The sequence below is a fragment of the Adiantum capillus-veneris genome, chromosome 8 (assembly GCF_014529385.1).
Source record: "Adiantum capillus-veneris isolate H3 chromosome 8, ASM1452938v2, whole genome shotgun sequence".
NCBI lineage: Eukaryota > Viridiplantae > Streptophyta > Polypodiopsida > Polypodiales > Pteridaceae > Adiantum > Adiantum capillus-veneris.
The window spans coordinates 63,547,579-63,691,757 of NC_140938.1; the positions used below are offsets into that span (position 1 = coordinate 63,547,579).

The 144,179-nt window shown below is 44.1% G+C and overlaps 1 protein-coding gene across 1 annotated transcript; it reads right to left on the reverse strand.

Moving 5' to 3' along the window:
* Positions 1 to 25,225: 25,225 nt before the first annotated feature.
* On the reverse strand, positions 25,226 to 97,391 carry LOC147452253 (SIN-like family protein). The gene is made up of 13 exons (XM_086518015.1): positions 96,808 to 97,391; positions 96,643 to 96,711; positions 96,459 to 96,566; positions 67,023 to 67,088; positions 66,671 to 66,850; positions 66,376 to 66,462; positions 66,116 to 66,222; positions 65,931 to 66,029; positions 47,074 to 47,125; positions 46,349 to 46,989; positions 45,882 to 46,097; positions 45,691 to 45,811; positions 25,226 to 25,950 (listed from the first exon to the last, which is right to left on the reverse strand). Exons 1-13 carry the CDS (start codon positions 97,303 to 97,305, stop codon positions 25,873 to 25,875), a joined length of 2,322 nt encoding a protein of 773 aa, XP_086374141.1. The 5' UTR covers positions 97,306 to 97,391; the 3' UTR covers positions 25,226 to 25,872.
* Positions 97,392 to 144,179: the final 46,788 nt, after the last annotated feature.

Consider the following 144,179-nt stretch of genomic DNA (forward strand, 5'->3'; position numbering starts at 1 on the left):
AGGTATTCAGTCTACCCTAAAGGGGATTGAAACATATTTCTATTGGCCTAACATGAAAGCAAACATATAAGAGTATGTTTCTAAATGTGTGGTATGCCAAAAGACGAAGTTTGATAGAGGGAAGCAACCTAGATTGCTTCATTAGGGCCAATTTGGATGAAAAAAGGGCTGTGTAAGGATCTGAAAAGGGGCAACCTAAAAAAGACCATGAAGATCTTACCAAAACTATTCAACATGGGTACTCATTGGATAGAGCTCATCAAGCGCCACACATGGACCATTTGAGCGCTAGATTTGGAGTTCATATGAAAAAGTTATGGCTAAAATAGGGCAAAATATTCCAAAAGCAAGTGAAGGAGATCTTGACACGTGTACAAAAGTGCCATACTTTTGGAAATGTGGCTCCTCCTTGACCCTTAGATCAAGAATAGAGAAACCCTAAACAGCCCTTATTTCATCCAAATTGGTCCTAATGTCAACCTTTGCCAATCCCTAATTCACCATGGATTTTATCTTTGGATTGCCTAAGTCTATCCATGGGAATACGGGAATATGGACGATAGTAGACACGTTCATCAAATGGCAACCCTCTTCATTTCACAAATCTTCAAGTATCATGGCTTGCCAATGTCTATAAACAGATGGCCAAAGTGAAATAGCTAACCTAACAATTCTTGATCTACTAAAAGCCTATGTAATGGAAGTAGATCAAAGATCCCAATGGGAGAAGTACTTACCCTTAGTGGAGTATGCCTACAATAACACTGCGCATACTTCCATGGGAAAAGCACCTTTTGATGTAATTGAGGGAAGATCAAAAAGTCCCCTGCTACTTAAGGTACACGGAAAGATCTTTGCTGCAAATGAGTATAGCAGAGACCTACAAAAATCTTTCCAAAAGATTAAGGATGTTATCTCTATCTCACAGCAAAGGTAAAAGGCTGCTGTTGACAAGCACAGAAGAGCCCAAGCCTTTAAAGAAAATGAATGGGTCTTACTCAAATTTCCCAAGGCTCGATTAAGTCACACGATGGGCAAGAATCCTACGAGACACCAAAAGTGCTATGCTAAGTTAGCAAAAAGGTACTATGGTCCCTTTCAGATTCTTAGGCCAATCAATGAAATGGCCTATCAACTCAAGTTGCCTAGCCATTGGCTCATACACAATGCTTTTCATGTGAGCCTATTAAAGCCTTACAAAGGAGAGCCACCTCAAAAACCTACTATTGAAGACCCACCAGAGATCGAAGAACAAGAAGAGGTGTTGCAGCCTGAGTCCACTCTCCGACATGAAGACAAGGTAGTAAGAGCTGGTAAGACTATCCGACGATATCTTATTAAGTTTAAGAATTGTCCTTTTGAAGATGCTAGATGGATGCAAGGCATACAATAAAAGGATAACCTAAACCTTGTCAATGCTTGCAATGCTTCCCTAGAGTAAGAAAATGTACAAATGTTAAAAAATGAACAAAGTTTTTGTCTTATAAGACTCTCTTTTTCTTTACTGTGCACAAAAATGAAGTAGTATGCATGCATAGATCAAGTTTGCGGAGACGACGTCTCCCAAACACCAAGCAGAGCTTGTCACTCTACTATGGAAGATTGATAGGACTAATGTGCAGACATGCTTGCGGAAACTTAGGCTCTCAAGCGCCAAATGGACTAGTCATCCATTCTAGAACGATGTCGTAGGGTAGCATAGGGATCCTCTACCCGCTACAAAAAGGACTAATGAATATGCTTTATCTTCTCTACCCCATAGTCAAGGATGACTATGATTTCAAGAGAGACGTAATGTCATAAAAACTAAGATCTAATTCTCCTAAATGATTTTCTCATGTTAAACTGATCATTTAATATGGGGAAGTGCCAGGGGAGAAAAGGCTAGAATATTGGTTAAGCTGGCAGACCGGCCACAATAGGGATCCAAAGGAGGGGCCATCTACAAAAGAGAAATGTGCAACAATGGGCTTAAAAGACCCTAAGGTTCAGCCCATTAAGACTTCCAAAACTCTAAGGTTCCAATATTCAAAAGTTGTGTCCAAAGGTCAAACATTAGGGAAATTGGATGCTTTGTGTGTGTCCCAAAAGTCTTCATGCATCCCTACATAGGAGGGGGCGAGCCCTAGTTGTAGGAGATGAGAGAGAAACTCTCTCTCTCTCTCTCTCTCTCTCTCTCTCTCTCTCTCTCTCTCTCTCTCTCTCTCTCTCTCTCTTTGTCTCACACACACACACACACACACAAGCTCCCTTTACACAAAGGGAATGAGGGACACATGTCAGCTCCCTAGCCCAGATGCCCACAAGGTGTACTCAAATCCTATTGGATGACCTTGAAGGTGGACCAATGAGAATTAGGCTAGAGTAAATCTAGTTTAACCAATTTAAAAACACTTAATAAAATAACCAATAAGAATTAAGCTCTCTAGAAGATTATTGGACAGTCTCCCAAGGGGTCCAATGAGCATTCAACAGCCCAATGGCTTGCCTGATTCCTATTGGCCAGGAGGCAAAGGGGTCCAATAACAGCTTAGTTGCATTTATTAATTACCTAAAGCTCTCACAAAAGGGGAAAGGGGGACACATGTCAGAAGGCTATCACTTATGCTGCTTAATTTCCATTGGTTGAGGCTGGGGAGGTCCAATAGGATGTGAGCATGAGCAAATAGCAAGAGGGGTCGACCAAGAGAGAGAGGGGGCTGATTTTTCAAATGCATTATTGACTTACACACTCACACAATCTATGTGTGAAGCAAGAAGACTCTCTCTCTCCTTCTCAAGCTTTAATGGAAAGCTTACCACCTACTCCAAGCTTGTGAGAAGGGAGGCCTACACCAACAACTCTTTGCTTTGTGATGCAAATCCAACCAAGAGCCAAGCTTCAATGCATGCTCATCTCCTCTACCATGCTAATTACTAAGCTAAGCTATGCTAATAAGAGTGATTATGTGAGGAGATGTATATCTTTCTCGTAAGAAAACTCCTTCTTCCTCTCAATTTACTCTCATAACCTGCTAGCTCTCACCATCTTTGAAGGTGTGTGAGGTCTTGGGTCTGAGACTGTGAGGGAATTGATGTTGTGTTTAGTAAGTGTTGTGCTTAGTGCTTGAAGTTTCCATCTTCATAGCACTAACTAGTATTGAAGGAACACAAAGAATTGTATTGTAAAATGTCTCTCTTGATGGAAGAAACCATAATACAAAGCCTGTTGGAGGGGGGAACGACTCCATCCAAATCTGATCCTCAACTATTTTCAATTGCTTAATTTCTCTCTCTTTTGAAGTATTGTTCATGCTATCTAACTAGGTGTTATACTTCTTGTTGCTCTCTCCACCCAAGCACTCTTGTTATTCTCATGAGGAATCTATTCTAATGAAATGCTCACTATGTTCATGCTATTTTCCGCTACACACAAGTTACTAGGCCATTAAATGTTACATTTTCTAATTTCAAAATTTTAGTGTGCCCTAAGACTAGTTTCCAGAGACATGTTAAGTATGAATCCTGATTTACCCTTGTATTTTTCTGTGGTAAAAGCGCACATTTGTAAGGCCCCCATTATGAGGAGAAGCCATCGTGCGTGAAGGAAAATCACTCACCGGAAACCAAAATTTTCACGGACAAGAATCAGGGGCCGGTGGTCGAAAGTCAATGGCCAGTGCTCGATGGTCGAAAGTCAATGGCCGGTGCCCGGTGGCCGCATTCAATGGCCGGTGGCCGAATTCAAAAGCGGACTTGTCTTCTCAAGGGCGGCCACACATGGGCGGATTGGAGGGTCCGATTTGGACTTATTCGCACAAGGGCGGCTACACATGGCTGTCTCTCATAAGAGAGGGCAGCCCTTTTGGCCTATAAAAGGAGGCCATTTCTACACACATTTCATAGTGTGAAGTTGATGCAACAAGGTGAGTGTGAGGTGGTGAGAGTGAAGCAAGGCGGGAGCTCCATTAAGGGTATAATCCCTTTGTAAACTACTTCTTGTTTTGAAGTACTAAAGCCATTGAGCGGTTGCTTTCCCGTGGACGTAGCCCACATTGGGTGCACCACGTATATCGTGTGTACTCTCTCTCTCTCTCTCTCTCTCTCTACTCTATAATCTCGTGTATATAAATCTGTCTCTCTCCATTAAGTAATCTACTCAATTATCTATTTAGCTACGTCTTATTTCCTAACAACTAGTATCAGAGCAAGGTTTGCTCGTAGCTAAATTATCTCAAGGAAAGGATTCCTTGAATTGAGTGGGAGTTATGGCGGAGGAAGGGAAGCTCAAGATTGAGAAGTTTAACGGCAAAATCTACCAACATTGGAAGATGCAGATTGAAGACTATCTCTACCAGAAGGACCTCTATTTGCCACTAGGCAGTCTTGCGAAGAAGCCCACAACAATGGCAGATGAAGCATGGATTGTCCCTGATCGAAAGGCACTGGGAACAATCTGGTTAAGCTTGGCGTCAACGGTGGCCTTCAATGTTTCGGAGATGAAGACCACGGAGGACTTGATGAAGTCACTTGACGACTTCTACGAGAAACCATCGGCATCCAATAAGGTATTTCTTATGAAGCGCTTGTTCAATCTAAAGATGGCAGAGAATGGTTCAGTTGCAGAACACCTAAATGACTTTAACACAAACATAAGTCAACTTCGATCAGTGAAAATCAATTTCGATGACGAAGTGCGAGCTCTCCTTATACTATCATCTCTACCGGATAGTTGGGACAGCCTTGTGATGGCTGTAAGTAATTCTATCTCTGGCACAAATACTCTTAATTTTCATGATGTTGTGGGTGTTCTCCTAAGCGAGGAAATGCGAAGGAGAAGCACAGGAGAATCATCAAGTGCTGCACTATCAGTGGAAACAAGAGGAAGTCTTAAAGAGAGGTTCAAAAACCAAAAGGGTCGTGATCGCTCAAGGCGGAGCAAGTCACGCACAAAGTCAGTTCTTGAATGTTGGAACTGCGGCAAGAAGGGCCACTTCAAGAAGGATTTCTGGTCCAAGAAGAAGAAGGAGATAGAGTCTCAAGACAACAAGCCAACATCGGAGGCCAATGTGGCAGGTAAAGTAGAGCAAGATGCTCTAATTCTCTCATTAGACAATGTGTCTAATTCCTGGATAGTAGATTCCGGGGCTTCATTCCATGCGACACCACACAAGCAACATTTCCAAGACTACACCAAAGGTAATTTTGGGTATGTATACTTGGGAGATGATGAAGCTTGTGAGATTGTCGGCAAAGGTACAGTTTCTGTCAAAACTGCTAACGGAAATGAATGGAAGCTTAAAGATGTTAGGCATGTTTCTTCTCTTCGCAAAAATTTGATCTCTACAGGACAATTGGACGATGAAGGTCACAACATTGCATTCGGAAACAAACGGTGGAAGATCTCAAAGGGATCTTTGGTGGTTTCCAACGGTGAAAAAGTCGGTACACTTTACTTGTGTACTGTTAGCACGCAACCTTCATCTTGTGCAGCAACTACAGAAGTTGACAGTGCGGTGTGGCACTACCGACTTGGGCATATGAGTGCCAAAGGAATGCAAATCCTTCAAACAAAGAAGCTTCTACCAGGTTTGAAAGAAGTGGACTTAGAGTTCTGTGAAGATTGTGTTTATGGTAAAAAAAAGAGGGTAAAATTTCAAAAATCAGGAAATGAAAGAAAAAATAAAAAACTTGAGTTGGTTCATTCTGATGTTTGGGGTCCTGCAAGTACACCATCACTTGGTGGCTCATTGTACTATGTAACATTCATAGACGATGCGACTAGAAAAACATGGGTTTATGTCATGAAGAATAAATCCGATGTATTTTCCATATTTCAAAGGTGGGAAGCCTTTGTGGAGAATGAAATAGGTACCAAGGTTAAATGCCTCAGATCCGACAATGGAGGCGAATATTGCAGCCAAGCTTTTGAAAGCTTTTGTGCTAGCAATGGCATTCGGAGGCAAAGGACAACCCCAAGGACACCTCAACAAAATGGGATTTCGGAAAGGATGAACAAGACAATCATGGAACGAGCACGAAGCATGCGGCTACATGCAGGCCTACCGCTTGAGCTTTGGGCGGAAGCTGTAAGTACGCTATGTACTTAATCAATCGGTCACCCTCAACGGCATTGGATGGGGGAGTTCCAGAAGAGGAATGGACAGGTAAACCGGTGAATTATGCATTTCTCAAAGTGTTTGGGTGTGAGGCTTTCATGCACATAGATAGAAGCCTAAGATCAAAGTTAGATGCAAAGTCCAAAAAGTGTTTCTTCATTGGCTATGGAGAAGGAGACTTTGGGTATCGCCTATGGAATCCTGAAGATGGTAAAATCTTAAGGAGTAGGGATGTAATTTTTAACGAACAAAATATGTACAAAGATTACTTGGAAAGAAAACAAACAAAAGAAACATGTGATGAGTACATGGAGCTTGAGGACGGTGAAGACTCAAGGACTGCAAACGGTGACAATGTGCAACAACGTCAACCAAATGAGGAGCCTCAACCTATTCCCCGAAGATCTACAAGAGCAAGTAGACCTCCAGAAAGGTTTGTTCCTTCCTTCAACCATCTCTTGATCTCAGATTCTGGAGAGCCGAAATCATATGAAGAAGCTATGCAACATGAATCCAAAGAAGAATGGACGAAGAGCATGCAAGTGGAGATGGACTCACTACATCGCAACCAAACATGGGAGTTGGTTGAGTTGCCTAAAGGTAAGCGGGCACTTCAAAACAAATGGGTGTACAAGATAAAGGAAGAAGAAGGTGGGAAGAAAAGGTACAAGTCTAAGCTTGTGGTAAAAGGTTTTTCTCAAAAGAAAGGTATTGACTTCAATGAAATATTTTCTCATGTTGTAAAAATGAACTCAATTAGGCTTGTCTTAAGCCTTGTGGCTGCTCATGATCTAAATCTCGAGCAAATGGATGTAAATACGGCATTCCCTCACGGTGACTTAGAGGAGGAAATCTACATGCTTCAACCAAAGGGGTGTGAAGTAAAAGGTAAGGAGAAAATGGTTTGCACATTAAAGAAGAGCTTGTATGGTTTAAAGCAAGCATCAAGACAATGGTACTTGAAGTTTGATCGATGGATGTTGGATCATGGATTCACAAGATGCAACTCGGATCACTGCGTCTACACGGAGAATTTGGGAGATGGGAAATTCATCATCCTAATGTTGTATGTTGATGACATGTTGATTGCAAATGCTAACATGCAGGACATCAAAGACCTAAAAGAGGAGCTGTCCAAATCTTTTTCAATAAAATATTTAGGTGCTGCAAAGAGGATACTTGGTATGAAAATATCAAGGGACAGGACGAAGAAGACAAGAAGATTACATCAAGAAGGTACTAGAAAGGTTTGCAATGCAAAATGCAAAACCAGTTTCTACACCTTTGGCTGGTCATTTTAAACTAACGAAGGATATGTGTCCAAAGACACAAGAGGAGATAGCCTATATGTCTAAAGTTCCATATGCTGCAGCAGTAAGTTCTCTAATGTATGCTATTGTCTGGACAAGGCCAAACATTGCACATGCAGTGGGAGTTGTGAGTAGGTTCATGGACAACCCAGGTAAAGAGCATTGGCAAGCTGTGAAGTGGATACTTAGGTATCTAAAAGGGACAACAACAAATGCTTTGTATTTTGGAGGAACTGATATTTTTCTAGAAGGGTATGCTGATGCAGATATGGCAGGTGACAAAGATACTCGAAGGAGCACTACTGGCTATGTGTTCACAGTTGGAGGCACAGCAGTAAGCTGGGCTTCAAAGCTGCAAAAAGTGGTTTCACTTTCTACCACGGAAGCAGAGTATGTAGCAATGACGGAGGTAAGCAAAGAAATTCTGTGGCTTCACAGATTCTTAGAAGAGCTTGGATTCAAACAAGACAATTGTGTCTTGTACAGTGATAGCCAAAGCGCTATCCATCTTGCGAAGAACTCAGCCTTTCATTCAAGGACAAAGCACATTGAGGTGAGATATCACTTCATACGCACTCTTTTGGAAGAGGGACAACTAAAGCTAGGAAAGGTGCATACAAGTGAAAATCCTGCAGACATGTTTACAAAGGTGGTCAACAAGGAGAAGTTGAGCTTTTGCTCATCTTCAATTGGCATTCAAGGATAAGAAGCCAGAATGGAAAGCAGTCACAGGTTTGGTTTGGAGATCAGTCTCCAAGTGGGAGATTGTTAAGTATGGAGCCTGATTTACCCTTGTAATTTTCTGTGGTAAAAGCGCACATTTGTAAGGTCCCCATTATGAGGAGAAGCCATCGTGCGTGAAGGAAAATCACTCACTGGAAACCAAAATTTTCACAGACAAGAATCAGGGGCAACTTTAAAGGCCTCGGGGCGGAGGCCCCCGAGACTTTTTTTTTCGCCGGAATATTATGGCCGGCCGGCGGCCGGAAAGTGGTCGGAAAACAACCGGTCAGTTGGCCGATGGCCGGTAGTCAATGGCCGATGGCCGGTGGTCGGAAGTCAATGGCCAGTGGCCGGTGGTCGAAAGTCAATGGCCGGTGGCCGGTGGCCGGTGGCCGCATTCAATGGCCGGTGGTCGAATTCAAAAGCGGACTTGTCTTCTCAAGGGCGGCCACACATGGGCGGATTGGAGGGTCCGATTTGGACTTATTCGCACAAGGGCGGCTACACATGGCTGTCTCTCATAAGAGAGGGCAGCCCTTTTGGCCTATAAAAGGAGGCCATTTCTACACACATTTCATAGTGTGAAGTTGATGCAACAAGGTGAGTGTGAGGTGGTGAGAGTGAAGCAAGGCGGGAGCTCCATTAAGGGTATAATCCCTTTGTAAACTACTTTTTGTTTTGAAGTACTAAAGCCATTGAGTGGCTGCTTTCCCGTGGACGTAGCCCACATTGGGTGCACCACGTATATCGTGTGTACTCTCTCTCTCTCTCTCTCTCTCTCTCTCTCTCTCTCTCTCTCTCTCTCTCTCTCTCTCTCTCTCTCTCTCTCTCTCTCTACTCTATAATCTCGTGTATGTAAATCTGTCTCTCTCCATTAAGTAATCTACTCAATTATCTATTTAGCTACGTCTTATTTCCTAACAAGACACATGTGTGTGCATGGTGGAATTATCGTGTGGATCAAGGATTAGCTTGGATGCAATCAATTGTAATTGATTTACCTACTCCATTCAGTTTTTGGGTGATTAATTTGATTCGATGTATTGCTAATTTATTGCTAAAATTAGGTGTGTAAATCAATTGACATACTTTGAGAAGCCTAATTTGATTGTTTTGGAATTAAATTGATGGTCAATTTTGACTAATGAATGATGTATGTGTCAAGATTACACTTGATTTGCAACAAGAAATCATGTGTGGACATAAAAATCATTGCGTGTAATGCACCAAAGAGGGAAAAAACTGCCATAAAATTCAAGTGTATGTGCACCTAAGCTTGAGTATGTGCATGCATAGAAATTCATGGAATTGATGATAAATGAGTGTGCAATCATGTAAGTGATGTGTATGCTAGGCTATTTCAATCATTGGATAAGCCTAAATGCCAAAAAAATTGGGCAAAATTTGAGTGTGTGCGCCCATCCAAGACCACTTGATTTTCAATGATTGGTGGTCAACTGGGGCACCCAGATGCTTTTTGATTGTGAAATGTGCATGAAAAGTGTGTGCAATCATTAGGGATAGGCCTGAATGCATTGCCAATTGAGCCAAATTTGAATTTTTGTCCTTAATTTTTTAGTATATGCATTGCTTGATTAGGTCAAAATACTGTTAATTTTTGAGAAATTGAGCATACATACCTTCATTTATGCTTGATCGAGTGTACAATTTTAGCATTGCAATGTGGAATTGATGTAATTTTTGCATATAAGTTTGGCCTAAATTTGGGTGTGTGTGCCAACTAATGGCATGTGCAATCCAGTGGGTGAATGAATAATTGGTATTTTTTACCAATTATGATGATTTATTTGGCCAAATACTTGATGTGTGTATCACAATATTGGCTCAAAAGATTGAGATAGATCACTCAATCAAAACTCAATTGTGAAGAAATTTTGTATTGCCATGCTAATGATTGATCAATGTTATGAACATGGCAATTTTGCATTCATTTATGTGCCTAATTGTACCCAAAAATCACTCAAGTTTAGACATACAAACCAAAATGACAAATCCGATAGGTTTTGGATGATTAGGGCTTTGAAATATGAGCAATTAATTTTGCAATGATTAAAAATTGGGTTTGAATTGGCCAAGGACAATTAGGTCACTTGTTTGTGCTAATTGGATTTAAGTGACCGAAGATAGTGGAAATGAGCAATTCATATTTCAATGATTATGATCAATTTTAGAATGGTCAATGAGAGAACATATGTGGTGGTATTGCTTAAGTGTGTGCTCAAATGACTAGCATTTTGCATTGATTTGGACTTAAAACTTGATTATTTGTGTATACATGAATCCAAATTAGACACATGTGTCCAAGCAAGCAGGTGATTGAAGAAAAAGGATTGAGAGCTTTAACAATCTTGTGTATAATTGTTGATCAAATTGGGTGTTATGCCTCATTGAATGATGTTTAAGGCCCACGGGATGTTAAAAAGGAGAATTTTTTTATGGATGTCAAACCACTTATTGGATTATGAGCCAATTCTCGAGCATATTATAAAAATAAGATTAAAAAAATTTTTGATCATTGGTTCTTTTGAGTATTTTGTTATGTATGCCATAAGTGATATTTAAGAGCATGGTGTTGGACATCGATTGTGTGCTATGATTGTGTGATGATTTCTATGCACACATGACCTTACTTACACTAAATAAATGGCTTGTGCATGGTTAGTGCTTGGTTTCATTGGCATTATTGTTGCACTAAAAGACAAATTCTTTTTGGCATGCACTACGAAATCATTCGAGAATTACATTGATGATACATTCAAGCTTGATCGAGACAGGTTGTGCTTGGACTTGGTTTGCTTGTTGCATTTTAGTGGTTGATTTGCATGTAAAATCCTTGCATAGCACGACTAGACATTGTGCTTGTTTGATGACCATAAGATAGCAATAAACTTTGAGTTTGTGATCATGGTTGCTTTTAGTGTTTGTTTAAAGGACCATATGTTTAAGATCAACACTAATAATTGACTTTGTTTTTGAAGAGTGATTGGTAAAGTGGGATTCCATTGATCCAAGATGGGAGTTTCCATTGCAGTATATTGTAAAATTTAGCTTTTTTAGCCATTTACTTTCATTTCATCAAAATTACAGTCATCTCTAGCTCGTAGATTGCTCTTAAAATTGTAAAATTTCATTTGAGCTAGTTGTTAGCCAACTTTTTGGAGAGCTTTAAATTGTAAAATTTGGCTTTCAAGAGCCACTTCATTTCATCAAAGTTGAGTTATTTCTAGCTCTTGGCTTGTTTTAAATTTCATATTTGAATTGAGCTAGTAGTGTATCAACTTTTGAATCATGCATGAGAGGTTGTAAAAATTGCAATATTTGCTTATTTAGAAGCAATTTTCTCTCTCATTTTATATATATATATGCATAAATTTGCTACAAAGAACATCATGTGCATAACCAAGGGCATTTTTTTCCCTTGAGTTTTTTCCCTTTGGCATATTCAAGTATGCAAGACCCTAGCTTTAGGTTTTCAATAATGTTTTTTTTGTGTAATTTTATTTGGCTTTCAATAAGTGTCTTTTGTAGCTTCTGTTTACACTTAGCTTCAAGAAGCTGTAAATAAAGGGAATCAAGAGACTTCTCTACAAAAAATTGGATGCTTGCTCAAGGATGCTTAGAGAGCATGAATAGATGAATCCTTCCATGATATTTCTCTTTTGTTTATCTCTCCATTCCCCATGCTTGGATTAAGTAAAATTTTTGCTTCTAAACTATGGTTCTTTCATTTCAAAAACTAGGCAGACTAAAGTTTCAACACTTTGCTTTGTGAATATTAACTCGTTAAAAATTTGGTTTTATGTGTGCTAATCGTAGGTAATTGGCCTTGATCTTAGGTTAATGTATGATCATTGCTCATTAGTCCTAAACTCTTAGTGATTGTCTTAATACTCCATTCATTTTTAACATGACCTAGGGTTATGATCAGGCTTTAAGTCCATTTGCCATAAACATCTCATGATGGAAGCAATAAAAAATGAAACAATGAAGCAAAAAACTATCCAAAAAAAAAGTAGCAAAAATATTACTAGACACATGAAAAGAAAATTTCTATGTTATGTTGTGTCTTGTGAGGCCTAGTGCTTTATTGGCACTTGGCTCACTTGGTCAAGGCCCTAAACCAATGCCCTGGGCTGATAGGGGTTAGCCGTCACCTTGGTAGGCTAATAGGTATTTAGAACACCTTCTTGAGGGTTCAAGGAGCCGAGAGTCGTAGCTAGATTTTCCTTGGGGTGGTAGCCTTGTATTGTGCTTTACTTTTTGCTATGAATGACAAGAACAAAACTTCCATGAGCTTCAAAAAGCTGTGACAATGTACTAATAGATTAGGAGATTTTTTATAGCCCGTAGACATGATAGACTTGGATGTTTTATTAGGGATTTATCATATAGTTTTTAGGCTAGTAGGTTTATGAACTTGCATTAGCCTAGGGTCATAATTGATTGTTTGTGTTTCATGCATAAAACTAAAATTTCAAGTGGTTTAATCTTCATGATAGTTTAGGTATTTTTTGCTTTATGTTGATTAGTTTTTTACTATGATTGACCCATCTTTTCGAAGCAAAAAATCAATTTGCATGATTGTTCACTGTACTTCATGTTTGATTTATCCTTGTTGGCCTTTGATACTCGTTACTTGTTTTATGTTTTGCAGCTCAACATTTCTTCCATGGACTTGCTTTCTACCATGTCACCATGTTTTGCTTCGCCGGCACATGAGGACATATGCAAATTAGGAAGGGGGAATGTTAGCAGCGTCTAATACATACGATAGATTATGCACCAAGTGGGAGATTTGCTATGGATGTGCACAATATTTCCTATCCACGTTGTATAAGGTCTTGGGTTCATTGGGAGTTCCAAATTGTATATGCTAGCTAGAGGCCTCTACTTAAACCCATAGTATAAAGTATTGTGGTGCAAACCTTTATGAGAAATCCTTTATGCAAGGAGGATTCATTCTTCAGTAGTCATTCTTGAGGATCCATTCTTGAGAGCTCTCTCTCTCTTGAGTATTCACTTTATGGATGGCCTAGCCTTGAGCTTAATGCTCATGCTTAAGAGGCAAATGTTGGGGGCAATCGTATCATAACCTAATCAACCCAATACCAACAAAATTATCAATCCTAAGATTTGCAACCCGGCTAGGGCATGGAAGGACGAGCATCGGATGTATCAAATGAGAGGATTCAAGAGAATGCTTATCCAATGCAATAGAGATTAGCCATGAATCACTAACTCTAATCACATCATCAATCAAGCATCACCTACACACATTAAGCCCACCAAAGTCCGACTTGCCATAGACTAGAATCTCAAAGCACACTCATGACAAGCACACACTAATTGCATTGGTGTTGGCCTCTCCAATCACCACATGCCAATCAAGGTACTTCATCAAAAGCTACACACACAAGGTGAATTGGTGCTAGAGTTTCATTACGCCCATCCACACACAAGCAAACAATAGGGCACATACACTAATTACAAGATTAAGAACCAACTTAATTAACCTAATTAGAGATGTTAACTATTACAAATTGAATGTTTATAGAAGGATAGGAGTGGTCAATAAGCAAGAAGTCATCGCACACACTCAAATTTAGAATAATGAGAAAGTGAAACTACTTCATGACATAATGGAATAGAAGAATTAAGACTAATGAAGAAATTAGAGACTAGATTAAGAAAAGCTTATCTAATTACAACGGATTAGCACTATCCTCTTAAGCATGGGCATTAAGCTCAAGGCTAGGCCATCCATAAAGTGAACACTCAAGAGAGAGAGAGAGCTAGCAAGAATGGATCCTCAAGAATGGCTACTCAAGAATGAAGCCTCCTTGCATAAAGGCTTTCTTATAAAGGCTTGCACAACAATCTTTTCTACTATGGGTTTAAGTCGAGGCCTTTAGCTAGCATATACAATTGGAACTCCCAATGAACCCAAGACCTTACACAATGTGGATAGGAAATATTGTACACATCCATAGCCAATCTCCCGCTTGGTGCATAAAATCGATGCCGTATGTGTTAGCCACTGCTAGCACACATTGTGCCGGGTTACTAAATCAATATATTCAACCATTATTTCCCCCACCACCCAAGAGAAGCAGGCTTGGGTATGAAAGGATTAGTGCTCTTCAAAAAAAAGTTGAATCTCGTGCATTGGGTATGATAGTCTCAGTGCTCTTCTTATATTTTTTAATCTTTGCGCAAAGCCACTATTCTCAGTCTCCATCTCCGTTTCTTTTGTGTTGTTGGTGGTGGTGGAAGAGTCAGCTGTTTGGTCCATTGAGGAGGGTCATTTCTATGCTTTGTCCTCCTCTCCTTCTCGCCTCTCTGCTGTTCAGGTGTGAGCTTGTCCTTCTTCTTTTTTACACATTGTTTTGCTCTCTGGGAAATATTTGAAGTCATGGAGCTCCTAGCTTTTTCTTGTTGAGTGGCTCGAGATATGTTCTCTACCGCCTTCTTCTCTGCCTTTGTCGATGCTTGTAAATTGGCTCTCTCAGCCTTGGATCTCTCCCACTTTTCTTGCTCCGTTTGTCTTCCCTCTGCCTCCATCTTTATTTTTTATTCTCTCTTGACTTCCTCTTTCTTTTACCTCTCTTCATTTCTCTTCAATCTATTGGCTCTTGCACTTCTAAAATGAGATCACCCGGTATTACCTTGATCACTTTTATTTTACCCGTGGACCCAATCTCCATGCAATGGTTTCTTGAGCATCGAGTGTTGTGGAAACAGCAGGGCATATTGATTTAGTAGAGGATCCCGATATTCTTCTTCATCTACTCTTGTTTCTTGTGTGGCTCTATAGAGATGATATTGGTGGGGGATCCGGAAGAGGTGTGCGGTTGGCATGATTTAATGATGCTAGATCACCAAAATCTGCCACATGGTGGTTTGATCCTCTAGATTCGAGGGTTGGAGAGGCTATTGGGCATCTGGAGCGGGTTGTGGTGTTGAATAACCTCAACCATAATCCACTTATGGTTGAGGTTGTGGATTTGAAGTGATAGATTCAGCATGAGCTACTAATTGTGGATTTACTGTGATGTGAGTGGTAGTTATGCGATTGATGTTCGTAGTGGTTTGCTCTTGTGTATTGTCCATGTAGTGCAAGATATGCGTGCATGCTTGTTTGGGCTTGAGAGGATCTCCTACAAATTGCAAACGAGAAATGAACTACAAGTTGTGAGTTTTGATTTATATAGCACATAAAGTTTTTAAAATTTGTAAAAACTTTTTCAAAACTCCAAAATAGACAAAACTTCACACACGGAACCACTTGATTGTGCCGTCAAAAAATCACTTGGAATACAATGCATGTTTACAATAGAAATGGTTAGGGTCAGAATGTTTAGTGTCAGAAATGTTTATAATAGAAATGGTTAGTGTCAAAAATTTATAAGTTTTCTACCCAACGCCTACCATTTCGTCATCTTGTCTCCAACCATCATCGGAAACGATCTTTTACACTCGAAGCATAATATGATTGTGATCACCTCATGTTAATCCCTTTCGATATTCTGCATTTTAGACTGTTTTGTACTCTAGTCTTCTTCTGCTCTTTCCCCGCTAAAACTTTGTAGAACCAATTGAACATCTCATGTAGGGCATTGCTCCCCTTCCTTACCACTCCATGCCTTGTATTTTTTGAACTATACTGCTTTTTTTTTATAGTGTGAGTGCTCCATTCCTTGGCTACTCCAGATGCCCAATGAACCATAGGTGTCGAGAAAAAATGAACCATGTGAAAAAATAATGTGTTGGAAAAAAAACAAAATTTAGTTCAAACACAGATGTATTTTAATTCTAGAGACCAAGTGTTCAACCCACCATGTAAGGTGTTATGTGTGTTTTTCCCCCAGGCATCATCCATTTAAGCTGTAAAACTATTGATTACAAACTTCAAGGTGGATATCTCATCAGAGGTTAGCCCCCCAGCATCAGCCATTTAAGCTGTGAAACTATGATTACAGACTTCAAGGTGGATATCTCATCAAAGATTATCTTTCCCTTTTCAAGGAGACAAACAATATTATCAAAAAAATTCCACACACCTTTATTCACAATTGAGACTCAGTGGGAGTGCTTTGTTACCTCTGTAGGTGGTAATGCCACACACCCAATTGAAACTCAGTGGGACTTTGGGAGTAAGAATCATCAAAAGGCAAATTCCTAGCCTTACTACCACCCATACATATTTTATTAGGATGATCCTATGTACTTCTAGATGACTTCTTGTCATTCGATAACTCAACTGCATCACCATGGAGACCAACACTTGATAGAATAGCTTCAAGTTCTCTAAGGCACTCTTCTCTTCTTTTCGCAGGCTCCATATTCCAAGTATAATTAATATGGAGCATTAGCAACCTGTCAAGAATTTGTAGACGGACATGAAGGGTGCACACATGTACATTTATCAATGAAATGAGTAGAACAGGATCCCAATTTGGATCATCCATGTCTTGATTATGGGGCACACTTTGATCACAACTAAGTATACCTTGAAACCATTGTTGTAGTGCTTTACTCACTATTAGTGTAGTGGGCACACCTTTCATAGATTTGATTGAACCTTTGCCACCCTTTCCCTTACCCCTTTTTGACTTGCTACCCTCTGCACCCTTGGCTTCAATTCCCATGGAAACTTTACTATGATAGAAATACGTGCATGAAAACAGGGTCATTGCACCTTGCTTGAACCATATACTTAAGAGTTTTCAAGTTTCCTACCAAATGGCACTCAACTTTGATTCCCATCATCATTCAAGCCAAATTCTTGCAGATTGAAATGAAGTTACAATAGCCTGCAAAAAATCTAGCAAATCAAAAGCTTGCATTCTTACCCTCACCTAGTTTGACGAATATGTTTCTTTCGAGCTTCATCACTTAAAGATAGCATAGATATCACTTGTCTCTTGCGCTTACAAATGTGGTAGGGAACATGTGTGAGATGATCGGTTTTCCGATACATATTACCTACAGTGTGTGTGTTGTAGTTGATTAATTGTCCAACCGACGCTATTGCTGCTTTTTCTGGAGCTCTAATTTTTTATAAAGCTTTGGCATTTCATTGTTCAGTTGCTTTGTTTCTCATTGGTTTCCTCTCTGAGTTGTTGAGTGTCCCTCACATACTTCTCCTACAATGATGAATATGAAGCAAATAGTTGTTTTCTTGCTTTCCTTTCATTGATGAAAGCTAATATAATCTCCAACAATAGCCAAACATGTCATCTCTTCCATATCCTACAAACATGGCAGCCCAGTGGCATTCCAAAAGGGTGGTGATACATTGGTTAGAGGATCGCTCGAGTAAATATAGCCATCGACCCATAAGTTGATTGTCCTGCACCCAATGTTTCGTAGCTTATCTGCAGCATTCCTTCTCCAAATCACCATTTAATCGATATCATCTTGCCTTGTTAGTAATGTCTTATAGTGGAAGGGGATTGAATGAAATTTGTGTTAGCTGATCAAGAAAATTAGAGAGAGAGATGAAATAATAACACCTACAAGCAGAGGAGTCTAATTATGGAGGGAATAAATTGAGAGTACTAAGAGATATGAGAAAGGATTATGTTGTGGAGGGAAAAAAGAGAGGGAATGCAGCATAATCTTCTTTGAATTCAAATTGTTGATCATGAATGTTTTAGAGAGAAATGCTAATGCACACAGAGGTAATGGAGTTTTCCATTGCTCTCAATTGGAGTTGATCTCGACTTTTTGTTAGGAGAAGGCAGTGAAGAATGTCCCTTCAATGATTGGGACAGGGATGTGACGAGAGAGAGAGAGAGAGAGAGAGAGAGAGAGAGAGAGAGAGAGTTGGCTCCCGTTTTGAAGAGAGAATGCACTGAGAGAATGTGAAAAATTTGCTTACTTGATAGGGGAGGGTTGAAAAGTTCTTCCTTTTAATGAGATCTAATTGAGAGAGTGGTTTATATGTAAGAGAGAGAGAACAAGGGTGGAAAAAAGACATTTTAAAACTCAAAAATATATACTATAAAATTCAGTTATCCACCTCTCTTGGCGTAAAAATAGTCTATTTTCAAAAACAAAATACTGAGAAATGGCATTTTTAAAAATCTAGCATGGGTCTTTTTGCCCACTCTTTTAGGCTTGGTCAAACTTGGCTTAAGCTTTAAGATTTTCCTTAAAATGCCAAATAAAGAGGCTATCATACACCCCATTCACTTCCAAATGGACAATTCCTAATGGCCAATGAGAATAAATGCCAAAAATGGCTCCACAATGTCACATACAATGGCAGTCTGCACTCAACATACATCAACGGAGTGTCCAACCATAAAGAAACCAAAACCATATACAGATTTCCACTAATGATCATAAATCAAAGCACTGAATCAATGCCAAAATTTCCTCCAAGAATCTATCCACAAAGATTAGAGAACAAAGTCTCTCAAAAACCGCAATGACCATATATTAAGACCATATTGAAATGGCTGCTGAAAATCTCTAAAACCTTGAAGAAGAGCACAAGTATGTCCATGTCGGCGGTGAAGTGAAATGCATGCCAAGGGATGTCAAGGAGATGAGTTCAGAGACAATCTGTATGCCAAAACCTATGAAAGAAGCTCTAGTTGTAGTGCCAATGTGAAAGACTCCGCCTACGAGCGAGTGTGCTCGAAAAACCATGTCTCTCAAGAGATCACTACAAGGGCGTGAATGCCTCCGTGCTTCATGACACAAATCTACCAAACAACCTCAACGTCAAGCCTTGCACAAGCTGAAATTGCATCTTCAACTTCAAAATTCATGCACCCAACTTTGAGCACCTATCGTAAAGTGCGTTATACTTGCACACTACACAAAACAAAAAACCTAAAATCTCTTATATACAGTCAGTCTGAGCTAAATATCAACAAAGTAGTGAGAAATTTATAAAACGTTTTCCCGCAAATTTGTAGACCACGTCAAAATAAAGTGGGAAAGCCAATTGAATTTGTAGATTTGCATTCTACAAAGAGAAAAACGGTCTGCAAAACAATGCTATTGTGCAAATAGATTTTAGGGAAACACCTTCACCTACACACTATATTCCACATTGTTTTTTGAGCTTCCACAAGAGCATACATCACTCTCAACTAAGCTCACAAGCTCCCACTGTGTTCTCATAAGGCCCCCAATCTTTCTTGATCTCTCCATCGTCAAGAGCGAGCAAGCTATCATCTCAAAGCTATTGACGTCATTGTGCTCCCCGCCATCATTGTGTGATCTGATACCAGTTGAAGGGATTCACAAATGCGATGTGTGTGCAGAGAGGGAGAAGGAGAGAGGAGAGAGAATACAAAGAGAGGGGTGGAGCAGAGTGGCCTAAAGAAACACTCACTCCTTATTCTTCTGTGTATATAAGGAATAAGTGAGTAAGTTAGTAGAGTGAGTGGGCGACGGATACTTGACATGCATCTTGTGGCAAGGCACAAGATATCTTTACTCCAATAGTATGCCTCTCTATAGCTCAAGCGGTATCACAACACATCGATCCTCTCAAAAAGCACAACAAACAATCAAATGCACTTCATCCACTCCTTTTCACACACCCAAGCATGCACACACTCGTAAAAACACCGCTTGAAACGGACCAATCACCCTCTCAACTCTCAAACATATGCACAAACTCTCTCTCTCTCTCTCTCTCTCTCTCTCTCTCTCTCTCTCTCTCTCTCTCTCTCTCTCTCTCTCTCTCTCTCTCTCTCTCTCTCTCTTTGTGTGTGTGTGTGTGTGTGTGTGTGTGCACCACAAATGGCATGTGGGGCTCACTCACACACACGCAAAATTGGCACCACCGCACAAGAGAAGAGGATCAGAGTAGGAGGATGCGAGAGATGACATATAAAATGATGTGTGGCTTTGATTGCTTTATTTGCTAAAAATATTCTCTACAACGTTTTCTCCTTCCAAAGCTAGCGCTCTCCCTCCGTGGTCCTGAGAAAAAAAGTCACCCCTTCTGGCAAAAAATAACATTTATAAGGGAGAGGTTTTATATTTTTAGCAACTGCCTCCTCACCATGCACTTGTCCAACTCTTTTTGGTAACTTTTTGCATGATTTTGCATGAGAACAACCACTTGAGTTCACTCTTCGTGAAGCTTTGAGTTCTCCCCTAGCTCGCCCCTTTGGTACTACTCCACATGTCATCAAATAGATTTCCCCCCTCACTAGCGAGGGCGTTAGTGGGTGGGAGGGTATCCTCATATAAATGGGGAGGGCCCGCATGACCCCCAAGTGATAACTAGCCCCATAGTGGGCGCCATCAACTTCAACAGACAATGGCCCATCACCGTCCAACACCTTCTCTCTGTCTCTCCTTCATTGGCTTATGAGTGTGCCACTTCCCTCTATATATACCGTGAGAATTTGGGCTAAAAAACCTCATGTGGATTCTATTTTTCACCATGTGGAAATGCCTAATGTAGTTCCCCCCTTCGAGCCCCAAAAAGTCCTCCAACTCCCTTCAAAAAAATTGAATCTTTGACTCTCTTTGGCCACCAACTTCCTCTGCTCATTGATCCCATGAAGAAGCAGGAAAGACCATCTAAAACCTTGTGTTCTAGGCTTGGCATACAATCATCCACTCTGCCTTTCAATGTTCCTGAGGCCTTGAGTCGAAAGCCTAGAAAGCTTGAAAAAACTCTAATGGCCAGTTCCCAAGGCGACCAAAAAAGTGCAGACTTGGCTCAAGGAAAAACTTCCTTTGCTCATATCTTGGCCATTTGGTCTCTAGATGTAGATCTGAAAAGTCTAGCAGATATTCGAACAATTCATTGTATCAACCCCATATGGTACCAATATACAAACCATTCTAGTCTTCAAATCGCAATATCTTGATCATTGTAGCTCTGATTGATGAGCTTGGAGAGCATCTTGAAGGGAACCATATGAACTGTTAAATGTATGCTTTTACGAGCTTTTAAGTATATATCATAAGTAGCCTCAGAGGAGGACTTCCAAGCTTAAAAACCCACCAAAAACATATACCATTGGATCCCTCTGATTTCACTTGGTCTTCTTACCTGCCCTTGCACTTTGGCATTTACCTATAGACACCCATGGCTATGCCTTCTCCATTCCTAGCATTGACATTTTTTGGTTCCACCAATGTGTGTATTGTCTACAACCAACTATAGACATCATAAAAAATTTGTCCATGGTAAATTGTCCGGTACTCTGTGCTAGAGCAATATTGGAAATTAATTGCCATTTGCAAGACATTTTGATACTCAAAAACTCACGTGCTCAAGCATAGTGCTCTCTACCACCTCTCTTAGATCCCTTCTCCTTTCCATGTCCTCTACTAGAACAACACACACAAAAACACAAGCACATGTACACACACCTAGCGAGAGAGAGAGAGAGAGAGAGAGCTCTTATGTATGAAAATTTTTCCTTACAACTCTAGAAAAAGCATGGATGGATAGTTTTATGCCTACACTTGCAAGAATAAGACGCCCTTTCAATGGAGCCTTATCACCTTGGCAATTTCCTCCCTTTCCCATACTACATCATCATCGCTATTGATCAACACTACTTTTTCCCATAGCAAAAGGTCCATGCACATTGCACATGTTCAAATAGGGCACAAAAGAGCATATCACTACCGTTCAAGTCTAACACAATATGTGGACCCTTCAATGTGTTGTAACTCTTTATTAATCCCTCACCATGCACATGTCACGGGGTGGTTTCCCCTATTGCATGCACCATAAACACCAACCACGACTAAAGCCTCTTTTGATAAAAAAATCCATACATACAGTTCGTAGAGTAAATGAGCCGTATGAAATATTATTTATGATGCATTATTGACCCAAATTTCCACTATTGCATGTGGCACCAATACCAACCACGACTAAAGTCTCTTTTGAAGAAAATCCAAACATGTAGTTCGTAGAGTAAATGAGGTGTATGAAAGAATATTTTTGGCGCAATATTGATCCAACTTTGAGTGATGTCCTCCAATATTACATACAAATGTAGTCCCTAGGAAATTAAAATGGACAGGGATTTTCTCTAGTTGATCTCTTAGAAGAGGGTGCTAGAGAGAGCGACACTAGCTTTCTCTTGATTATGGTCATTTAAATCTTGGGATTTTTCATTTAAGTTTGTGTATTAATTTTGGTATACCTTAGTTGTTTGTATATCTATAAAGGGGTACTACTCAAACTTTGTAGAATACTCTTTGCATTCATGTGAATCGTTTCAACTAGCTTTGCCTTGATTATGGTCGAGTAACTCTTGGGATTTTTCATTTAGTTTGGTGTATTGGTTTTGGTATACCTTAGTTAGGTGAATAGATTCAAAACTAGCTACCTACTTAGGTGTCTAGGTACCTACGTGTGCCATGTGTGTGCCATGCGTGAGCCCAACACTCCCACCACTACGTGACCGGACAATTACAATTTTTCAGTAAAATGTAGACTTCTCAAGATCCAAACTCCCTTGGCTCTCTAACCAATACCTAGCTTTCTTTAGTCATGTCCGGGATAACCTTTTTGGTGCCACCTTACTATGCATCTGCCCAAAGGAGACTCGAACTTTCTTGAGGATCACTGATAGAAAGAATCATCTTTGCCCACTATATTAACTAAAGGTGAGCATATGGTATCAAATGAGTGAACACTAGGGGGGTTTTATAAGGCCAAAAAAATAGATGCTACAAAGGAGGTTCTCACATATACGGGTCAAAAGGGTAATTTTGGTGCATGAAGGTGACCTCTCCTTGGTACTACTAGTGAATACCCCTTGGATTTTTGAGACACATTCATCCTTCCCAAGTATTGCAAACAGGCAGGTCTATATAATGTAATGCATGTTATTGTGGGGTTTTTCCACAAGTAAATTCATATATGCCCATTACTCTATGCAAGTAAATTTCTATGCCACGGCTCCAAAGCCGAGGTGGTGGTATGTCATTGAGGTTGTCTCTCAAAGTGTACGACTCTATGAGGACTACAATATCCCTTAATTGTTGCACCAAAGGAAAATACAAGCAATTCAAAAGATGCCGTGAAAACAATTCTTTAATCAAAAGCTATGAATGATGCCATTGGTATAATTTTGGCAACAACTGTAGAGGAGAGCAATTTGGAGGATGTATTGGATGATCATGTGAATGTCTCTTTAGAGAGAGAGAGATCTCTTCATAGATATAGGGAATTATGCTAAGCTATCCCAAGATGAGATGGAGGCTTGTTGAAGGACCAATTCGTTGTATTTTAGCAAGCACTATTTTTTAAAGGCAAACTTTGGTGTAAAATTAAGGGCACTATGATGGGCTCAAATTTCACAGTGGTCTAGGCTTCTCTTTTCTTTGCTATTTAGACAAGCTCTCTCTTCTCGTTCTATCCCTTTCTAAGTCCTAGCACTCTAATGTGCTCATAGCCATGCATGTTTTTGTCAAGTTCATAGCACCATTTCTTGTTATCCATCGAGTTCTCATGGGGGAAAATTGATTGAAAGGTACTAACTTCTAATGTTGCTTTGTGGACTTGAAGAAGGATTTTGATATGGTTGCTTGAGAGACTTTGGAGACATGTAAGAACCTGAAGTATAAAGCGAATACATGCATGTGATTACATGTACATAAGAGAAAGTTTATATCAAGTATGTTTGGAGATGAAACTTCAAAAAAAAAAACGCATTATTAGTGTTAAACAAGGCTGCCCATTTTCAACCAACAGAAATGCTATCCACTTTCAATGTTCACCTAGTTTCTTTGGGCTATGCATTGATTATAGCACATGATTCTCATGATGTGCACCAAGAAAGAATTGAAGATACTATTCCTAGTGTTTTGATCATGATTTTGCTATATGTGGACCATGTGGTGCCTTTGGCTCATAAAAGCTTGTAAAACCCAACAAGAAAAACCATGCAATGGGTATAATAAATAGCCATCTGGAGTGGCAAAAGGTTTCGAGCACATTAACCTGAGTTTCAGTCAATCATAAATGTTGCCTATGCCGCATTCAAAAATAAATGTCATCAAGAAGACATCACACACAAGATTCTTTGTAAACATCTTTCAACAGTTTGATAACGCCTATACTTCTTTATAAGGTCAAAAGATGGATTGTGGCATTTGTAACTCCACTTGCAATGCATTTGAAAGGTTCGAAAGCATTTTCTTATGGACTTTGTCGAAACAAAGATTGAAACACCATATGAATCTAGAGAACTCCCCGTTCAAGATGTGGCCATGGAGTGATTCTTGAGTACATAGTAAAAATACTTCAAAAGTTTGCAACCCGGCTTACACAAATTGTATGGAAGGTTCAAAAGATGCATACACGCAAAATATTGAGCTCAAGAGGGATTCCAGACATCAAGAAGTGGTTTGGAAGATGACTTGTAATACACTTACGTAATGATACATTGCACAACCCCACATTGAAGGAGGCATACAACACCAACATATCACGACATGGGAAAAATTGGAGTGTTCCCGGTTTATTCAATGCACAACCCTTATAGCAAAAAGGAAACAATACTCACCCATACATGATTGAGCCTATCCCCTTATCCACAATTCACATCATAGTGACGATCCACCTCAGCTCCATTGGCGATGAGTTCCCCCTTATTGGCAATTCACAATTCACACCACAGCAACCATCAACCTCAGCTCCCAATTGCACGACAAGTTCCCCCATTTTACATATTATGCCCTTGCAAGTTGGAGTGCGGTACTTAAATTGAGCGTTTAATCACTTCCTCACTTGATTACATAAAAAAATTCAGCACAAACTACTCCAAACCTACCTTTGTCTCCTAGCTACGGTACGGACTCTCAATTGCCACCATCTCCACAATCGTCAAGTATCAAGAGCAGTTGATCAGCTAAGCATAAAGCATGTTGGCCCCATTGGACAAATCTGGCCTCTCTCTCTCTCTCTCTCTCTCTCTCTCTCTCTCTCTCTCTGAGGAGCCCGCACCACACACACACACAAATGATGGTGAATGCCTACCTAAGAATGTTCATAATGATCAGTGCTATTCGAAATGTAGTCAAAGTCACACTACATTAAACAAGGTCATGTTAAGAGGAGGATGGTACAAACATTTAGAGAACTTTACCAATTCAAATGCTTATGCATATGGATTCTATACTCTTTTAGGTTTAGACAAAATTCCACAAGGCTCTTAGAGCCTACTCATGTAGTGCACCGACTACTCATGGGTTTGGATTCAAAAATTCAAGGAAGATGTACTCGTATAGACCTCCCAAGGACTAGTATCACTGTATAGCTTCATTTTCGAGCCATTATAGATAAGGATGGCTACAATGACATCATCATTATTTGATTCATTTGTTGCAAAAAGAATCACTTCAATAAGTCAGCTCCTATTTGATATCTCCAAAATATCGATCAACTCACCCTGCTCATGGGTTTGATTACCCACACATGCTCCAGTAGACCTCGTGCTGAAACAGCTATGCATTTGTATATTACACGCTGAGGGAGCTGCTTATACGCAATCTCTCCGTACACATTATGGCCATGCCCAATGCTCTTCTCTTCATCAGCAATGGCAAATGGATGGTTGTTTTCAACCAATGCGCCATCTTGTCTATTGAACAGAACTTTGTAGGACCCATGTTCCGCATGCCCAGAATATCTAACCTTCATCTTTGTTTCGCTTGACAAAGCTGTAATGCAGGGGTATGACTTCAACAGAAACGAAGAAAAATGTCAATTACGTTGGACTTGGTCTGCCATCTCCTGGCTTCAGTAGCCAAGTACCACTTTTTGTGTAGCATAGCTCTCTCATAACCTACAACAGATTCAATAAACAGTTCAGAAAATTGAATCGCTTAACAAGAGAGCCTGAACTTGAAAGAAGCACAAACATTTTGCTTAGCAGATTTGAAACAACATAATAGACAGAACAGAAACCAAAAAATGAATAGACTAATCATAATCATCGATCGGTTGCATGTCGGCATGCCTGTGTATACGTTTCCTTCCGTGTGCACACACCTGTGCATGCATGCACATGTGCGTGTACATGAGGGGGACGCTTGCATGCACAGGTGCGTGCACATGAGGGGGGCGCTAGCATGTGTTTGAGAGAGAGAGAGAGAGAGAGAGAGAGAGAGAGAGAAGAAGAAGAAGAAGAAGAAGAGTATTTTAACATCATAGGAAACTATCCCAAAAGACCTTTAAGATCTATCCGACGAGGAGAGTTGAACAAGAAATGAAATGATATATTGACGTCTTCAAAAGGCCAAAATGACCTATGAGACCAAAAGTTTACAATGATTGGTGAATCTAATACAATGTCTATGAAAACTGAAAAACAACTAAGCATCTAACTAAAATTTGGGGGGGCGGGGGGGGGGGGGGGGGGGGGGGGGGGGGGGGGGGGGGGGGGTTTATGGAGGAGAGGAGAGGATACATATAAGGGCCTCTCTGGCAGTAGAGATAGGCATCATAATATCATATGCAAAAATTTCTCTCATCGACTTGACGGTGGATAACATCAATGTCCTCCATAGTGAGGACTCTGGCAGGACAGCTCCCATGTCGTGCTAGTATGGTGTGGATCCTCTGTCATAGTCTCCGTTAATGTTGAGAGGGCTCCCTCATCCGGGGGCAACGGGACCGCCCCGACTCTATCGCCCGATCAAGCAATGTACCTCTATTGCCGCTATACTGCGGGGCCTTCTGGTCTGACCCCATAGTCTGTGGCCGAAAGAAATCTGTAATCTGCCACTGTAGATGTATCTCCCTCTTTGAGCCCCTTCTCAAGAGATCCTCTCTATGTCTACGAGGCTCCAATAAGTATAGTCCGAGGCATCTCTGATCCTGGTATCTCATGACCCTAGAAAGCGGTTCAAAACCCTCTCTGTATAGACAGTGGAAGCGGCCTTGTATCTCATAATATATTGGGCAATGACAGATGTAATGCAACTCTGTCTCGAGCTCCGTCTGGCACAATTGACAGGTCCTGGTCTCGGCTGGTACTCCTCTGAAACTGCCTATCTCGATCTCTAGCTGGTGTGAGGATGTGCGTATCTGATCAATAGCAGCTCGTATCCCATGAGATAAATGAGTATCCATGTATCCGGGTTTGATTACAAACCCATCCTCTGTAAGCTGAAGAAGATGCTCTCTATAGAAAGCCATCTTCGTACCCAACTCATGTGTTGGCCGTCTTTATGTCCTCCTGGTATCCAGATGAGCCTAGAAATCTCTGCCCGAGTGAGAAAGATGGGAGGGTCATCCAAGGAGTGTTGAAATGGGGGTAGTCAGTCCATACTAAAGCCATGCAGTTGGAACAAAGATACCATTTGTGCATATCAGCATGATGTATCTCCATGTGATGCGAGCTGTTGTGAGGACTCCAAATAAGCGAGTATATCTGTCGCTAGGGGGAGCCCAGGTGCTATGCATTAAAGAGACTGATCGAATGAGTGCCTCCACTACCAACAGAGGGGCAGCGAGCTCCGCCCTAATAATCTCATGTGGTACTGAGGCCTTGCCCCTAATCATCCAAGAGATCATAGAAACCAACAGCCTCTCCATATATCTCCATCCATCAGTACTGTCAACTCTGCTGTGATGATCCACTGATGGTCCCCATATCTCCAGTCCATAAGCATGTCAGAAGTGACCAAAGCATCAAAGAGCCAAAGCTTTGTTCGAGGTTCCTGGACCTGAACCTGCGAACACATCCTCTGAAGTCTCCCTAATCCTACTTGCCTACTCGTTCTACTTTTATTAAAATACAATACTTCAGAGATTCCCTTTTTTATGTTTCAGTCCCCTGGAGGGCCTATCCTTCCCGTTCCCCCACCTTCCTCTCGTCTGCGCTTGCCTTCCCTACCTCGCCTAGTCCTTCCCTCCCCACCTCACCTTTGTTGAAGCCTCAAGTGAGAGAGATGGAGAGAAAGAGAAAGATCATGCGTGGACAACACTCGAGGCTGTGGTAGAGGAGCGAAAGAGGATTCAATCAGGCTCTCATCCACCTCCATTGGCTTCAACCATGACCTTCTGTGACCCTCTTCCTGTGAATGGTCTAGTTTGCTCGTGATGAAGGAAATAGAGATTTCCCATGCAATAATGCAGCTTCCAGCCTAATCACACACACACACACACACAATCACAGAGAGAGAGAGAGAGAGAGAGAGAGAGAGAGAGAGAGAGATTCTATCCTAACATCCCCTAACAATCAATCTCATCATGAATTCTCTTACGCATGTCAGCATCCTGCACCTCGCAGCAAAGAGAGAGAGAGAGAGAGAGAGAGAGAGATTCCAGTTCAACATGCGGACTGGCAGTTCTCTTTTTTCCATTGAAATAGAGAGAGAGAACCTGAAAAGATTTTCGTCTCTTTTATTTTACAAAATGTGAAACTGATCGAGTGAGTGCCTCCACTACCAATGGAGGAGCAGCGAGCTCCACCCTAACAATGTCATGTGGTACTGACGCCTTGGCCCTAATCATCCGAGAAATCATAGACACCAAGGGCTTCTCCATACATCTCCATCCATCACTACTGCAAGCTCTGCTATGATGATCAACTGAGGGGCCCCATATCTCCACTCCGTACAGCATGGCCGAAGTGACCAAAGTGTCAAAGAGCCAAAGCTTTGTCCGAGGTTCCTGGAACTAAACCTGCGAACATATCCTCTCAAGTCTCCCCAGTGTTGCATAGGCTCTAGTCAATCGCGTATCTGTTGCACGCCTCAGGGAAAATATTGGACCACTGAAAACAGCCCCAAGATAAGTGTATGTATCTGCATACTCCACAGTCTCTCGACCATATGTAAAACTGGGGGCAAACCTCCTTACCCACTGCGCCGTGGTGTTAAACACCATTACCTTGGTCTTGCCAAGGTTCACAGACAATCCACAGTCCCATGCAAATACATGCAATGCATCCAAATGACGCTGCATCCCCTCTGGAGAATCGGAGATCAGCACAATATCATCAGCATATAATAGCAACGGAATCCATGTCCCTGCAAGCTGAGCACCTCTATCACCCTCTGTATGTACATAATCTGAAAACTCATCTACATATATCCCAAAGAGAGTCGGAGATAGGGGACAACCTTGCTTCACCCCAATGGTGGAGTGAACCATGTCGGACATGCCCTGAGTAGTGGGTACCTGTCCTACCACTGTCCTGTATAAAGCTAAGATCCCCCAGATCAGCTCTGTGGGCACCCCCATGTCTTGCAATCTGCGTATGAGTCTGGCTCGTGGCACTGTATCAAAGTCCTTTCCGGAAATCCACAAAGCTGCAATATATCCTCCTGCCATGGTGTCTACCCTCCTCAATAATGGCTCTGAGTGGCAAAATCTCGTCAAGAGTGGAGAAACCTCTCCTGAACCCTGCTTGTCCTGCTACCCATATGCCCTCTCTCTCTGCCCATCCACTCAACTCATGCTCAAGAATTGATGCATATAACCTAGCCAGAGTGTGACCAACCATGATGGTTCGGCAATTCCAGGGAAGCATAGGATCTCCCGACTTGAAGATAGGCACAATAGTGGACATACTCCGAGTCTCAGGGAAACCCTCATACACGCTCTATTAAACATCATAGCAAGAGGCTCTACAAGCATATCTCTGGCATGGATAAAGTGCTCTGCTACCAGACCATCATGATCCTGTGCTCTTCCTGTTTTCATCTTGTCAATGGATTTCCTTAACCTCTCAGCAGTAAAGAAAGTACATGTTTCTAGGCATGTCTCTGGAGGGTCAGGCAAAGGTGGCTATCCCGATGCTGTATAGAGAGATGTAGCATATTCCCCCCATGTCTCTGTGGAAGTGATGGCTTGTGGTGGAGAGTGCTCATTGAAAAGCCTCCATGCCTCACTAGAGTCCTGACTCATAAACAACTGATACAGATCACGCTCTAATTGAGATAGGTAAGCCCTCTTCTTTCGTCTCACTAGGCGGCGAAAGAGAGAGAGTCAAAAGTAGAGCTCGAATGTAGACCTTTCACTTCAATCCCTATTACTAAGAGACCTTTGAGAGAAAGAAAGCAAGGAAATGCATTGCCACATAATCGGAACTTCTGTGATCCAACCCTATCCTAAACTCCTATTGATCTCACAAGCAAGGCAGTGTACAAAACCTTATCAATCTTTGCATCTAAAAGAGATCTATGGTGCCAATTAGGCATCACGAAACGCATGGTGTTTGTCACAATTGATGATGTGCCATCCGTAAATTGTGACGTGTCACATTCACAAACGGCTCCCGTGTCAACCGCTGAAGATGAAGGGGGTAAGGACTCCAGAATCCTAACCCTAACCAACTTACTGATGACGGCCAAGGGGCCTAAAACCTAACCTACAAACTAAAGGACTTCGGATTAGAAATCCTTACCATAACAACTTGTAGGTCCCGCCCGAGGGGCCTAAACCCTAGAAGAATAAAAGAAGCAGACTCAATAAATTGCATAGATATGCTGACGTGACCAAGCCGTACAAACACCCCTGTAAATCACAGAAACATGCTGACGTGGCACACTGTACGGACAGCCTACGAATTGCCATGGCAGCCCTCTGGGCGCTAGCTTTTGGACCTGTTGCTTTTGGATACATAGCTTTTCATGTGAGATGCTTTTCGGAGGCCAAAGGCCTTTAAGGTCACTCTCCCGCATTCTACCTTGCGGAGAAGCAAAGCAAGGCCCCTAGAACCTATCACTAGTTGAAACACTATATAGAAATACCGAAAGGGGCCAGGGTTTGGGACTAGCGCAATCTAGGAGTGGAACTCCGCCACTCGGTGTCTCTCTCGTGGATTTTAGTTCAATTATTTTGAAGTGCTAAAAGTTTGTTCCAGCCTGTTCATATGAGAAACCCATCAAAACGGATACAACTATTAAGTAGAGTCAGGTGTGCAGGTCAGGGGACTCCTGTCTGACCGTACGAGAAAGGCCGTTGCAATGGGTCGCGGACACTGTCCAACAATTGCACGCGGTTCAAAACCGCTCAAAGTGGGTCTCAAAGTTAACAAGTCCAAGTAAGTTGAAACAAAGTCAAACAAGTTCAATAGGTTTCAAGCGAAACCAATCAAGACTAAAAAGTTTAAACAGTTGCAAACATTATTCGCAAACAAAGTGTCTTTGAATTAGCTTACACGCAGCTGTTGTATGGTCCATAAGTTCTTGTATAGTAGTAACCCTTTTTGAAAGGCAATACTCTTGTAGTGGTGAAGGGAAACCCAAAAGTGTACCTCTCACACACATCTTATAGAGTTAAATATTTGAAGACGGAGATTGTCAGATACACATCCCAAAATCTCTGATTATAATCCTTTAAAAGTGTCAGTGGGAACCATCCTCAAGTTTTCTTAATTTGCAAGAAGTTGTACTTCGAAAAGAGGTGGGAGATAACTAAGAGAAAAGATTGTCTTGAAGTCTTGCCATGTCCTTGGAAAATGCGGCTAGGTAGGTAAATTACTCCACTACTACAAAGCATCATCCAAAGAAAATAGACGTTGTCGAGCTCTTAGAAAAGCTGCAAGACTTTCTTGGTGTCTAACTCCACAGAAAGTAAAAAACTTTACTACGAGACAGACCGCCATCCTTAGAAGTTTTTGGTGGTGGTAGACTGCCTTGTGAATGCTTGGAGAGCAACTCCAGCAACTTGTTGACGAGGGTCCTTGCAAAATCCATAGTTCCAACTACAAGTAGGACCAGTTTGCTTGGCTGGAAAAGCAAATAGCTGATGCTCTAATACCACGGTAACAACCTACCGATCGGATGATTCATCATGACTTAAACTGATGCCAAACATACAAAAACTGAAAGGTAACACTTTGCACTTGTAGACAAGACTGAAGAGGGCCAAGGGGAGTTCCTTTTCAGAGATTGTTGGCCGAGTTTACAACTACGTGCTGTCACGAGGACGTGGCAACTGCTAACCTTAGCTGTTGGTTTCTTTCCAATGATTTTTGTTTAATTTTTGAGACCCTCTTTTTGAAGTTGCAAATGGTCGGACATTGTAAGGCCAATGTGGACAGTAGTTTCACCCGCAGACGGGAAGTTGGTCGGCACTGGAATTCGTATAGTAAGAGGATGTCTAGGCTCAATGCAAGATCATGTAGGTCCCTCCGTCGCACTTAGCCAGTTGGTGGATACTAGAAAGTGAACTCAATAAAGGCATAAAGTCAAGGAGAGATCACCAACAGAAAGTATTCGACAGTTGGGCCCAAGGTTGTTTCCGTACGTACGTACGATATGGTTCCGTACCGTACGGTACATCTGTACGTACCGTACGATCCCATACGTACCCACCAAAAAAAAAAAAAAACTCTAAAAAAAAAAATTGCCGACGGTGCCTATTCCCCGTGGTCGGATTAGGTGGACGAGACCTTTAATAAGTCCACCTATCCTATACTAATTATTATCACAACAGAGAATCATAGAGTAGAACAGAGTCTCTGCACAGTGTCTGCACAAAGACCAAGGAAGGATTTGCCGCCACCGATAAGGTTCTTTCTCCCTCCCTCCCTCCCTCCCTCCCTCCATTTGTGTTTGGAGTCTGCAAGGAGGCACTCTAGAGTCCTGACCTCGCGAAAGATTGTAAGTTTTGTATTCAACTTTGAAGTGTGCGTTAATTGTGTTGCAGAGTTATCTAGCGGTTACTTAACTTGTGGGGTGATTTTAAGTGTTTTTTAAAAGTTGTGGTACGTTTAAGTATCGTGCAGTGTTTTTAAACTAGATAGGTTGTATATAAATTTGAAATTCTTTGTATTTTTAGCTTTAAAAAAATATACTACGAATTTTACGTACCTTATGGCCCAATCCATATGGTACAACGTACAGTACGTACCGAACACGTACCGAATACTACGTACCTTACAACCTTGGTTGGGCCACATTGCACTTTTGGATGCGGTCTCAATGAGGATAGATGGTCAGATGACCGGTGGGAGCCCAATGGAAGCATCTCCTAAAAATTAGAGAACTGCTATTTTGGGCCATGAAATGTGTTCGCGTCATTACCTTCGGTATGACCAAGGAAACGTTTTATTACTCTGCTTCAAAGTCAACTGATGCACCAGTTGAGAGATTCTTAAGCGAGATGCCCAATGCGGGAAATTGCATGAATGAGTGCCAAGTGGCACTTTTTGGCCAATTTACCAAGTTCGGGAGAACAAAACTCGTAAGTGACTTTTTGGAGCACTTTTGGAGGCTGTTAACTATGATTTTCAGCCATTTCTCTCCATTTTTGAGCTTCCCATGACCTTACCCAGGACCAAGGAGCTCATTTTCAGCATTGGCAAGCATCAGATGCGTGTTTACAGGGCTGTTTTCTTGCGTCTTCAACGATACGCAGGTTTTGGCAACCATGGAAATCTTTCCCTTTTTGCATCTATTTGTTCACAGATGCATTACAGGTCAAGGGCAGAAGAGGGGGCACTCGATTTATGCTGGGAGGATGCTTCATTGAGAACCTGTCACAGGTTAAGAGCTATGGAGTGCATGCTTTCCTCTCTATGTACAGTGTGGTGCTAGGAGTGACGACCTGCACACTACACAATGCTCTCTCTTCCCTACGTGCAGTTATGTGATGCTCCACAAGAGGGCTCTTCATTTGACTGATGTACAGCTGTGTGGTTTCATGCTTTTGTGCTGAGGCAAGAGCCTCCTTGAGCAGGAACAGGGTAGCTGACTGCTTCTCCAAAGCATTATAACCTCACCGTACAGGTGCGTTTTCAGCGCTGTATATGCGCTGTAAATTGACTGTTTTTCAGCCATACGGACGCCAAAACCATTGGGAATAGCGCCCCACTTGCAGAGGACAGTTAGGGGACTGTTTGGGGCTGAAAACAAGGCAAAAACCAGTAAATACAGCGTGCTGAATTTACTGTTTTTGGATAGGAATCAGAGGGTTTATGCCAGTGGAAGTGAGTTCCAGCAGGGGAATTGGTTTTGCGCAAGTTTTGGGGCTGTTATGCTGCCGAAATTTGGCCAAATCAAGTGGTATCTAGTTGGATATAGACAAAGGTTCCCAGGACTCTGCTTTGTAAATTTACCCTCTCAAAGTATAAAGAAATACCGAAAGGGGCGCCAATTTTGGGACCTACAGGTTGTCCGCGTCTGCTCGGGGCATTCTAGCTTCCGAGCCGTATGTGTATTCAAGTGTTAATTCCCATCGCAGGTTCTTTTTGCAAAGTGCTTTGTGTGTGTGTCTAAAGTAAAGAATTTCGGGTGAAAGCCAACGCCTACCGCCCCACGGGCCGGTTTCATGGTTCCATTGCTAGGATAGAATCACTTTTTCCTCAAGAATTGAGGCTCGGTTATTTTGGGTAAAGACACAAAGTACAAGAACGTGGGATTATACTATGGCCGACAAAGGGAAGGGCATTATGGAAGAGGGTTCCTCTTCACAGGACAAACAGGAAATTCCGCATGTTCGCCCTGCCAAAAAGTGATCAAATTAGGGCTGATTTTCTGGTGAGTTTTTAGGGTTTGCAAGTATGAACCAAGATGAGATAGGGAGAGGTCTCACGGTGGTAGATTGGCCACTAGATCTCCTGCGGGAGTGATGTGGGTCTGCCAGGTGACACGCTGCTCGCTGATTCTCTTAGGCGATTGCTTGGATTCTTTGACGCATTGGTAAATCATCTTGAAATTTGAGCTTACTTGGTCGTGGGTAGTACGCTACAGTGTTGTGGAATTATGCTCGTTTGCTGAGACACGACCCTCTTGCACATGTAAAAAGTTAAGGGACAGGTTGCAAAATGCTATGTGGTGAAGTTCAAGAACTATCCACCTATGGATGCAAACTGGATGGAAGAGCATGAACTGTTAGAGTCACCAAATGTATTGCAGCTTTACCTTGAGGCCTTTGGGTTACAGCCTACGTATGTCCCAACCCAATGTTTGCGAAGGAGGGGTAATGATAGAGAGCTAGCACATCAAATGTACATATGAATTCAGTGTGATAGATGGAAATGACAAAAGTATGAAGGTCTCATTAAGTCATTTGTATCTATGCGTTACGACCTTTCTTGCAGATACATGCAATGATAAACGAGTGCTAACAACACAAGATCATCAGTGGCATGTATTTATGGTATGCAATCGAGGACGTTTGCGATTTCAAGAGGGGGGTATGTCACGAGGATGTGGCAACTGCTAACCTTAGCTGTTGGTTTCTTTCCAATGATTTTTGTTTAATTTTTAAGACCCTCTTTTTGAAGTTGCAAATGGTCAGACATTGTATGGCCTGTGGACGGTAGTTTCACCCGCAGACGGGAAGTTGGTCGGCACTGGAATTCGTATAGTAAGAGGATGTCTAGGCTCAGTGCAAGATCATGTAGGTCCCTCCGTCGCACTTAGCCAGTTGGTGGATACTAGGAAGTGAACTCAATAAAGGCATAAAGTCAAGGTGGGATCACCAACAGAAAGTATTCGACAATTGGGCCACATTCCACTTTTGGATGCGGTCTCAATGAGGATAGATGGTCAGATGACCAGTGGGAGCCCAATGGAAGCATCTCCTAAAAATTAGGGAACTGCTATTTTGGGCCATGAAATGTGTTCCCGTCATTACCTTCGGTATGACCAAGGAAACGTTTTATTACTCTACTGCAAAGTCAATTGATGCACCAGTTGAGAGATTCTTAAGCAAGATTGCCAATGCGGAAAATTGCATGAATGAGTGCCAAGTGGCACTTTTTGGCCAATTTACCAAGTTCGGGAGAACAAAACTCGTAAGTGACTTTTTGGAGCACTTTTGGAGGCTGTTAACTATGATTTTCAGCCATTTCTCTCCATTTTTGAGCTTCCCATGACCTTACCTAGTACCAAGGAGCTCATTTTCAGCATTGGCAAGCATCAAATGCGTGTTTACAAGGCTGTTTTGCTGCGTTTTCAGCGATACGCAAGTTTTGGCAGCCATGGAAATCTTCTCCTTTTTGCATCTATTTGTTCACAGATGCATTACAGGTCAAGGGCAGAAGAGGGGGCGCTCGATTTATGCTGGGAGGATGCTTCATTGAGAACCTCTCACCGGTTAAAAGCTATGGAGTGCATGCTTTCCTCTCTATGTACAGTGTGGTGCTAGGAGTGATGACCTGCACACTACACACTGCTCTCTCTCTCTCTCCCCTACGTGCAGTTATGTGATGCCCCACAAGAGGGCTCTTCATTTGACTGTTGTACAGCTGTGTGGTTTCATGCTTTTGTGCTGAGGCAAGAGCCTCCTTGAGCAGGAACAGGGGTAGCTGACTGCTACTCCAAAGCAGGCACCGGTGAGGGTCATAACCTCATATGACCCTCACCGTACAGGTGCGTTTTCAGCACTGCATATGCGCTGTAAATTGACTGTTTTTCAGCCATACGGACGCCACAACCATTGGGAATAGTGCCCCACTGGCAAAGGACAGTTAGGGGACTGTTTGGGGCTGAAAACAGGGCAAAAACCAGTAAATACAGTGTGCTGAATTTACTGTTTTTGGGCAGGAATCAGAGGGTTTATGCCAGTGGAAGTGAGTTCTAGCAGGGGAATTGGTTTCACGCAAGTTTTGGGGCTGTTATGCTGCCAAAAATTGGCCAAATCAAGTGGTATCTAGTTGGATATAGACAAAGGATTCCTAGGACTCTACTTTGTAAATTTACCCTCTCAAAGTATAAAGAAATACCGAAAGGGGCACCAATTTCGGGGCCTACACGTTGTCGGCGTCTGCTCGGGGCATTCTAGCTTCCAAGCCGTATGTGTATTCAAGTGTTAATTCCCATCACAGGTTCTTTTTGCAAAGTGCTCTGTGTGTGTGTCTAAAGTAAAGAATTTCAAGTGAAAGCCAGCGCCTACCGCCCCACGGGCCGGTTTCACGTGCAATCATGCACTGATCTATTTTTACAACTGAGGCCACGCCTCAAATTTATAGTCACTTGGCCTTTACAAAAGCAGCTTCTAAAAACAAGCCCAAAACGCACTTGCATTCAATACCTAATCACAAAAGTCGGTGCTGATTTAACTCACGCCCAAAAAACTCTATTAGCATAAACATTGACACATCAACAATTTTGTTCAGGTCCCTCTTGGTTTGCAGTAGGTTTCATGAGCTGTTGGGTTCAGATTGGCATCAATTTGGGTCCTCTTTGCTCTTGCTTTAGCTCTCCCCATGCACCCTCTACAGACATTCTTCAAAGAGAATTCTTTAATTTGGCTTCTAGGACACTAATTTGTTTGTGGTAGAGCAGGATATATGGCAGCAGGATATACACGGAGAGTGTCACATCCAGAGCATAGAAAACAAATAGATGTTCAGCCTTCAGGAGAGGCTAACATATGTATCTTCAAGCACTAGAAGGTCAGACGTAAAGAGAGAGCTAGGAGGGAAGCAAAGAGGAGGAGAGCGCAATAGAGGCAAACAAAGGCTTCATTGGTCATACAAGTTTATAGACGCAGGGACCGTGTTGCTAAATTGGCTTTATCTTACAGAAAAATAATTCTAAATGAATTATTGGATTTATAAGTGAGAGGGTTTTCTCTCTTGGAACACCAAGGAAAAAATAATTCTAAATGAATTATTGGAATTTTAAGTGAGAGGGTTTTTCTCACTGGAGACATCCGAGTACAAAGTATTCCTAGTGCGTCATTTAAAGTAATGACGGGAACACTGAGAACGGGAATATCTGTAAGGCCACCAGGAACGGGTACTTCGGATGCGTCACATCGGATGGGTGACAGGGAGCATCGAAAAGAAGTATCCGACCATCCGGGAACGGACATCTCTGATGCGTCATAGGATGGGTGACATAGAGCATCGTGAAGGAGATTGTACCGTAAGTTCGGTAGGAAAGGACTAGGTGATGGGTATTCCTGATGCGTCACAAGGTGGGTGACGGGTGCATCGGAAAGGGAATATCAATAGTCGGGAGGAAATTCCGAACTGTGTTAGAATTGTGCACAAGGAAAAGCAAGCACTTGAATGAAGATGGATTCAGAGGAAACTTTGAGGAAAAACAGATGCTTTCTGAGAAAGCGGGATTGCTTTTCAGGAAAGCAGATGCTTTCCCGCGAGGAAGTCTATGTCTGCATTGCAACTGTGCATGTGATTGCATCCAGGGACGCCTGGGAAGTGCTGTGAAAGCATTGTTTTTAACTTATTAGGTTTTATTGAGTTTTTGGGCAGGTTCAGATTATTTTTAAAATACGCCGGCCGTCCACTTAATAAGTGGGCAGCCATCTGATAAATAAGGCAACAGATCAGCCAGCGTTTTCTCTCTCTCTTTTTCTGGCAGAATGGGGGGGGAAAATTTTTGGAAAATTTTATAAAAAAAAAAACGGTCGCGATCTCTACGCGAGCAGCTATTCGTGCCTGTGGCTAGGAGCTATAAAAGCATCACATGCCCTCACTCAGAGAGGAGGACCAATCTTTGCAAGGAGGAGATGCTACTGCAGATTTCAGCCATAAAGAAGACGTTGCCAGTGATGCCCATGGCTGCCCCAAGTGTACCAGATGTCGCCGAGACCCAGTGCGCGAGTTCCCTCACGAAGAAGTGCCTACGAAGCGTGTTTCCATCGCGACAAGTTGCTGTTTTTCTCTGTTTTCAGCCCATAAACATCGTAGACGGGGCTGATTTACGAGAAGGAACCCGAGAACACACCTCTTTTGTGTGTAGGATTGGAAGAGAGGATTTTTCTATGTAAAGATCTCTTCCGGGGAATTGCTTTTCGAGAACGAAGTTGCGTTTCGAGCGTCGAGCCTTTGAAGGTAACGTTTTTCATGTTATGATCTTTGAGTATTTGATTGCAGGTGTACTTCCTCTTCGTGAGGGAGTAGGAGCAGAGGAAGGCATGAGCCTCTGCAGGAGAAAAGCGCTCTGAGGAACTAGAGCCAGATCAGCCCAAGGGTTTCGTACCCGAGTTTGGGAAGAAGATCCACGGATCAGAGAGAGGTAGTCTCTCAAGTTGGGATCCGGAAGTTGGGATTCCCAAATAAGGACTTCGTGTCTGGGAAAGCAGAGTTGTTCTGCGGGAAGAGGACTCTGGAAAGAGAGTTAGAAAGAGTTGCAAGGATGTCATGCCCTGAGTCTGGAAGGTGAGATCCAGAGGCGAGAACCTTGGTTCTCAAGGATTTGGAATAAGGAACGGAAGTTCCTTGGAATAGGGTTTTGCCCTAGGAATCGAAAGTTGAAGCTTCCGGGAACCATCAAGTCTTATTCTAGAACGAACGTGGTAATACGTTCGGTTCAAGTGCTTGTATAGACTTCTCCTCAGTAATAAAGATACTATTACGGGGGGGGGGGACCAGCCCATCTTCTGGTCCCCAGTACTGTGTCGATCTTCTCACTCTCTATCTCTCTCTCTATTTATTTCTCTCTATATCCTCTGGCTTCAGTAATAAGTGATAAATCCTATTTATCCGAATGTATTTTATATTGTTATGCGCTCCCGTTTGTGACAGACCGTACGTCAAAGGGTCCCTCTTTAGCGCCTTCTTCTTCTTCTTCTTCTTCTTCTGCTATACCACCTGCTTCTGCAAAGCCTGATAAGGTTCTAGGGAATATTGTGGTTCAAACATGTCCAAACTCCTCTTGCTATGCCAATAACACACTATGAGGAGAACTTTTCACCTCTTGGAATGGATAAAAATGTTAACGTTAGAAGATCTGAGAGCTTGAGCCAAGAAGTAGGTTTGGTATCAATGTATATTTTACAAATTTTGGAATCGCACTAGGGTGGCTTGCATATTTTGTGTTTTTATCTTCGGGATTGTGCCCTTGTGATTTACATTTTAATAGAACATCCTTTTCTTGGTGGGGGAGAGAGAGAGAGAGAGAGAGAGAGAGAGAGAGAGAGAGAGAAATGAAATGAAATGAAATGTTATATTAACTTCTTCAAAAGGCCAAAATGACCTATGAGACCAAAAAGTTACAATTGGTGAATCTGATACCACGTCTGAGTACGGAAATTACAAAGTTACAAAGAACTAACACTAAAACACTAAGGAGAAACGAAATAGAGGGAGGGGGGGGGGGGGGGGGGGGGGGGGGGGGGGGGGGTTTCAGATGAAATCTCTCATCGGTCACTGTCGGATCTCATTGACCTCCTCCATGGTCAGTACTCTGGTTGGGCGTCTTGCATGTCGGGCTAGAGTGATCTGTATCTTCTATTGCAGCCTTCGTCGGTAGTGGGAGACCCCCCGAGGTCGTGGACGTCTGGATTTGCCAAGCTCAATGGCTTGGTCAAGCAGTGTACCTCTAGTATGAGTAGGCTCTGAGATCTGCTGTAATGACTGATCCGTTGGCTCTCCTCTGGCTGGTGTAAAGAAATCTGTGATTCGTCTCTCAGACTATCTTTTCCCCTGATGTCCTCAACAAGCTCTCCCTAAGTCTGCGCATCTCTAGCAGGAACAATCCGAGACACCTCTGATCCTTGTATCTCATGACTCTAGAAAAAGGTCCGAACCCTTCTCTAAAACAGGCAGTGGAAGCGGCCGCGTATTTCATAGTATGCCCGACAATGACAAGTGTAGTGCAGCTCTGGCTCTAGCTCTAAGTTACATAGGTGACATATCCTGGCTCCTACCGGAACCCCTCGAAATTGGCCAGTCTCAATCTGGAGCTGATGTGAGGATGTGCGTATCTATCCAATAGCGCATCTTATCCCATGAGATAAGTGTGTATCCATGTATGCAAGCCTAGTCACAAAGACGTCCTCCGTGAATTGGAGAAGATGCTCTCTGTAGAAGGCCATCTTCGTGCCCAACTCTTGTGTCGGCTGTATCCATGTGCTCTTGGTATGTAGCTGAATCAGATCCTGACGTATGAGTCTGGTGATCTCTGTCCGTGTGAGAGACAGGGAGGGTGCATCCAAGGAGTATTGAAGCGGAGGTAATCTATCCATGTTGAGACCATGTGATTGAAACCATGCTCTCATTTGTCCATACCAACATGTTGTATCGTCTTGTATAGCCAGTTGTCGAGATGACTCCAGGGCAAGCCAAGCGTATCTGTCCCTCGGGAGATCCCATATACCGCGCATAAAGGAAACTGATCTCGTCAATGCCTCCACGAGAGGAGGGGGGGGGGGGGGGGGTAGCTCGGCTCATATAATCTCATGTGGTACTGAGGCCTTAGCCCGAATCATCCAAGCGATAATAGAGACCAGAGGCCTCTCCATACATCTGTGTTGCCAGATCTCCCATGGTGGTCTATTGAGGGTCCCCATACCTGAACTCCATAGAGCATAGCTGGAGTCACTAGAGTGTCAAAAAGCCAAAGCTTTGTTCGCGGTTCTTGAAACTGAACCTGCGAACACATCCTTTCCAGTCCTCCCAAAGCTGCATATGCTCTCGTCAGTCTAGTCTCTGATGCTCTCCTTAGTGAAAACACCGGTCCACCGAAGACTACCCCAAGATAAGTATATGCATCTGTGTACTCCACAGTCTCCTAGCCATACATAAATGTGGGTGCCGACCTCCTGACCCACTGTGGTCTGGTGTTGAACACCATAACCTTGGTTTTTCCCAGATTGACAGACAATCCACTGTCACGAGCAAATGTATGCAGAGCATCCAAATGACGCTGCATCCCCTCTGGAGAGTCAGAAATTAACACAATATCATCAGCATATAGTAACAGCAGAATCCATGTCCCTGCTAGCTGAGCCCCCTTGACGCTCTACATAGTCCGAAAACTCATCCACATACATCCCAAAAAGAGTCGGGGATAGGGGGCATCCCTCTTTACTCCAATAGTGGAGTGGACCATGTCAGACATTCCCTCAGTGGTGCGTACCCGCCCCATCACTGTCCTATATAGAGCCAGAATACCCCATATCAGCTCTGTAGGCACACCCATGTCCTGTAGTCTGTGTATAAGTCCGGCTCTCGGCACTGTGTCAAAAGCTTTGCGGAAATCCACAAAGCTACAATAGATCCTCTTGCCATGATGTCTACCCTCCTCAATGATAGCTCTAAGTGTCAGAATTTGGTCAAGAGTGGAGAAACCTCTCCTGAAACCTGCTTGCCCCGGTGCTCTTATGTCCTCTCGCTCTACCCATCTACTCTGCTCCTGCTCAAGAACGGATGCACACAACCTAGCTAATGTGTGACCAACCATGATGGTGCGATAATTCGCGGGAATCATGGGATCTCCTGACTTGAAAATAGGCACAATCGTAGACATACTCCAGGTCTCCAGGAAGCCTTCATACATGGCTCGATTAAACATCATAGCCAGGAGCTCTGCAAGCATATCTCTGGCATGCATGAAGTGCTCTGCTACCAGACCATCATGATCATGTGCTCTCCTTGTCTTCATCCTGTCAGTGGCTTTCCTTACCCTCTCGGCAGTAAAGAAAGAACATGTCTCCGGGCATGTCTCTAGTGGGTCCGGCAAAGGTGGTTGCCGTGATGCTGTGTAGAGAGATGTGGCATATTCCCCCCATGTCTCAGTGGAGGTGACCGCTGGTGGTGGTGAATGCTCGTGGAATAGCCTCCATGCTTCGCCTGAGTCCCGACTTATAAATAGCTGATATAGATCCCGCTCTAGCTGAGATAGATAGGCCCTTTTCTTTCATCGCACTAGGCGGAGAAAAATAATCCATGACTGTCTATGTGTGGTAATACCCATGAGCCTTCCCTCTGTAATTTGATCCTCGTCTCTCTGCACTCCTCATCATACCAACTGTCTTGGGGCATGCTCCCAGATCGTCTCCGTGTGGGTTGGCTGTGGGGGTATGCCTCTAATGCTGCATCATGGAGCGTCTCTATCAGTATCTGAGTGAGTTCATCTAGTGGCCGTCTCGGCTCCTGGGTGCATAGCTGCCTGTATATCTCATCCATGTACACAGAATCTGTCTCCCTCATGAAGGTATACCGAGTGTGTATGGGGACCTCTCCTAATGGAACTCTCTAAGTATGATATCATTAACTCTAATTACCAACTTGGAATAGCTGTTTGAATACATTCAGCTCATTCCATTTTGGCGATCACTGTGGTTTGAGCTAAGTTGCTCCAAGAAAAGAGAACTACCTCCCAGCTGGTATTAGAGCTACTGGATATTGGTAATTCCACTTAGAACAAGCACACGAGGTCGACGACCAACCACTAGATTCATGGAGAACCCAGACCGAGTTAGTGCGATTCTAGAGGAGTTAGAGCCAACTTATCAAATTGATCAGAGATTGATGTCGCTCCAAGACCAGGCACTGTTGAAGAATCAAGGGATTCAAAGCATTCCAGTCATTCAAGGCGAAGTAAGGATGAACGGACTGAGACAAGGAGCAGATCTCATTGGTCTCAAAAAGGTCGAAAGCATACTAATGAAAGTGAAGGAAGCAGATAAGTTCATCAACCATAACATAAGCCCACCAAGAAGACAGTACAGGACACAGTTTCAAAAACAGAAATAGATAACTGTGAGGCCAACATTGACCATTACAGTAAGAAGAAATCCAAAACAGAAAGCCAATACATAAAACCAAAGCCAGTTGCAGTAATGAACATTCCTGCAATCTGAAGATTTTTCCCATTATTCAAAGGTGAAAAACGAGATGATCTTGATGTACACATCCAAGCCTTTGAGCAATATGTAGAGCTGAAAGACATCAATGAAGATGAATGGGGAGAATATTTTCCAGACTCTGAAGGAGGCAACCCGCAAATGGTATTACCATTACCTAGTTTGCCGACTTAAATCATACAACAAAACAATGAAGGCTTTCAAGATGGAATATTCAGATAACAAGGGAGATGAAGACAATACGTGCAAGCTTGATAAGATCAAGCAAGGAAAGTTGTCAGTCAGGAATTATTGTGTGAAAATCAAAGACCTGATAAGACAACTACAAGAACCTCCCTCTCAGAAAAGAATGAGAGCCTGGTTTTTAAATGGCTCCAAACTGAAAGGTCAGGGTGAAAGACACGATAGCATGATCAACTGCTACTCCAACTGGCCTAGTACCCACCATGAGAGAGAGAGAGAGAGAGAGAGAGAGAGAGAGAGAGAGAGAGAGAGAGTTTATTGACCACTGGCTGAGGCCATAGAAAACTGGCACCAACGAGACAAAACCATGTACAAATGTCTAAATCATCCAGATTCTATAGGATACAGTAAAAAAGTATCCACCAATGGTTGTAGGTGTGCAAGGTAGGTGTACAAAAGTACGAGCAGTGGTGGTGTATGGGGGTAAGAAAGGGTTGCGGCTGGAGCTTTCACCTCTATACTGCTCGATGAATGTCGTTATGCTTTGGAGAATGCAACAGCACGGAAGTGAAACCCTAGTCAACCCCATCCTGTGAAATGTAGGTGTAGTATGTCATACATATGAGAGCCCTTGGTAAAAGCACGTATGATTCTTGCACAGCATAGTAACCTGGGAAAGGGGACAGGAACAGGGACGCAGACGGGGACCATCAAGAGGGTCGTCTCGGGGATGGGGGGAAATGGCAATTACAAAATTCTTGATTTTTAATTTCTTTTGAAAAGTCAGTTCATCTACTTTGAGAGACAAACACATTGAACACTTATTTGCATGGAAAAGAGAAGAATTTAATCCGGTCTCCTACTACACCTTTCACCATTTATAGGGCGGTAGATAATAAGGAGAGACTCAAACGCACTAGGGGTGAGGGAGGAGTGTCTAATAGAGAGAGTGGATGGATGGATGAATGGTGGATGAAAACCAAAGAGAGTGGAGATAGGTGAAGAGAGCAGAGAGGATGGCTGAGATTGAGAAAGTAAAAAAAGGAGGTTTTCCTAAGAGGAGGTATAAAGAGATGGAGACGGTGAGAGGACTTACAAAGTGGAACTAGAGGCCTCAAGGCTCAATTCTAAAATGCTTGAAGACAAGAGAACTTGAATTTTGAGAGCAAGGGAGAGTTTAAAACACCTTACAAGGGTAGCATGCTATATTGCTTGATAACTGAAGCTTGAAAGAGGAAGCCCAATGGACTTTTCTATAGCCTCAAAACAGGCCTCAAAATCCCCAAAAGTGTGCTCAAAATGCCCAAAAAATAGGTCAAATTGGGCATGTTTTTCACTTTAAAAGCTTGATCGAGCTGGACAAGAGCAACATCTCCAAGAGGGGTGGCAGAGGAGGATAGATGACACACAACATAGTGACATGGAATGGTGGGGACAGGGCAGGCCGGGAAGGGCTTGGCGGATTTCTGGGTGCAAAGTGGGGATGCCAGGGGATACTCCAGGGGACATTGGGACGGACAGCCGGTAGGGGACGGTAGGATGGGATTCTTATATCACCCTCTTATCTTAAGATCAGCTGTATCTAAGGAGCTCTAGTTCATTGACAGGCCCCTAATCTCCTCTGCTCTACTGAGGGTGGCCCCGCTGGGATGTCACTCCCTAATGACGCCCTCTGTGCACGCTTCTGTTTGTAGCAGTCTACAGCACCAAACGCCATGCAAGCTGAAGCTAGACAATTCAAATGCTGTTGTATTCATGGGGTATTCATGATTGGATATTGCAATCAAAGTTTCCATGTCAACATTCTAGTCAGAAAAAACATGCTTAAGATGTGAAACAATGTTAGTGGACAACTAATTTAGATTTGAGTCTTAACCTTCTGGTACACAATTTGCTGCACTTCAGTTTTGAGAGCAATTTTAGATGCTTCTATGATGTCAATCCGTTTAAGCCCAATGCTAGCTCCCTTGGCACGGAGCAATGCAATTACAACATCCCTGCAAACACAACACAACATTAACAAACAGGAATCTAGTATCCATATAGCTATATAGGATAGCAACATACCTAAAGGGATCAAGGGTAGGGTTTCCCAACTTTGTCAGGAAGTATAGCCCATCTATATTTGATGCTACTTGACTAATTGCCGCCGTCAGTTCTGGTAGAGGAGCCTTAGTTCCTTGGGCAGCTGCTGCAGCTGCAGCAACCACTCTTGGGTTGGCATTGGGAGCACTTGCTTTTGCGACAGCTGATTCGAGCAAGCTCCGGCATATAAGCTGAAGACTAGATTGCAACCAAAGAAAACTTAGCACAAAATTGTCTTTTTTGTTGTTGTTTTCTCTTATTGATAGAAGGGAGAGGAACGCACAGGCACGCAACAAGAAAAGAAAAAAGGGTTTTTTTGGGGGTGGGGGAGGACTGAGATCGTTAGCAAGGCTTTCAGGTGCAAAAGACAGTATATTAAGCTTACGAAGGGTGGCATCTCACAAGAATGTATAAACCGCTTTGTTAGGCTGGCTGGTGTTGATATTTACCTGCATACATTGTGCTTTGCAAAGATCTCCCGAAGTGCCGCAGGCAGTGCAGCCCTAGTTTCTGCTGACATCGTCCATTCCCCAGAAAACCCTCCAGGTGCCTTGCTGCGGCCTCCACTGCTTCCAACAGCAGTAGCTACCTTCCCATGTGCAAGTACCTGCTGTTGTGACGGTAAATCGGCAACAGGTAGTACACTGTTACTGCCACTAGATGGCCCTATTTTCAATCCTAGAGCAGCCAGCTTGATCTGTTCATCATTCTCAGCCCATCTTTGCATTTGTTCCTTTGCAACAATCTGATGTCGTTTCAAAAATGACCTATCAGTGCTTTCTTGGAATTCCCACCCACCTTCTGCAGGCCTCTGCACTGCTAAGGGCAATAAAACCTCTCTAATCATTTCCTTGGGCACCTTAAGCTCTTCCAATTGATCATGGCGGATAACTCGATTTTTAGTGAACAATGAAAGCATGTAGTCTCGCAGAATACAGATCTGTCCTGAATAACGAAGTGATGATGCTGCAACCCAGCAGCCCTGCACTAAATGTGCCATATCTTCAAGAACAGATAAAACTTCCTCTTCACTACAACCTGCTGGTGCTAGCTTCATGAGCCTTTCAAATTGTAGAACTTGGACTCTTCCCTGCACAATGTATCATAAAAGCTCTCAGATACCCTCAACAAAGGTACAAACTGAGAAAACTAACTTCAAATGACCCAGCCGTACCTTTGACAGCAATTTTTCAAATCGTTGCTCCAAAGGCAAAGTATCTAGGAAGCTGAACAGGAACCTTTTGTAAGTAAACAAACGCCTCTAAAAGTAACACATGCATCATAGAGTCACAGTACTCCATCAATGCTAAAATGTATAAATTGGACATGATGAGCATGAAAGACCACCCTCCCGCATAAAAGATTAAAGGCAGACCCCTACGCTCAGATATCCAACTTGTTGGGCCCTAAGGAGGATTAGATACAATGCTAAATGAGTATTTAATTGTCAAGACTAGACACACAAGAGTTCAATGCAAGGTAGAAAATTTATTGCTAGAAATAACATACAATTTATTGCTAGAAATAACATACAATGATTGAAAAAAAGGCACCTATATAGATGTTCATAGGAGGTACATAAGAGGAGGAGAGATCATAGCTTACCATAGTCAAAGGAGGTGTCCTACCTAAGGAAAATTAATAAGCAGCTTCCCATGGAGTCGTGTATATACATCATGGGTCATACCATTCATACATCACGTGCTTAGAAGAGTGTGCCCAAAACCAAAGGGCTTACAAAAATGCTCCCATTAAGCCGTGAATTACATTGCACCTAGGATTCTATCTTGATACATTTACAAAGGTTCACATGATTCATCGTGAAGGATCTCAAAAGGTTCCATCACATGGTTCACTACGATAATTCAATGCAAGTTCACTAATAGATCCTAAAGTAATACAATTTAGAGTACATCATCATTATCATCTTCATAGGAGAAATGGGTGACTCTAAAGATTTATCTTCAAGCAAAGCTTGGAGTATCTACACGCAGCAGATTTGTCAATCACAGGTCACTGACTAAAGAATTAGCTATGGTAAGTACATAGAAGGGAAGGAAATGAAGCCATTCTCTATCCACAATGTCTTCAGAATTTCAATGTTGGTTCGGATGGCCACTCTAGATAAACTAGCATGATAAAAATCATTGTGCGGCTATGCCAATGTTGGTTCGGATGGCCACTCTAGATAAATTAGCATGATAAGAATCATTGTGCAGCTATGCCATATTTGGGCATTATTAGCTTAACACAAGATTATTGCAAAAGACGCACTCCCTATAAAATGAGAAAAGGTTACACAACCAAGTAAATTCTCTATTAATGTGTAACCATATTACAAAGAGAGAAATGACCCTTATATAGGGGCTTTTAGTGGACAATAATGCCCTATATCAAAGGACTACCTAAAAGTTAATTTAGTGTGCTGCTCGAGTGGAGATCAAGAGGTGTAACTATCCAATAGAAAGCTAAAGGTAGGTGGAGTGATTTATGCTAAATGAGATGCAAATTATGCATGACTAAGGCTAGGAGTAAAAAGCTTATTACTATAAGTAAAAACCTCACGGCTTATTAATTTCATGGCTTATTAATACTTGGGGATCTGCGCACGTCTAAAGGTTGACTAAACTTTGGGATTTTAGGCCTAGAATATGTGAGTGCTTCCTATCAATCCCTCCTTCACTCTCATATTCGGGAGTTATACAAGGCTTATTGTTGGCAAGAATACATCATCCAAGGTTCTCTTTAGACAAATCTTTGAATGGTTCTCAATACCGATGAATACAACATGTATGAAGCTCCCCAGTTTTTGAGATTCAAAGGGTGACAAGAAAGGCATCAAACATTCACAAACCTCAAAACCCTACTACTGGTGCAACATTTAGAACACCCAACCTTCATCAGCTGAAGGAGGATCATTTTCGATCGTTGTTGTAGTTTGCTCATGCTCTTCGACTTCTTTCTCTTGCTGCTACTCCACAAGAAGTGCTTTAATCTTTTGCTTTTGGAGGCAATTCTCCTTAGTGTGGTTGAGTTTACCATAGAAGATACATTTTGTGCTCGACTTAAGTTTGATTCTTAATTGTGGCTTAATGTTTTTTGGAGGTGGACGATTCTTGCTGTAGCTTTTTCCTTTTTCCTCATACCTTTAACCACTCGAGTACAAAGCATTATTAGTGATAGTCTCTGCTTTCTTAGTGAGGCACTTTTCCTCTTCAAGCAGTGAGGCCTCCATTTCTTCAAGTTTTGGTGCTCGTAAATGTGTGTGTTGTAACCAGACTTGAGTATTCATCGAGGTTAAAAATGCTTTTGATTAGTAGTGCTATTTTCATATCATCCTCTATTTGTTTATTGACTTCAGCTCATTGTGCCGGTAAACTTTTGAAATTGATAAGGTGTGTTGACATGCTGGTGTAGTCGTCTTTCTCTAACTCAAAAAATTGTATGAATAGACTAAACTTAAAGACTTTACTCATGGTCCCAAATGTTCTATCTAAGATGTCTAAAGCTTCTTGAGCTGTCTTGCAATCCCCTATGTGGTGAATGTAAGTATCGTGTAAATTTTCACCAATTATTTTTAGGGCTTAAAGACTTTACTCATGGCCCAAATGTTCTATCTAAGACGTCTAAAGCTTCTTGAGCTGTCTTGCAATCCCCTATGTGGTGAATGTAAGTAACGTGTAAATTTTCACCAATTATTTTTAGGGCCTTACGATTTTAAAGCTCTCCCTAGAAAAAAACTCTCCCGATTTTGTGGCTAGCATCATATTCCCCTGGATAATTTCCCATATCCCTTTTTTTATTAAATGGAATTTGATCCTACTTTGCCAAGTATGGAAGTTATTACCACAAAATTTCTATATTCTTTCTTTAGAAGCCATTTTTAGGGCGGACTTGCCAAGGAGTCACTACTTCCAGCAGTCTCTATGAACCTTTTATAATGATTTTTAATCGGTCCTTTTAAAAGATTCTTGCGTCTCTTACAAGTAGACGTCTTTGCATTGAACTTTGAGAGCTTTATGTTGCCTTGCTTAGTCACACCTAATTGAATGAAGATATTACATAAAATGAAATGGGCCTTTTTAAGCTAGCATTGGACTACTCTTGTAAAAGGCGTGATTCAATTAGGACAAATTTGAAGGTTTTTCAAAGCCAGAGAGAGAAGACTCAAAGTAATTTACTACATGGGTATATGTTCGATTTCTTTTCATAGTTTCACACATGAACAATGCCTTATGTAACCTTTAAAACACACTTTTTTTCTTAAAGATGCACGTCAAACTGTGCCAAATTCTTTGAACACAACGGGAGCCATAGGCTTCGAATGGGGTTGATCGACACCCTTAGTTAAGCAATTGGGTGCTCAAATCTCTTGCTCTGACGCCAGTTGTTGGTTCGGAAGGCCAATCTAGCTAAATTAGCATGATAAGAAGACACACTGTGGCCATGCCATGATTGGGTATTATTAGCTTAAAACAAAATTATTGGAAAACACAGACTCCTATAATGTGGAGAAAGATTACACAGCTAAGTAAAGTGGATTTTCTCTATTAATGTGTAACCATATTACAAAGAGAGAAATAACCAAAGAATCTGAGGCTCAAAAAAGAAGATTTCGTCCTCGCTGCTCATTGTGTACCCCCTTGCATGTTGCCTCTCCTTCCCCCTGCCATCACGTTGCAGCCAGCCCCCCCGCGGCGCTTTGACTAGCCTCATCTAGCTCGCTTTCATCTTCTCGACTCACCATTCGACGTCCCACGTCAACTCGTCGCTTTCTTCTCCACAGCAACAGACATAGATGGACACTCCTGCTCCGCCCCAAAGGGACTTTGACGAAACTGCAGAGCCGACCATTAGACTTACTCTATCACCGACGGAGAAAACGCGCCTTGCAACAGAGGTGAGGTGTGCGACCACCAAGCCTACCTTCTTGCGGAGGTGGGGAAGATCATCGACATATAGCTCCTCGGGCATGCTTACTACTAGATCAAGTTTGAGACTCTTGAGATGGCCTCCAATGTCATTTCAATGAGCCCGCTGGCTATCCGAGCAGTCAGGGCTCATTTTCAACAATGGCGCCATGGTTTTGACCTAGCTTTTGATTCGCTACCAAGGCAACAGGTATACCAACTGTACACGTTTTGGTTCGAGACACACCCACACTCTCCCGAAGGTAGCCTTCTACCTAGGGTGAGTGTAAGGCTGGCTCCACCAGAGCATATAGTAATCGGGTCTCATGAACCAACGCTTCATATGCAGACAGATGGGCCATCTCGCGAAGGCCTGCCCTCCGAGGAGACCTCGACCTGCGACACATTGACAGAGTTGATTGGGGTTTCCTTGGGAGCACTATGCGCAGGATGGGGTTTTCAGATGCATAGACCAAACCCCATGTATGGTAGCATCGGCATGCAGCAAGGCTTTCAAAGCAACCAGGGCCAGTTTGGGGTGCCACAGGGTAATTTTGGCATAGCTGGTTTTTCTGGACAGCAGCCAGATATGGCACCTATGACGCAAAATGTCAACGGCCAAGAGGAGCCGATGATCCCTACTACAGTGCCCACGTGCCCACGTTGCAGACAATTCCTTATGACAATTTGGGGGCACTGTCACAAAGTGATGACGTGGCGGACAGCAAAAACCCTAATTTCTGCCAGAAACCCTAAAATTCCTGCAAACCCTAATTTTTGCCAAAAACCCTAAATTCCGGAAATCGCGGAGGCGGATTATTATTATTAAAAATTTTTATAAAAAAATTTGGAAAATGATGAGCGACACGAATTTTGCTTTTGCTTTTTTTTTTAATTTAAAAAAAAAAAGAAAAGACTCTCTAAGAGAGAGAACTGATGCTTTTGATTTTGAAAGCTTTTGGGGCTCTTCTTTTGGGCATCCCTTGTAACCTTTAAATTAGTGGTGAGGGCCTCACTTCTCAGAGCATCTGGACGCAGAGTCTGAGAGTGAAACCCTAACCGCTCTCTTGTACTTTGATGATTGATTAATATAAAAAGAAATACCGAAAGGGGCGCCAGTCTTTGGGGCCAATATCTCTAGGCACGGAACTCCGCCGGGCCAGTGCAAATCTATTGTGATCTGTGAATTGTTTTGAAGTGGTTATTTGGTGCTGTCACGGTTGATTCTTGACTTGGAGTGTCCAAGTCTGTTTCAGTGGTATCAAAGCACGGCCGATTTCTCTTCTACGGGAAATCCGATCCCCGAATTTTTTTTCCGCGGCACCTATGGCCTCAAGCAATGATCAGTCGACTCCCTCTGCATCTGGAGATGCGGGCTGGGATCACAACGAAGATTCAGACAGAGAGTATGGCCCGCCTCGGCCTACTCAGGCGGAGCAAAGAGAGATGGAGCGTCTTCAATTGATTGGTGATGCAACAAAGATGATGCTCAATTTTGCCAAGGACCCGAAGATGGCAAAATATATGAACCAGACCTCTTTGAAAGAGGTACAGATGGAGTGGCAGAGAACCACAACACCACTCCCGAAACCCGCTCTCAAGAAACCTTCTGCCTCCAAGAAATATACGGAGAAGGAACTGGAGAACGTGGTTGATGCACGGATTGCTCAGCTTTTTGACACGCAAAAGAAAGCCAAAAAGCACGGCAAAAAGAAGAAGAAAGGCACTGACTTCCCGGCATATTTGGATCGTCGGTCGACATTTGACAAGGCAAAGAAATTGAAGAAGCGCGTCACGTTTGAAGACCTACCCAGTTCTTCTTCTTCTTCTTCTGACAGTTCTTCTAGCTCCTCGGATTAGAGCGAAGAAGACAGAAAAGGCAAAAAGCGAAGCAAGAAACAAAGCTTCGGAAAGGGCAAGAAAATGGCAAAGAAGGCTACATCTCACCCAGAGACTGACAGTTCTACTGAGGACTCGTCTACAGACAGCTCAGATTCCGATGACGGAAAGTTTTATGCGAACAAGAAGAATTTTTACAAAGCCAACCAGTATGACTTTCTCGAAGATAAAAGCAAGAAAGTCCGAGAGTTTAAGGAAGGTGGCCACTCGATCAAGTTTGATACTTTTCAGGATACTCAGATGCTTCGAAGGCTTTGTCTTTTATACAGCAGTTTGACATCGCTTTCGCGGGAGGACGCTATTTTCAGAGCACTCCAAGATTCGGAGAGCTGCCTCTTACTTTAAGGGGAATGCTCGTACTTGGTGGTCCACGCTTCTATTAAGCAAGACTGTGCCAGTTACATGGCTGAAATTCAAGAGGCTTTTTATTTCTTCTTGGTTGACTCAAGAGTTTGAGCGAGATATACGAGCTGCTTGGAACCATCTCCGGATGACCAAGAGCGATACAGTGAATTCTTATTGTGAAAGATTCTGGAGCTCTTTTCTACCCGCCTCTTCATTCAAGAAGATCTCGTTCAGAGAACACATTGAGCGGTTTACCTTGGGTCTACCTACAGAGATCCGAGATCACTGCTTGGAACAGAAGTCGGCTTCTATTCAGGAGTTGATGAGTCATGCGAAGCGGGGCTTTGCCATTCACTCTGGTAGTCTGACCTACCCCACAGATGAGGCCATGACACAACGAGCCGAACAGACTTCTGGGAATGAAAGTAGAATGAAAAAGAGCAACCCAGAGAAAAAAAAAAAAGGATGCACGACCCAAGCTTACTCCTGAGGAGAGAGCTCGCTTCATCAGAGAGGGGAAGTGCTTTGGATGCGGGGAACATGGACATATTTCCGCGAAGTGCCTTGATACGGCACAGAAAGAACAGCATGATAAAAACGACGACAGGTCTGAGAGTTCGAGAGCAGCTGAGGAATGTGGCAGAAAAGGCAGATAGAAAAGGCAGATAGAAAAGCAGAACTGGTACCACATGGCGTGGGACCTGCACCGAATCTAATGAATGAAAGTACAAACTTTGCCGCTTTCGGGGCAAAGCGAAGGATCAGGAGGCTCTTTTGAAGGAGCCAAGGCCAACTTCTTTTCACTTGGAATTGGCGGCTCGATTTGGAACTACGCCCGACAGACCGACGCCACAGGCGGAGGTAGTTCGACTGGCACCCGGATGGGATGTTGCCATTACACCGAGCATTGGCAAACTTCGTTTGCAATGACAGGGGTGTTCAGGGCACGTGAGTGACGTTCTACTCGGGATCCCTTGGTACCACAAGAACTACGCCGTGGTTGACTACCGGGCCGAGAAAGCGACTTTGATAAATGAAGGGTTTAGAGATTGTACTTGATGAACTTCAGTTTTCTTACTCATTCTTTTGGGAGAATTGAACGATGGATAAAGGTTGAATATGTTTTGACCTGAAGAAAAGAACGCCAAGATTTTTTTTTCTCCACGCTCATGCCGATTGCTTTTGAGAGGGCCTGAAGATCATACCATTGATCTGATATCTGGAAGCACGCCACCGAATCGGCCACCTTATCGTGTGAGTCGAGTACAAAATGAAAAGATTATGAACTCAGTGAAAGACCTCTTGGAAAAGGGTCTTGTCCAGCCTAGTACTTCACCGTATTGCTCTCCAGTGTTGTTGGTTTTGAAGAAAGACGGATCTTGGAGAATGTGCATTGATTATAGCACTCTCAACGAAATCACCATCAAGAACAGATTTCCGATTCCTAGGATCGATGATATACTCGACAGGTTACAGGGATCCTCGTGCTTTAGCAGGATTGACTTGAAGAGTGGATATCATCAGATCAGGATAGCGCCAGGAGATGTCTACAAGACAGCTTTTCGGACGACTTTTGGGTTATTTGAGTTTTTGGTGATGCCTTTTGGCTTAACCAATGCTCCTGCGACATTTAACCGGATGATGGATAGGATTTTTCGAGAGTACATGCTATATGTTGGCACTTTCTTTGACGACATCATTGTTTTCTCCAAGAATGAGGCAGAACACAGAGATCATCTGCTTCAAGTCTTTCAGGCATTACGAGATCACACATTAGTGATTAATGCTACGAAAAGTGAATTTTTCCTACCAGAGATACATTTTTTGGGACACATTGTGTCAACAGCAGGAGTGCAAATGAACCCGGCCAAGATAGAGACTATCCGTGATTGGCCCGATTTGAGGAATGTCCATGAAGTTAGAAGCTTCTTGGGACTGTGTTTGTACTACAGGCGGTTCATACGAAAGTTTGCAGAGGTTGCTTCCCCTTTGCATACCTTGACTTGACACACAAAGGAGTACCTTTTTCGTGGGGACCCACAGAGGTGACTGCCTTTCAGACATTGAAAGAGAAATTCACTACAGGACCAGATTTGACTTTGCCGGACTTGCAGAAGTCATTTGAAGTATTTTGTGATGCTTGTGGTCGTAGTCTGGGTACGGTCTTGATGCAAGAAGGCCATGTCATAGCTTACGAGAGCTATGACATAGATTTGAGGAATGTCCATGAAGTACAGACCATCAGAGTTTGCGCTACTTCTTGTCACAGAAGCAGCTTTCGGAAAAGCAGATGCGGTGGGTGAACATCTTGTCACATTTCCACTTCTAGATTGTCCATGTGCAGGGACAGAAGAATGTGGTGGCAGATGCTTTGTCTCGAAAACCGTTGGTTCTGGCTATTTCCGCGATACATCATAGGAGCTTCGAGGATATGGTCGATCAATGTGCCACAGATCCAGATTTTGCAGATATTTTCACACGGATACGGGATGGGGAGACAGTAGCTGGATACTCCCTTCGGGAAGGCTACTTGATGAAAAAGACTATGTTGTGCGTTACACAGCCGTTGAGGGAAAAGGTTATGACTGATTGCCACTGTCCACCTTTTACGGGTCACCGCGGCATTGCTACCACCATGAAAGGGGTAGAGAGAGATTTCTTTTGGCGGAGACTGAAGAAGGATGTGGAAGAGTTTGTGCGCAGTTGCTTGGTATGCCAGAAGGTCAAGTTTGACAGGCATAAGGCACAGGGATTGTTACAGCCTTTACCCATACCCACCCGCCCCTGGGAAAATATTGAAATGGATTTCATTTTTTTTAATCTCCCGCGAATACAGAATGATCACGATGATTTTCCGATTACATGGCACGTCTGAGACAATTGTCTCCGACAGAGACCCCAGATTTATGAGTTTGTTTTGGAAGGCAATTTGGAAGAACATTGGCACGCGGTTGCAGTTCTCGTCATCGTTCCACTTGCAGACTGACGGGCAATTTGAGATTGCCAATTCAGTGATTTTAGATTTATTGAAGTCTTCTATCTCGCATCAGAAGACTCAATGGGAAAAGAACTTACCTTTGGTGGAATTTGCCTATAGTAACACGATACACTCTTCGACGGGGAAGACGCCATGTGAGATTGTTGAAACTGCTGCGAAGGTTCCATCCTTCCTGAGCACGAAAGATTAGAAATTTGAAGCGGATGAATATTCGCGAGACTTGGATACGGCTTTTGCCAAGGTTCGCGAGACTTTGCAGAAGTCTCAAGAACAACAGAAAAAGGCAGCGGATCGCCATCGTCGCGACTGGAAACTGAAGGAGGATGATTGGGTGCTCTTACTTTTGAGAAGGCACGCCTAAGAAAGAAAAAGGGAAAGGAGAGGCTTTTTCCAAAGCTTAGTATGTGATACTACGGACCTTTCCAGATCACTGACAAGATAAATGATGTCTCCTTCCGATTGGAACTGCCAGATACTTGGAGGATTCATAATGCATTGCATGTGAGTCTCTTGAAACCTGTTAAGGGTGATGTGCCTGATGATGGGGAGCCTGATGAGCAACCCAAAGTGGAAGAAAACGAGGAGATCTTTGTTCCTGAACAGATTTTGGCACATAATGATACGAAGAAAGGTAAAGTCCGAAGGCAGTTCTTGGTTAAGTTCAAGAACTTTCCTGCATTTGATGCGAAGTGGATGGAGGAGGAGGACCTAGCAGATACTCCTCGGATTGTGAAACTTTACCTCGATGTTTTGATTTAGCATAGTCTACTCCAAACGGAACCCAGAATTCAGCTTGGCCGGAGATCTGGTGCAGTGGGATGCACAAGAGGGGAGTCACTCCGCTCCTTTGTCAACAGATGCCTCGATTTTGATACTAAAGTCACTGATGTCTCTTTGAGCTTCAGGGATACTGAGAGCTAACAGTATTCTGCTGGATGACTTTATGAAATGGAATTCCTGATAATGATACTAATATGTTCTTGACTTCTTGTGAGTGCAGGAACTGATAACCGAAATGATTGCAGCATTTTGGTCTGATTGATCTCGAATAGACATGGTTGCAATAGGGGTTAGTCAATCGGACATCGATGAGGTCCCGATTGGACCTAGATGTGATTGCTAGCTACAATGCCGATAAATCATGGTCTAAGATCCGAATGAATGTTGAATGTCATGTGATGTCCTGTGATGTCTGGTGATGTCCTGTGATGTCGTGTGATGTGACTGTCGATTTTGTACATGTGCTAGATGTGCGTTCCTAGTACGTAGGTACTAACAGTCAGTGTCTGCTAAGACGGTTTATGGCTTTTGTCGGTTTTGCAGGCGTAATCGCGGTCGATTACAATGCTTTCAAGAGGGGGGTATGTCACAAAGTGATGACGTGGCGGACAGCAGAAACCCTAATTTCTGCCAGAAACCCTAATTTTTGCCAAAAAGCCTAAATTCCGGAAATCGCGGAGGCGGATTATTAAAATTTAAAAAAAAAATTGGAAAATGATGAGCGACGCGAATTTTGCTTTTGCTTTTTTTTTTTATAAAAAAAAAAAGAAAAGACTCTCTAAGAGAGAGAACTGATGCTTTTGATTTTGAAAGCTTTTGGGGCTCTGCTTTTGGGCATCCCTTGTAACCTTTAAATTAGTGGTGAGGGCCTCACTTCTCATAGCATCTGGACGCAGAGTCTGAGAGTGAAACCCTAACCGCTCTCTTGTACTTTGATGATTGATTAATATAAAAAGAAATACCGAAAGGGGCGCCAATCTTTGGGGCCAATATCTCTAGGCACGGAACTCCGCCGGGCCAGTGCAAATCTATTGTGATATGTGAATTGTTTTGAAGTGGTATTTTTGGTGCTGTCGCGGTTGATTCTTGACTTGGAGTGTCCAAGTCTGTTTCAGGCACTAGAAAAGCCGAAAGCTTACAAAGAAGGTGGTGCAGCTGTAAAGTTTAGCACTTTCAGCGGCTTTGAGGATAAGGCAAAGGCTCTTACTTTCCTCCAGCAGTTTGATACAGCTTATGCAGGAGGGAATTTTACATAGGCCTCTAAGGTCAGGAAAGCTATCACTTTCTTGAAAGGCAATGCGCTTACATAGTGGACGACATGTTAATGCAAGGACAGGCACCCGCCACATGGGTATACTTCAAACAAATGTTTGCATCTGTGTGGCTGTCAAATGAATTTGAAGCCGATGTCATGACGGGTTGGCACCAACTCACTGCAGCTACTTGCAAGAGCCTACAGGAGTACAATCGGAGGTTTTGCAAAGCATTGCTCTTAGTAACCTCCTACACGCTTGTGCCACTGACAGAGCATATTGAGAAGTATTGTTGTGGGCTGCCTAAAGGGCTTCGGGATTACTGTACAAACAACAGAGTGGCTACCCTCACTCAAATTCTCGAAGTTGCCAACACTGGTCTTGCCTTGTTGAAGAAGAGGACAGTGGGTGCCCAGGCAACGCAAAAGCGGGGCAGCAAAAGAAAAGTTTAACAAAGAAGCCCTTTGTAAGAACGGCTCCTGAAGCACCACAGGGGTCAGAAAAGAACAACAACAAGGATAAGGATTCACCCTGGACTTCTAGAGCACAGGCAAAGAAGCCAAAAAGGAAGCCTTTTGTGTGCAAGTAGCTCGAGGAAAAGAAGGCCTTGACGGCTGAAAATAAATGCTTTATATGCGAGCAACCTGGTCACTTTACTGCAGATTGTCCACAAAGGAAAAGGCCAACTGATTCGGATGATTAAGAAGATAAGAAAGGAAAGAAGCCTAAGCCCACGGCAAGTTTGGTGCCAGATATGGTGGGTGACAGGCCAAGTACAAATGCCAACAAGTTATGTAGAGCATGGGGTAAAGTCAAAGATCAAACGGCACTCATCTTCTTTGATCCAAGTGCCAAAGCAAAGTTTATCTCACCAAAGTTAGCTTTGAAGCTGGGCATCAGAGATGAAGAGATGGGATACACGGCAGAAGGCAGGGTTGGCATGTCTTGGCCACTCAAAGTGTGTTACTCCCGTCATTGGAAAACTGTGTCTGCATATTCACTTGTATGTGGACACTGAAGAGTTCTATATCATGCCATTGGAAGGGTGTGATGCGCTATTGGGAATTCCGTGGATGCTCAAAGTACATGGTGTGTTGGATGTCTTCGGCAAAACGATCACCCTTCAGCATAGGGGCAGAACTCATGTTTTGGATGCAAAGCTCAAAGAGGAGTTTGTCCCTATTGTATCTGCTTCGGCTATCACTTCTGTAATTAAAAATCATCTTTCTGTGTACTTGATCTTTGCACGTGATGTTTCAGATAATTGTCAGTCAGCTTTATCTGTGTTAGATAAAGAAAGGTCAGTATTTTTGCAAGAGTTTAATTACTGTTTTTCTGATTCATTACCGTCGCAATTGCCGTCGGAGAGGCCTGAGGACCATGCGATAGATTTGGTGCCAGGGTGTAGCCCACCAAACAGACCTCCCTGCAGGGTTAGTGCGGCGCAACAGAAAGAGATTATGGGCCAGGTAGAGGAGCTTTTAGAGAAGGGGCTGAATCAGCCTAGTTCTTCACCTTTCTGCTCCCCGGTGCTTTTAGTGCAGATGAAGGATGGCTCTTGGCGCATGTGTATTGATTATCATGCATTGAATAAGAATACCATCAAGAACAGGTTTCCTATCGCAAGGATTGATGGTATTCTTGACCATTTAGAGGGTGCTGCAATTTTCAGCAGGATAAACCTTAAGAGTGGGTACCATCAGATTCGTATAAGGCCAAAGGATGTGCACAAGGCTCCGTTTAGAACGACATTTGGTCTTTATGAGTTCTTAGTGATGCCATTTGGTCTTACAAATGCTCCTGCCACGTTCAATGGAATGATGGACCGGATTTCTGCTCGCATCAGAAGTTTGTTGGCACATTCTTTGACGACATGATAGTCTACTCGAAGAATGAAGAGGAGCATAGGCGCCACTTGACCATTGAAGAATTGCGCAGACACAGGTTACTTGTCAATCCTAAGAAAAGTGAATTCTTCTTGGAAGAGATCCACTTTCTTGGCCACATAGTGTCTAAGGATGGTGTCCGAATGGATCCCGCAAAGGTTGAAGCTATTAAGACATGGCCAGACTTAAAGACTGTGCATGATGTTCGAAGCTTCTTGGGATTGTGTTCATACTATAGAAGGTTTATCAGGAATTTTGCAGAGATAGCTTCACCTCTTCACGCTTTGCAAAAGAAAGAGGTCACTTTCAGATGGACCCAAAGAGAGATTTCAGCTATCAGTCTCTTAAAGGAAAAGTTGACTTCATATCCCGTGATTGTTTTACCACATCTCAGGAAGTCATTTGTGGTCCAGTGTGATGTGTGTTGCAATAGCATCGGAGCAGTGCTAATGCAAGATGGTCAGGTAGTAGCTTATGAAAGCAGAATCATGCAAGGGCCAGAAAAGACTATTCAAATCTATGAGAAAAAAATTATTGGCCGTGATTCATGCGCTCTCTAGCTGGAAGCACTACCTGTTAGGTGTTGATTTTGTTGTCCGGACAGATCATCAGACCTTGCGATACTTCTTGAGACAGTCAAAGCTATCCGAAAAGCATATGCGAAGGGGAACATTCTCTCTATGTTCCACTTCCAGATTATGCATGTGGAAGGCAAGAAGAATGTTGTGGTTGATGCGTTATCAAGGAAGCCACAAATTTCAGCTGTGTCAATTCCTTATCATCATGAGCTGGATGACATGAAGGAACAGTATGCTACTGATGAAGATTTTGCAAGGATCTTTGAACAGTTGTAAGATGGGCAACATCATGAGCACTAGCTCCTCAGAGATGATTTTATGATGTTGCATGGCAGACTTTGTGTCACTAGGCCATTGCGACATAAGGTCATGGTAGAAAGTCATGTCCCACCGTATGCAAGGCATCGTGGTATTGATGCGACAATTAAAGTCGTAGAGACATTCTTTTATTGGCCTACTCTGAGGAGAGATGTGGATGCCTTTGTGCGAGCATGCGTGATTTGCCAAAAGGTCAAGTTTGACAGGCAAAAGGCACCAGGGTTGTTACAACCACTGCAAATTCTGGATAAGCCATGGGAAAGGATTGCTATGGATTTTATCTTTGATCTTCCAAGAACGCCAACAGGGAATGATGGTGTATGGACCATTATTTGCAGGTTCAGCAAGCAAGCCCATTTTATCCCTGTCAAGAAGAAGATAAAATCTGATCAGATGGCACGGTTATTCATGTACAATGTGTTCAAGTACCATGGTATGCCTCAATCAATTGTCACTGATCGTGATCCTCCCATGGCAAGTTAATTTTGGAGAGGATTGTTGGAGAACATGGGCACTACGCTCAAGTTCTCGTCTTCGTTTCATCCACAAACTAATGGACAGTCAGAAGAGGCTAATTCTTTTGTCTTGGATCTGCTGAAATGCTATGTGTCAGATAATAAGAGCAAGTGGGAACAGTATTTGCCTATGCTTGAGTATGTGTACAACAATACGGTGCATTCGTCCACAGGCAAGGCACCTTTTGAGATTGTTGAAGGTGGCAAAAAGGTTCCTCCCATTTTACATACAAAGGACAAGATCTTTGAGGTAGATTGATATGTTGAAAACATGGATGAAATGTATAAGAAGATTAAGCTTGCCTTGGAGAAGACTCAGGCAAAGCAGAAAAGGGCTGCTGATCGTCACCGTCGTGAACTGTTGTTTTCACCTTGTGATTGGGTACTTCTGCGATTTGAAAAGGCAAGGTTGAAGAAAATGAAGGGCAAGAAAACATTGTTTCTGAAGCTCAGCATGCGTTACTATGGGCCTTTTCAAGTGCTTGATAAGATCAGTGATGTTGCTTACAGGCTGAAATTGCCTGACGCTTGTAAGATTCATAATGCGTTTCACTTGAGTCTTCTAAGACCCTTCTGGGGTGATGTGCCAGAAGATGTGCCAGATGAGGACCAGCCAAAAGTTGAGGAACATGATGAACTTTTAGTTCCTGAGCAGATTTTGGCACTTAAAGAAAGAAAAGTTAAGGGACATGTTGCAAGACGCTATTTGGTGAAGTTCAAGAACTATCCACCTATGGATGCAAAGTGGATGGAAGAGCATGAACTGTCAGTCTGTCAGAGTCACCAAATGTATTGCACCTTTACCTTGAGGCCTTGGGTTACAGCCTACGTATGCCCCAACACAACGTGTGCAAAGGAGGGGTAATGATAGAGCTAGCACATCAAATGTACGTATGGATTCAGTGTAATAGAAGTGTGCATCATTCTTTAAATGTTAAACGTATAATATTCACTTCTATCATAGATGGAAATGACAAAAGTATTGAAGGTCTCATTAAGTCATTTGTATCTATGTCTTATCATCTTTCTTGCGGATACATGCGATGATAAAAGAGTGCTAACAACACAACATCATCAATGACATGTATTTATGGTATGCAATCGAGGACGTTTGCTATTTCATGAGGGGCGTATGTCACGAGGACGTAGCAACTGCTAACCTTAGTTGTTGGTTTCTTTCCGATGATTTTCGTTTAATTTTTGAGACCTCTTTTTGAAGTTGCAAATGGCCAGACATTGTATGGCCACTGTGAAATAATACTTTCACCCGCAGACGGGAAGTTGGTCGGCACTGGAATTCCAATAGTAAAAGGGTGTCTAGGCTCAGTTCAGAGTCATCTAGGTCCCTTCGCCGCACTTAATAAGTTGGTGGATACTAGGAAATTAACTCCATAGAGGCACAGTGACAAGGTGGGGCCAAACAGAGAAAATCACCCCGAGAACTGGGCTACATTGCATTTTTGGACATGGTCCTAGTGGTGAAAGATGGTCTGATGACCAATGAGAGTCCAATGGAAGCATCTCCTAAAATTTAGGGAACTGCTATTTTGGGCCATGAAATATTTTCGCGTCATTAGCTCCAGAATGACGAGAGGAACATTTTAATACTCTGCCGCTAAGTCAACTAAGCAACCGATTGAGATATTTTTAGACCAAAAGGTCCAAAGCGGAGAATTAATGCATGAGTGCCACATTTTTGGGCATTTTCCAACTTAAGATAGAGAGAAGCATTAAAAATAAAACGTGGGCTACATTTTCAACCGTATGATGGATTGTTGCAAGTATTAAAGCTACTGTGTGCTTGCCTACCCTCTATGTACAATGAAGTGCAAAAACTCAAGCCTTGCACAGCATTCACTACTCTCTCTCCCCCCTCCGTGCAGTTATGTGATAACCCACAAGAGGGTTTTTCATTTGACCTATGTACAGTTGTGTGGGTTCATGCACGATTGCCGAGGCAAGAGCCTCTTGCACAGGTACTGGATTAGCTAATTGCTAATCCCCTTGAGGTACAGGTGAATTCGGAGAGATTTCACCTGTGTACAGTTGTGTGGGTTCATGCACGATTGCCGAGGCAAGAGCCTCTTGCACAGGTACTGGATTAGCTAATTGCTAATCCCCTTGAGGTACAGGTGAATTCGGAGAGATTTCACAAGAGAAATCTCGTCCGATTCCAAGGGCAAGTAGCCCTACAGGTGCGAGAGCTCGAGGACTTGCTACGGATGCGACCGGCTCACAAAACGGAACCCAAAACAGGGAAATACAGCCTGCTGTGTATTTTTGCAGGTTTAGGGTTCCGGATCTAAACGGTCCCTAATACCCCTAGGAGGTCCGGGGACGCGAGGGGACCGATGTACAGATGATTTGGCGCATTTTCACAGTAGAAAACAAAGAATTCAGCGTGCTGCAGATTCTCGCCAGGGTTTGCAAAGTGTCCGTATGCGTCAAGACAGTCATCTATTGCCTAGGGATACTGTCTGTGAAGCGTCCTAGAACAAACCCGGACTATGCGGGACAGCTCGTAGGAAATCACAGGTTTTAATTCCTCTTTGAATACAATAAAGAAATACCGAAAGGGGCGCCAGTCTTTGGGGCCAACAGGTGTCGGCGTCTACTTGGTAGCGCTCTAGCTTCCAAGTCGTGTGTGTTTAAGTATCAATTCCCGTTACAGGTTTTCTTTCGCAAAGTTTCTCTGTGTCCTAAAGTCTAAAGTAAAGTTTCAGGTGAAGGCCTACGTCTACCGCCCTACGGGCTGGTTTCAAATGCACATCGAGCTACTGTAGTTGCGGAGTGGGTTGTTGCACAGTGGCCTCTCGGCCGTATGTGCCATCTGTGACCAATCCACTTGAGACCCAATGTCACTGTCTGTGGGACTACCCATGGCACAGCAAATTTGGCTTCAAATTCTTCGACTGATGCTTGCACTTTCTACAGCCAGCCAATACACTGGGTGTTGCAGCTTGATCCACACTCACGAACCCAACACTTCGTTTTGAGATGGCTTCAATCAGCAAGATGATTGTGATACACGAGGGCGGGCCTACACTTCAGCCCACCACAGAGCTCGTCCTTCATTCCACATTTTCGAGGCTCGACCCGTCCCACCAGCGGAGACTGTCCGTGACATTTGGCTAGAGCTAATTCGTACACTCGGGGGCATGTTTGAGAGACGCCAGGGCAGCTCTGACCGCATGCGAAAGCACCGCGAGGACTTCTTGCAACTCTGACACCCAGGGCCCTTATTCTTCATGGTTCATGACGCGCCTAGATGATAGTACCGCCCGCCTGTGATGTTGTTTCCTTCTCCCATCTCCTAATTTAGCCATCATTGTACATATCTTGTCTTTTCATTGGGAGAGTCTCCCCACCTTTGGACGTAGCCCTCTCTAGCAAGGGCAGACAGTAGCCCATTCGGCAATTTTCCTAACTAATGGAAGGATCTTTTTCTTGCAAAAAAACGAGAGAAATTACCCTTATATAGGGGCTTCTAGTGGATGGTCACGCCCTATATCAAAGGTCCAAATAAGAGATAATTTAATGTGCTACTCCAATGGAAATCAAGAGGTGTAACTATCCATAAAAAACTAACCGCAGGTGGAAGAATTTAAGCTAAGTGGGATGTGGATTATGTATGACTTAGGTCAGGAGTAAAAAGCCTATCGGCATAGGTAAAAACCTCATGGTTTATTAATGCTTTGGGATCTCTACACACCTAAAGGTAAACTAGACTTTGGGATTTTAGGCATAGAATATGTGAATGGTTCCTATCATTGAACATCCCACTACACGCGCACACCAATAGTGTCACGCGATCTAGTCTAGTCTTCCCCCTCTCCACCTAGAGATGGTTGGGGCACGAGACTATTTGATTGCTTGAGAATTGGTATAAGGTAAATGTTGCAAATCAATCCTTTATTTGAGGAATAGTGCATTCATTGTCACTTGTCTCACAATGCAACTTTAAATAGCCTCTAGAGATCTTTTGTCTTCATGATAAATGTGATTTGAGAAATTGTTTGATGATTATATTTTTTAATAACTCAGTATGCTAATAAAAATCTTTTTGGTAAGGGGCCAAAAAGGGCTAACCAATACCAAGCACTGCATTGGGGAATTATACTCAAAAAGTAACCAAAGATGGTCAAAGGATCACGTTGGGTGACTACCTAGAAACGTAGTTAGAAAGTTATGAGAGGCACGATCATCTACCAAGATACAAACATCGTGCCCCTTGATAGTGTCGTGGATTCTCCCTCATGTCATATCTCTCCGTGAGTGTGCAAGGATGCCCTTATATAGGCGTTCGAGAGAGGATTGGTGAGGGCACTTTGCAGCTTCTCTGGTTCCTCATTTTTCAAAAAAAATCCTGGAAGGGTAGGATAGTGGCTTTGTACCCACATGCTCACAACAAGCTTCTCTGCTTGTCTTCTTCATCTAATTAACCCTATTTCAGTTTTAGAGGTCTATTTCTGGTCAATTTTTAGGTCTATTTCAGTTTGATCAACATTTTATGCATGAGTAGCAGCAGCAAAGGACACTAAGGGTGTACCTTCTTGAAAGACCCTCATTTGCATTCGCATCTTGGGTAGCCACTTCAAATGTACTTGAACTTGCTCGACCAGGCACAATGTGACTGACATATTGCGACCTAGAAATGGCAAAGAAAGCAGTTAAGAAGGCTCTTAAACCTTGTGCACCACAAATGTAGACATACTCCCTTAAACCATAGCTTACATGGGCATTGCAAAGGGAATGTTGGTGTCAGGTTTCGAAGTAAGGATGAGCCTAATTCCTTCAGTGATAGGGCTGTCAATACCATGTGTTTCTAGAGGAACCCAAGGCTGTATGTTGACAGAAAAAACACAAGCAAACAGCCTTCAGAATTCTCATGCAAAATCGTAGCATACAAGTTGAATATCACCTCCAATTACCCTGGCCAATTACACAGCCATCCACCTAAATCAATATCTCACTATAAGCAAAGATAACCAAACCTCGGCTTCATCAAGTTGCTTCAAGTATGCGTGAGACTGCAGCCTCATCTGTTCTTGTCGTTCTGTTTCTTGCTTTTTCACCTCAACCTGAGCATAAACACGGTTAAACTTAGCTTCACTAAAATCATGAGAAGAATAAAGATACATCCATGAAAATTTTTATAAAAAAAAAACTCTGAACAAATGATATAAGCTTGACAGTGAAGATGTTCAAATAAAATATTTTACAGTGCAGCTTCCTAGAAAAACAAACCAGAAAAAGAATAGCCAAGGAGTACAAATTTGCAAAGCATACCTTTAAAGCAACAAGATGGGGTTTGTCTTCTTTTTCATCTTCTTCATCTTCATCCACTGCATCAGCCATTTCTTCATCCTCTATTACTTTCTTTGCACTCTTCTTTCTTTTATCCGCTTCATCCAAGTATTTCATAGATGGACGCAGCTGAACGATAGCATCCAATGGTGCTAGATGTAACTTTATAAAGAGAAATTCACACAATCAGAACTTACTCATTTGTCTCGAACACGATTACATGCGTATTAAGAAACTTTCGTAATAATCTATAAAAAATACACTGAGGAAACATGAAGAAGCACAACTTGAAAACCTTATTTACGAGTATCCTCTGCAGATAAAGAAAGGTCACCTTGTTGCCTCTCAAAAGACCCACTGCATAGTTCGTTGTCAGGGCTATCTTCGATGAGCTCAATGTCTTTCTTGCATAAACAACAAAAAAGGGAACAATTTAGCCGATGTTTTATTAAGATCGCTCAAGCACTAACATCATGCTCTTCCCTTATGTTAACCCAGCTCTAACAAGGTAATATAACAGCAGGATCTTTACAACAAGGGACCAAACGTTGCAACTGGCTCAACTACCAATATTTACCAGATCCAATCGGTGAAAATTCACCGGAAAATCTATGCTTTGTTGTCTAAAGGATGCCCTCATGTAGTTGTATCAGACGGATAGCCAGTGTATATGGGATTAATAACATGATATGGCTAATGCATCGTACTGCTGCCAGAAGTGGCAGCTGACGTGTAAACTAAAAAGAACGGCAATGAATGCACAACCTCAACCTCATTGTAGCACAAGCAACAGGGTTCGCCTACAGCAGGAGAGAGAAGATGAAGGGCTGAACTCCAAAAACACAAAGGAACAGAGAGATTTGGAGACAACCTAAAAAAAACGCTGGAGGGAGAAAAGCGCTAGAGAAGAAGAAGAAGAAGAATATTTTAACGTCGTAGGAAACTATCCAAAGAGACCTTAAAGATCTATCCGACGAGGAGAGTTGAACTCAAGACCTGTTAGTCAAGAGGGAAATGGCATAACCAATCTACCACACTTGGGTGATAGAAAGGTTATGCCATTTCCTCTTTACACCCAAGAAGAAGAGTATTTTAACGTCATAGGAAACTATCCCAAGAGACCTTAAAGATCTATCCGAAGAGGAGAGTTGAACTCAAGACCTATTATTCAAGAGAACGCTAGCAGATGACTTGACACAAAGAGAGAGAGAGAGAGAGAGAGAGAGAGAGAGAGAGAGAGAGAGAGAAATGAAATGAAATGTTATATTAACGTCTTCAAAAGGCCAGAATGACCTATGAGACCAAACTGATACAAAAGTGGTGAATCTGTTACAATGTCTGAGTACCTTAGTACTAAAGTACTAAGTGTGAAAAGTGTGAAAGTGTGAAAATAAATGTGAAAAACTAAATACAAAGTATTAAATAAACTTCTTAGGAGAATTTTGGGTGTTTGGCTAGAATGCTTCTAATCCTTTGTTGTAGTCTCCTCCGGTGAAGTGTGCTTCTGCATCTCCGGTCGTGGTCGTCTCGATTTCCTAAGCTCAATCGCCCTGTCAATGAGGGTGCCTTTGGTATGAATGTGGCTACTCCTTTGTGCTGGCTGCTGGCCCCTTGCTTCCCCTTCCACTCCTGCTTCTCTCGATCCGAAGAAATCTGTGATCTGCCTCTGAGGCTGTGGTGCTCTTTGTCTTCTCATTAGATTATCCCTGTGCCGATGTAGTTCCAGTAGGTACAAGCCTAAGCATCTTTGATCTTGGTATTGCATGACTCTATCAAGAGGTCCAAAGCCTTCTTTAAATAGGCAATGGAAGCGCCCACGTATCTCATAGTATACGGTGCAGTGGCATATGTAGTGTAATTCTGTCTCCGGCTCCATTCCGCATAACTTGCAAATTTTGCTCTCAAGTGGGATTCCCCTAAATCTGCCAAATTCAATTTCCAATTGGTGTGAGGATGTACGAATCTGACCAATAGCACATCGCAAACCATGAGACAGGTGGGTATCCATGTAGCTCGGGCGAATCACAAATCCATCTTCAGATAGCTGTAGGAAGTTTTCTTTGTAGTCGGCCATCTTCGTGCCCAATTCTTGTGTAGGGTCTACCCATGTCCTCTTAGTATCCAACTGTATAAGATCCTGACGAATGATTTTAGTAATCTCCGTTCGTGTAATTGCCAGTGATGGAGCCTCAAAAGAGTATTGGAAGGGGGGTAATCTTTCCATACTGAACCAGTGTCTCTGAAACCACGAGGACAGTTGCGCATACCAGCATGATGTATCCCCTTTCATTGCTAATTGTCAAGAGGATTCGAGGGCCAGTCTAGTATATTGGCAATTATTTGTATCCCACAAACCATGTATAAAGGACACTGATCTGGTAAGAGCTTCAATTTCTATCGGAGGGGCAGCTAGTTCCACTCGGGTAATCGCGTGTGGTACGGAGGCCTTGGCTCTAATCATTCGGGAAATCATAGATACCAAAGGTCTCTCCATTGACTTCCAATTATCCTGATCCACAGATGGTCCCCAAATCTGGACCCCATAAAGCATAGCCGAAGCCACCACAGTATCAAAGAGCCAAAGTTTTGTTCGTGGTTCCTGAAACTGCACTTGTGAACACATCCTCTCCAACCCTCCCAAGGCCGCAGAGGCTCTGGATAATCTAGCATCCGTTGCTTTCTTAAGAGTAAACTTCGGTCCTGCAAATACCACACCAGGGTATGTGTATGCATTTGTGTACTCTACTATATCTTGGCCATATGCAAATGTAGGTACCGATCTCCTAACCCATTGCGGTGTGGTGTTAAACACCATAACTTTGGTTTTACCCAAGTTTACCGACAATCCACTGTCCTCCGCAAATTTATGTAATGCATCTAGCTGCCTCTGCATTCCATCTGGTGATTCTGCTATCAATACAATATCATCTCCATACAACAACAAAGGGATCCATGACCCTGCAAGTTGAGCACCTCTGTCACCCTCTCTATCAATGTAATCTGATACCTCATCTATGTACATACCAAATAAAGTAGGGGATAGTGGGCATCCCTGCTTTACTCCAACGGTGGAATGAACAATGTCGGAATCCCCTTCTGCAGTACGTACATAACCAGTTACTGACCCGTATAAGGCCATGATCCCCCAAATAATCTCTTTGGGGACCCCTAACTCTTGCATCCTGCGCATCAATCTGGCCCTTTGTACTGTATCAAAAGCTTTCCGGAAATCCACAAAGCAACAATACATCCTTCTCCCGCTTGCTCTTCCTTCCTCAATAATGGCTCTGAGCGTAAGAATATGATCTAAAGTGGAATAACCCCTCCTGAATCCACCTTGTCATGTTGCCCTTATGCCCTCATTCTCTGCCTATCTACTCAATTTTTGTTCAAGAATGGATGCGTACAGTCGGGTCAATATGTGACCTACCATAATGGTACGGTAGTTCCCGAGTATCATAGGATCCCCTGACTTGAAAATAGGTACGATAGTAGATAATTTCCAAGATTCAGGTAATCCTTCACACATGACCCGATTAAACAGACGAGCAAGGACTTCTGAAAGTAGATCCCTGGCATGGATCAGATGTTCTGCTACTAAACCATCATGATCATATGCTCTTCTTGTCTTCATCTTATCAATGGCTTTTTCCACCATTTCCATAGTAAAGAAAGTACTAGTAGTAGGGCATGGCTCTAGCGGATCTGGTAATGGAGACTGTCCAGATACCATATATAATGATGTTACATATTGACCCCAAATCTCAGGAGAAGTAATCGTCGGAGGCGGTGAGTGCTCGTGAAATAAGCGCCAGGCCTCGTGTGAGTCCTGACTCAAGAAGAGCTGATATAAATCCTTCTCCAGTTTGGCTAAAAATGCCCTTTTCTTGCGACGTACTATACGCCAAAGAGCAATCCGAGACTGCTTATACGTGATGATCCCAAGTGTGAGCTCTTTCTGGACCTGGGTTCTCGTCTCTCTGCATTCCTCGTCATACCAACTGTTTTGAGGCATGTTCCCAGATCCTCTCTTCTGATCAGGCTGAGTATGTGGGTATGCCTCTTGTTCTGCTCCATGTAGTATCTCTGTTAACTGAGAAGTAATCTCCTATACAATATATACTGGCTCAGCTGCCCACATCCTATTATAGATCTTTGCCACATAGACTGAATCAGTCTCTGGCGTGAGAGTATATCTTGTGTGTGTCTTCTTCCTTTGTACTTGAGAGGCATTGTATTGAAAGGAGATTGATAAGGTCAAGAGAGCATGATCCACTACAATCCCAACCAGTCTGGGTCCCACCTTAAAGTCCTCTATACTAGAAATAAAGCTTGGTGAAGTCATGACATAATCCACTGTACTGGCCCAATGCCTGTGCGGGAAGCATGTGAATCCCCCAGATAAAGGGAAATTCTCTAGACCATTAAGTAGAGAGAGAGAGAAATCAAATAAAATGAAATGTTATATTAAACGTCTTCAAAAGGCCAAAATGACCTATGACATCAAATTGATATGAGAGAAATGAAATGAAATCAAATGAAATGTTATATTAAACATCTTCAAAAGGCCAAAATGACCTATGAGACCAAACTGATACAATCCTTGTGGATCTAATCCAATGTCTGGGTACAAAAATAAAATGAAGTAAAGTAAAAGACTAAAACTAAAAGATTAAAATCATCATCATCATCATCATCCATGCCCGAGGATGCCCGGCATCTGGCATTGTCCGAGAAAGTATTGCATCGGTCGCTGGAGAGCTTCGTCAATGTCTGCCTTTGTAAATAGTCGTACTGGGAGTCTCCCATGTCCTGCTAGAATAGTCCTGATTCTCTGGTGGAGCCTTCGTCGATGCCGTGGTCGCCCCCATAGACGTGGGCGTCTAACTCTCCCGAGCTCAGTGGCTCTATTCACTAATATACCTCTGGTAGAAGTGGGCTCTGAAATCTTCCGTGAAGCATGCTCATCCGGCTGCTGAGCTCCTGCTCTAAAGAAGTCACTGACTACTACGTTTTTTTTGACCCAGCAGTCGATAGCTAAAGTACATACTCAGTGGCAGAAAGCCACTGAGCCCCCAATCAAACCAGCAATCAAGAAACCTCCTGCTCTGAGAATGTTCATTGAAGAAGAACTCCATGATGCGGTCCAGACCCAAATCAATTAGCTTTTGGACATGAAGAAGCAATCGAAAAAGCAATTGAAGAAACATAACAAGGGAGTTGATTTCTTCGGTTACTTGGGCCAAAAATCCACTTTTGAAAATGCCAGAAAACAGAAGAAGTGTGTGCGCTTTAAAGGATTGTCCAGTTCGTCCTCGTCTTCTTCTAACAGCTCGGACAGCTCATCTTCTTCTGACTCGAGCGATGAGGACAGAAACGGAAAGATCATATGTTTTATGCAAAAAGGAAGCACTTCTATAGAGCCAACCAGTATGATTTCCTCGACGACAAGAGCAAAAAGGCCAAAGAATTCAAAGAGGGAGGACAGGCAGTGAAGTTTAAGCACTTTTCTGGGTTTCGAGATGCTCCCAAGGCTTTAGCCTTTATCCAACAGTTTGGCGTAGCATTTTCTGGAGGCCGCTATACAGAGCACTCCAAGATCAGACGGGTAGCATCCTTTCTGAAAGGCAATGCACGGACATGATGGCAAAGTTACCCGAAACGAGGGCCTTTGGAACCCCCCCCCCTAAACAAAAGAAAAGCAGAACGGGAACGGGGGCCAGAACGGTCAGCCTAAAATATGCTTAAATTAGGTTGGATTTAACCTATATGTTAGTAGAGAGCCATTCACACCCATTAGTCCAAGTAGAATCCTATTTAGGCATGATTTGCAATGATTCTTCAGTCTTAAGGTTTACACGCGATTGTTCACAACACACAATACATGAATTAGGATCATCCTCTATAAAAGCATCTTAATTCTTCATAGAAAGAACATTAACTCAAAGTTGAATAGAGTCCAGAATCCACACAAAAGCTTGGAGCAAAAAGATGATAGATCATAGATTATAAAGATGGCTTACAAGGCCAGCCAAGGCGCTACAAAAAAAACATGTAGAGGCTAGAGTGCTAAATAACAATTGTAAGAGTCACCAGATGACATGTCAAGACTCAATCATTCATGTGGTAGTGCAATACAAAAAGGGGGCAAAGCCGGCGGCCACAAAGGAAACAAATACCAAAAACCCATGAGCAATGCGTCATGACTCATGCCTAATGTTCACCTTTGGGTAGGGACAGAAGAGCATCCCACCTTTCAATCTGTAGTGGAGTCCTCGACGTCGTGAATATCATACCAATCCTCCAGCATAGGCTCATCCTCATGCGTAGATCCTCCTGCCTCTCCAAGCGCCTCTGCCTCTGCCTCCATCTCCCACTGTAGAAAAGGATCCGTCGCTTTGGATGCCGACTTGCAAAGCATTCTTAAGTTTGCATTGACAAAAACAAGGTCATTTGCTTTCTCCACTCCAAGTCAGTTTCTCTTTCTAGATGCAATGTGGCTATATACACTCCACAATTGCTCCAAGCAAGAGGAGCTAACCGCTTGGCTAAGAATGGGGACGGCAAGTCGCTAAAGATGGGGACCATTTGTACCATTTTCTTGCCACCACAAGACGGAGGAAATCTTGGTGCGATCAATTTGGGCATTGGCTGTTCCAAAGGATCCTCGCAAATCTCTGTAAAATGCAAGTTAATCCTTGATTTTCCGTTGCATGTCACGATTAGGGTGAAGCTTCTTCAAGATGGTGTTCCAATGTGTGTGTACTTCCGAATCATGCTCCTGCCCTGCACCCTGGAACTCTGGGTCCAACACAAAAGATGCACCATGAAGAGGTGAACTATAGGCATTCCACCTGCTACTGCAAAGCTCTTTGATTTCTTCAAGCCTATTTGGATCCTTCTCATGATCTTCAACCGCCTCGACCATGCGATCCATTGCTTTCATAGACCTTGCCAATGCAAGGTTACATAACATCCATCACTCTAAGCAAGTGGATCACTGGTTTCACCATTTTGTCAATAGTCTTTAGAGACTCCCAGAACTCAGGATCCTCTACCTTCCCTGTACAAATGATCCCTACGACTGTACTTGCATGGGAAGTCTCAGCAAACTCTGTACTGATGAAGAGCTGCCGCACTGCACTTTGACACTCTACAAAGCGGCTAACCATTAGATAGTTGTAGGCAAAGCGGGTCTCACAATACTTAAGAAGCACTTTGCCCCCTGACCGCTTCAAGAACTCGGCTCGAAGTATGTTGTGGTTGTTGATGAAAGCAACCACCTTGACGTGGATGCAATGAGAGGCTCTATCCAAGGTAGTTTGCCAAAATCCTTCAAGAGGTTGTTAAGGCAATGTGCCATGCAAAAGGACACCGTGATGTGAGGATAAGCGCCTTCCAAAATAGCTCCGGCTGCCTTGTTTGATGCCTCCCCATCAGTGACTAGACCTATCACAAGGTCCGACCCAATGGTCTCTACGGCGGAGGCCCACTCACCCGCAAGGACATCTACTGATGTCATAGGAGTAAGCAAAATACATCTCCCCTTTGAAATAGGCAACAATGCCATGGATGGACCTCCTCTTAGTGTCGCTCCATCCATTCGCAATGAGGGTCAGACCATACTTCGTCCGTTGCCTCTTCATGTTGAGGGTTGCCATCTCCACAAAAGTCTGACTTGAGCTTTAAGAACGAAGTCCAAGTGTACCTGTTGAAATCATCCACAAGCACAAGAAAAAACTGTGAGCCTAAAAATGAAGGGAGTGCTCATCGGGCCACATACATCAATGTGAACCAGTGCGAGTGGTGTCAAAGCTCTATTGGATGCCTGCTTCGGAAAGACAACCCTGTGTTGCTTGCCCATCTGGCAAGCCTCGCATACGCCTGATGAGGAGCGTATCGTTGGTAAACCCTCCACCATAGAGGTCCTAGCAGCTTGTTGAAGCTACTGATAACATAGATGTCCAAATCGTGCATGCCAAGAGAAGAAGATTCCATGGTCCGAGACAGAAGAGCAATGAGGTGGTATAGAGAACAATCGCGCTCACCGCGTGCAAGGATAGTACTTCACGTTGAATCAAAAATGGTCATTGTGCCACTCCCAAAGTGTATGTTAGCTCCCTAAGAGTCCAAACTCGACACAGAGAGGAGATTGAAGGCCATGTCCGGAACGTAAAGCGCCTCCACTGAACTGAACTTCGGGTCTGATGTAGAACGAAAGAGGGTAATCTAGCATGTGCCAGATACTGGAATCTCATGGTTGTCACCCATAGTGACGGTCTGTCCATGAGTCTCCCTGAGAGAGCTAAACCAAGACTGTTGGGGAGTCATGTGAGTGGTGGCTCCACTGTCAACAACCCAAGTACCTGACTGCGATGTAGCAAGAGCGTGGTCCATCGTCACGACAAGAGCGGTCCCCGCCGTCTCGTGAGAGGCTACAATTGCAGTCGAGGCTAACGGTTTCTCCCAGTTGGCCCCGTCTCGTTTCTTCTTTCTGCATTCTGATTCTCTGTGCCCTTTCTTGTGGCAATGGTAACATTCTATGTCCTTCTTCTTCTTCTTCTTCTTCTTACCTTTTCCTTTCTCGTTGCCTCCTTGAGCTATCAAAGCTCCTTCTGCATCAACAGCACCTCCGGCTCGGAATGCGGAGTGCCTCTCGATCTGTCTGAGAGAAGGGAGAATCTCGTCCCAAGTGGGATCAAAGGTGGAGGAAGCTTGAATAGTAAGAGGCCAGCCATGCGTGCCGAGGTGATGTCGCCTCCGGCAGAGACAAGGTCGTCCCAAAGTTCCCACATGCGGCAGGTCAACCCATCGAGTGAGTTAAAATCCTTGAACTGGACGTTGTACAACTCCCGTTCAAGTGTGATCTGTCTGGCAAACGAAGTCTCCTCAAACTGGTCAAGAATCCGTCTCCACAATGGATGTGCATGCTCCTCTATGGAAACTTCCTTCGTGATGCGGTCCGAGAGGTTCATCGTAAGAAAGGTGAACACTCATATGCCCTGATCCACCCACTCATCGACCTAGTCTTGAGTGGCGGTGGGAAGGGAAGGATGTGTAGCCGAATGGGTGAAATCATTCAACCATTCCCAGAGTCGATGGTAGGCAATCATTGTGCAGACTCGTGTCCTCCACACAAAATAGTCGTGTAAATCCAACTTCTTCTCCTCAGCAAACTGGGTGAGGGCATAATTGTTGAATGTTGCGTTGGTAGATGCCGACGTTGTCACGGAAGTGGAAGTGGCCCTAGTCGTCGAAGACGTGGTGGCCCCCTTCTGGGACTGTTGTTGTTGTCCCTTCTGCTTAGAAGTCGACATGTCGCGTGCTCAAAGAGTAGTCCCACAGGTAGATCGATAAGATCGCAAGTCACTGATGAAAGTACAGTCTCCAATGCTGTAGCAGTCCAAAATAACCGCACAGACAACCACCGGATGGTGTCCTGACGAGCAAGGGAGTGATGAACCGCACAAGAGGTAAAAATTCAGTGTGTTGTCCGCCCTAAAAACGCTACAAAGGGTGCTGAAAACGCTGCTGTAATGGAGATTTCAGCGTGCCTGTACGCCACCGATCCGTATGGGAGCCTTGCAGAGTGTCAGAGGAGGGGACTCTCGCACTCTTCAGCCGTCCAGAGGCGGCTGAAAACAGAGAAAAAAACAGCAAGTAATAAGTACCAAAATGGTGCCGATTGGGTGTAGATACCTGTCCAAGGTGTAGATCTACAAGTGCCTGTGAGTAGAAAGGTCTCCTGTAAAAGTCTTGGCCGCTCCTGGTCTCGCAAGAGGCTTAGCGTTTGCAGAAAACGCAGCAACCTCAGAAAACGCAGCAAGTGCACAAAAAACGCAGATTTGTCCAGAAAAAGCAACCTGGTCTGAATAACGGAGGCTGATCTGATGCCAATTTGGGTGCGTTTTTGCTGCTGGAGGGGAGCGCTAGAGAGGGAGGTTGCAGATAAGGCCTGAGATGGAAAACGCTGGCTGTTTTGCAAAAACGCAAGGGGTCCAAAAAACGCTAGGAGAGATTTGCAGTTCCTTCGCGATGGAATGGTGCAGATTTGCTAGCGCTAGGCCTTGGGGAGGAGATCGATCAAGACCCTCAATGCTTGGCGACTGATACCATGTGAGAGTGAGCAGCGGAGAGGGTGTGAGCCACGCACGCCGAAAACGCTGGAGAGAGCGAGAGAGAGAAAACACAAGTGCTGATGCTCTCAATACACGATCTCAATCTGAATGACTACAAGATCCTAAGCATTCTATTTATAGAATCTTAGGTTGAGGTAGGGCAAAATGTGTAACTGGTGCAAAACACATAAAAGCCCAAAAATGGCTAAAAATGTGTGCACCCAACCAGGCTCAAAAAATGACTGGCCGAACACGTGCTAAAAGTGTCCGCCCATGCAAACTACATGATGTGTGATGGGTGGCTAACCCAGGACAATCACTAGCCGTACAAAATGGCGAAGCTATGGTGATTTAACTCTAACATCTTTCTCTCGCTCTGACTGCAGAGTTGGAGGATTGAATCTATCTCCGATAGATCATTTCTATGCGAGCGACCGTCTCTGTGACATGGGAGGATCTCTTTGCATTCTCGTGGGGCAATCTTTCTCAGATCATGCACCAGTGATTCTTTTTGTTACAGACAAAGGAGTTGGAGTGTGATGATGCGCATCCCCGAGGATCTTGCTAGATACAGAGCTCAAAGAGGGAGTGGCGGCACTTTGGACAAAGAGCTTGGGCACTCACGACACTCCTGCTAGTAGAGTGACCACTCAACTTACTAAGCTTGGTCGTTTCTTCCTCCTCTAGGAGTCTGTAGCTCACTTGGCTACAATCAAGGAGGAGGAGAAGCGGCTCCGACAAGGCATTGCTTCCCTACAAGGGATGCAGGAGCGCCACCCTGACAATCCTTGGTTAGAGGAGCAAATGCAGCAGGGTTGACAAGAGTTGAGCACCATTGAGGAGAGGCGCCATGAGTTTGTGTTTCATCGACAAGCATCTCAGTGGACCCAGGTGGGCGACAGAGTTACTCGTGAGTTCTTTGAGACTGTTGGACCTCTCCCATGCGCACACCAGCGTTAGCCAGTTGAGGAGACTTGATGGGTCAGCTGCTTCAGAGCCTAAGGATATGCGGGCGGTTGCTACTGACTTTTACCGTGAGTTACTTTCAGCTAAGCCTCAGCCAGAGCATCAGGGAGAATGCAGAGAGCAAGTTTGGGCACAGATGCTTTACCTAGTTACTCAGGAAATACGTCAGAGACTAGAGATGCCTCTCCAACTAGAGGAGCTCCATGAGGCCCTTAGAACACTTCCACGAGGTAGCTGCCCAGGGGAGGATGGTTTGACTCCCAGTTTTTTCTTGGAGTACTGGGATATACTTGGTTTGGATCTATGTATCGCCTATCAGCACATTTTGCACACGGGAGAGATGATTGACAGCTTGAGTGAGGGTCTGATTTACTTGATTCCAAGGAGGGGGGTTCCTTGGATGAGATTCAGCAATGGCGACCCATCACTATTTTCAACTCAGCCTACAAAATCTTAGCAAAGGCTCTGAGTTTGAGAATTCAGCCACTACTTGAGAGCATTATACATGAGACACACAGGTTTTGTCAAGGAGCGCAATATCCTTGACAACATCTTTACCTTCTAGGAGGCGTCGGCTCTCGCCCATCTCCGAGGAGAGGATCTTGTGATACTCCTCGTCGACTTTGAAAAGGCTTACGACGAAATTGACTCGGATTTCTTCGAGGGCACTCTACGCAAGATGGGCTTCTCATATGCTTGGATCAAAGGGGTGTCAGCTCTCTACAGATGCGCGTACACTCAGGTGCTCTTGGTAGGGGGAAGAGGAAAACACTTCATGCTCAGGCATTGTGTTAGACAGGGTTGGCATGTTGCCCCCTTTTACTCTTCTATGTTGCGGCGGTGAGCAAATTTTTGACTTCACAGGAGGTTGGTCTGTGCGGTCTAGAGCTCCCTATTAGGGGAGATGAGTTGCTTGACGCTAAGTTTGCTGACAACTCAAGCTTGTACCTGAAGGCCCATGAGGCCAATCTGCACAGATGTGAGCAGGCTCTTGAGGTGTTTTGTTCTGAGTTAGGGGCACTGATCGACTGGAGAAAGACTGTGGCTTTCAGGGTTGGCAGTGCTTCTACACCTGATTGGTCGTCAAGCGAGTGTCACACCTGATTGGTCCTCAAGCGAGTGTCACAAGCTGATGACGTGGCACGACCACCCGGGCAGGAAAGCTGACGCGGCAGAACTGTATGGATGCAATGACGTGGCAGCAGTAAGGATTTCCCGATTCTGTGCTGACATGCTGACGTGGCAGACTGTACGGAGTGTCCCGGATTTTGCGTTGACAGACTACGGAATTTCCGTAATTTGCGCTGACTGCTTTTTTCGCAGTTTTTGGAAACAGTTGCTTTTGAGACTTTTGCTTTTGAGTTTGAGGATTTTGGGGCTCTGCTTTTGGGATTCCCTTGTAAGAATAAAAGAGCCCTAAGGGCCTCACTTCTCAGAGCATCTGGACGCAGAGTTTGAGAGCGAGCACCCGCGGGAGTTGTACTTTGCTCAAAGATTAATATAACAAGAAACATCAGAAGGGACGCCAATCTTTGGGGCCAATACCTCTGGGCACGGAACTACGTCGAGGCCGTGTCGTCTCGAACTGAACTGTGATTTTAAAGTTGTGAAATATTTTAAGTGATTCTGTCTGGTGTCACGACACATTCTAGACTTGGGGTGTCCAAGTTTGTCACAACGAGGGCTTCAAGTTGATCCCCCAAGGGACTTCTGTGCAATATCTGGGCTGTCAGTTAGGCTTGGATTTGTCTCCAGAGCAACAGACTGCCTCCCTCCTCCTATCCATTAGAAGGAAGTTGCTACATTGGAGTTCTGCACGCTTCTCTTTGGCTAGGAGAGTGGTAGTGGCCAACCAGGTATTGTTCGCTACTATGTGGTACATCACATCTTGTTGGATCTTTTGAGTTTCTGTATTAGCCAGCAGGAGAGGCTGATCGGGAATTTTTTGAGGTCAGGCCGCGACACCCAGTCAGGAGTCAGGCAAGGCCAATGTGTCCTAGCAAGTCATCACCTTACCATGTTCTCAGGGAGGGCTAGGGATCATCGACCCAGCAAGCTAGAACAAAGCCCTCCTCGAGAAACTGGTGGTCAAGGGACTTCTTCAAGGTCAGGAGCCCTAAAAGAAGTTGTTGCTACATCGGATTCATGCTCAAGTCCCTCATACTTGCAACCCTTGGAGCCGTCCATCAAGTGGATTTTTACAAAGATGCATCAGGTTGGCCTGAGCAGGAGTTGGGAGGACCGCTTTGCTTCGAGTTTGCTCAGGTCCTAGGAGCAACTGAGGAGTGGCTTGGAGCAGCATCAGCAAACTTGCATGGAGGAGCGCTTGAGAGAGAGACTCTATTTTGGAACCCCATGGTTAGCACACAAAGAGGCCACTTGTTTTTTTTTTTTTGGGTCTCAACAATCTGTCGCAGTGAATAATTAACTGTGCATCTTAAGTGACGCTCGCTGCTGCTAACACGCCCCCCCCTTCGCTTGCACCTGTCGCCCCCTCCCCTATGTGCGTGGGCTGCTCTGAAGTTGTCACTGCTGCGCGCTGCCCCCGCCTGTCAATAGCAATTCGCTGCCCGCTGCAATTTCCAGCCAGCGCGCCCACTCAACCAGCGCGCCCCCGCCTCCTGTTTTTCGCCATTGCCGACTCCTCCCAATTCGCTCGCTGCCCCCAGCCCCCACACAATGCCCCCCCCCCCTCTCGCTGCCTGCCTCACAACTCTCAGTTGAGAGATCCCATCCCCTCCCATTCTCGGTTTTGCTCGAAGGACCCGCCTTGCTGCGCATTTGTGGTTCGGTGGGCTATCTTCAACAAGGCTGGGCCTCGCCCTCATCCCTACCGCTCTTCTGTTAGCAGCAGACAAAGATGGAGGCTCAAGCTCCGCCACAGAGGGACTCTGATGAAGTCCCCTCGCCCGACCCCGCTGAGCCCACCATTCCACTTGCTCTCTCACCGATAGAGCAAGAGAGCCTAGGGGCCACCGTGCCAGCCTGGCACTCAGAGTGGTTCCCAAGCTCCTCGCCAGTAGCAGTGGATTCCCACGGGGAACCGATTCGACCCTCTTCAGCAGGACGAGGTCCCTGCTCCAACCTCCACCTCAGCCTCACCCTCAACAGCCCCTCCTCCCTCTTCCCCCCCCCCCCCCCGCCCCCCTCTCCTCCTCCCTCTGCCTCTCCATCTCGCCCTCCTACCTTTGCAGATCCCCCTCTCCCCCTTCTCCCTCATCTCCTCCCGCTCCAGTCCAGGGGGCAAGGCCTTCCTCGACTGCTAGTCGCTTGGCCAGAGAGCAACAGCCTTTCTTGCAACCCTCTTCTGGTGCAGACGTCTCCCTTTGCAGCAATTTTTCGTGGTCTTACGAGCTTCGACATTCATCGCCCTTGGGATTTCTTTGCCTATGACTTTACACGGTTTCTAAGCGACCACTCACCAGACCTTGAGGCAGCCTGGTTGAGAGTTCATGTACTATTCCTTGCAGCTAGGGGGATAGAGGCCTTGGACTCGGCGGTTGGCTTCTCTTTTTCCCTATGCGGCAGGGACCAGGCTAAGTGGACTATAGACTCGGTGTTGGAGTGGCTGCAGACACAGGCCCTAGAGTTCTCTCATCACATGGGAGACCTAGGGGTTACAGACTTGCTTCAGACTCTATGGCCGTTGGCCAAGTTTTCTGTGACGCCTCCAAACACAACAGGATGCAGACACATTGCGGTTCACTTCTATGCTGACACGCAGAGCCCGCCATGTTATGTACACATACATGAGGACTCGTGGACAGAGGAGGTTGCTTTGCGCACGGCTCGTTCTACTTGGGCTTGGGCTAGATACTCTTTGCAGTCACGCCTATCTCGAGGACGCTCGAATGCGGATTACTCCCCATCCAAGCCTCCCTCGAAGATAGCACGGTTAGTTGTTGCTGCAGCATCAGGTCTCTCTCGCTCCCCATGAGGATCGTCTCATGGAACGTATAGGGATTAGGTGGGCCCCAGTTTCAGCGTCAGAGGGGCCAACTGCATCAGGAGCTTCAACGATGCCTTGTGGGAGGAGAGATTGACCTTCTTATGCTACAAAAGCATCATCTGTGTGAGAGACGTTGTGGTCAGCTTTTGCGTGGACGATATGAGACATTTTGGTCAGCTGCATTTGGACCTCGAGGCATCCAGGGCGGGGTATATATGACTATTGCGGATTCTTTGCAGCAGGCCATTGTGGGCAGAGGGATTATTGTGTCAGGCAGGGCTCAGTAGATACTATGTAGGTTTAGGGTTGCCTCGTGGGCTTCCTGAACATCTATGCGCCCAATGTGGCGAGTGCACGTGTAGAATTTTGGTCTCAGATTGTTCAGTCTCCGTTCCTTGACTTTCTCTAAGCCAATAGCAATCGGGGATTTAGGCTCGAATCCATACATCAGCATGAATGGGCTAAATCCAGTAGCAAAATGCTTGCTACTATTCTAGGCAAACTCTAACTGTGGAAGATACCTTTCCCAATCAGATTGCCTGTGAGAGACATAGGCTCTCCACATGTCCTCTAACATCTGATTCATCCTCTCAGTTTGTCCGTCACTCGGGATGGTCAGAAGACGACATACTCAACTTCGTCTGAAGATGAGTAAACACATCTTGCCAAAATCGGCCATTGAACTTAGTATCTCGATCACTGACGATATCCTCTGGCAGACCATACAGCTTATAAAGTTGATCGACAAATAAAACCGCCAACTCATGGCTTTTTACTATCGACTTCGTTGGTATAAACTTCGCCATTTTTGTGAATCTATCGACCACAACCCAAATAGCGTCATTGCCCCGACTAGTATTTGGCAAACCAACGATGAAGTCCATGGAAATACTCTGCCACTTGGCATCTGGGATTTCCAATGGATGTAGCACGCCAGCTTTCCTAAGGCGCTCTGCCTTATTGACCTGACACTGAGCGCATCTCTTCACATAGGTCTCTATGTAAGAGCACATTCTTGGCCAATAGAAATATCGCTTGACCAAAGCCAAAGTTCTCTGGATACCTGGGTGCCCAGCGCTAGGAACATCGTGGCATTCACACAAAATCCTTTGTCGAATTTCATCGATTTCTGGCACGCAGACTTTATCATTTCTGAACAATAGTCCACCTCTAATGGAATATTGTCGTTGTCTCGTCTCTCCAGCACGACTCACTTGGGTCTCTGGACCACCCACGCCTGTATGCGAGTCATGCCCCGCTTCGACCTCGTTCCATATCTTGCCAAACTGGCCATCGGAACGACATAGCCCTCGGAGAGAGAGATAGAAATCCTTCGAGATTTCAACCATAGACAAGGCATTGACCTCAAGAATCCTGCTGAGCATATCGGCAACTCGCTTGCTGGATCCTTTTCTATAACGGATCTCAAAGTCAAACTCTTGCATAAGCTCAACCCATCTAGCCTTCCGGCCTTTGAGATCACCCTGATCACAGATATAGCGCAGAGAGTGGTGATCTGTCCATGCAACAAACGTAGAGCCATACAAGTAGTGCCGCCATTTCCTTAGGGCGTGGACTACGGCGTAAATCTCCTTCTCATACGTTACATAACGCATCTCGGTGTCAGAAAGCTTCTTGCTTTCAAACGCAACAGGACGTCCATCCTGGTATAATGCCGCACCAATAGCATAATCACTAGCATCCAATTCAACCACAAACGGTTTGCTAGGATCCACAATGTGTAATATTGGCGCAGTAGTCACCAAGTACTTTAGTGTCCAAAGGCTCTCGTCGAGACGCTCATTCCAGACTACAGGGGGATTACCTTTACAATGAGGACCCGAAGTCTTTGGCCCTTTCACCCCTCCTTTTAAAAGTTGTGTAAGCGGAGCAGCAACTTCAGAGTAATCCTTGATAAACTTGCGAAAGAATCCAGTAAAGCCTAAAAAGGACTTTACTTGGCGTACATTCTTCAAAATGGGCCAATTTCACACTTTATCCAACTTTTCAGGATCAACGCGAATTCCATCACGAGTAATGATATGACCCAAGTACAGAAGCTCTTTCCTAAAGAATTCACACTTAGAAGCCTTAGCGTAAAGCTTCTCAGTTCTCAGTACTTCGAGAACAGCGCGTATATGCGCTAGGTGCTCAGGCAAACTTCGACTGTAGATCAAGATATCATCGAGAAATACAACAACGAAGTTGCCTAAAAATGGTCTCAGCAGATCATTCATCATCTGTTGGAACATAGCTAGAGCATTGGTCAAGCCAAAAGGCAAGACCAAAAACTCGTAGTGACCATAACGCGTATGGAAGCCTGTCTTAGGAATATCTTCCAGTTTGATCCGTATCTGATGATAGCCTGATCGCAGGTCTATCTTCGTAAAATACAACACTCCATGGAGCCGATCTATCAGATCGTCCATGCGCGGAAGCGGATACTTGTTCTTGACAGTGAGCTTATTCAATCCCTTGCAATCCACGCAAAAGCGCATAGTGTTATCCTTCTTTCGAGAAAGTAACACTGGCTCTCCCCACGGGGATTTGCTAGGCCGAACAAAACCCCTGTCAAGATAATCCTTCAGCTGTCGTTGAATCTCGTCCTACTAAACCGATAAGGTTGCTTTGAGAAGGGCTGAGTACCAGCCACCAACTCAATGCCATGATCTACTCCTCTCGAAGGCAGCAAGCCAGGAGGTAGATCACCAAGAAAAACATCCTCGAAATCAGTCATGATTCCTCGATAAGGTTGGATTCGTCGGAATCCCCAAAGTTCAACAGAAGAACACGAAACATTTTTACGAAATTCAGTGACAGAAGTACCAAGCACTAATGAATCAAACCAAGCACTTGGTACACATTGATAAAAGTCGACATCAGAAGACTTTATTTCTTTATACATTTCCAAAGCAGTAACAACTGGTATTGCAAAACGATTATTTACAGACTTCTAGAAGATTACAAAGCGACACAGATACATGAGGCGTGTTCTGCTTAACAAAAACAAGAGAGTGATGTACATAGTCTATATACAATGAGTCTTGTTTATCATAAAACCATGGAATTCTTAAAATAACATCTGCTCTGTCCAAGCGCATGATGTGGAAATCCACGTTCTCTTTGTAATCAACCAGCTCGAGCGACAAGTCTGGAACCATCCAATTCCATACTTCCGTATCCACGCCACGAGCCATCTTCACGCGATACTCATGGTCACTGTCTCCCGTCCGCAGGCTCAGTTTCTGCACCAATTTTGCATCCACAAAATTGTGTGAGCTTCCTTTATCAAGGAGTACGGTCAGGTCGTGACCATTGATCTTTCCAGGAAAACAGAGAAGATCGTGCTTATCAAACACTTTGGTGCTAAAAGTACAATTAATGCATGAACTGTGCGCTAAATGATGGATTTCATTGAACAACATCAAAGTTACCTGAGATCTCGTGAATTTGAACCGAAGGACGACCTTGTGGTTTCTTTGTCTTCTTTTTGGGGCAATCCTTGATTTGGTGACCCGTCTGGCCACATCCGAAGCAAGCCCCCTTCTTCACTGCATCAGCAACTGAAGCATTTCTGGCTTTCTTCTTCTCCTGAGAAGATCTTGGCGGTGATTTGGACTTATGCTGGAATCGGGGTCGCTTCCTCAAAGCACCCTCACCGGATTGATGGTCTGCAGTCCTTTTCTTCTCATAATTCACTCCATTTATCAAATGGAACGTCCTGGCCTTTGCCACTGCATCCTCGACATCAGTCGGGGCTTTGTCCTTAATTAAGGCCCAACGGTAATCCTCATGCAATCCCAGCAGATACATGTGCACCGCGTGCGTAGAATCCACCTTGCAGAAGGTGAGCGCTTCCTTGAAAGCGGTCGTATACTTATCAAAAGACAGAGTTTTCATCGAAAGACTTTGTAGTTTGGCATAGGCTTTCAAAGGGTCCATTTTAGCGAAATCCCTCTTGAATTTCACACAAAAATCAGCCCACGTCGTAGGCTTCTCTGTCATGTCGTGCCACCAAGTAAGCGCTTTACTGCGCAGATAGAGAGGAATCGTCTGAATCCTCCGTTCATCATGCTCCCCATGGAGATCAAAGTATGTGGTCCACTGGTGCAGCCAATTATTTACGGCAAGTTCCGTACACTCCTCTTCCCCTGAGAAATTTGTAGTTTTGTACGGAATCGTGGCAATCGGACCACCCTATGAACGCCCAAAAGCAGCAATCTGCATCCGCAATTACTGGAGATGGGTTTCACCCTCAGAAATACGCGCAGTCGTCGACTGAGCCATATTTTCGAGTAGAGAGTCGGGAACTGAGCCCCTGCACGACCCCTTCGAGAGAGGCCAAGCGAAGGTTCTTCTGAACATTCGCGTTTTCCAGAGCGGTAACACGCTGGTCGAAACTCTGGAAAGTACTTGTAATCCATGTGTAGAGAGCATGCGTAAATGGAATTTGGATGTTACCTGGCGCGTCGTCACGCTGCACATCTGAGCTGGAGAAATCCATGACAGAGCGCGTGAAAAACCGGAAATTTCACGCAAAACTCGACTTTTTTTGCACTTTTCGGTCGCGAAAAGTTGAACTTCGAGGAGCTCGTCGCATCGAGCGTGAGCGTCTGAAGGCGAGCAGGTGATGGCGGGAGCGCCGGAGCGCGAGCAGGTAGGAGAGAGCAAACACGAGAGAGGAGCAGAAGAGGGAAAATGAAGTTCTCTGTAAACTTCCAAGTCTCTGTAAGTGAGTTTTATAATAAACTCAGGTTTCAGACCATAGTTTAAAAAAACCCAAAATGTCTTGGCCCTTTTAAAATAAAAGGGGCCACTTAAATAAAGCACCCAACACATGGCGTTAAAAAAAAAGAACTTCAACGCAGGGCTGGAAAAAAAATCGAGCGCCCATCTGTTGCAAGCGACGCGTGGAGAAAAATATCCCCCCCCCCCCCCCCCCCCCCCCCCCCCCCCCCCCCCCCCAGGCTTGTGGGTATGCGTGCCCAGCACACGCTATAGGCTCCACTCTGGAGCCGGTGCATAGGGAATTTTTCCACGCTGGAGACCAATAGAGCCAGCGATGCAAGAGTCGTCCACGCCAGCAACTTAGTAGTCTTCCTTCCTGCAGAGAAACCCACGCTACAGGAGAGAGGTATCTCTCTCTCTCTCTCTCTCTCTCTCTCTCTCTCTCTCTCTCTCTCTCTCTCTCTCTCTCTCTCTCTCTCTCTCTCTCTCTGCGCTTCACACAAAGAATGAGGTTACAGAGAGATTGAAAGAGTTACAATATGCTGAATTTTAACATGAAACCAGAAAATTAAGGATAAATACACTGATTTTCATCGAAAACCAGTAAATTCAATAAAAAATCTTCTGATATTCAGCACTTCCCCCTTTTAAATCACTGAATTTTATCAAAAATCAGTGAGCAATCTGTTAAATTTCAAACTGCAAACATGCTCAAGAGAAGAAAACAATCGAGTAAATAGTTAATTCATCAAAAATTGCATGAAATGGTAATTATCCGACTCTGACCAGCCCGTAGGTGTGCACATAGCCCTTCGTGTAGCCAAGCCGGCTCTGATACCATGAAACGAACGAGGAGAGAGGATCTCCCGGCTACACAGACCGCCTACAGATATGCGTCGGACGAACCACCCGACCATAGCCACCATCCGGCAGCTCCCCCGTGCTGGGGCCAATGTCCGAGGGCGTAGGCGTGCACCTGTAAGACCGAGCGTCCCATACCACCCGGCCTCACCTCCTCGAGGTGACCTCACGCACTCCTAACCTTGCGAGCCAACCACTGGCACTCTGCCAGTGGGGGTCGATAACTCCAAACGAGGCCTTGGCCTCCCTTTTATAATAATGGCCGGCCACACTGGCTGTGTTCACACTACGTCCGCTCAAACATTGGACGCCCATCCCGACGGCATATGGGCTAGATCCCCTCTCCTGTGAGCGGGACATAACACCCCCAGACAGCCTTGCCTTCTCTCGTTCGGACCGCAGACTGGGAGGAGTGAATCTATCTCGGATAGATCGCTTTTACACTAGTGACCACTTCTGTGACTTGAGTGGGACAGTTGGTATTCTTGCTGGACTTCCTTTTCGGACCATGCACTAGTGATCCTCACAGTGACTGATACGCAGAGGAAAGGGAGCACGATGCTTCGCATCCCTGAGAGGGTCTTGCTGGACTCTGCGCTCAGAGAGCGAGTGGTGGCTCTTTGGACAGAGAGCTTAGACATGCAGGATTCTCCTGCTAACAGAGTGGCCTCAGGACTTGCTCAGCTCAATCGTCTCTTTCTTCAGGAGTCTTCGGCTCGCTTGGCTGCAGTGAGAAAGGGACACTTTACTTCACTTGAAAGAATTGAACTAAACTGAAAGAAAGAGAGAGACGAGAGAGAGAAAACAGACAAAACACGGATGTCGGGTCCCAACCCTCAAGGGCCCCCTTGCTCTGTTGCCAGAGCAAGTACTTTCTTTATTCTTGCACAATGCTGCTACAATGACTAAATACTGAGGTGCTGATGCTAATAGGTACTGATGCTACCGATGCTGTGTACTAAGGTATTGAAGGGGTACTAAGGTACTGAAGGGGTACTGAGGTTCTATGTCGAAGACGATGATGTCGACGACGGGTACTGCGGGTTCTATGTCGAAGACGATGAGGTCGATGACGAGGTCTATGTCGAAGATGATGAAGTCAACGACAAGGTACTAAGGGTCTTGTCAATGACGATGAAGTCGACATGATGTCGACGACGGGGTCTATGTCGAAGACGATGATGTCGACGAAGGGAACTGTTGGTCTATGTCAACGACGATGATGTCGACGACGACGACGACGACGATGGTGACTGTGATGATGACGACGATGGTGTTGTCGTCAAGTCCAAGACTGCGATGACGATGACGAACGTGTCGTCGTCAAGATAGGGATCTGCGATGACGATCACAAAGGTATCGTCGTCAAGATAGGGACTTCAACGACGATGACGACGACGACGATGGTGTCGACGACGACGACGTCAAGGCTGAAAACTGAAAACGCTGGGCAAATTGCTAAAGATCTATAAAAGAAACCCATTGGGTACTCAGTAGAAGCAGAAGAAGCACGGACACAAGGAGGCAGGCACCTAGCAGGCAGGGAGCACCTCACCAGGAGCCTTAGCGTTTTCTCAAGAAGAAGATTACCCAGATCAGCCAATGTCAAGTGCAGCGGAAGAGAATAAGGATTTTGCTCAGATTTAGTACTCCGCACACAAACACAAGTGACAATTTACTTCACTTGAAAGAACTAAACTGAACTGAAAGAAAGAGAGACGACGAGAGAGAAAAAAAGAGACGACACAGGGATGTCAGGTCCCAACCCTCAAGGGCCTCCTTGATCTGTTGCCAAAGCAAGTACTTTCTTTATTCTTGCACAATGCTGATACAATGACTAAATGTTGAGATGCTGATGCTAATGGGTATTGATGCTACTGATGATGGGTATTGGGTACTGAGGTACTGAAGAGGTATTGAGGTATTGAGGTTTTATGTCGAAGACGGGGAGGTCGACGACGAAGTCTATGTCGAAGACGATTATGTCGATGACGAAGTACTAAGGGTCTTTGTCGACGACGATGAAGTCGACGACGATACTGTGTCGAAGACGGTGAAGTCGACGACGGTTCTGTGTCGAAGACGGTGATGTCGACGACGGGTACTACTGGTCTATGTCGTCGGGGATGATGTCGACGACGACGACGATGGTGACTGTGACAATGACGACGATGGTGACTGTGACAATGACGACGATGGTATCGTCGTCAAGTCCGGGACTGCGATGACGATGACGAACGTGTCGTCGTCAAGATAGGGATCTGTGATGACGATGACGAAAGTGTCGTCGTCAAGATAGGGACTTCGATGACGATGACGATGACGAAGGTGTCATCGTCAAGATAGGGACTTCGATGACGATGACGATGGCGACGACGACGGCGTCAAGGCTGAAAAGTGAAAACGTTGGGCTACCTGTTGAAATCTGAAAACACCAGGCTGATCATGGTCTTCTTCTTCTTGAGAAAAGGCTAGGGCTCCTGCTGAGGTGTTGTTTGCCTGCTGGGTGTCTGCCTCCTTGTGTCCCTGCTTCTTCTGCTTCTATTGAGTGCCCAATGGGTTTCTTTTATAGATCTTTAGCAATTTGCCCTACATACGTTTCTAACAAACTTAGAAAAAGAATTCCAAAAGTCGCTTTTAATAAAATGACTTATAAGAGGTGGTTCACGCGGTAAAATGCCTGCATGATGAAATGATTGTTCTTGTGCAAGAGAGGGTATGCAAGTGTGATTGGCCTAGATATGCACGTCCTGCTAGAGGCTCACAAAGGTGCCAAGCTCAGTCCTAAGCTAAGACTCATGCTAGACTATGGCAGAAGCGTGTCCACATGGCGCAAGTGAAGTGCGCACGTGACATCCCCCCCTGTTAAAGGTGAGGTGCAACTGCCAAACTTCTAACTGTACTTCTGATGCTGACTGATGAATGCTTCTGATGCTGTGGACGCACAAACCAATGCAGATTCCTTCGAAACCAGGGATTGATGGTTCTGCGGGTGCTGTGGGTACTGCTCGCGATGTAAACACCATGTAAGAGTCATTGTCCAGCCTTACTACGATTGCCAAATATCAATCTGGGCTCTATACCAGATAGTGCTGACTCTGCCTGCTGTAGCAAGAGTTGTTCCCCAAACACTGATTGTGGTGAAAACACTACTGGTGCTGATGGATGGAGGTGTGGTTCCAGAGTCCTTTCTAAAGGTTCAATGATGAGGGAAATGGATGCACCCTACATGCGAATGCGAATGCAGAAGAGGTTAGGAATCCTGTCTCCAACTCCTTCCATATCCGCATACAAGGCTAGGAGAACTTGGGACTCAAGATATGGGTTCTCGTGTATCCGATGTCGATCTTCCTTCAAAGACATGGCAATGAAGATGGGATCTTGTAAGTCCATGGTCGGGACTCAAAGATTCTTCAGGAAAAAAACTGAGAGAGGTTCCTTGGGTTCTTTGGTTCAACATGGGTTCTTGAGGTTCTTGATTCTTCTAGGGTTCTTGAGTTCTTGAGGTTCTTGGCACTTGGGGTTCTTCTTTAGGTTCTTGATGGTTCTTCCCTTGAGTTTGCGAAGCTGAAGCACGCACAGCGCTCTGATACCAATGTCAGATGCAACGGAGGAATCTGCATTGGTTTGTGCATCCACAGCATCAGAAGCATTCATTAGTCAGCATCAGAAGTACAGATAGAAGTTCGGCAATTGCGCCTCACTTTTAACAGGGGGGGATGTCACGTGCACACTTCACTTGCACCACGTGGACACGCTTTTACCATAGTCTAGCATGAGTCTTAGCTTAGGACTGAGCCTCGCACCTTTGTGAGCCTCTAGCACGACGTGCATGTCCAGGCCGGTCACACTTGCATACCCTCTCTTGCACAAGAACAGTCATTTCATCATACAGGCATTTTACCGCGTGAACCACCTCTCATTTTATTAAAAGTGACTTTTGGAATTGATTCACGCGGTAAAATGCCTGCACGATGAAATGACTATTCTTGTGCAAGAGAGGGTATGCAAGTGTGACTGGCCTGGGCATGCGCGTCCTGCTAGAGGCTCACAAAGGTGCCAGGCTCACTCCTAAGCTAAGACTCATGCTAGACTAGGGCAGAAGCGTGTCCACGTGGTGTAAGTGAAGTGTGCACGTGACACCTGCTGACAGAGTGGCCTCACGACTTGCTCAACTCAATCGTCTCTTTCTTCAAGAGTCTTCGGCTCGCTTGGCTACAGCGAGAGGAGCGGCGTCTCCGATGGGGCGTTGCTTCCTTGCAGAGGATGCAGGAGCAGCATCCAAACAGTCCTTGATTGGAGGAGCAGTTACAGCAGGCTCGCTAGGAGTTCGTCAGCACAGAGGAGAGGCGCCATGAGTTTGCTTTACATCGACAGGCATCTCAGTGGACCCAAGTGGGTGACAGAGTGACAAGCGCTTTCTTTGAGGCAGTGGGACCCCGGCATACGCATGCCAAGGTCAGTCAGTTGAGGAGCCCTGACGGGGCAGTTGCTTTAGAGCCAAAGAACATGCGTGCAGTTGCTACTGACTTCTACCGTGATCTACTATTTGCAGAACCTCAGTCAGAGCGTCAGGATGCATGCAGAGAGCAATTGTGGGCACAAATGCCTTGTCTTGTGACTGAGGAGATGCGCCAGAGGCTTGAGCTACCTCTTCAGCTAGAGGATCTACACGCGGCTCTTAGAGCACTCCCCCGTGGTGGCTGTCCAGGTGAGCATGATTTGACTCTCAGCTTTTTCTTGGAGTACTGGGACTTGCTTGGCTCAAATCTCTACAACGCTTTTCAGTACATCTTGCACACAGGAGAGATGCCTGATAGCATGAGTGGGCCTAATTTACCTCATTCCCAAGGAGGATGGCTCCTTGGATGAGATTCGACAGTGGCGACCCATCACCATCCTCCACTCATCCTACAAATTCTTGCCAAGGCTCTGAGTTTGAGGATTCAGCCACTTCTAGAGAGCATTATACATGGGACATAGACAGGTTTTGTCAAGGAGCGTAGTATCCTTGACAACATCTTTACTTTTTGGAAGGCTTCTGCCCTTGCTCGGACTAGTGGTGAGGATCTGGTGATTCTTCTTCTCAATTTTGAGAAGGCCTATGATAGAGTTGACTAGGACTTTTTGGAGGGCACTCTACGTAGGATGGGCTTCTCAGATGCTTGGATCAAAGGTGTGTCAGCTCTGTACAGACGGGCACACAGTTAGGTACTTTTGTCAGGAGGTAGAGGTGATCGTCTCATGCTCACACGTTCGATCAGACAGTGTTGCCCTCTTGCCCCTTTCCTCTTTTTGTTCTATGCCGAGGAGATGAGCAGGTTTTTGGTTTCACAGCAGGTTGGTTTACGTGGCTTAGCGCTCCCTATTCGGGGAGATGAGCGACTGGATGCTGAGTTTGCAAACGACTCAGCCTTGTACTTGGATGGCCAGGAGGCCAACCTTCACAGGTGTGAGCAGGCTCTTGAGACTTTTTGTTGTGCATCAGGCGCACTAATCAACTAGAGAAAGACGGTGGCTTTCTCGGTTGCTAGTGCTCCTACGCCTGATTGGATGCCAGGTGAGGGTTTCAGATGGATTCCCCCGGGGACTGCAGTTCGATACTTGGGCTGTCAGGTTGGCTTGGACTTGTCTCCCGAGCAGCAGATTGCTCCCCTCCTCCTGTCCATCAGGAGGAAGTTGTTACATTGGAGCTCCACACAACTTTCTCTGGCAGGCAAAGTTGTAGTGGCCAACCAGGTGTTATTGGCTACTATGTGGTACATCACTTCTTGTTGGATCTTTTCAAGTTCTTGCATCAGCCAGGTAGAGAGACTGATCAGGAACTTCCTTTGGTCAGGGCGTGACACTCGATAGCCCGGGCCAAAGTGGCATGGCAGGTCATCATTCTTCCTTCTTCTTAGGGAGGGCTGGGGATCATAGACCCAGCACAGTAGAGCACAACCCTTCTAGGGAAGTTTATTGTTAGAGGGGCTTCTTCCACGAGAGGAGCCCTGGAAGGAGTTCTTCCTTCAACGACTTAGTGCTAGGGTGCCTCACGTTGGAGGCCCCACGACCTTCGACCAGATGGATTTTCACAGAGATGCGCAGAGTTGGCTTGCGCAAAAGACTAGAGGACCGCTTCACTCCGATCCTGGGAGCAACTGCGGAGAGGCTTGGAGCAGCGTCAGCCTACTTGCATGGAGGAGCGCCTGAGAGTCTGAGACAGCCCCTTGTTTAGAACCCCATGGTTAGCACTCAGAGAGGCCACTTGGTTGGTAGTTGGCCTCATGTTTCCTGGGGTCCCATGGCAGAGGGTTTAGCACGCACTTTAGGTGACTGGCTACAGTTTTCAGGCTTGTCAAAGGAGCTTCAAGGCATCCAGCTACAGGGCATGAGAGGGGTGCACAGCATGTGTCAGGTGTCACAAAGTGATGACGTGGCTACCGAGAGCAAAAACCCTAATTTTTGCCAGAAACCCTAAAACCTGCAAAACCTAATTTTTGCCAGAAACCCTAATCTGCAGAAACCCTAATTTCCGGAACCCTAACCCTAACCCTAACTGCTGGCTGAAACCCTAAAACTGGCGGCTGAAATGCCACGTGACAAGCAGTATGGATTTCCGGATTTTACGGGCTGAAAAAAAAAGCAACTTGGGCGACGCAATCTGGTTGCTTTTCTCCGCGCAAGTTGTGTGAGGAGAGAGAGAGAGATTATCTGCTTTATTTTATGAAAGCTCTCGTGTGTGAGAGAGAGAGAGGAGCCTTACTGACAGGCTGTGCCCCCTCCGTAAGCTCGATGCGATGGTCCTCCGGCCGCTCGGGTGGAAGACGGGGTGGAAGATCATCCTGCAAAAAGAGATGCTTAAACTTGGTAAACAAAGCTGAATACCTGTCTAAAGCTTGAATGCCCTGGGTAATCGGAGAGGGTATAGATGAATGCCGCTTATGCTCCTCGTCGTAATTCACGCTTTGCCTGTACATGAGAAACGAGAGGCAAAGAATGCAGACCCTCCTCAGCACGAATGATCATGGAAGAGTCACTTTTGGCATTTAATATGAGAATATTGTCCTCCCAATCAATGAGAGGGTTATGCTCACGAAACCATCGAATGCCCAAAAGCATATCACATCCTAAAAGAGGAGACACGACAAATTTCCTACGGAAGGCAGCTTGTTGAACTGTAATGGCACTCTTGCGTGATGAGAGAGTCCATACTGGGAGCAAAGCCAGACACCTCGAGAGGAGATGTCTGACTACGGGCTCTCTCTACAAGAGAGGCACTAATCACATCATGCATACTACATGGATCAAACAATGACACAACGCTAACCCTTTACATGACCATAACACTTCATATCAATGTGTGTGTCAGAAACATGTGAAGACTCACATTGATTCATTAAAGTGCTTGTGGTAGCTGTGGGTCAATAATGTCCAACGCAGGACACGGCAGAGAGAACCTGCTAGGGGCAGTTCCTACGAAGGGCAACAAACGACAGATCAACTTCTCCTTAGAAACCCAGGCACAAGCAGGGCTGCCGCAGTCCAATGTCTATGACAAGAGGTATGGAAACACTTGAAAGCACTCGGTCTGCTGACTCGCGAGAAAGGTTGTAGGTGTTGTGCAGGCGGGCAGCGTTGCAAGGTAGGGCATGTGCGCACAGGTCAGCAGCAACGCATAATCAGCACACAGTTAGGGTAGCAAAGTCAACATGCACAGCAAAAACAGCAACAGGTCACAAAAGGTGCTTCCAAGGGCAGTGCGCATGCATGCAGGAGAACGTGCAGAGCATAGAAAACCCTAATGGCACAATAGTCTGCTGCACAAAACCCTAATTCACATGACAGATTTCAGCTCGAAATTTTCCCCTCTCAGCTCAACAAATGTCCTCTCTCTCTCTCTCTCTCTCTCTCTCTCTCTCTCTAAATTTTCTTGCATACACATTTAAGGCTAACAAGGACCCTTGACGTGTCCCCACAACTGCATGTTACCTAGGGCTTGCTATTGACCTTACGGTACAAATTTGAGCACTTATGATGCAATGCATTGAATGCAATTTATATGTAGCTACTACCAAAAGTGCTCAACTCTAGGTATTAGGTATCCTACAGCCCCACGAAACCAACTTGTTTCTTCTTGGCATCTACAAAATGAAATGAAATGAAACGCATCGAAACGACGACACACGAAACATTTCTTGTTACTACGATACCTCTTCATAAAACCTTTTACAACTCACCAACTCTGGCTCATGGGTGCCAACTCTGCCTCTGGTCAGCTGCCTCTGGTCAGTTCTCAGACTCCCATGGATCCCAAATGAGTAGCCTATATCCACTCCGGTGTCTTCACCATCAGTGCAAAACCAACCAAAGCACACTGCTGCTCCCCACAAATGTAACCACTCTCGTCTGCCACACCATGTAACATACGGGTCTGAAGTAACTTGTCTAAGAGTAGCATCTGTTGGAAGTGATGTTGTGAGTCCAAATCTGAAGAAAAGAGGATGAAGGTTGTACAATCCATTCACCACTATACTCTCTCTGACTTCCAGGCCAGAGGCTCTATCTCAAAGCGATACCCTATGCTCGTCAAATACTACCATCATGCCACGTCTGTAAAGCTTATGCAATGACAAAATGTGATACCCAAGGCGAGAACATATAATATCGGGGACATATACATTTCCCCTTTGCCGCCAGGAATAAGCTCCATAGTCCCCCTCACTATGTGCAAGAGCCAAAGATATGTCTCCGCATATAGCTTCGCTTATGTACGGCCTAAGATTGTACATCAACTCATGAGAAGAATCCATGTGCCTTATCTGATCCAGGGAGATCTCCATCTATGTGACAAAGGCAAGTGATCTAACCAAAGTCGTTAATGAAGACTCGGATTTCTGCAAAGTACGTTTCCTCCAGTAATGACGCTTCTCATCACAACAATTTCAATGTCTTTGGGCTTTCAAGGCTTCCCGCTCTGCAGTAATCTTCGAAGAACTTGACCCCCTCCTTTGTTTCCCCTACCAAAGCCTCCGTTGTGTCATAGAGTTTCGAGGTAGAACATTGATATGTTCTTTCTCTCACATATTTGTAACATTGTACGAGCAACATCTAATAGACTTGCAAATTAGAAACATGAATAAACCACAATAGCAGAGCTCCACACCTGCTTTTGTATCTTTAAATGCTCATCTGCATCCTGATCGTAGTTCTCGCCTTCTGTGTCAACAATCAGATCCAACTCAAGCTTTTTCAGCTTTGGTTTCACTCGCACCTGTACCCACAAAGGTCAGAATACATTGCAAGGAATATTGAATGCAATTTCATGTGAGGGAACACCACAAACTTACTGAATCGCATCTCTCTTCAAGACCATAGGGCCGCCAATGTGGTCTGAGTGGATACTGTAAGAAATACAACTGGGGAAACCAAATCAAATAATCACTACGGAGCACACAAAAGCAGCCACAGAGACCAAACAAAATAAGGAGTCCAAATAGTAAGTGAGATACTACCTTGGTTTCTGCATTGATATTTGGACACAGGTACACATCAATTTCACGAACTACAGTGTCACCTTCTGTCTCAACATGAGAAGGGCTACCAGGAAGCGAATCTGGCTCTTCCTTTTTTACTGGTATAGATTTCAAAACCTCTTCACCATCCTCAAGCTTCATAGACACATCAGGCAGCATGGAAAAACTAGAATCAGCAGGAGGCTCAAGCTTTGGTTTAATGTCGGCAGGTCGTGTATCAGAAAGCGAGGCAGAAGACTCATCAAGGGCAACATGCAGATGGGCAGAGATATCCGAGGGCTCGGATTTCACAGGAAATGGGGGCTTGGATTGCTGGGCCTTTGGTTGCTGCTGATCCTGTGATTGTTGCTTTGTGGGCGCTCTTGCTTTTCCGCGAGGCTTGACCTTGGGCTCGAATTTGGGTCTTGCAGTGGAAGCTCCGACAGCTCTGGGAGGTGAAGCATCCAATTCTGTCTTTGGTTGCAGGAATACGTCCATTCTAGCGCAAGCGTTTGAGCTGGTATGATTCTGCAGGTTTTTGAAGGGCTTTCAAATTGCAAAGTGGCAATCTCGCCCTCATGACTAAGTGACACAATGCATTAAAGAGGGCGGGGGTAATGGAATCAAGGGCCGGGAAATCCACACAGGTAGCCCTAGAAGATCGCAATCAATTTAACTAGAGTGCTTCGTCAGCCTGTATAACCGGAAGTGGATAACAAACTGGTATACAGGTACAAGCCTTCAAGGCGATTGCAAATAGAGAGAGCAAGCACTGAACAGGAGTATAGATCCGTAAAGAAGATTGTAGGAATGAAAGGTGAGAGAGAGAGAGAGAGAGAGAGAAAGCACTTATTATTTGTTTTGCACAAATCTTCTTACGCCAAGTGAGTGTAAGTGACTGAAACGATTTGATGAAAATAGTATGCCAAAAAGTTGAGGAATTAAGAACGGGACTTTGAATGTAGCATGCAATGGTTTCTTTACAATGAAATGGACAAATCTTCTATGGAGAAGAGGAGGAGGACTATATCGGTAAGATGCTCTTCAGAGTTTCGCGTGTGGGAAACTGGTTGACAGAAAAATAGCACGAAACGAATTGTTTAGCTGACTGAAGGTGGCTAGGGACCACGTTAGAGTAATTTAATTCTATAGTCTCGAGTAGGCCGAGCACGTCCGCAATCTAAACGAACAACATACAATGGTGTTTTGTGGAGCAACCAGCTAGCACGGCGATGTCGATGGTGATTTGTCGACCGAGTGTATTCCAAGTGATGTAATGTGGATGCCATGGGGTAGGTGGCTGAACTAGCCATGGAATGAACTCACTCCATTTATGCATGTAGTGTCTGAGCACTCGCTCTTGCAAATGTGGGTAAAGACAGTATTGCAACATGTACATTGCAGTCTGAAATTCTGACTGCTGCTCAATCAGATCAACTGGAATCGGCCTACCCATTCTAAACTGAAAAGAAAAAGCATTTTAATCAAAGAAGTTGATAAGTTGTCATGTCTGCCATAGTTTGAATGAAAATAAAAAAGACATTGTTGTAGCCAATGACCAACGTTATGTGACAAAGACAGTGAACAAAACAATGAAATGAAGATGGCAGAAGTTCACAGCTATGCCTTTTTGGTTTTTTATAAAAAATAATATTTTCTCAACCTTGGTGGATGTCCAAAACAAACGTTATAACCTAATGCAGTTGTTGTCTTGTGTTGTTTAATATAGAAATGCTCTAAGTTTCTAGCTTTATGTATGTTGGTACTGGTTGCTAAAGTGGTAATTTCAAAATTGTCCTCGAAAGGACTGTGTGCTTGCATGTCCGCTTGCATTCTCCTCGGAGGATTGCGCTTGTGCTGGCCAACGCGTTTATGGACGTTATTTGTAACTCCGATATATCTCCTACCGTTTTTCGTGCAGCGTATACTGTAGACTATGTATTCTTGCCACGACGCTGCTTTTTCTGGGGTGGAAGGCCGATGCTTGTCTCTGGTTGTTGATGAGTGTCTGAATCTGCAGTCCATGTAGATTGGTTAGGTAAATGAAAAAATGCCGGTGCTAGGGAGAAATGAATGGAAGCTAGTGATACTTGTTATCCATACTTGCCTTGGTCTGTCGCAAGTGGCTCGTATGGGGAGGCTGGTTGTCCGTAATTTACTGCCTTGTGTTTACTGTAGTGCCATGCTACCTTCTCGATTGTGATAGGTGGGTTAGTTGCATCGTGCGTGTGGTTTGCCGAAGTCATGAAGTTTGTCAAGATAGCAACACAGTTATCTTGAGTAGCTTTTGAAAGTTCAACCAAATCAATGTTGTAACCAAACCGCAGCTGCTCCATCGTGTATAGTGTAACTCCTTCAGTTTTTGTGTCGAGGAGTTGTTGTGCTTCAACATTACGCAACATACTCTCATCATCCTCGTACTGGATGTCAAGCTCTTCAAGTATTTGCTTCATGAGACCTGCAGGATGTAGGAGCAAGCTGGTTAGCACGACACATAGAAGGCATTATATTGTTCTTTTCTAATAGTACCTGTTGTCATTCTGTATGTGCTTGGTGTGTCCATCGTTTGGTCTAGAGCTTTATATCTTGCGTCGCACTTATTCATGAAGTTGTGACGCTCTTGAAAAGTATGGAACCCCTCAACATACGCATGGGGTTTCTTGCCTGCTGAGTTTGCCAATCTCATCTGCTTAGTCGTGAGGTAAAATCTCTTAGGTTGTATCGCTGGTTGCGTTTCCTTTGCGTTGTTCGTGTATTGCTTGAAGAGCTGCACAGTAAGATGAGTGATTGATTTGCATGTGTATACACAGGCAAATGCAAGGTCAGAGAAGCGTGCAGAATGTACCGTGTTGTGATCCGTTGTTTGATTCAGTTTCTGGCACGTAAAAGAATTTATTTTGATGACCTCTTGCAGTGTTTCTGAAGCATAAGAGCCGACAAACGTTTAAACACAAATGAATGAAGTGAAAAAGGGTACAGTAGTAAATTTACAAAAGGTGGATCAGAGTGAGCAGGGGTGATGGGGAAGGTGTCTCAGCAGTGCAACATATTGAACATGAGAAGTCCACAGAAGAGAAGACAAGCAGTTAAACAAAAATTCCTGCTTTACATAGAAGGCAGTTACAAGGCGATTTCATATGTTTAATAGAAAGAGGAATTGATATTGAAGAGGGCGTAGGAAACATTCCCGGCTAGAAGTTCAAAAATCTAGATGGTGTGAACATCTCTGGCGTAGGTAGCTCTAGTAAATGTAGTCGGGTTCGCTCAGTGATAAGTGATAGCATCACGTACAGAAGGCCAGGGGCGAAAACTTCTTTTACAATGAGCAAGACGTTGGAGTTGATTGTTGCGCCTTGGGACTTGTGTCCAGTCATAGCGTAGGCGAGAGCTAGTGGGAATGTGGATTTATGGTACCAGTGCCCATTGAATGTCCGTCTGCTATGCTTTGACCGTCGAAGTGTGAGTTCCTGTTTGGATGTGTCGAGTGTGACTTTGATTGCTTTGACGCCTCCTTCTTCATCTTGGAGGATTTCGTCTACGCGACATAGTGATCCATTGGCTGCTCCAATTGTTAAGTCTATGTTCTCTGTTATCAGCGCCTTTGCTCCTTCTGCTATTCTGTCAATTGCATGGAAGTCGGGATCTTCAAGCCATGCTTGGAGCTCAGGGACGTTGTGTGCATTTGTCTTGAGGCCGATTTGGATGATGTGACTATGCCGATGGAAGCATTCCAAGAGAAGCTTATTATAATATCGAACGTCACTCTTGTGTGTGCAAATGATTGTCATATTCCTATCCATGGGTTGCTCTATTTTATCCTGCATTATGATGTGGTCACCGAGCGCATCGTGGATCTCTTTCTTTGTGGGGAGCCTGACTCTTATTGTATTGAGGAACTCTATGAAAGAGATATCTTTTGCATGGCGCACTGAGCAAGACATAATGTATGTAGTAGTAGTGGACCAATAAGTGGAGCTTGTGATGTGGCATGAGTAGCAATGATCACTTTGATGCCTACATACCGGCGGCAACTGTGCCAAATCACCGAACAAGAAGAGCTTTTTATCTTTGAATGGGTCTAGCAGTGTGCCGTTGGTGACATTCACAATTTGTCGTACTATGAGATCAAAAGTTTGCTTTGTCAACATAGAAATCTCGTCGATGATAATCGTGTCTGCTTCTTTGATACTGACGTATCTGTCATCAGTTTCGGAGATTGACAGGGGATACTGTTGTGTGCGCACTGGTATCTTGAATTGGTAATGGACAGTTGTTGCGATGCTGCTTAACCTCGTGGCCGGTGCACCAATCAAAGCAGCGAGTGTGACAGTTTTCCCTTGCATTATGAGTTGGCTTGTGATATATCTTATGAGGAAGCTTTTGCCACTTCCAGGAGTGCCTGTGATCACATGCAGACCACCCTTTGCTGCTGTGAGCTTCTTGTAGATCTCTGCTTGTTCAGATGTCAGTGACGCGTTCTGGACGTTTTGAAGCTCGTTTAGAAGGGCAGAGATACGAGAAGTCGTGTCCTGTTGCTCGTAGTCTGTTTGCACATCTGGAGATTGAAATGAGGCAGCCTTTGTTGAGGATGTCTTCTATAGTATCATGTTGTGAAATTGGTGTGTTTGATCTGTCGTGAGCATATTTTGTTGTGTATACTCTGTGATGTACATCTCAAGGTCCTCATCTGTCCAGTATCAAATTTCTAAGTTTGCACTCAAGATAGTATGACCTGGACGTGTTCTCCGGGGAGAGCAGCTGGGATTCGTTTCTGAAGGTGATTCTCTTTAGCAGCACATTGTAAAAGAAAGCCTCCGGATGATGCCCTGGGTGGAAATCTGTGAAACGGACCAATCGGTGTTGCCGCTCCAGCGATTGGCCGTAGGTGTTCGCCTCTGAAATACGTTTTTTCCCTTTTTTTCCCTTCGTCACTGTGTAATTCTTGTGGAAGTCGTAGAACGTAAGATTCTCCAGACTTTGTGGTCATGCGTAGTACAGATCGACGAGGTATAGCACGACATCATTGTTGTGAGAAATGATTCATTGTCGTAGTGCCGGGGGTGATGAGTCAACGTATTGGACGGTGTCACTCTTTGAAATGATCGGGATTTGCAAACAATTTAATGCCACTTCTGTTGCTGAGATAGGCTTCGACAGTAAAGAGGCTGAGATCAGCTTCAATTTCACAGTGTCAAGGCCACCTAGGCCTAAGCACTCTGCATTTTCTGAGCGGATGTTGAGATGGCCTATTGGTTCAGTTTTGAGTGCATACTTCAGGAGGTAGTAGGACAACAATGAATTGGTGACCCGTTGTATATTCATATGTGCACCCCATAGCAGAAGCAGTGTAGGGTGGTACGGTACGACATTTATGTCTTCATGCCGGGGCCTGAAGTATTGCCATCTGTGATTTTGTTCGTTGAAGACTGGGTTTGGATTTGGCTACGCATGAAATGGAAAATCGTGTTTACATACTCCATCTCTTTGACCGTGGTAACAACTTGTACGGCACTTGTGAAGTTGTTTCCTGAGCACGAGTTGTCGGAGGTGGCTCACTTCTTGCAAAACCACAGTGCTAGTTTCTGGCGAGATGTATGCAGTTATCTCAGCAGATAGTTTCTCTTTGTCTTCTTCATGCATCCACAGTATGACATGAGCATGCAGTGATCCTCTATTTTGGACCTCATATCTAACCAAGTGGTGTTGCACACGGCCCAACACACCTTTCACAAGTATATATTTGGACATAAGCATTTGGGATTTAGTGTGGAAGGTGAGGGTGCATTTGACTGGGCAGTCTGTCCAAGTGAAGGAGGCGTTCAAATGACGTGCAATTAGCTTGATCGTGTCAATCTCAGGCCATCTTGTGTCTGTCACCTCATCGGCAGTGAAAGTCAAGAAGAAATCAGGCATTCCCCATTCGTCCACCATTGCTATCAAGTCCTTTAGGTTCTTGCGGTGCCACGAGCAGGAGCCTGGCATGCTGGAAGGGGTGTTGTACCGAAGCACATGTCTCACGGTATCCTCGTCAATTGCTGTAAGATTGGCCTTCTTGTAGTTGTCAATGTCCCTTTGCAACAAGCTCGTGTGTGTATTGTTAGCCAACATAAGAGCCTGCTTTAGTTGGTACATTATGAGCAAGTATGGCTTGTACAGGGTGTAAACGGAGAACAGAGTCGATGCACGTATCTTTACATATATACTGAAGTTGATTTTACCATCATATTGGCCTTTCTCGAGAGGGAACAGGAATGGAAACGTTGCCGTCTCTATTGTGATGTCGTTCACGGAGCTTGATGCGGCAGGCATGCTGTTGGGCTTGAGAGTAACTGTTCTCTCAAGCAATTGTTGACGGCCACGAAGCTGCAGAGAAGCAAATTCGTAAGTATCGCTAGCAATGAACGCTCTTCTCCTGGCTGGTTCAATGATGTTTTCGATGATACCAAACATCAAACTCGTGTCAAGCTGCGCCATCAGTGCAAATGGTGCGTTGTCTTGTTGGTGTTGAATTATCTTGCTCACACTATCTTGACTTAGTATGCAGAGGCCAAGCTTCTTATTCGGTCGTTCAGCCATCGACATGTACTTCTGTAGTACGAAGTTGTTCTCAAGATTGATTGCAAGTATGTCTGCCACTTGTGATGTAGCTAGGTCTTGCTCTGTGAAGGTTGTTCTATGCTCTTTACTCCATGATAGTAGAGGGTTATCTAATATTGAACGTCTGTCTAGTGTACCACGTGCAATTGTTGTCACTGTTGAGATGGCGTTGATAGATATGTCAATGACGCTCAGTAGCTGTATGTGAAGCTGATTTCCGTTTAGTATTCTTCTTGTGTAGTCTGGAAGTAACGGCACACAATATCTGCGACGTGTACTTGAGTTCTGACAAGTGGAGCACTGCACCCATTGTGTTTCTACTTGTGTAGCCTCTAAGCTGGATACCAATAGACTGCTAGCAAACATTGCAACCGATTTCTCGTCTGGAGCTCGAGTACAATGAAAAGAGGCACTTCTTTGGATGAAAACTACACCACAAACAAAGCATATGCTTAAAGGTCTGAATGTCGTTGCTATTTCTGAACTCCATCGGTGTACTAAATTGACGATATCAATCCATGATTGTGAGCATGGTAGAAATCTAGCCTTCTTCTTGATTAAGGTGCGATGTCTTGCTTTCGATCTGCTGAGGTGTATCCTACGCTTTCGGTGATGGTCCGTTGAAGGCTTCAGTCGGCGGACTCAATCTTAATGGTTCAATGCGATCAGAAACTTGTGATATTTAGTTACTAGTCACGGCTAAGCAACGGACAATTCAAGCGTTTGAAACAACTATGTACCTGGTGCTGGATTGCGCTGTTGTGGGGTTTCAGACTGAGAAGAGGCAAGCGATAGCTGATTTCTTGAATGTCCCTTGCAAAGAATAAGTACGAAGCGTTAGAAAAGTAATAGCACAATGTTTAAGGTTCTGAGAGTAATCTCATTATTTGTATGTGTTCTTTATCTCTTATGTTATAGAAAAAAAAGAAAACGTGCTGGTGTCCCTGCACGGGGGAGTTTGAACAGTCCTCCCCAATTTTTATAATACGAGGGAACGTGCCATTCCCACGGCAGCATGCAATTTTCGGTGTGTTCATTTTTACTGTGTCCTCAACGTTCAAGATTAAAATGTGGCACTTTGTACTCACTGCACGTTGGAATATGTCGCCATAGCAAATGTAGAGGAGTTGTGTCCAAGTGTCGCTTGATTTGTCTGCAACGAAACACGGTAGAGTTAGGCCATAAGTAGTTGCGCCTGCAAAAACGAGCTGAGTAAGGTAGTTGAAGGTGGACATACACACATAGCTGCTACAATTGCTAGTGAGACCCCTTTATCCTCAGCATGGACACCCCCTACCCGTGCATAATAACTCTCCCCTCCTAGATGTTGCACAAGCTCGACATGGTCTGAAAACATCAAATTAGTTATCCATGCAAGATGCACTAGCAAGTAATGAAGATCTACAGGACAATTGGCAGCATTGTGAAACGAGGAATCACAAAGCAAACAATTAGAGCTGATAAGAGGGATTTGCTAGTAGTGTTGTGCGCTGTGACTAGCCTTGGTCTGCTAACGCCATCTGTGTACTCCATGGCCCTCAAGGTCCTCCAGCTACTCCTACCAACAACATGCAGTAGATCGTATGGCACCAACACTACTACCACACCCTGCATCATCGCCACAAACCCTAGAGCATTGAATTTTCGAGAGATGAATAGTGCAAAGGGGGACAATAAATTGCGCAAGATCTGATTGGAAAATCCAGCAATGCATTGTCACCCAGTTGAGCCCTTAGAGCTCCTACGTATCCACAACGATAATCACCTACACTTGCATGTTCATGGCTACTCTAGAACAGGAGCGCAAGAAGTAGATTTCGAGAGTATTGATCTTTGTCGAGTTGCAGGCCCGAACTCAAGAACGCAAGAAGCAGATTTCGAGAGTATTGCTCTTTGTCGAGTTGCAGGCCCGGACTAGCTCTATGACACCTTGATTTGTAGAGCCTCTTTGTCATCCCAATCCCCTTACCGACTTTTGAGCATCTTGACATTGTTTATTAAACGGAATCTAGCTCTGTGGCACCTTGATGAGACGTGTGTTTTATTTCAGGCCCGGACTAGCTCTATGACACCTTGATTTATAGAGCCTTTTTGTCATCCCAATCCCCTTACCAGCTTTTGAGCATCTTGACATTGCTTACGAAACCAAATCTAGCTCTCCAGTGTGCTTACCGCAGAACCATGAACGGCTCTCAGCTGTCACAAAAGCTTGAGAAAGTATGGCACTATGCAAACTGGGTGCAAAAACTGCTAGACAGGAAACTCGAAAATGCACACGCCTTGGTGAAGAGGCATCAGGTATTGCCATAAGTCTGCAAGATGTGAAGCAAACTCTACAAACCATTCAGCTAGCAAATTCGACTTGGTCCCGTGTCTCATTCCCTTTCTATGGCCTTCTACACAGTCATAGTCTTAATAACAAGGTCGACGCTGCAGTCGCCAAGCTAAACTCTCTTGTAAATCGTACCACACTTATTTTTGCCTCAATGCCAAGCTCCCGTCTGATGTTACGTTCACTGATGAAGCTGTAACAACAAGTTGTCTGTGTATTTAGCCTTATGTTTGGACTCTGTAGCCCTATTCCTCTGCAATGGCAATAGCAGATGGGTTATCGAGTGGAGGGCATGACAACAGGCTTGCATCTCGAAGGCATGGGGCAGATATTAGAATTGACAATGAGGAGGCCTTTGTGAGGTCAACGTAGGGCGAAGGCAGGAGCGTAAAGCGTCGTGGGCACTGCGAGTGGTGGAAATGGCTGTGTGTGTGTGTGTGTGTGTGTGTGTGTGTGTGTGTGTGAGAGAGAGAGAGAGAGAGAGAGAGAGAGAGAGAGAGAGAGAGAGAGAGAGAGAGCCCCTTATATGGGAATGTTACTCGAGGTCGATGATGATATCATTGATGGTCACAGGGGTGTCTTTGAAGCGGCCTTTGGGACGAAAGTGAGGAGGAGGTCATGAGGATGCAGAGAGAGTCTCAGCTGCGACACGATGTCTCCGATACCTATGGAGAAGAGTATGGTATGGAGGAGAGCTTCCTCCCCCTCCAGCTCCAGCTCCTCTTTAGCTTGTTGTTGTTGATGTTGTGGAGAGAGGAGCGGGCTGTGGTTGAAGGCGGAAGCTAGCGAGGTTTTGCAATTTATCACAGGATCACGTGTGGAGAGAGAGAGAGAGAGAGAGAGAGAGAGAGAGAGAGAGAGAGAGAGAGAGAGAGAGAGAGAGAGAGAGAGAGAGAGAGAGAGAGAGAGAGAGAAAATTGAAGCTGTGAGGCTGCGAACTGTGAACCGATAGCGACCTGCTGTGAATCTTGCGACGTAGCTGTGGAGAAGATCGAAGTAGTTGTTTTTATTACTTCGTTACGCGTAGCTTTTGACGGCGCAGCTTTTGGTAGGACTTCGTGTTTTTAGCACCGAAAAGCTCTGTTTTTTTTAGCGTCGAAAAGCTCTGCCACGTGGGTGAATGAGAGGGGAGGGATCTCAAAATCGTCACTATGCTAACGAAGTAAAAACTAAATCCGGCCACAAATTATACCCGGATAGCGCCTGTGTTTCTATATTAAAACCTTATAAAAATGGCCAAGTGCGTGGGTGAGATGGTTAACACATGTATCTCAATCTGGGCAGCAAGGTCCTGGGTTCAAATCCAATTGACAGGGGGGGCATTTTTTGCGCTAGCCAGGTTTCATTTTGCCTCAATTCTTATGTTGTTTAGGTTTAATCCGCCTCGGCTTTCGTACGTGGACTTCTCGGCTGTCGATCCCATTACCCCCCCACCCCACCCCCGCCCCCCTCTTCTTTAATGCATTGTCTCACTTAGTGTCGTGGCAATCCCTCCCTTGAGAGAGAGAGAGAGAGAGAGAGAGAGAGAGAGAGAGAGAGAGAGAGAGAGAGAGAGAGAGAGAGAGAGAGAGAGAGAGAGAGAGAGAGAGAGAGAGAGAGAGAGAGAGAGAGAGAGAGAGAGAGAGAGAGAGAGAGAGAGAGAGAGAGAGAGATGTAAGTAAGTGGGCACTCTCTCAAGCATGTGTTAATCCAATGAGGTGGGGGTCACTAAGACAGGCTTATGGTGGCCTTGCAAAGATGGTGAATTCATATTTGTTGGGTGCCTCAAGTCCGTGTCAAAGGGACGGCCAACTCATCACTATCGCAACCAATTGCAAAAGACGAACCCACAAGGACAATTCCTAGGCGCTAAAATGTGTTTTGCAGCATGAAACACAAAGGAGTTCCCACTTAGCTAAAGCCAATTCAAGAGCAAGTGAGGGCGTCAACTTCTATATGTTCCAATCGGACACCAAAATGGTGGCCAAGCTGCATTGGGTCTGATTTCATAGACAGTTTTCACCCCAAATCTGACTAATTAATTTTCTTGGAATTCAAGGTCATGCTCTATATTGGACGAAGCCTTGGTCTTGTTAACACCTTCTTTATGCAACAACATCCCACCTTAGAGAGAGAGAGAGAGAGAGAGAGAGAGAGAGAGAGAGAGAGAGAGAGAGAGAGAGAGAGAGAGAGAGAGAGAGAGAGAGAAGAGGTCCCTCTAGTATTGCATATGCAGAGGTTATTGATTGTCGTAATTTATTGTGCAAATGAGTAGGAGGTACCACTTTTGGAAAATGCAATTTTTAAGGGAATCTTGGGAGATCCCTTTTTTTATAAAAGGTGTTAGCGGGCATAGGGTTGGTAGTCGTGCGACGTGTACAACAGGTTGCATGCGAAACTAGCAGAGCTCATAAGACATGTGCAGTTGAAGAGAAGTCTTGTCACATGCTCTGTGCTATTTTCACCTTAAACCTCTTCATGTGCAACCAACAAGTGCAGTCCAAGGGAAGGCCTTTCTACACATGATGTCACCTTTTGTGTTAAGCTTGAAGGCATGTGGTCTTATGCAAGACGTCAATATGGGTGAGAATATTTGCGAGGACACTACTAGTCAAGGGCTCGCATGGGCAACTAGAGGTGCAAAATCAGCGGGAGTTTTTGGCACTCTCTCGTCTTAAGCTTCTTATTTTCCTTCTTGGCTTCATCTTTGCCTCCTCTCCCTTTCACTTCATGTGATGCAATCAACCCCTAACCACCATCTCCATCTCTGCAATGCCTGGCTACCTCTTGGGTTGACCGTTGCCTTATACCCGACCTACTTCTCTCTCTCTCTGCTCTCAATCTCTGGGTGAAGGCCCTATTCTCTCTCTTTTTCTCTTCCCCTATAGGCAACCCTTTCCTCTCTTTGCTCTCAACCTCAAGGGGTGACACCCATGTTCTCTCTCTTTCTTTGTGTGCATGTGCAGTGGGCATGTCGTGCGAAGGTAGGAACCTTAGAAACAACTTCTCTAGCGAAGCTTAGAGCTTGTTAACTTGGTGTTTGCCAAAAGAAGACTTTGTGTAAGGTTGGCTTCACAAATTAGCGACCAACTCTGTCATTCAACAATGATAAAGTGTACATGTAACATTTCATGGCTTAGTAACTTGTCTGTAGCGGAAAATAGCATGAACATAGTGAGCATTTCATTAGAATAGCTTCCTAATGAGAATAACAAGAGTGCTTGGGTGGAGAGAGCAACAAAAAGCATAACACCTAGTTAGATAGCATGAACAATACTTCAAAAGAGAGAGAAATTAAGCAAATATTGACAACAGATGAGGACCGGATTTGCATCGAGCTGGTCCCCCCTCCAAAAGGCTTTGTATTATGGTTTCTCCCATTAAGAGAGACATTTTACAATACAATTCTTTGTGTTCCTTCAATACTAGCTAGTGCAATGAATATGGAGACTTCATGCACTCAGCAAAACAATTATCTAACACAACATCAATTCCCTCACGGTCTTAGACCCAAGACCTCGCACACCTTCGAAGATGATGAGAGCTAGCGGGGTATGAGAGTAGATTGAGAGGAAGAAGGAGTATTTTTACGAGAAATATGTACATCTCCTCACATAATCACTCATATTAGCATAACTTAGCTTAGTAATTAGCATGGTAGAGGAGATGAGCATGCATTGAAGCTTGGCTCTTGGTTGGATTTGCATCACAAATCAAAGAGTTGTTGGTGTAGGCATCCCTTCTCACAAGCTTGGAGTAGGTGGTAAGCTTTTCATTAAAGCTTGAGAAGGAGAGAGAGTCTTCTTTGCTTCACACATGAGATTGTGTGAGTGTGTGTGTGATAATGCCTTCCAAAAATCAGCCCCCTCTCTCTCTTGGTCGACCCCCCTTGCTAAATGCTCCCGCTACAGCCCTACTGGACCTCCCAAGGCCTAGCCAATGGAAATTAAGCAGCATAAGTGATAGCCTTCTGACATGTGTCCCCCTTTCCCCTTTTGTGAGAGCTTTAGGTAGTTAATAAATGCAACTAAACTCTCATTGGACCCCTTTGCCTCCTGGCCAATAGGAATCAGGCAAGCCATTGGGTTGTTGAATGCTCATTGGTCCCCTTGGGAGACTGTCCAATAGTCTTCTAGAGAGCTTAATTCTTATTGGTTATTTTATTAAGTGTTTTTAAATTAATTAAACTAGATTTACTCTAGCCTAATTCTCATTGGTCCACCTCCATGGCCATCCAATAGGATTTGAGTACACCTTGTGGGCATCTGGCCTAGGGAGCTGACATGTGTCCCTCTTTCCCCTTGTGTACAAATGAAGCTTGTGAGTGTGTGTGGGTGTTTCTCTCTCATCCCCTACTTCTTGGGCTCGCCCCCTCCTATGTAGGTCTTGAAAAAGACTTTTTGGGACACACACGAAGCATCCAATTCCCCTAATGTTTAACCTTTGGACTCAACCTTTGAATTTTTGGAACCTTTAGCATTTTGGAAGTCTTAATGGGCTGAACCTTAGGGTCTTTTGAGCCCATTGTTGCACATAGCTCTTTTGCAGATGGCCCCCCCTTTGGATCCCTATTTTCCCTCCTTTGGATCCCTACTGTGGCCAGTGTGCTAGCTTAACCAATATTCTAGCTTTTACTCCCCTGGTACGTCCCCATATTAAATGATCAGTTTAACATGAGAAAATCATTTAGGAGAATTAGCTATTGATTATGATGACATTACCTCTCTCTTGAAATCGACTATGGGGTAGAGAAGATAAAGCATATTCATTAGTCCTTTTCGTAGTGGGTAGAGGATCCCTATGTTACCCTACGACATCGTTCCAGAATGGACGACTAGTCCATTTGGCACTGGAGAGCTAAGCTGCTGCAAGCATGTCTGCACATTAGTCCTATCAGTCTTCCATAGTAGAGTGACAAGCTCTACTTGGTGTTCGGGAGACGTCGTCTCCGCAAACTTGATCTAAGCATGCATATTACTTCATTTTTGTGCACAATAAAAGAAAAAGAGAGTCTCATACGACAAAAACTTTGTTCATTTAAACATTTGTACATTTGCTTACTCTAGGGAAGCATTGTAAGCATTGACAAGGTTTAGGTTATCCTTTAATTGTATGCCTTGCATCCATCTAGCATCTTCAAAAGGATAATTCTTAAACTTAATAAGGTATCATCGGATAGTCTTACCACCTCTTAGTACGTTGTCTTCATGTTGGAGAATGGACTCAGGCTGCAGCACCTCTTCTTGGACCTTGATCTCCGGTGGGTCTTCAATAGTTGGTTCTTGAGGTGGCTCTCCTTTGTAAGGCTTTAATAGGCTCACATGGAAAGCATTGTGTATGAGCCAATGGGTGGGCAACTTGAGTTGATAGGCCATCTCATTGATTGGCCTAAGAATCTGGAAGGGACCATAGTACCTTTTTGCTAATTTAGCATAGTACTTTTGGTGTCCCATAGGATTCTTGCCTGTCGTGTGCCTTAATCAAGCCTTGGGAAATTTTAATAAGACCCAATCATTTTCTTTAAAGGCTTGGGCTCTTTTGTGCTTGTCAGTAGCAGCCTTTTGCCTTTGCTTTGAGATAGAGATAGCATCCTTAATCTTTCAGAAAGATTCTTGTAGGTCTCGGCTATACTCATCTGCAGTGAAGATCTTCTCGTGTACCTTAAGTAGCAAGGGACTTTTTGATCTTCCCTCAATTACCTCAAAAGGTGCTTTTCCCGTGGAAGTATGTATTGTAGGCATACTCCACTAAGGGTAAGTACTTCTCTCATTGGGATCTTTGATATACTTCCGTTACATAGGCTTTTAGTAGATCGAGAATTGTTAGGTTAGCTATTTCACTTTGGCCATCCGTTTGCGGGTGATAGGCCGAAGAAAAATTTAGCCTTATTCCTAAATTCTTAAAGAGACCCTTCCAAAATTACTGGTCATTCTAGAATCTCTATCTGACACTATGGACATTGGCAAGCCATGGTGCTTGAAGATTTGTGAAATGACGAGGGTTGCCATTTGATGGGCTTTGATAGTCTTTTTGACAGGTATAAAATGAACTTGTTTACTGAACCTGTCTACTATTCTCCACATTCCCGTATTCCCATGGATAGACTTAGGTAATAAAAAGATAAAATCCATGGATATGCTCTCCCATGGTGAATTAGGGATTGGCAAAGGTTGAAGCAATCCAAGTTGCTTCCCTCTATCAAACTTCGTCTTTTGGCATACCACACATTTAGAAACATACTCTTGTATGTTTGCTTTCATGGTAGGCCAATAGAAATATGTTTCAATCCCCTTTAGGGTAGATTGAATCCCTCTATGCTCTGCATAAGGAGGAACATGAGATTCATACATTACTTTCTCACATAGTGAGCTAGTAACGCATAGTCTATTGCCGTAGAGAAGATAACCATCTTGTAAATTAAATGGTTCCTCTTTCTTCCCTAGTGCAAGGGCTGAAATCACATCTCTAAAATCGGGATCAATAGCGTACTCATCTATCATAGAAGATAGATCATTGTGAGTTGCTATGGAAACCACATTCACTCTCGGCCATCTTGAGAGTGCATCGGCTACTTGATTATGCTTGCCAGCAATGTGAGCAATATGAAAATGAAATTGCAAAAGGAAATTTTCCCACCTCATTTGTTTGTGGGAGAGCTTGGTCTACGTCATGAAGTACTTAAGACTTTGGTGATCCGTTTGCAGAATGAAAGGAGTCCCCAATAAATAGTGCTTCCATGAGTCTAAGGCATGTGGAACTGCAAGGAGTTCCTTTTCATATATGCCTAGAGCTTGCTCAACAAGGTCGAGCCTTTGATTTTCATAGCCTATGGCGTGCCCTTCTTGAAGCAGAACAACTCCAAGGCAATCACCACAAGCATCACATTGGACCTTAAATGGTTTTGAGAGATAAGCTTTTCGAAAGCATTGTTCTCCTTGGCAGACCATGTGTACCTAACATTTTTCTTTGTTAGGTCATGTAATGGTCCTGCTATTATCATGAAGATTCCTTATTGGTTTAGGCCATCATTTTATTACCTCTAACTTTGATGAATCCACTTGGATGCCATTTTGAGAGATAATGTGACCTAAATACTGAATCTGTTGTAAGAAAAAATCACTTTTCTTTCGATTAACATAAAGTTTATTCTCTCTTAGAACTTGAAAGATTATCTGGAGGTGTTGCTTGTGTCCGTCTAATGAATTAGAGTAGATAATGATATCATCAAAGAACACTCCAGTAAAGGTTCGGTGAGGCCTGAATAGCTTCTCCATCAAGCGGTTGAATGTGGCAGGTGCATTGGTCAAGCCAAAAGGCATGACAATGTATTCATAAAGACCAAACGTAATGTGAAATGCGGTCTTTACAATCTCTTGATCAACCATCCTTATTTGATGATAGCCACTTTTTAGGTCAATCCTACTGAAGTAGGTGGACCCTTTATAGCTTATCAAATAGGTCTTCTACCCATGGAATGGGAAACCTATTCTTGATAGTGATCCTATTTAGTGCTCTATAGTCGACACACATACGATATGTGCCGTCTTTCTTTTGCACTAGTAGCACAGGAGAACAAAATGGAGATGAGCTAGGCCTAGCCATGCCCTTCTCAACTAACTCATGCACTTGCAGCATAATCTCCTCTTGTTGAGCTTGAGAAACTCTATAAGGAGGTTTGTTAGGCGGTGAACTTTCTGGAAGAAGTTCAATTGCATGGTCATCATTGCCTCGTTTAGGAGGTAGCTCACAAGGGATGTCATCAATAAAGACATCTTGAAACCCCTTGAGAAAATTGGATAAGTCTAATTCCTTTTGATTGTGTATATTTTCTTTTGCTAAAACATTAGATTCATTTTGAGAATCTTTAACAAAAATTATGTACACGAAAATAGAGCTCTTTATTGACTTGTTGAAAGCTGGTGTATGTACAATGGGTATAGTGCTACCCATTTCCTTAGCATCTGTATACATATCTTTTTCCCTGAACTTAAAGGAGATTCTCCTTTCAGAGAATTTAACTTTGGCAGCCATGTGATCAAACCATGGTGCCCCTAACATTACATCATCATGCTTGAGAGGAGAGATAAAGAAGTCCTCTTTATCCACATAGCTTTGGACATGGAGCCTCAATTTCCCGATTAAGGGAGTGACTGAAGCTTCTTGCCCCTTGAAAGCACTGTTTGCGGGTAGGACATCCCCCATCTCATAGGCTTGTATGCCTAGCTTGGTGGCCAACTCTATAGATATAAAATTGTGAGTAGAATCAGGGTCAAAGAGAATAAAAGCATCATGTTCTCTTACCTTTCCCCAAGCATGGCATAGAGGAGATCCTTTGTGGTGAATTTCCTCCTCTTGGATTTTGACCAAGGTAGCTCTAGGAGGCTCATGGCGGGTGTTCTTTTGGGGACAAGCGCAGTACACATGCCCTTGCTCGCCGCACTTGAAACAGCGGTTATCCTTGTGATAACACTAAAGTTCTTCAGGAGAGATTTTATTTTTGCCTTTATAAACTCCCTTCTCTTTAGCTTTGTTGGGGTTGCCCTTAGGAGACTTTTGGACATTGTCCTTCCCCTTAGGCTCATTGGAACCCTTGTTTTTCGTGGGCTTAGAATTTCTTTTAGCCCCCGTTTGGAAATTGATTCGAGAGACCACCATAGTATGGTGTATAACCGCCGATATGGTGAATGGCCTTTGGGAGTTGACATACTCCGCCATTTCTTCAGTTAAGCCCGCACAAAATTGTTGCTTTTGCTCTCCAAAGTCCAACTTTTTGAAGATAGTGGCTTTGAGTTGTAGGTCCCAAAACTTGTCATATTTGTGAATGGATTCGTAAGGAGAGAGCTTTAAGCTTCGCCATTCGGTGAGTACTTTTTCTTTGGCATTGGTGGCCAAAAACTGCTTCATAATGGAAGCTCTTAAAGCTTTTCATGTTCGTGGAGCTTCACTGTTGGCCCGTAGGCTAGACCATCATTGCCTGGCGGACTTTTGAAAGTGCATAGCTACATGGCGTAGCTTAGAGGACTCCGTGAAGCCCTCATCTCCAAATGCCGCATCGAATTGTTGGATAAAGGCCAAGACTTTGTCCGTAGCACCAAAAGTGCCATCGTAGGTAAGGAAAGAGATGCTCTTCCCTCCCTCTTTGAGCTTCTTGAGCTTGGATGACCTCTTCCACGCGGCATAGGATTTCCTATGGCCTCTTCTTTTTTATGGTTCAAAGGTTGCACCATCACTTTCTTCAGAAGATGAAGAATTTGAGGAAGATGGAGAAGAGGGTGACCTCTTTCTCGCCTTTTTCTTGCCTTGATCTTCGTTGTCTTCACCATCAATTTCATAAGAGGAAGAGGATGAAGAAGATAGAGAAGAGGGTGTCCTCTTTCTCGCCTTTTTCTTCTCTTGCTTTTTGTCATCCCTCTTTGAAGTATGGTGTGGAGAAGTATGCGATGGTCTTCTCCGTTTTGGAGGCGATGGAGAGCATTTAGCCCGCCGTCTTCGTGGAGCCATCTCCGTCGAGGTGGCGGGAGACTCACTTCTTTCTCGTTCCTTTGGTGGAGGCTCTTGAGTTCTCCTTTGAGAAGGAGATGCGTCATCAAGGAGAAAATTTATGAGCCCTTCATAGGGATCCTCTTCTTCTTCCCGAATCAGAGAGAGACCTCTTTTGGAAGTCTTGCAAGGAGGCTTCCTAGGTGTTCTCTCGTCATGGTAGGGAGCTTGAAGAATCTCATGAACACAAAGCTGCCATTGCACTTCACTTTGGAGGGATGGATTGCCCATGGCTTGTTGAAGCCTAGAAACAAGATAGTTAACAAGCATCGGGGCATCATTAGTAGCTTGCTCATTAGCAAAATCAAAGTTATCAACATTAATTTCACTTTCTTTACTATTGTTAGCCATTCTAACAACTTTTATGTGTAAAATTTTTAGGTGTACTTTGGCACTTCAACCCTAGTTGCTACTCCTCTTTACCCCTTTAGAAAAAGCACTCAATCTACTGTAGCCGTGGATCGAATACCCTTAATTGCAAGGAATAGAAGAGAGGGTCATTCAACACCAAAACAGCACCGGCTCCTGTCAAGCTTCTAATAGCTCAATAGTGGTTAAGCCGTAGGCAAGCCCCGTAGGACTCCACTCTTAAGACCATAGCTCTCGACAGTGATGCCCCGTTAACTGCACAAAGGCAGGCGCACTGCAAGGCTGAAAAATCCCTATTCTACTTACTCACATGCAATTAATAGTACCAACCATTTATAGCTAGCTTGAGGACCTCCCTTCTTGAGCAAGAAAAGAGAAACCTTGTGCTCTGATACCAATGTAACATTTAATAGCCTAGTAACTTGTGTATTGCGGAAAATAGCATGAACATACTGAGCATTTCATTGGAATAGCTTCCTAATGAGAATAACAAGAGTGCTTGGGTGGAGAGATCAACAAAAAGCATAACACCTAGTTAGATAGCATGAACAATACTTCAAAAGAGAGAGAAATTAAGCAAATATTGACAACAGGTGAGGACCGAATTTGCATGGAGCCGATCCCCCTTCCAAAAGGCTTTGTATTATGGTTTCTCCCATCAAGAGAGACATTTTACAATACAATTCTTTGTGTTCCTTTAATACTAGCTAGTGCAATGAAGATGGAAACTTCATGCACTCAACAAAACACTTATCAAACACAACATCAATTCCCTCACGGAATTAGACCCAAGACCTCACACACCTTCAAAGATGGTGAGAGCTAGCGGGGTATGAGAGTAGATTGAGTGGAAGAAGGAGTATTCTTACGAGAAAGATGTACATATCCTCACATAATCACTCATATTAGCATAACTTAGCTTAGTAATTAGCATGGTAGAGGAGATGAGCATGCATTGAAGCTTGGCTCTTGGTTGGATTTGCATCACAAAGCAAAGAGTTGTTGGTGTAGGCATCCCTTCTCACAAGCTTGGAGTAGGTGGTAAGCTTTCCATTAAAGCTTGAAAAGGGGAGAGAGTCTTCTTTGCTTCACACATGAGATTGTGTAAGTGTGTGTGTGATAATGCCTTCCAAAAATCAGCCCCCTCTCTCTCTTGGTCAACCCCCCTTGCTAAATGCTCATGCTACAGCCCTATTGGACCTCCCTAGGCCTAGCCAATGGAAATTAAGCAGCATAAGTGATAGCCTTCTGACATGTGTCCCCCTTTCCCCTTTTGTGAGAGCTTTAGGTAGTTAATAAATGCAACTAAACTCTCATCGGATCCCTTTGCCTCCTAGCCAATAGGAATCAGGCAAGCCATTGGGTTGTTGAATGCTCATTGGTCCCCTTGGGAGACTGTCCAATAGTCTTCTAGAGAGCTTAATTCTTATTGGTTCTTTTATTAAGTGTTTTTAAATTAATTAAACTAGATTTATTGTAGCCTAATTCTCATTGGTCCACCTTCAGGGCCATCCAATAGGATTTGAGTACACCTTGTGGGCATCTGGCCTAGGGAGTTGACATGTGTCCCTCTTTCCCCTTGTGTACAAATGAAGCTTGTGAGTGTGTGTGGGTGTTTCTCTCTCATCCCCTACTTCTTGGGCTCGCCCCCTCCTATGTAGGGCTTGACAAAGACTTTTTGGGACACACACAAAGCATCCAATTCCCCTAATGTTTGACCTTTGGACTCAACCTTTGAATTTTTGGAACCTTAGCATTTTGGAAGTCTTAATGGGCTGAACCTTAGGGTCTTTTGAGCCCATTGTTGCACATAGCTCTTTTGAAGATGGCCCCCCCTTTGGATCCCTATTTTCCCTCCTTTGGATCCCTACTGTGACCGGTATGCTAGCTTAACCAATATTCTAGCTTTTTCTCCCCTGGTACGTCCACATATTAAATGATCAGTTTAACATGAGAAAATCATTTAAGAGAATTAGATATTGATTAGTATGACAGTACCAAACATATCGATCCGGTATGGTGGCTTTCAGATATGCATAGAGCTTGTTGGAATTGATGAAAAACCATACAAAAGAGCTCAATTTATAGCCTAAACCTTCACATATGAGTAGGTGCAAATGGTGTAGGTAGCATCTCATAGAAGAGGCCAAAACCTATGTCAGGAGCCTCCTAGGAAAGTGGGTCAATCCTACAAAAGGGAGAAAGGATTGGAAGCTTGTACAAATGTGCATGCACCCCATATTAGGTTTCATTTCATGTAATGAAGTTCATGTCATGTACTGTCAATGTGCATATACTAAGAGGCTATTCAGAGGCTAAAGCCCATACACAACAAACCTTCCCTTGTGCGTTTTAGACTATGTAAAAGCACTCATGTGTCAACCATGGATTATCTCATACTCATAGGTGTCTATCAAGGCTCACCTTCGCACTCATAAATGAGCCTAAAGGTGGCTTAGTGATCATAAGGTAGTCATAGGTGCCAATGCGACTCATACTCATGGTGCCCTCACCTCAAATTGGTGCTCATAACCAAGGCCAAGCACTCATTGGGGCAATCTCATAAATCACACAATAGAACAAAACAAAGAGTGATGATCATAGTGTACTTCACTCATAGACAAAAATGGGTGGATCCATGATCCTCATCATATTCTTCATATGCTTGGTTGTCTTGTTGTTATTCGTGATCACCTTCTTCGTCTTTGGTTCATTCATTTTGTTGTCTTTGTTTCCTCCCCTTAAACTCATAATAGGTGTCATATCATACATATCATCATCAGTGCTCATGAAAATTGCCAATGAGGAATGTCTTGCCATCTTCACGTTGATGAGTGTCTATTCCTCTTACATTTGGCACTCATATAAGATCATCATCATGAATGTAAATTGCTACATACATTGCAAGTGTCAAGGCACACATATCATCATTAGTACTCATGAAAATTTCCAATGAGGAATGTCTTGCCATCTTCATGATGAGTGTCTAGTCCTCTTACATTTGGCACTCATATAAGATCATCCTCATGAATGTAAATTGCTACATACATTGCAAGTGTCAAGGCACACATTCAATTTTAGCACACAAGTGGTGATTACAAATTTGAGAGAGAGAGAGAGAGAGAGAGAGAGAGAGAGAGAGAAGAAAACTTCCCCTTGAAGTGAGCTTCCACCCTTTAAAGTTCTTTGGACTAGCTCTTGGAATGAGCTATGTTGAATGAGCTCTTTGCTCTGTGGGACTGCCTCCTTGGACGACCCTCTAAAAATAGAATGAGACAACACTCTTAGTTGTAGTAACATTTGTGGATTAAGGTGTGAAGCTTTCCTTGTTGAGTAGGGCCTTGTGACTTCAATTCTAAGCATTTTCTTAACCGCAGTGAGAACCACTACTAGTCAGACCCAACAACAAAAGTTAATTCCAATCATGGCTTTGTAGTGTCCAATCTAGAGAATAAGAAGTTTGCCACAAGCCGATCAGAAGTTGACTTGGAGTTTACCTTGAGCTTGGAATCTGCCCGTGATCTTTATCCAAAATTTGAGGACATAGTTGAACTCGTGACCTCTTTCTCTTCAATATAGAAATTTTGAGCTAGCTAACACAAGAAGATTTAAAAATTTTCTCATGTACGAAAACTGAGTTTTTTTCATTGTTTTTCATACAATACATAACATCATGAGCTTCTGCTCGAGAGGCACCGCATACCTAGCTAGGTACGATTGGGGTTAGGGGACCGCCAGCCCTCCCACCGGGGCGGTGATCCCCTGTCCCCAATCGTACCTAGCTAGGAATGCAGTGCCTCCCTCACAGAAGCTAATGATGTTGAGGTAAGTCACAATGTGGGAATCATTGTGAGAATTTGTCCAAAGCTTCTCATGTAGGTAGCTGCAGGGTTTCCTTGTGTGCAACAACTAAAAGAGGACAATTTATTCTCTATTACACGAGAGAAGCTTCACTCGCACAAAAGACCATAAGCTCGATGCTTGTGGTTGAGAAGTCAAATGAAGTACAAATTGGAGGCCTAAATTCTTGAGCTTGAGGAGCTCTATCCATACACACAAAATTCAAAGTGACTGGATAATTGCAGCGAGAATAACTAGAAGGAAAAAAAGGAGGTAAAATTGACCTAAAGTAAACAACATGAAAGGATGTGATCAACCCATAATCAATTCATAAATCTAAATCACTTTCTTAAGCATTGAGGTGCAAAAAGAGAGTGCCATTTGGAATATAAAGTGGATCAATGTATGGACTTTACTATGCGAATGAAAATGCAATGTACACACACACACACATGAGAACCTAAAGGGACCTTAGTCTAATGCCTAATCGACAAAGTGATTAGTGGCACGAGGGAAAATAACCCATGTATGTTGATGTGCCGTTTTTTGAGCACGGTGTGAAACAGAGATCGTAAGTCAATTATGGTTCTCATAAACTTGATAAAGTTTAGTAATTGATGTGTTTGCTGGATGTGCACAAGAACGATGCCTCTCTGATATACCCTATAGCTAGGTGGAGACACATGCACAACACAACACTAGAGATAGAGGTCATGGCCGTAGGTATCGCCTCTAAGCATGGAGAAATAAAGGCCAAGTGCCAAATAACTGAGGAAATTTCCCATGCACGGGCTCGGTGTGCTGCAAGCCATGGGAAGGGAACGAAGGACGCTCAATGTGTGTGTGTGTGTGTGTATGTTCCTTGCTATAGGGTATATCACATTAACTAGAGATACAATTTATAAAGAGTATTTTGTTCCTTGCTATAGGGTATATCACATTAACTAGAGATACAATTTATAAAGAGTATTTAGTTAAGTGGAGAGATTGTATTGAAGAGAGTTCAACATGGGAGTTAGTAAGCACTCTCCAAAAAAGGTTCCCCAACTTTAGGATCACTCCTTCTAAGAAACTTTTGAGGACAAAAATTCTCCTTCAAGGGGAAGGAGTGTGATATACCCTATAGCCTCCAATTATATTTAATGATGAAAATAAAGCCAATTGTGTGGGACTTTTGTAGTTATCACAATAGATGTCTTCAAGCCCCAATTGGGTATGGAACAAGGCCATTACGGCCAAAACAATCAACTTATGTTGGGATTGCGGTGTCAGGAGTTTTTTGGAGCAAGGGATTGCGCATATGTACATATACATGCATGGTGCATCAAATAAAGGATTGCCCATTTTCCTTAGCCAAGTGGTTATGTGGGGCCCACATGTGTACATGTAGGACAGGGTGTACATAGTGCATCGATTTTCACTATTACCAGTACCACTGTGTTTTTCTACAATAATGAGGAGTTTATAGCGTGTAAAACTTCTCGAGGAAGCTATCCGCGGGCCGACGACATGAGGTTAGCAGGTGCGTCAGATGGCATCTAGTGGCGTCAGGAGGGCGAACGAGGTCAATATTTGCACGCAGATGAGGACGGACACAACGTGGGTGTTTTCTTGTGAGAGTTACGCAGAAAGGTCATCATTAGGACCACTTTTTGGGGCCACTTCACGTGGTGGCGAGATGCATTATTGGAAAAAAGCTGAGTGCCAGGTGTGCGAATGATGCAAAAAGGTGACAACTATGCACTACGAGGTTAGTTTTTGGCCTGTTCGGGGTCCGTTTGAGGTCATCTAAAAGGCCAAGGGTGCCCAAATAATAAAGCTAAGTGTGGGAACTGAAAGAACGGAGAGAAGACCAGAAAAAACGTGGAGAAGAGAGGAGGAACAGCTGCAGGTGTGTTTTTGGGGTTTTTGGAGCCTGTTTTGGCCGTAAACTGCTCATCCGAGGTCGGATTTGAGCACTTTGACATTGTAGACTGGGGTTTTGGGCCGTTCCAGACGCGATGGCGCTGTCCATTTTGCCAAATTCCTCACTCTTTTCCTGCTGTTTTTCTGTGTAAGTTTCTCCTATGAGCGAAGTTTCTGCTCTAGTTTGTGATTGTATCTGGCTTATTTTACCCATATTGCGTGAGCTATTTGCCCCATTGGTGTTGGACCAAGCTCATTTGTATCTAAACATCAGAAATTCTCCTCTTTTGAGCTGAGTTTTTTGGGTGTGTGTGTGTGTGTGTGTGTGGAGTGGGCAAGTGGATAGTCTCTCTCCTCTCACTCCAGAAGTGTGTTCCCTGTCTCGGCCAGGTATGTTGTGTAAGCCGAGTGGTGCCCCATAGTGTGTGTGTGTGTATCTTCCCAAGAGTGTGTGTCGGGTTGTTATAGAGGCGCTGTGTGTGTTTTCATCCCGCTCACATTCTTTTGGCGCCCCCACGGAGGATCTTCTTCGAGTACCTTCTGCTTCGAGCTTCGAGCTTCGAGCTTCGGGATTACAGGTTGCAGGTTACAGGTTACAGGTTACAGGTTACAAGGACAGGTACAGGTACAGGTACAAGTGATTCACACAGGTATAGGTAGCTGGAGTACAGTGATATACTAGCAGTGATGTCACTTGCAGTTGTTGTGGGTATGCATCACTTGGCGCCTGTTTGAGCGCATTGTCTGCTGGATTGTACGTTACTTGTGGAAACTGCCATTGTACGCATTTGTGGAGCCATACTTGGTTGTATTTGGCAGTCCCAGCCATTTATGAGACTTGGTCTGGAAGATAGTCATTTCTGAGACTTGACTATATGCGCTTTGCATTAGCCTTCGTGTGAGGGTCGATAGCGTGAGGTTTTTATTGAGCTAGGGGATTCTCAAATGTGGAGATCCTTTCGGTGATACAGGTAGCTGGAGCACCCTTTTTGTGACCTCGCCATAGGCTATGTACTAGTGAGTCCTACTTGATGCTCGGGTTCTATTGTTGACAGTTTATGCATACATAGACAGTCTATATTTTGGGTTCCTACTGCTCTACTTCTGGGGAAACTCTGTCGAAATTTTCCCAAGTTATGATGGCTGGTTTTTTGGTATTTTGAGCCATTTATGCTGTTATGCTGCTGAAATTTTGGCAAAATCAGAGGTTGAGTCAGGTGTGCCTTCTTGGGAGCTTCATGGTTGGCTTTAATGGATGATCAAAATGGCCCTCAGTTCACTCCTTTTCATTTAACTCAAAGAATTCAGATTAATGTTCATGTGTCCAGGAAGATCTTTTTCCAGCAGCGCATAGTCTTTATGTTTGGGCCAAGAAGATTGAGAGAGATCCTGGAATGTCCTTTGCCTGTTGTCATTCCGATGATTAACTATGAAAACTCATTTGATGTGCATGTGTTTGTCCTTATCTAAAGTTGAGCTCCATTGAAATTTTTGGGGATTGGGTAGTGAAAAGTTTTGGGTTCTTGCACGTGTGTTCGAAGGGGTTCTCAAAGCATCATAATTTGGGTAGCCATGGCTTTCTCTTATCCCGAGTTTCATGGAAGAAGTGATGAAGATGTGGAGGACTTTCTGGAAAAGATGGAGGTTGCCTGCATTAGCAACCAGATTCATGACCCTGCGCAGATGTTACGCCTTCTCCAAATTTGTTTGAAGAGTGATGCACGAGTTTGGTCTAAAGCATTTGAAGAGGAGTTGCGTGTGGATGATCCACCTGTAAGGTTTAGTTGGGACAATCTACGACATGGGTTGGAAGTGGAGTTTGTGAAGATAGAAGATCCTCACAAGGTGTGGCAAGAAGTACAGGCTTTGGTGCAAAAGGAAGGTGAGCCAGTAGATGCGTACATACGTAAGTTTTCATTGGCATGGGAGCGAATGTGCAAGGCTTTAGCACCACAGGTACCCCCGCCTGACATGATGAAGAAGGACAGGTTCTTGGCTGGTCTTTGGGAGAATATACGTTGGAGAGTGGAGCTAAAGAAGCCTAGGACATATGAAGATGCACTAGAGGTATCAAGAAACAAAGAGTGGAAGTTGAGAAAAATGAGCCAGTTAGGGGTGGAGTCTTTGCCCATGAGGTCTGAATTTCAACCTATAGAGTCTTTACAAGGTCGCATGTCAGGGGTTCATCACGAACAGTGGTTCCTGTTACTACTCAGGTTATGCCAGCAGTGGTCACTACAGTAGTGCAAGATGATGGGCTAAGGCAAGACATGAGGCAAATGGTAGATTTGATGAAGAATCTCAGCCTAAACATGCTAGGTCAAGTGGGAAATAATCGAGGTCGAGGGAGGTTTGCAAATCAGCAAGGAGGTGAAGAAAGGCCTAGGAATGGTGTTGGACAAAGCAATGGTAGGTTTTGGAGGCAGACGCCCACATGTTATAATTGTGGAGAGTTGGGCCACATCAGCCCGCAATGTGATAAGCCACCAAGGATGGGGGGAGACATGTATCCATTGCCAAGACAGGTGCTAACTAGGTCAAATGATTATGGCATCGAAATTAAGGGAGACGAAGGAACTAGTGGACTGACCCAGGAGGAAAAGGGAAAGACAAAAGTGCTAAGTGTAGTCACCTTGGAGAAGGCATCAAAGCTAGAGGATACATTAGTGATGCCTATTGGGAAGAGGACCACGGAGGATAAGGAAGGAAGAAGTGCCACAGGTCCTAGTAAGAAGAAAGGAAAGAGCCATGAGGCGAGGATGTCAAGGCCAAGAGAAAAAGGAGAGCTCGTCGAAAGTTTCATGTTTTAGATTTTCCACTAGGGGATGGGCAATTAAGCTATGACTTGAAGGAGGATCTGACGAGCAGGAAGGCAGATGTTACTTTTGGGCAGCTTATAGAGATGGTGCCTAAGCTAAAGCGACAGTGGAAGAGGATGGTTAACCCAATGGAGAAAGAGCCAGAGAGAGGTTCAGTGAAGGTGTTGGCAATAGACGAGCTACCAGACATTTGTCCAATAGTAGATGTGTGGCATAAAAGGAAAAATTTGGGACAAGGTTATGTGGATGGCGGAGCCCAAATATGCGTCATAACACACTCATGCGTTGAGAAGATGGGTCTCACAGTGGCTGGGGTGTCAGGTTTTCGGATCAGATTGGCAAACCATCAAAAAGTAAAATGCTTGGGTGTTGTAAAGAGCTTAGAAGTGGAGGCATATGATGCAAAGGCAGTGGTTGATTTTCATGTGATGCCAGTAGGGTTGGGAGCATATCCTATTATACTGGGCAGACCATGGTTACGTGCAGTGGGAGCTGTTCAAGATTGGCGACATGGTACGATTAGCCTCTATGGAAAGACAGGTACCAAGAAGCTTTATAATATGGACACAAGGAAACAATTAGAGGAGATTTATGAAGATGAGGATGAGTCTAGTGATGAAGACTATTCCACGGTGACACATGAGGACAGTGATAGCACTACAAGCAGTGATGAGGATGCTGATGTTGCATTTCTTTTGATGGACAAAGGAATCCATGAGTCTGGTTTAGTCGCATTTTCAAATGAGGTTGAAGATGAAAATGAAGGGCCTTATGAAGCGATTGAAGGGCTGATGCAGACCAAGGTTGAATCGTCAAAGAAGCACGAATTGATGACACAAATGATCGGTGGAGACCTCTCAGCTATGGAAAAGAAGATATATTTGCACATGCCGGTCTATGCCAAAGTAATTGATGGTTTTCTTGATGCAAGGTTGATGTATGGTTTTCCTTGGGAACCAGGTGAAACCTTGATTAATCTTTTGATGCAGGGAATGCAAAGTGTTTTTGTATGGGATCCAGGTGGCATGAATATCTCTTTTTGTTGCTGCTGATCATGAATGATCTAGCAGGCTAGGGGATGGGCAAATTATGTCAGGATTTTTTTGGAGCAAGGGATTGCGCATATGTACATATACATGCATGGTGCATCAAATAAAGGATTGCCCATTTTCCTTAGCCAGGTGGTTATGTGGGGCCCACATGTGTACAGGTAGGACAGGGTGTACATAGTGCATCGATTTTCACTATTACCAGTACCACTATGTTTTTCTATAATAATGAGGAGTTTATAGCGTGTAAAACTTCTCGAGAAAGCTATCCGCGGGCCGACGACATGAGGTCAGCAGGTGCGTCAGATGGCATCTAGTGGCGTCAGGAGGGCGAACGAGGTCAATATTTGCACGCAGATGAGGACGGACACAACGTGGGTGTTTTCTTGTGAGAGTTACGCAAAAAGGTCATCATTAGGACCACTTTTTGGGGCCACTTCACATGGTGGTGAGATGCATTATTGGAAAAAAGCTGAGTGCCAAGTGTGCGAATGATGCAAAAAGGTGACAACTATGCACTGCGAGGTCAGTTTTTGGCATGTTCGGGGTCCGTTTGAGGTCATCTCAAAGGCCAAGGGTGCCCAAATAATAAATCTAAGTGTGGGAATTGAAAAAAAAAAAGAGAAGACCAGAAAAAACGTGGAGAAGAGAGGAGGAACAGCCGTAGGTGTGTTTTTGGGGTTTTTGGAGCCTGTTTTGGCCGTAAACTGCTCATCCGAGGTCGGATTTGAGCACTTTGACATTGTAGACTGGGGTTTTGGGCCGTTCCAGACGCAATGGTGCTGTCCATTTTGCCAAATTCCTCACTCTTTTCCTGCTGTTTTTCTGTGTAAGTTTCTCCTATGAGCGAAGTTTCTGCTCTAGTTTGTGATTGTATCTGGCTTATTTTACCCATATTGTGTGAGCTATTTGCCCCATTGGTGTTGGACCAAGCTCATTTGTATCTAAACATCAGAAATTCTCCTCTTTTGAGCTGAGTTTTTTGGGTGTGTGTGTGTGTGTGTGTTTGTGTGGAGTGGGCAAGTGGATAGTCTCTCTCCTCTCACTCCAGAAGTGTGTTCCCTGTCTCGGCCAGGTGTGTTGTGTAAGCCGAGTGGTGCCCCATAGTGTGTGTGTGTATCTTCCCAAGAGTGTGTGTCGGGTCGTTATAGAGGCGCTGTGTGTGTCTTCATCCCGCTCACAGCGGCTTTGTGGAGATTTAAATTTGTATTAGTTTTATCCAATGGGTGGAGATTTTGTCGGATGGTGGGTCAAATCCAATGTTTTGGCAAAGGTCAGGATGTTCAAGGCTCGGTTAGGACCTTGTAGGCTCAATTTGGGCTCTAGATGATTTTTTAATGGGTCTTTGGAGGCTAATTTGGGCCACACAATTAGATAGGGCCATAACTCCAATACAAGCAGTGCTTGGAGGCTACAATACTCGGCATGCTATCCCAAATACCAATGGAAGTCAAATTTTTATATGTATTGTGAAGACAAGTTGGTTGAATGATCATCATGCAGTGTTTGAAAGATTTAAAAGGAATGGATATGCAAAGGAGATTCAGAGTCACGGGAGATTGACGACTTAGATAAACCGAGAAAGAATGTAGTGATTTCTAATTCTAGTGTTCTTCTGTAAACATCTCTATGCTGCTTAACACTTTTAGGGTCATCTTGAGCATGACATGCCTAAGAAAGCCTTTCTATGCCATCAATAATAGGTTGTACATGAGTTTTTCTATATATATATATATATATATATATATATATATAAAGAGAGAGAGAGAGAGAGAGAGAGAGAGAGAGAGAGCAGTAGTACCATACTAATTTTAGGAAAAATAGTAAAAATTAGCTCAATTTGTCAACTTTTTCTCTTGCAAAATTCATAAAAAGAATTCTATAGTCCCATTTAGGGCCGCTTAATAGTTTAAAAATTTGGGCACTCGGTACTCACTATGATGAAATTTACTTTGAGGACCCTTGGTAATGAGCTTTTCTTGTTGTCTTTTTGCTACATTCATGTTCTAGCATAGAAGGCCTCGTCGGTAGACTGTGGTTCCAAGGCCAACCAAAAGCTAGTGAATGGTGTTTGAGACTAGAACGTTTAAGCTTAAGGTTTCTCCATTAAAAGAATATTTTGACATTGCATACGAAGAAAAAGAAGAAGAGAAATTTCAGCGTCGAAGAACATCATTGATGCATTTATCATTCGCTTTGAGGGGCAAATATGTGAAAATGGAATTTGAACCCGTCACGTTGAAGGAACATTTTCCAAGGATAGGTGACGTAGAGAGAGAGAGAGAGGGATAGATAGTGTGACACAAGCTCGTCATGGGGCATTAGCAAAGGCGACTCAGGCAACATAGAGAGAGAGGGAGGGACATGTAGCACGATGCAAGTTGGCCATGGGCACCCTTAGCAGAGGCACCATACCAGAGCCAGCTACATGGGGAAAGTGACATACAAAGTGAGAGAGGGGGCCGAGAGGGACGTCCTTGCATTGAATGTGACAAACAGGCTGAGATCTCCCTTTGCTTGCATTGCTTGCAAGGGGAAGGAAGGAAGGACGTAGAGATTTGTTATACTCTCACAAGTGGAAGGGGGAAGGGGGAAGGAAGGAAAGATCCGGATACAAAACCTCTTCATCTGAGCGACTCATGTTGATTCCAATTAAAAAAACAAGAACTGCGTCACTGGCTCCCCTGACTAGCCCATGCCCATGTGTCCTCTTTCCCTTTCGCCCCCTTTCTCTTGTTACCATATACATGTCGTAGTGATGTGTGTGAACACACTAGGACCGCCGGGGCATTTTTTCCCTCTTTAGGAGGTTTTTTCCCCCGTGCATTGTATATACGCCCATCACTCTAGGGCTATCTATCTTTCCATTGCACACTAAGTAACACACTCTCTATTGTGTGCCTTGAGCTTCCTTCGTCTTCTCCAAGCTGTGTGTGTTTCTCTGCAACCCTAATTCCAACAATTGGTATCAGAGCAGGTCACATCCTCCCGGGCTTAGTCGCCAGTTGCTCCAGCACACGCCTGCTCACTTTCTCCGATTTCAGTGAGCTTTGGCGAGCGTTCGCAGGTCGACAAATATTTTGGGTAAGCTCGAAGAGCTTGGTCTGCTCAGAATTTTGATTTGGGCTCATTTTGGCCTCCGTTTCCACTACGGGCAGTATTGCACAGGCTATTTCGTCATTTTGTGCAGATTTTCTGTCAGTGCCGTCTTCTGCATAACAGGTGCCTTATAGTCTTCTACGGTTTGTGCTATATAGCACAAGTTGTTCCCGCTCCATTTCTCCTATTTTCGGGCAGTTTTCACATCAGGTGCAGCATTTACCATGGCTGACAACAACAACACAGATGTGTTCAAGATGTTTGCTGCTGAGGACAGGTTGGATGGGGACAACTACCCTATGTGGGCTTATATGATGCAACATGTTCTTGTGTCAAAAGGTGTCTGGAACATTGTGTAGGGCATTGATGTACGTTCTGGTTCTGAAGATGTAGGCGATGTTGAGGATGTTGCAGGTCTTGCTGCAAGGATTGCAGCTGTTAGAGTTGTTTTGCCTACGGCAGAACAAGCTCGTTGGGATGTTAAGGATGCGCAGGCTCATGCATTGATTGCGTTGTCTGTGAAGAGCACCATTATTCCTCACATCCGTTCAGCAAAATCTGCAAAACAGGCTTGGGATATTCTAGCAGGTCTTTATGCAAGCCGCAATGAGGCTAAAATTGCTTTGCTGCGTAAAGAGCTAGAGTCGAAGATTATGCATGAGGAAGATGATATGGACACTTTCCTTGCTAGTGTCAAGGATATCAATGAGCAACTCATTTCTGCAGGTGAAGTCATTTCGGACAGTTCCCTTGTGCAGACTGTTCTTGATGCCTTACTAGATTCCTACCAGACTTTTGCTAGTACTTGGAGACTGATGACCCAAGGAAATCCTGAAGTTGTCAAGTTTGATGCATTATGCACATTGCTGTTGCAAGAGTCACTTTCTAGAAAAAACAGGACTAGGCAGCGTGCAGTTGAACAGGCTTTTATTGCTTCTCAAAGAAAGGGTGGTAACAGTAATGCAGCCACTTCTTATGGTTCTGCTACGAGTGGCAAAAATTCTGTTCCTAATGCTTCTGGTGGCAGCACTTCGTCTGGCAATTCTGGTGATAAGGGTTAAAAGAAGATGCATTGCCATTATTGTAAAGCCAATGATCACTTGATCAAGTCGTGTCCTAAGTTGAAGGCCAAAGAGGCTAAGAAGAAAGAGGGTGGTTCCACTGCAAATGCTGGTTCCACTACAAATGCAGCCATTGTTGAGTCTTCTGTGAAAGGAGATTGTGATGCTGATGTTGATGCAGAATGGGCTTTTTGCGCAGAGTGCACTTACAATCCTGCTGTCCATGATGCATGCTTGTCAGTTGCTGCAGATTCACATGTGTGGTATTTCGACAGTGGTGCTACAAAGCACATTACCTCACATCGTGAATTGTTTACCTCTCTCGAGTCTGTCCCTCATGGGAATTCAGTCACTTGTGCCAACAACGCCTCTTATCCAGTTCAGGGAGTTGGAAAGATTGTGCTCACTGCTGCTAATGGCAGTTCCTTCACACTTGTTGATGCACTTTATGTACCTGGGATCAAGAAGAATCTCTTGTCTGTATCCGCACTTGCTAGACTTGGACTTGTAGTCAAATTTGTGGATGACAAATGTACAGTTCATGATCTTAGTTTTGGTGATGAAATTGTTGCATCTGGGCTCTTGTGCCGTGGGCTGTATAAGCTCACTTTGTATGACAAGTGTGGACAAAATTTTGCAAATGCTGTTGTAGATTCAAGGGCTATTTCAGATGCAAAACTTTGGCATGCACGTTTTGGTCATCTGAATTTTGCCAGTTTGCTGCGTTTGCAGAAATCTGATATGGTTGCTTCTTTGCCGCCTCTTGAAGCACCTGTCAAACATGTTTGTGAAGGCTGTATTTTGGGTAAAATGCAGCGTTCTAAGTTTCCAAAGGATGGTTCAGTTAGGGCCACATGCAGGTTGCAGCTTGTGCATAGTGATGTTTGTGGGCCCATGCAAACTCCGTCTTTGGGCAATTACCTGTACTTTGTGACTTTCATTGATGATTACTCCAGGCATGCATGGGTATTTCCGCTAAAAGCGAAGTCCGAAGTTTTTATGTGCTTCAAAAAATTTATGGCTATGGCTACAAATGTCTCAAAATGTACTATGGGCACCCTCCGTTCCGATCGAGGGGGGGGAGTATATGTCTCATGAATTTAATGCATTTCTGGCTAGTCGTGGGATAAAACACCAATGTACAGTGCCTTATACACCTCAGCAAAATGGTGTTGCTGAGAGGAAAAACAGGTCACTAACGGAAATGGCACGATGTATGGTCAAAAGTCAAGCTTTGCCGCATTCTTTTTGGCTTGAGGCCATCATGTGTGCCACTTATGTACTTAACAGGTGTCCTACGAAAGCTTTGCAGTCTATTACTCCATATGAAGCATGGCATGGTAGAAAACCTTCTATTGAGCACATGCGTGTTTTTGGCTGTTTGGCATATGCTTTGGTGCCACAAGTGCAGCGCAGAAAATTGGATGATAAGGCTGTCAAATGTATTTTTGTTGGTTATAGTGCTGAAAGCAAAGGTTACAGGTTGTATCATCCGCAAACAAAACCTATTCTGGTTTCACGGGATGTAGTGTTTGTGGAAGACTCTGTTCAGCCCTTGCTGTCATGTACTAGAGACAGTAATGTAAGCTCACAGGACATTTATGACACTTTGTTGCCTCTTTTCAGTGGTGGAAATACGAATGTAAGTTCCAATGAGGCAAATGTACAGCCTATGGGGGTTTGAAAATGCTTTAGATCAGCCTATTACCGATGCAGATGTACATGATGTACTTGATGAGGAAAGGGCTGAAAATGAGCAGGCTAGAGGTATGCCAAAATGGCTGGTGCACACTTTGCGTGACAGTAAATTGGATGCTCCTTTATCTAGTCGTACTCGTTCAGGCTCTCGCCATGCATCTTATGCATCAGATTGTTATGCTTTGGCTGTGTCTAGTTTACATGATGTTGAGGAGCCTCTGTCTTTTGATGAAGCACAGAATTTAGAAAATTGGATTGCTGCCATGAAATCAGAATATGATGCACTTATAGAGAATGACACATGGACTTTATGTGATTTGCCTCCTGGCAAAAAGGCCATTGGTACGAAGTGGGTTTACAAGTTGAAACGCAAGCCGGATGGTGAGATCGATCGCCATAAGGCTCGACTTGTTGCAAAGGGTTATGCACAACAAAACGGCATAGATTATGAAGAGACTTTTGCTCCCACTTGTTGTATGACTACTGTGCGTTTTCTATGTGCATTGGCAGCTCATTTTGGTTGGGATGTACATCAATCAGACATTGTTACTGCTTTCTTGAATGGTGACATATTTGAGGAAGTTTATGTAACGCAGCCTCGCGGTTTTGTCATAAAAGGACAAGAGGACAAAGTGTGCAAATGTAAGAAGGCTTTGTATGGGTTGAAGCAATCTCCTCGTGCTTGGTATGAGAAAGCTGACACTCATTTGGTTAAACGAGGCTTTCGTAACAGTCCAACAGAAAGCACATTGTATGTAAAGCGTGAGGATGATGTATTTCTCATTGTGGTTCTTTATGTTGATGATTTGCTGATCACTGGACCAAATGAGAGACATATTGCTGAATTTAAGGCTGATTTGAATGCTACTTTCAAGATGAAAGATTTGGGGCTGTTGCATCATTACTTGGGTATACAGTTTAAGCAGTGTGATGGTGGTATTGCCTTGTGTCAGAAAAGTTACATAGAGACATTGCTATGTAAGTTTGGACTTGAGGATTGCAAACCTATTCCCACTCCCATGGAAACAGGTTTGAAGTTGAGTCTACATGATGTTGGCGATCCTGCTGATGTCACTCTTTACCAAACTGCTGTTGGCTGCCTCATTTATGTATGCAACACGAGGCCAGATATTTAGTTTGCAGTCTCGCACGTTAGCAGATTTATGCATAGCCCAGGGTCTAAGCATTGGCAGGTTGTCAAGAGGATTTTACGCTACCTTAGTGGCACTTTACATCTTGGCTTGTTTTATCCCAAGGGGGGATCATTGCCGCCAGACTTACATGCTTTTTCGGACTCAGATTGGGCTGGTTGTTTTGACACGCGAGTGTCCACAAGTGGTTTTTGTTTCATGCTTGGCAGTTCATGTATATCATGGTTGAGCAAGAAGCAACCTACTGTGGCCACTTCGAGTTGTGAGGCTGAGTACAGGGCAGTCTTCACAGCTACGGTTGAGTGTGTATGGCTCAGACGCCTTATGGCTGACTTGGGTGTTGGACAGGACACTGCCAACACTATCTACACTGACAGTCAGAGCGCATTGGCAGTTGCGAGGAACCCAGTTTTTCATGCTCGCACAAAGCACATTGAGGTGCATTACCACTATGTTAGGGAGAGGCTCTCAGCAGGAGAGATCAGCTTGGCTTATGTGCCAACACAGGACAACCTTGCAGATCTTTTCACAAAGGCATTGTCTCATGAGAAGCTTGAAGCTTTCCGCAAAGCTTTGGGCTTACTCCCCTTTGTGGACTGATCCTGTCCTCAGGGCATGGCACTTCCCTTTACTCATGTGCCAGCTCTCGTTCACCGCATCACTCCAGCTGGGATTTGTTACCATATACATGTGGTAGTGATGTGTGTGAACACACTAGGACCGCCGGGGCATTTTTTCCCTCTTTAGGAGGTTTTTTCCCCCGTGCATTGTATATATGCCCATCACTCTAGGGCTATCTATCTTTCCATTGCACACTAAGTAACACACTCTCTATTGTGTGCCTTGAGCTTCTTTTGTCTTCTCCAAGCTGTGTGTGTTTCTCTGCAACCCTAATTCCAACATCTCTCAACGATCTCTGCCTTTTTCTTTCATTTTTAACAACATAGCTCGTAAGATACCCATTAATTAATTTCAACGAAGAATCCTTCGAAGACTCCTTCAACACTTAAGCTTTAAGACTAGGGTCAATTGTAGTCGCCGCACATACGTAGTTGTGTCTACCTTTTTCGCTCCACAAACACCCCCTAGGGCACAGACACGATCTTGCGACCCCTCACCTGCACATCACCACCTATGTCACCTAGAGGGTCACCTCTCTCCTCGTCATCCTGCTCCTCCATGTCCCCCTAATGTGCACCATTGTCCAGCTCTCTCGGCGTCAGATCGACCATGTGTCTGTGCCTTCACCTCCACATGGCGTTCTTGGTTCCAATCTCCAATAATGGCAGCCCTGCCTCACGAACCATGATCATTCTTCCATCACGTCATAGCCTTCCTTGCTATTAACCCTCACGGCTCACGGACACCCTATCACCTACGAGACGGACGTTGTAACCTACGGCGGACATTGTATTATTTATTTGGTAGAGTCAGGTACCGGGCTTGTCGGTCCAATAGGAAAAGGGTAAGAGTGATCGCCGATGAGAGGCGCACTCTAACTGGAACATTCAAGGGATTAGTTGGCTAAGCATGGGCGCCCAAGTGTGAATGGGGCGAGCTCATATAAAAGTCAACTAAACCTAAAATTCACTCATTCTCTCATTTGTGCAATAGAAGAGTGTTGTTGCTCCATCTCCATCTTCTTCTTCTTCATCTCCTTGTGTGTGTGTGTGTATGCGTGAGAGAGACATAGTGCGATCAAGCATTGCGACGACGGCACGACGGCGGCGAAGCGGTTCCGCGGCGAAGCGACGGCTCCTTCTTCTTCACGGTGAGGAATCCTCCACAAAGCAAGCGTAGAGCGGTGAGTGACACACCATCGCCTTCTTTGAGCTTAGGAGTTTAGGCTTGTTGTGTGCTTGGAGCCATTTGTGGCTCGCACACGGTGTATCGGCAAGTTCCTTGTATTGACACGTGCGACAGACGCGCACATTTTTGGCGCCGTTGCCGGGGAATGCCGTGCATTAAGCTCGAGTAGCACTCTGTGCTTCTCCATGGTGCAATTTCAATTATAGGAAAGGTAGGGAAGGAGTGTGTGTGTGTGTTGAGAAGAGGGATTTGGTGTTATACTGTGTGTGTTTTTTGTTAATGGATTTTTCAAAGGTACTGTGTTTATTCTCTTTGTATTAAGGTTGTTAGTTTTCTTTGTTAATGGAGATTTCAAAGGTACTGTGTTTATTCTCTATGTATTAAGGTAGTTAGTTTTCTGTGTACAATAAGTAGGAAGTAGATTAGTGAGAGTTAATAGAGTGTGTTCGTGTGTAACAGTAGGTGTATTAGTTAGAAGTAGGTAGATAGAGTGTGTGTGTGCTCTCGCGCAGGCCGCGGTGACCTTATCCTTTTTTTAAATAAAAAATAAATAAATTTTTTTAAAAAAATTATTAAAAAAATAAAAAATTTAAAGGTAGGACCGGGATTGGGAATATCTCCCAAACCCAAGCCCAGACCCAAGCCCAAGCTCACGCTCAGGCCTAGACCTCAGTCGCCTTTAAAAAAAACGAATTTTAGCTTCACACGTAGCTAAAAATCGATTTTTTGAGGACCAACGGAATGTCAGATGCTCGAAAATTGTGTTGTAAAGCACACAGCGACCCTCTAAGTGATACGCTCATTTCGAGCTATCACACACTTTAATAAAAAAAATCAAACATTAAAAAACACATTAAAAACGAGTGAAAACGGACGCTTAAAAAAGGTAAGCGATTAACCTTCGAGGTTATTCGCCGACGTTTGTAGGGTGCCAAAGGCACATGCATCTACGCTCTAGTCGTGTGCTAGAGATGGAACAACTAGAGAGAATTTCGACTTACGCGAGTTCTCAATATCCACCTACTTTAGGTTATGGACCCTTGGCGGGGACCCAAGGTAGTACAAACCAAGACCCGAACATAGCGGCTAGTGACTCTTCCTCTAACTACGATGTCATGGAGGGTTTCCCAATGCCTAATCCCGATAGCTCGAGCCAAGATATGCATGCCATGGGTCCTCGGTCCGAGCCGAGTGTGCTTAGCCGCCTAAAGGAAACCTTTAGTAGAGCCAGTCGCTCCAAACAATGGAGCTAATGATGTAAATAGGGGGGTGGGGAAGTAAATTCTCCATTCGTGACCAACGTAGACCCTATACCGTTAGAGAATGTGCACGTGAATACTTCATTCACTGCACCTCCTGACTCTTCAAAGTTATTTCCCTTCGAGGTCATATTACCCGATGGTAGAAGCCTTGCCGAAGTGCAAGAGGTTGAGCGATATATCCTTGCAGCGAGGGAAAAGGAAGTCGAGAGCTTACGCAAGGCGGAGCAACGAAGAGAGTTAAAAGCGAAAGCCCCTATGTCAATATCCTTGCTAAGAGAGCAATCGAGTGCTCTTGACTTAGCAACCGCTAAGGGCCAACCCCTAGAAAGCAACATTGCATCTAGCTCAAAGGACACCCCTAGCACCTCAATCCTAGATGGAGTGTTCTTAAATGAGAATTGGGAGTACGAATTACAAACAGAGACTCTGACCGACCTATACACAGGTCACACCTATCATGTGGATTGGTTAGATGTCCTACAATCCACAATGGGTGCTACTAGTGTAGAGGATCAACAACAAAGAGTTTGTGAGGTCATCCATAGGGTCATTGAGTTAGAGAGACAGAACAAGGGGATCAACATGCCTTCAATGGGTCCCATGAGATTCTTGGATACAAGGAAGGTTAAACAACCGAACTTATCGCAAATGGAGACTCCCTCGGTAAGTCCGATGGATCCTCCATATGTTGTTTCTCCAGGGGTCTCAGTGCAATCTGAGCCCACAAGTGATAGCTTCACCTTTCCAAGTCTAGCTCATCTTTCCCTTGATGACACCACGGCTACCATGCCCACCCCAATGATGGGCATGCCGAGAAACATGCCATGGACCTCATTTGTTAGTAAAGCACCACTACATGGTAACTCAATGCATGCAACAGTACCTACAAGTGTGTACCAATCGTATGCACCTATGGGTCATCACACTCATGTAGTCCCTACCCCTCCCATTGTTTCAACTACCTATGCTCCACAACCACAACACCCAAGTTCTTATTTCCATGGGACTATACCGGCTAGCATTAGCATGTCACATCCGACGTCTGCTATGCCTAGGACCACCCATATGAACTATGGACCACCACATGGCACAACATCGTACCCAACGTGGAACCCAAGGGCTTCCTATGCGCCAAGCCCAATGCCAATACCTACTCCACATGTAGTCTCTGGAGCGCCTTCACCCACGGTGCCTGCTCACTTAGGTGACTTGGCAACATTTGCTCAAGCTATTGGTCAATCTAATGCTGAGAATATGCGTAACACGCCTGATAGAGAGCCTAGAAGTAAGGTAGTACAAATAGCCAAGCTCACACAAAAATTTAGTGGAGACGGGGATGTGAGAAAGCATATCGAAGTGTTTGAACAAATATGCGATTCTCTAGGAGAACACAATGACCTGCATAAGAGCAATGCATTAAGCCTAACCTTAAGTGGAAAGGCTGGGGATTGGTATAGAACCCTAAGGGTGGAAGAAAAAACGATTTACCCTACTCTTAGGAGACTATTCTTAAAAGAATACATACGAGAGGGAGTACTTTGGGGTGTAGCCTCTCAGCTCCAGAAAGCCCAACGAGAGGAAGGAGAGTCGGTGAGAGACTTTATAAGTCGCTTGAAGCATTTGAATTCTCGTCGTAATCCAAATGAGCGCTTCAACAATAACCAATTGCTTGATAGATTCATTAGGGGGTTACGACATGAGGATATCTACAATGGCCTAGTCATTAGAGGTATCACCACTTGGGAAGCAGTCACCACCAATGCGATCCAATTGGAGGATAATTTAATGATTCAAGGAGAAAGAGTGTCTGAGAGAGTCTTAGAGACAATCGTGCTTTGCAAAACAATCATATGTATCCAAGAAGGGAGCAGCAAGGGTGCTCAGTATCCTATGGACCGCATAGTACCACTGAATGCCCTACTTTTAGAGTAAAATTCAATGGGAACTGCAATGCCTGTGGGAGGTATGGTCATCAAGCTAAGGATTGCATAGTATTTCAGCGCGCGATGGCCAATAGACCAACCTTAGCATGGACAGACACACTTCGAGTGCTTGCATTGATGCCGGCCCCACCTCTTGAACAAACAACACAACACATAGTCCCTCCAGTGCTAGGACCGCAACCACCACATCCGAGAATCACTTCTGTGAATCAAGTGGGTTGTGAGTCATCTATTTCTTGTTTGGAAGGCTGTGAGGAAGATATAGATCCTAATATCGCCTATGGGATGGATGTGCTTGAAGAAAGTCCACAATACTACATGGAGGACTATTGGGGACAAGTCAAACTTCTATATCAAGTATCTGCTCTTGCGGCAAGAGGCCAAAATATCAATTACACTGCTAAGAGACCACCTCTTCAATGCTATGAGTGTGGAGGTTCACATCGTGTAGCCGAGTGTCCTATTAGGCTACAAAAGAACGCCACACTAATGCAAACCAATCAAGCGAGCACGTCTACAATGCCAATACTCATGTGTAATCGATGTGGCATAGATCATTTGACTGCCCAATGTCCAAATAATCCAAATGCACCGAAGATCACGCCATTAAACTTGATTGATGTTATCGAGGAGCCATCACCAAGTACACCCGTGGTACCAGTAAACGTACTCACACGATCGATGCTCCAAAAACAAAATTATATTCTTGAGGAAAGAGACACGGCATCAATTGCCCAATCTCAGAAAAAGAAGAAAACACGAAGAAAGAGATCGCAAAAAGCAGCGAAGTCAGACCCTAGTTCAAAGACCAACATAGGGACTGGTGATGACCCCATATATGAACGACGCTGAAGAAGATTCTTATTCAGGTGAAACCATGGAGACCAAAACGACCACTAACATAGAAACCAACAAGGAAGATCTTCATGAGCCACAATAGCCAGGATCCAAAAAGAAGATAGGAACTTACCCAAACCCTACAGAGGAGATTGAGCGAGTCAAGCAATTAAGGAGTTTGGTAGAAGATACCCAAAGGGATCTAGAACCAACACCTAGGAATATCCAGATTACAAACACCGTGTTCCCTACGCAACAACAACCTCACCAAGTCCATAGACCCTTGGACATACCTAGTGTCATCCAAGAAGAAAGTGACTTAAAGTCATGGGAAAGTGGGCGTACTCACTTCTTGATGGAAAGAATGTTTACAAAGGGACTACCTGATCCTATCGAAGAAATGGAGATCCCATCTTCCCCACGTCAAGGGACTCAAGGCCAAAAGGTGCCGTTAAACATTGCCAAATTGATCGATTTCATGTCTTCAGAAGTTAGAACCACCATTATGTCCAAACTATATAAAGACCCTGAGCTAGTCTCAGCTCTTCGAGCCTTCCTCAATGGAGAACTGAAGTTTGGGCTACCACAATTTGCACAGATGGATGGAGCTAGAGAGATGCCAATAGAGGAGGAATACATAGATCCACAACCCAACCTAGATGAGAACCTTGTTATAGAAATACCTGTTAACAAGTTGGGACAATAATTTGAGGGTGATGAATCCAATGCGACTATACCAATCACTACTAAGGGATTAACTGTGAAGGGAATCCTTGATGGTGGCGCGGGGGTTAGCATTGTGACTAAAAATTGCTGGGAAACTATAGGAAGACCTCACCTTGCGACCACAACCATAGCAGTGAAGATGGCCAATGGGTCTATCGTTAAACCTATTGGGATGCTAGAAGATCTCAAGATCAAGGTCTTTGGACATAAAATAAGAGTTACATTTTATTGTTATGGATTTCTCCAAACACACTATGGCATCGGAGATGATCTTAGGACGTCCTTTCATGAGGGAAGCAAAAATGGTGCATGACTGGTCTAAAAACCATGTCTACTTGCAGTTCCAAGATTCTGTCATTCGAGTGGATCTTGTGACGGGTCGAGCACATCCCCTAGGAAACAGGTTTATAATTGATCATAGATCTGACACCACAGTTCACTCAGCCCCATTGCAGTATTGTTACACGTGTAAAGCGGACACTGATGTTGGGGAAGATTCTCCTTATATGGATTTACTACCTGGGATGACTGAGTCGGACAATGTGGATTGGGTCCACCTAGCAGCAACCATAGACACTTGGGGAAACAGGGGGACGACCTGGGTAACACCTGAGGGGGATGAAATGCCTGTACCTTTAAATATGCTACAAGCAATGCATATAGCTTCTGGCAAGACTCATCCTAATATAACAAAGAAAACATACAAGTGGGTCCCTAAAGCTTCTTTAGCGACCATGGCAGATGCTAAAAAACAAAAGCCTTGTAGGAAACGTACCACTCGCTCCAAGAAAAGTAAGAAAACATGGCGTTGGATTCCTAAACGACTATTGGAAGCCCAAGGCTACTATCAAGGAAATGATCGAATCTGGGTGCCAAAACGTAGATTGCGTTCTTACTTGTCACCTAACCCATGTGAGCTCAATCCTGTAGCTCCAAAACAAATTAACAACCGTGGAAAGAAAAAAATCACAGAACGCTACACACCTGCTCCAGAGCTCGTTTGGTTACCAAAGAAAGAACGATTTGTTCCACCTAGCTCAGGAAGGGGGGAGTCCCATGAAGCTTCTAGCTCCTCATGTAATGCGTCCATAGAGGTAAAAGCTTCTCCACAGCCTCTACCAACAATAGTGGACCTCCATAAAGCTACAAAGGAATCCAAACCTCCTAGTGTTCAAGAATCACCTGATGAACCACTTCAAGTTCGATCCTGGGAGAGTACCTTACCACCCTTGCAACTCGATGAGGCACCTAAGGTAATAGAAAACTACTGGCAAAAATCCTCACCTGTTATCGGCTGGAGCAATTGGTTTCAAAGGGCGACGAGCACATTTCAAACGATATGATCTACCCAAGGAAGGGGGAGTGTTTGCTGACAGTCATCATTCACTCACTCCCCTCTCAACCTTGTTTCCTTGACCTCTCAATCACCAATCTTAGGGAATGTATATATAAAGCCTTATACTCACAAAAAACAAAAATAATAAAGAGCAAGAGCAATTGGCAAACGAGTATGCACAATAAAAGTCAAAACATTGACTCAGACCTACACATTCGCATCCGGTACACTGAAACAGAAACCTATGCCATAAAACACCTTTGATCCTCATCACTGGAGTGATGGAGGGTAGGTAGAATCAGTATGATAGGAGTGTTTCTATTTTAGAGTTGAGTGATTAGCAAAGTTCCTTTTTCCCATTGATGTGCCTCCTAGATGTATTCTTTGTGTTTCTTAGTGTGTACAGGAACGTGTTGCTGTTGTTAGGATTTGGACCTTCATGGAATCTTTATCTCGACTCACTCTTCAAATCAAGCGCGATCATCAACACAAACAGGTGTTTCTTGTCCATTAGCATTGCCCCTTATCTTTTTGCATCCATGTTTGTCTGCTTTGATTGTGATTGGTAGCATAATATTCAGCGCATTTGCTTAGTATCGAAACATTAAATTCAATGAATTTTTTGTCATAATCACGTGTCTACATTTAAAAATCAAGCAGTCCGACTAAGCTAGTTTGATCAAATTAGGTGTTAGAGATCTTCTCTTAATACCATGGGGAATGCCTTCCTAATAATCAATGGTTACTTAGGTTCTTAATGCGATTTAGGCAGCATTGTGTGAAATGTACTAGGGCTTTCTAGTGGGCTTGACCCTATTGACCTTTCGCTTAAGTATTCTAAAGGGAGTTTACTTATGTGATGAGCCTGGGGAGGTGTATCAGTGTTATATGACCCCCCAAAGTTACAAAATTAAAATGCTGAAAATGAACAAACAAAAAATCAAAGTGCCACATTGTAAAATCTTAAGCTGGAAAAGAAATCTCAGCTTGATTTGGTACTTCACTCACATGTATCGCCTATGTTACTAGAGCCTTAGAGGTTCCTAGTGTGGGCGCTTTTCCTTGAAAAGCAAAAAACCCAAGGCATACAAAATAAGCACACACATCAAAATGAAATCACTGTGAAAAGACTTTGGGGGGTCAAAGAAAAAATAATCAGTCAGGCGATGATTTCATGAGAAATTCCTTTTATCGTAGCTTAACTACAAGGTCTTCTAGGTATAGCCTCTAGTCAGTCTTCGAACATGAAATACTTGGCTCTCGCAATTAAACAACTTAATTGACCAGAGAAAATTAAGAAGCTTACCCATGGTATTAATAGTCGATCTTTAGTGCCTTTGGACCGTTAAATTAGCGACCCCAGACTTGTTTGGTTTTTTACCGTTACATCTGTTTATGCATTTGATTATATTGCAATTTAATGGTTATTGCTGACAAATTGTCTAAAATTCTGTTACCAATCAATTTGTCAGCCTAAAATTGCATATGCTTTTTAATCGCTTATGAGAATGCAATTACTGTGCCAATGTTGTTTGATTTTGCAGTGACTGAAGAAGGCTAAGGACATTTATCTCAAATGCTCTTCCACCTTGACGAACGAACTTCAACTCAATAGCTTTCGAGGACGGAATCTACATCAGGAAGGGGGGCATGTTAACCCTCACGGCTCACGGACACCCTATCACCTACGAGACGGACGTTGTAACCTACGGCGGACATTGTATTATTTATTTGATAGAGTTAGGTACCGGGCTTGTCGGTCCAATAGGAAAAGGGTAAGAGTGATCGCCGATGAGAGGCGCACTCTAACTGGAACATTCAAGGGATTAGTTGGCTAAGCATGGGCGCCCAAGTGTGAATGGGGCGAGCTCATATAAAAGTCAACTAAACCTAAAATTCACTCATTCTCTCATTTGTGCAATAGAAGAGTGCTCTTGCTCCATCTCCATCTTCTTCTTCTTCATCTCCTTGTGTGTGTGTGTGTGTGTGTGTGTGTGTGTGTGTGTGTGTGTATGCGAGAGAGACAGAGAGAGAGAGAGAGAGAGAGAGAGTGTGTCATCGAGCATTGCGACGATGGCACGGTGGCGGCGAAGCGGCGGCTCCTTCTTCTTCGCGGCGAGGAATCCTCCACGAAGCAAGCGTAGAGCGGTGAGTGGCACACCATCGCCTTCTTTGAACTTACGAGTTTAGGCTTGTTGTGTGCTTGGAACCATTTGTGGCTCACACACGGTGTATCGGCAAGTTCCTTGCATTGACACGTGCGACAGACGCGCACACTTGCATTGCAGCAAATAATATGTGTGTGCCTTCTACACGGATTGAATTCCCAAGGAATCTTCTAATCAAAAAGCAAAAGGAGCCCTGATTGTCGAGATTACGGCTTTGTGCAAGCCTCGCCTATCACCATTGCCAGTGCATGGATAGCTCAGCCGGCTCTGCTGTTTGCTAAGTGGACACACACATGAACTACTTTTTGCCACCACTCTCTGCCCTGCACCCAACCCATCTCTTCTACATGCAACTTGGACCTCTTGCACGCTCGAACGTAGAACCAGAGAGAGATGTAGGGGTAAACGCGTTGCGCTTTTGCCCACGGCCGGCCCACGGCCGGACGTCCAATGTCCGATTGCCCGCCCACTGTGTGTACCTACCCTTATTCTTTGTATATGAAGAATAAAGAGCTCCTCACTCACTACACTTCCAGAGGTTGCTCCACCTACACTCTCATGCTTCTTCCCTTCCCCACATGCACTGCATTGCACCGTGCACACACGCACCGCGGATGCAGGCATGCACTCACAAGTGGTATCAAAGCTACGGCGTGGCGATGGCGGTGGCGACGGTCCCTTGGCGGCAATAGAGCTCCCATGGAGCTCGGCACTTTGCAGCACTGGATCGGAGTGGTTTGGGGCGTTTCGGGCGAGATCGCGGATCTCGACACCCTAGCACATGCTTTTGGGGATCTTGAGGATTCCTAAAGAATCTTGGGAGGAGGGGAAGCTCTGTAGATCGGCTCACTCAGAGGCATGAGAGTCGAGAGATCGAAGCAATTAAAGGATTGGGAGAATTTGAAGGGACTCACTTTCTAAGAGGAGAATCGAGATCTACAGAGCACAATGAGTAGAGAAGAGCATAGCTTGTAACATAGTCGAAGGTAGAGGAGCTCACGGGCTGTTGGAGGAGAATCAAGCACAAAATCGAGCACTTGAAGCATTTCTCGGCAAGTCTGCAGAAATGTATCGGCTTGGAGCTCACGGGATCAATGCTGGCAGCAAATCGAAAAGCAAGCATGGAATCAAGCAATTGCAGGAGCAATGAAATGCGAGCTCTCTGGCAACCGGCACAGAGCAACACATTGCTTGCTAAGTAAGCAAACAGAGCCGGGGAAAATCGGGCCAGCACAGCAATTCGGGGGGAGTTTGAGCAGCATGGCAAAGTCGTGCAGCAGTGTCGAGTAGCAGAGGTAAAGGACAATTGAAGGCAAGGCATGAGAGCGACTAGGTCTGAGAATCATGCAGTAGAAGTGAGTTGTGGGTGGTGGTGCGCGCGCGCGCGCGCGCACACACACACACACTCTTCCTCCACAATCGACAGAGCATCGACATTGACTTGCTTTCCAGCAAGCTTCGACAGTCAGCATTTTCCTCGACAGAGAATTTGATTTTTTATTATAAAAGAATCTTATTGTGAGTACACACACCCCCTCCCCCTCTGTCCCCATCATCGACTCGCAGTCAAGCCCCCATTGACACACACCTGACGAGAGCGAGAGACACGGCACGTGCACTATTTGTGCATGTGTGTACACACACACACACACACGCACACGGACGTAGTGCGAGTCAACATCGACGGCATCCTCTCTCAAGATTGCAACAGCTCCTTATTTTTGGCTCTAGACGTTTTCCTCTATGGTTTCACATCGACGGCTCAGCCTCGGCTTTGAGCATTAGCGATTTTCATTGACAGCTCGACATAGGTTTTGACATCGATCAGGCGGCTATTCGGCTAGCGTGCTTC

Bases quoted from the DNA above. Each gene is read 5' to 3' on its own strand.
- LOC147452253 (XM_086518015.1), bottom strand. From the start codon at position 97,305: ATGGACGTATTCCTGCAACCAAAGACAGAATTGGATGCTTCACCTCCC. The intron at 67,089-96,458 runs GTGTGGAGCTCT...TATGCAAGAAAG, and splicing joins ATTTAAAGATACAAAAGCAG to ACATTGAGCTCATCGAAGAT. The intron at 46,098-46,348 runs GTAAATATCAAC...GTTGCAATCTAG, and splicing joins GCAAAGCACAATGTATGCAG to TCTTCAGCTTATATGCCGGA.